Below are 144,179 nucleotides of genomic sequence, written 5' to 3' on the forward strand. Positions count from 1 at the left end.
TGTTTTTCTCATAATTGGACTGGAGTTGTGGGTTTGGGGACGAAGGGCACATAGGTGATAAGCCAACGTAACGTGACCATCTGCAACTTTTCTGCATGGGAGAATTCTCATTGTTGTTGTTGTTTTAAAGATTTTATTTATTTATTTGAGAGAGAGAACATGAGCAGGCGGAGGGGAGAAGCAGGCTCCCCATTGAGTGCCGAGTCCAACGCAGGGCTCGATCCCAGGACCCTGGGATCATGACCTGAGCTGGAGGCAGATGCTTCACCAACTGAGCCACCCAGGGGCCCTAAAATAAATAAACACTATTTTACTAATATGAGGAGCTTCAGATTTGTTTCTGAAGATGGGTCTAATCCCCCTGCAAGAGGGGACGATGAAAGGCGGACAAAACCAAACATGGTAGTGGGGAAGGCGTATCCCAGAGTTCTAGGACACACAAAATTCACAAATCCGCATCATAATGTAAAGATCACCCGACTTCAGGTTCTGTGTTCTGAAGCCCCATTAAAGTTATTTTATTATTTTAATGCTGTAAATAATGAATGAATGTCAGATTCAGAATAGGGAGGTAGGTAGATCACTAACGAATTATTGGTCAAATAGGAGAACCGGCTTGGATACAGCCAAATGCACGATTAATCGAGAAAACGTTTCACTTCTAGATTAAGAGAGATGACAGACTTTCCACCCTGATTTTCTTTCAGACTAGTAAAGGTTTTACAGAAATATAAAGTTACAAGTTGCACTATTTTTTTTATACAATAGGAGATGAAGAACACTAGCAAGACTTCTTTAGATCAAAATTTATCACAACATGGCTGAAAGAATTTCCTAGTTTGAAGACTACCAGGCTAAAAAAAGTAGTTCCTCATCACTCCAAAAAAAAAAAAAATCTTTCAGGCAAATTTATTCTTTCTGAATGCTGTAGAAGACAAGGCAAGTAAAATACATTTGTGAATGAAATTGTCTAAAACACTTCAGTAGGTTTTGTTTTAATATTGTCCGACCATGTAGGACAATAAACCTAGTAAGACTGCACCTAGTTAGGTTAACCCTATTTTGTGCTTTACAAAACAGAGACTAACACAAACTACTAAATACAATGTAGAACAGTAGAAATATGATGGGATTGTTTTCTCCCTTAGGAATTATAATTGCCGTTTGGAGTAGTTTTTCCCAAAGAAAGCTGTCTACTTGATTGACTGGTTACTTTATAGGTTAAAAAAGCAATAACACTGTTCCTTCCGTTCATTGTACCACCAGGGTGGACCCCTAAAAATATAAACGACGGATATCTAGTACGTCCATCAACTGGTGCAGAGAACTTTTATAGAAAGGTTTTGTAAGCTGTGAAAGAAGGTGCATGATTTTCAGAGACAGAAAATACATGTGTTAATTCTTCTTGATGAGAATTTTCCTAACTGGCCAACACTAAAGCCGTTATTAAATAGGAATACCCCGCTGGTTCCCTCTGCAAGGGGAGGGTTCGCACGCACTAAGAGTACTTAACATAAACAGCAAAGAACTAACCGACACGCAGTGTTCTCTCCAAGGATGCAGGACGGGGCACAAGGGGATGACAGAAGATGCCCAATGCCTCCAAAATTCATGGCAGGGAGATTCTGGATTTCCTCTGCCCTCAACCCTACTTTTTCATTCAAGGGTAAATGAAGACTAGGTCTTCCCACCTTCTCCTCAGTCCATTACCTCTTCAGATCCCATTGCTAAATGCTATCCGAAGCCAAAGAGACTTCTGGTAAAGCAGGGGGTGTGGAGGGAATGGGATGTTTGGTTTTATTTTGCTTAAGGGAGTGTGTGTTTGTGTGAATGAAAAAGTAGGGTTGAGGGCAGAGAAAATCCAAAACCAGATGCAGGTCATAGGGGATGTGAGGAAGGGAGTCTCTGGGCTTGTTTCTATCTCAACTTACTGCTCCCACCTGACCCGCCACATACACCAGGGTAGGCGAGTTCACAGAAATCTGGTAAGGAATTGCCCATTCCCCAAATGGTCTTCAGTGCCCACGGACACACGGTTGGGATGCTAATCCATCACAGCTGAAGGCATGTTTTATTTTCTATAACTTCCAATTCTAATCCTTCCAGGACATGACTGACAGTCTAGGTTGCTTCAGAAATCACAAAGCGACAACACGAATCTGGTCAATTTGCTCTTTGGTCTTTTCGGAGTCAGGATGTCATGGCCATCATTTTAGTTGCCCTGACAAAATCCTGTGGAATATAGCTTTACTGATTGAGTAAAGAATAAGTCACCTTATTTTGTTCAGCAACTTCTATGAGTATTAAGGATACACTGAGCACTTTTGTTGTTGACCCACCTAAAACATTAGATGTATAGACACTGGTCTTATAAAATGGACTTGTTTCTATTGAATTAATTTAGACATTCTAATGCATGGAAAATGGTACTAGTTTTAGATAAGCGAAAGTCAGGCCACACTGAATAGTATAGACAACGGACTGCGATATACATTTATGGAGAAAACTAAGTAATCATCTCAAAAACATAATTTATTTTTAAAACTTTATTTCTTAAAGTAGAAACTTACCCATTAATCAAGCAGCAAATAATTTTGCATACATTTAAATCAGAACATAGCAAGTAAAACTGATAAGGTATGGTTTGGTCACTTGCTTACTAATTTAAAGTAAATATGCTACAAAAACATTCTAAAAAGTAAGTTTTAAAAGGAAAAGTCGGGAGTTTTAAACATTTTTTTAAAGCTGTTTCAAGTTACATTTGTTTTTATAACATGTCTCAAATCTTTCTCAGTGGTTGCACAATGCCATTATTTTTTTTTTAAAGATTTTATTTATTTATTTGAGAGAGAGAATGAGAGAGAGAGAGAGAGCATGAGAGGGGGAGGGGCAGAGGGAGAAGCAGACTCCCTGCCGAGCAGGGAGCCCGATGCGGGACTCGATCCCGGGACTCCAGGATCATGACCTGAGCCGAAGGCAGTCGCTTAACCAACTGAGCCACCCAGGCGCCCACACAATGCCATTATTATAATTACATATATCGAACTTGTTTTGTACAATTAGGATATAAAACTACTGTCCTGTTTGTTCATACTCAAGCATTTCCGTCACAACCCAACTAAAACTCCTTAGTTTTTTTTTTTTTTTTAAGATTTATTTATTTATTTTGAGAGAGCGAGAATGAGAGAGAGAGAGAGAGAGAGAGAGAGAGAGTACCTGAGTGGGGGCGGGTCAGAGGGAGAAGCAGACTCCCTGCCAAGCAGGGAGCCCGATGCGGGACTCGATCCGGGACTCCGGGATCATGACCTGAGCCGAAGGCAGTCGCTTAACCAACTGAGCCACCCAGGCGCCCTAAAACTCATTACTCTTTATGTATCAATGTTATTTTCCTCCAGCTATAAAATAAGGGTGGTGAATAAAATGATCACCAAAGTATCTTGCGTTTGCAACATCCCTTAATATGGTAAGGTGCAGATGCATTCACACGCTTTAGGGGATGGGCCTGAGCTGGCCTTCGCTTAGATAGTAAAATGCAACAAAGACAGTACGCTCATTGTGCGAAAATGTGAACTGAAAGTATTTGATTACCCTAAAATCAAGAACCTTAAGAAGTGGGATTAAGTGGTACAGTTGGAGAGCTCCTTCCATCCAAGAGGAATATTCAGCACATAATAATAACATATTAACATAATGACAGCACGACGTCCTGTTTCTTCCCTTAGCTCTGTTTTGAACGTCCACCCTTCCACACGGCGCAGCACTACATAAGTCCCCATCCCCATCCGCTCAGGAGGGCACCCGGCAGGTTTTTGCCAAGTAAACAGAAGGTGCTCTCGGCGCTGCAAGGAAGAAACGTTTAGCTGCAGACACAGAAGCTCACAGCACTCAGAAGGGAAGAGAGAACCTGACCCAGAAGGGAAGGCAGATTGTGCATTTCTCCGGGGAAGCCCCCAGCAGCCCCTCTTTTGCAGCGTCAACACCTCCCACCGGGAACTTTACCTGGCGAAGGCAGTCCGTCCTATTGTCTCTGTGAGGAGGATAGAGTGCTGGGCGAGAGGGACGTTGAGCTGACGATGGAGCATCGAGCAGCAAGACCCTCAGGCTATTGGACTAACGTGGCAGAAAAATCTGCTGATTTCCCAACGAGGCAGCCTTGGGCGTCTGAATGTTCTACGGCAAAGACTGACTATCAAGTTTGGAGTCCGGCGTCCTGCAGACACTGCAAATGTTGCACAAGGCAATAGACGAGGGCTTCCATGAAGATGGGAAAGCAGCAGTTACTACACACAGGCCAGAGAGAGACCTTTGCTCTGCCTGCCCAACATGATCCCTCCCCAGCAATGCGATCTGTACTGGAAGCTGGAAGCTGCAGCCTACGCCCCGCACTGCGCATTCTCTCTGCTCACCGAACATCAAAGCCTCAGACCCTTGCATTTCAGGAGCTACTGAGTGGTTCATGTTGTTGTACATACACAACTAGGGATTTTTTTTTTAAGATTTTATGAATTTATTTGAGAGAGAAAGAGAGAGCACAAGAAGGGGCAGAGGGAGAGGGAGAAGCAGGCTCCCCGCTGAGCAGGGAGGCTGAAGCAGGGCTCATCCCAGGACCCTGGGATCACGACCTGAGCCGAAGGCAGACGCTTAACGGGCTGAGCCACCCAGGCACCTGCAACTAGGGAATTTTAAAAACCTAATACACACACTATGACCTTAAAAATAATTATTAATTTCAGGGGCGCCTAGGTGGCTCAGTTGGTTAAGCGACTGCCTTCGGCTCAGGTCATGATCCTGGAGTCCCGGGATCGAGCCCCGCATCGGGCTCCCTGCTCGGCAGGGAGTCTGCTTCTCCCTCTGACCCTCCCCCCTCTCATGCTCTCTCTAGCTCATTCTCTCTCAAATGAAATGAATAAAATCTTTTAAAAAAATAATTATTATTATTAATTTCAGGGCACCTGGACGGCTGTCAAGTTAAAAGTCAGTCCGACTCTTGGTTTCAGCTCGGGTCATGATCTCCGGGTTGTGAGATCAAGCCCCCATGTCGGGATCCCGGCTTGAGATTCTCTCTCTCTCCCTCTCTCTTCCCTCGCCCCTCCCTCCCTCCCACATGCTTGCTCTCTCTCTAAAACAAATAAAATCTAAAACGAATAGAAAACTATTTAACAAAATAATAATAATTATTCACTTCAATCATCAACTCCGTTATAGAGAAACTAAGCTTCCAGAGAACACTTTAACACTAATTTAACACACTCTCCTTTTTTCCCTTAATTTTTCAAAGTTTTAAACACTTGTAAGCCACATTTTTATATTTTATATGAAATACTGAACTCTGTTTCTGATTGAAGACTATTACCTATCCATTGTGGAAATGCTGGACAGGTGGAATAATTTAATTAGGAAGGTAAAATATAACCAAAATCTTTATTCAGAAGCGGAATCAGTACCAGTGGTATATTCCAATGTCTGCTCTCCGAACTGTAACAATATATATGGAGTATTTTACCTCCTCGCTGCTCCATATGTTAACAACAGAGCAAAACTGAAATGGCAACCTACACTGTTATTATATTTTTAAATCACCATTTTCCTTTATGGTTTTATCTTGTTAAAGTGCGCCTTTCTTTTCCTAGGTCCTATGTGTATTATTCATAGATTGTTTCACACATCTTAGTTTTGTTCATCATGTTTATGTTACTAATGCCCTGGCATTTATTTTAACATATGACACGTTACACTGTTTCCATATGGAAGGTGAACGGAGACAGTGTTATTTCCTACACGGTATCTAACCTGACTGAGGTGGAAATATCCCACAGGGACCTTTTCCAAAATGGCAGCCTCATTGGTCTACTGGGATGTGCAATACAGCTAATGTGACTAAATATACCGAATTTTTAAAAACGCATTTATTTTTAATTACATTTCATTAGCTTCTGAATGTTTATTTACACGGTCTGCACCTGAACAGTCTGACAGTGGTCTTCCTCTGTGTGCTCATGATTAAATGCGTGATCCGCTTGAAAAATTGGAAATCAGCATAAACCAATGCATCATCGACACAGTGATGCTCGCCCTTCCACGGCAAGCAAAAGCATGTATTTGTTCAACTTCAGGCTCACTCTGGTAATTGTGTGACATATTGTAGGGACTTGATGACTGACCCAGGGCCAATGGTTTTACGGAAAGACAGTTCTGGGAAAAGCAGAGAGCCCTATTTTAGGAAATACATCGTTTTCCTTCACAACAGAACAGTGACTGTTGCTCAGCTCAATTAATTTGCTAAGTTTTTTTTTTTTTTCTTTTCTCTCTCGACTGACTCACACTGATTCTTATATATGGCACTTTCACTTAAAAATGTCTTTTTGGGCAAGAGCGACTTCTCCATTCTTAATGTTTTTGGAGATAAGAAAGTATCATTTAAAATGATAGTGTCTGGGGGCGCCTGGGTGGCTCAGTCAGTTAAGCATCTGCCTTCAGCTCAGGTCGTGATCCCAGGGTCCTGGGATTGAGCCCCACATTGGGCTCTCTGCTTGCAGGGGGTCTGCTTCTCCCTCTCCTCCCTGCTGTTGCTCCCTCTCGCTATCTCTGTCTCAAATAAATAAATTAAATTAAATCTTTAAAAAAAAAAAACACTACGGGCACCTGGGTGGCTCAGTCGGTTAAGCATCTGCCTTCGGCTCAGGTCATGATCCCAGGGTCCTGGGATCGAGCCCCGCATCGGGCTCCCTGCTCAGTGGGAAATATAAAAATATAAGAAGAGTGGATCTTAAATGGCACCAACAGGAATTCAGATTAGTCACATCTGCTGGAATATAAATGATGTGCTGACCTTTCTTGGGAACGGTGCTCTCCTAAGCCACCCTCTTCCAGAAATTCGGCTCAGCAACAAAACCTGAGTTCTTCTCTTGAAGAGCAAAAGCCCCAGAAGTTAGACCCATGGGCCACAGGCTGCCCTTTACCCAACACCACACACTGGGGACGGTGTCCTACGTGTAAGGTTATTAGAGAGAGGACACCGGAGATACGGACCACAGGGACACATACTCGCCCCACCCTTGGCAAGGAGACAAGACAACCAAGTTCGTATTAATATGCGTATTTTCCCATGCACTCTTCCTTCCTCTCCCTATCCGCTATCCTCCATTCTATTTTATTTTAATTTAATTTTTTTGAGAGACAGCGCATGAGAGGAGGGGAGGAGGGGCAGAGAGAGAGGGAGAGAGCGAATCCCAAGCAAGTTCCACACTCAGTGGAACTCAGTGTCAAGTTCTCACGACCCTGACATCACGACCTTGAGCTGAAATCAAGAATCGGACACTCAACCAATTGAGCCACCCAGGTGCCCCCATATCCTGCATTTTATTTTATTTTTTATTTATTTTTTAAAAGATTTATTTATTTGTAAGAGAGAGAGCACAGGCAGGAAGAGAAGCAGGCAAAGGGAGAAGCAGACTCTCCGCTTAGCAGGGAGCCCGGTGCGGGAATCGATCCAGGACCCTGGGATCATGACCTGAGCCAAAGGCAGACGCTTCACCGACTGAGCCACCCGAGCATCCCAAATCCAGCATTTTAATCACATCTCCAAATCTATTTGACGATAATGCTGTGCCTTATTCCTACCTTGCCACATAAACTAATTTGGAGATGACATAACCCATTACCCTATTCATATTCCCTGACTCGTTACTAACCACCTTCCAACCTTTATAATTTTTGTGAAACTCTAAACACTAAATATATTTGGTCGTACAGATATATATGGTCATCAGCTTATTTGGTCATCAAATGCCAGCAGTAAAATAAAGGTAAAGAAATGTCAAGATTGCTTTCCAAAAGGATGAGGTCGTTTTTGTATTATTTGATGTAATGAATAAAACAGCAGAGCTGATTCAGTAGCCTCACTCAGAGAGCAAAGTTTTGAAAACCAGTGAGCAGCGTAAGAAGTCCTTTCCCAAATCCTACTATCTTACGAGTGGGCTTGTGCCCTAGTTTTTAATTGAAATGAAGTTTTAGTTGAGGTATGTATTATTCATGAGATGGGAGTCCTCGCTACAAATCATCGTAATAACGAGGCAGGAGGGAACAGAGATTTCCTATTATGTGCTTTTACGGGCCACATTTAAACTCCTTTACATTACTTAAAATATAGTAGCAAGAGTAATTGCGAAACACAGTCCACCTATTCCAGCAAGGGCGCCAAGTGACATTTACATCCGCTCAGGTTCTTGGGAAGGCGGAAGGGGCGCAACAGTGAGTCATTGTTCCGTTTCAGAATGCTCATTAGGGGCTGTCCGGCCAGGAAGCTGAGGGCCGGGCTGATGGGCCTGCGGAGATGGAAAAGTGAGCCAGCTAATTGCCTCCTCATGTCAAATTTGAACGGGGCAAGTCATGGGAAGCCGTAATTATAGAAAAAAAAAAATTTTTTTTCTTTTTAAAAAAGAACATTTTCTTGGGTGAGTGAAAGCGTCAGCTGGGTAAAATGTGAGTGATATTGCAGATGTTGTTGGAAATTCCTTGCAGTGTCTCCCACTTGGCTCTATGGATATTTTGGACGGGGGTGGGGGTGGGGGTGCTGTCCTGTGCCTGTGGGATTTCTAGAAGCATCTCTGGCCTCTACCCATGGGGTCAGCAGTACCCACTCCCCCAATTAGGACAACTCACTCCCTCAATTTTCCAACTATCTCCAGAGGGGCGAGATAACCCCGGTTGAGAACCACTACCAATGATAAGATGAAGGATGGAGCTTTCAATCTATAGGATACCTGATAATTCATAATTCTACACCCTCAACAGGCTACTGCTGTAGCTATAGTGGATATTCTGTGCATCTCTATGTGGGTCTTTAGTGCAATATATATATTACTATATATATGTATATATATATGTGTATATATATATATATACTCTGTACTCGGATAAGACTGTGCTTCTACAATATGTTAAGAGGCAATTTTTAAATTTGGAGGGAAAACCATGGATATTTTTACCACAATACTCATTATGTGAGAAAAGTCTTAGGGACTTGTGAAATGAGAACCAATAGGATTTATCCATTTTCATGGACTGAATTGTGTCTCTCCTCCCCAAAATTCACACGTGGAGGCCCTAATATCCTCAGCACCTCAGAATATGACTGTGTTTGGACATGGGGGTTTTTAAAGAGATGATTAAGGTAAAATGGGGTCCTAAGGGTGGGCCCTACATCAATCTGACCAGTGTCCTTATAAGAAGAGGACATAAGGAGTCGGACAGGCACAGAGGGACGTCCACATGAGGACACTGGGAGAACACGATGTGTACATGGCAAGGAGAGAGGCCTCAGGAGGAACCAGCCTCGGCCCCACCTGAGCTCAGACTCCCAGCCTCGAGGACAGTGAAAAAAACAAATTTCTGTTATTTAAGACACTCACTCTGTGTTACTTTGTTATGACAGCCCAAGCAGATTAACATACCCGTGTTCCACATTAACAATGCTTTTTGATAAATTATCTAGGCTTAATTTGAAATAAATCAGAGGGGGAGACGAACCATGAGAGATGATGGGCCCTGAAAAACAAACTGAGGGTTCTAGAGGGGAGGCGGCTGGAGGGATGGGTGGCCTGGTGATGGGAATTGAGGAGGGCACGTTCTGCATGGAGCACTGGGTGTTGTGCACAAACAATGAATCATGGAACACTTCATCTAAAACTAATGATGTAATGTATGGGGATTAACATAAGAATAAAAAATAAAAAAAAAAACAGAAAGAATACAATATTTTTTAAACATAAACATCTATTTCCTGTCCATCAGTGATTCTTATGAAACGGAAAAAACACAGGCGTAAGGAAGTATTCTTGTTCATGTTATGTTAAATTTAAATATATCTGAATTAATTCATGGTCCCGATAGTTCAAATACTTTCTCTTCACATTCACAACTGAAAGAGCGTTCCCTCCAAGTAAAGCTGTTCCCATTTCCTTCACACCCTTTATTAATCATGTTTAGATTTGGTTCCTGTCTCTAGTTAGCGATTGTAAAAGCTCGCTGACAGGATGCCAGACGATCGTATTTCAACATCCTAATAGAAAAAGACTTGAGCTCAACATTGAACTAAAACCTTCATTGACTTCAACTCTCTTTGTGTTTATGAATTCTGCCCGTAAACAGTTTAGAAAACAAATGTCTATACGTGTTAATGGATTTCATTTACACACATCACGTGCTTGCCGTGGTTTAAGTCGATAGAGAGTTCTTTTCACCTTGAAACATGGAAATGAGTGTCAGTTTAGACTTTCCTGGACGAGGGCCATTATAGACTCAGGAAAACAGGAAGATTTAAAGGACGTTAATGTCATGTTTATTATTATCAGACAAGCAAAATTTAAAAGAAACATCTTCCAAAATGTTCGTGTAGCACTAAAAATCAGCATAAACCCCATAAAGTAATGTATTGACAGAATGGAGGGACAGGACAGAGAAAAATAACGCCCAAGTCATCATGCTAGAGATTTTCCATTTTGGAAGCACAAGCGATGCAAGGAGAGGGAATTCCCTTTATCGTTATAGAAATTAAATGCTTTGTGAATACCTATTGGAGTTTCTGGTGAAGAGTGCTTTATAGTAATTAAAAAGGGAGAAACTATACTCAAGTCAATGGATTTGATCAAGATATAGAATCTCTTCTACATCCTAGCACACTGGGGCAGAGTGGCAGAACTACTCTATCCAATAAACTGGTAATTGAGATAAATGAGTATGCAGAATAACTTAGTGTTTACGCACGGCACACGGCGGATTTTCTACTTTGTGAAGGGAGATTCCCTCCAGGTTGTCAATATACATGTGAACATGAGTTTGCCAACGAGTCAACGGACATGAGCCATCCTGTCCCCACTATCACAGGAGAGATATTCATAGGGAACCCCACGGTACCGTCCGTCAGTCATTTGAATGCGTGGCGGAAGATAATCATTTATGTTTTCTCGAAGTCAGTGTTTGGTTTTACTTGAGGTCATTGGAGATTTTAGTGAACTCCAGAGTTCTGAGTTGACTGTCCTGTTGTGGGTTTTAGAGACCACCCTCAAGTCTGATGATTTGCTGGAAGGACTCAAGGACCAGAAAAGCTGTTACAGGCATGGTTATGATGGATCACAGTGAAAGGATACAGATTAGGTAAAATGATTAGCATCAGACTAAGAATTAAGGAGAATCCGATTAATAGGTTAATGAATAGAATCAGCAGAGTTCGGAGTCCAGGAGAAATCAGGTGCACATTGCCCCCTTTCAGGGGAGTTGTATGGAGAGCGCTCAGTGCTTCCAGCAACGATGTGTGTGACTAGAGCAAGGCGGACTGCAACTAGGGTGACTCACCCAGACTCACGGTGTTGAGGACTTTTGTTGGGAGGCCAGTCACGTAGGCAGGGAGAACCTGCCGTGAGCTGTCCTGCTGGTTCTCTGGCCTCTTCTCCTGTGTCCCCCAGCCCCCAGCCTCCCTAAGCATCCAGCATTTGCCAGGAGGCATGTCTTGTCTGCACGTCTCCTCACGCACCATTCCCTCTGCTAGGATGTTATTACAGTGGACTCTCCACCATCACACTCGGTGTATTCCCTTCTGAGAACAAGTTCTTTGGCGCTTTCTGGAGAAACCGTGCTCCCACAAGCTCCTTGAAGGAACCTCTAATGCAGCTGTGTAAACTGTTAATTGACTCTCCACCCTGTCCCTACCACCAGACGGCAAATAACTTGGAGATGAGATTACGTCTGACTGGGTCTTGCATCTACTTTAGAGTAGATGTTCCACAGGTGTTTGCTGAATCAATCAGTATAATCAGAAACCTTCACGTGCTTTTTGCTTTTCGGTCCTACGTCAGGGTTCACATGTAAAACAAATTTATTTCTGAATATTTTTGTCAAAGAGATCACAGTAGACCGCCATGTTAGTTTTTCTCAAGTTTGGGGTTCCCCTCTTGAGGACACATCTTGTCAAAGAGATCACAGTAGACCGCCATGTTGGTTTTTCTCAAGTTTGGGGTTCCCCTCTTGAGGACACATCTTGGGGTTCCCATACGGCATGGGAAAATTTTCAGACACGTGGTACGACGTGACCCCTCCTGACACTCATGGTTTCCCTCAGGATCAGAATCGCAATATGAGTATCAAGCGTGGGGTTGGGTGATTCTTCAACGTCGGTAACACTCTGCCATGGACTATCCTTACCCAGCGTTTTTGATCTAGAGCATGTTTTATTAATTATTCCTTCACACGCTCTCCTGTAAACGAGCTTCAGTCTTCGTTCCCTCCACTGTGATTAAGACGGCTCGCATCAGTGCTTTCCTTGGCCACAGCCGGCCGTGTCCCTCCACGTATATCATCCGTGGACCACAGCCGTGCTTCCCAAACCTGAGTGTGCACCAGGGTGGCCTGGGCAGCGTGGTAAACCACAGGCTGCAGGACGCCACCCCCCAAATTTCTGAGGGGTAGCTTTGCAGGAGGGCTGTGAATTTACAGGGGCTCAGCACCCCGTAACTTTGCAGCTGATGTGATGTGGGTGGGTTGCAGAGCTGTGTCCCAGGTGCCACACTTTGTCCCCGCCTGGACGCTGTTTCCTGGCAGACCGAGGGTCCAGGGAATGTGTCTGCTTGTCTCGCTCTACGTTTGAGACTCCGTGCTCACCCTGGTGGTGTTGGCTTGCCTGCCTATGGGGATCTCGTCCCATGCCTTTTGTAGGCTGCGGGGTTTGCCGGCTCTGTGCTAGTCAGTCTAGCGTCCCGGCTCTGGCATTCCTCGGTGTCCGAGGGGCTTGACTTCAGCAGGCACCCCAGGCTATGTCCTTCTCTGTGTCTCAAACACGGACTATTTATGCAATTGAACGGCTTTGTTTGTTGCTGCATCGATGGCTGAGGCTCAGTCTTTCCCCCTCTTGGTTTCTCTATGTATTTCTAGACCCCTCAACCCCAGCCTCCACCTCTGTCCTGCCCCCGAGACTAGGTGCTTTTTTCACATTCCCTATAGGGCTCCTTTCCTAGTAAGATCATGCAGCTGGGCTGTAAGGGTCTAGTGCCATCTGGGTATGTAGCTTAGGTCAAGTAAGTAAACTGCAGTCTCCTTTGGAAGCCTGGGTCACTGAGGTCTCTGGTCTTGTTACTCAAAATGTAGCCTGTGGGGCCACAGTGTTCAGCCTGTTAGGGGAGCTTCTTAGAAAAGCAGAACCTCAGGCCTCACCTCACACTTCCTTAGAATTAGAATCCACATTGTAACAGGAGCCCCAGTCGATTTGTAGGAAGGAACTCACGGATGGCAAGGCTTGGATAGGATGAATCGCCATCACCCGAGACGAATTCCGCCTCAGGGTCTTAGCATGTCCCTCCTTTCCGCAACTTATAACCGCGGATGATCACTACGACCCTGTGTTGGCTGAGTTTCCAACTGAGACCATGAACGATGACTACCTGTGATTCTGCAGGGAACCAGAGACTGTGTTTGTGCTTCTGACATTTCTCGTTTCCCGGGACGGCTCTCTGGCAGGCCGTTTTCAACTGTGCCAACGTGAAATCTTTCGTGCGTGCTTCCTGCCGTGATCTTCTGTGGGGTTGGATGAGCGGCAGACTGAGGGTCCAGGGTACATGAACGCCAGGCTCAGTCTTGTATTCCAGGTACCTGCTGTAATGCTGGCCCACGGGAGGCGACTGGACATCTATCCCCACCATCATCATGGGCCAAGTGGATCCGGCTAACTCCACCCCGGGGCCTGTGAGGTACCTGGGGGGCCAGGAGCAGTGGTCTGGACCGTGACCAGTCAACGGCCTTGTTGCCAGAAACCCCTATCTCAGGAATCAGAACACCAACCAGTGACTCAGTCCAGAAGTCAGGTACACGCATTGCGGGGAGACTGCCGAGGTTCGGGGTGGGGCTGTAACCTGGAACCCATAATCTGGGGACTCGGGTGGAAAAGCCCTTCTTCGTAAGCATGGCAATACACAGAACATGGGTTCTAGGATCCACCTTGGGTCTAGATCACACGCCTGCCTCCTGCGAGCTGTGTGGCCGTGAGTAACGTAACCTCAGGTGGCCTTCCTAGTCAAGTAGGAATGTGTGTCATGGGCCTAACGGAGGGCCCCAAGCAGCAGATCCTCCATTAGTAGTTGCTGTTCTGCTTGCTAGTATAATTAGAGGGACTCCTCTTCTTCTTATGTGTGCATTCGGAACTCAGGGCTCTTCCAGGTTCTTGGAATTCCCAAGCTTAGCGGTAAAGCCCATTCCGGCCTGATTGGCTGGAGGGCCGGGCGGCTAGTGTGCTTTCTTGCCGGCCAGGGTCTGGGCGGAACGGGGCATGCATGCTCAACGCCCAAGTGTGTGTGGTTAGGTAACCGCCAAGGATTATCAATGTCAGCTGGACAGCAGAAAAAATCACGGAGAGCTCGTGTGGCACTCCTGGTCATCGGGAAGCCTGCATTCTACTACATGGGGGCTGCTCTTGACGTCTGCGGTTGCTTGACAAGTAGGTGTGTTACTCTGGGCCTCAGTCTCTGCGTCTGTACGTAGGCAGAATGAATCCGATGCCCCTGCAGAAAACAGGCAGTTCAAATTCTTGGTGGTCATTCTGCTGTAGGAAGGCATTCAGTGGGAGTCCTCTGTGTTGCCAGATGAATCCGAATACTTTTCAGGATTGTGTGCATTATTTAAGTGTGGCTATTTAGAGACGTATGTCAAAAGTCAAGGACAGCCCAGCCTATGACCTCAGGTCTCTAGGCAATCGGCGAGGTGGGGCCGTGGTCACGTCAGAGACAAACGTCAGCTGAGTCCCATCCCTGGTCTGGAACGAGCCCCTCAGATGTCAGGAGCAACCAAGCTGAAAGGGACGACTGATCCGTTTCTGAACAGAAATCCTACAGCTGAGGGTTTAAGTCTGAGAGCAGATCAAAGTGCTTTGTTTCGTGTTTTGTTTACAATTCTTACATGTGCAACAGGCCTCTTCATGAGCAGGCTCTGCCTATAAGGCATGCACTTTGCTAGTGAAGTTCCCTGTATGAGCAGCAGAACCATGTGCCAATAACAGGAGACCGAATGTCCCCCCAGGACCAGCTGGAGGCCCTTCAGGTCTTCTGGTGCCCAGTGCATCTTACTGGGGATGCTGTAGAGACAGCTCTGATTCATGCTTCTCATTCTCGAGCTGGTGCATCACCATCACCTGCAGTGCTTGTGAACTCCTGAGCCCCATCCTCAAGTTTCAAGGTTTCATGGCATCTCCGGCGAGCTCTCCAGTGATATGGGTGTGGGTATGTGGACCCTGTGTGTGGAACTGTTTGCCGTGTCATTTTCTATAGGCTCAGGGTCCTTCAACTTCTGGTGGCATGGTGTACACCAGTCAAAATTGGTCGTCTTTTTCCCTTAAGTGCCCCCCACTAAGGTAAGGGATGAAAGTGACCCTCCTGTCAGCCTGGAATGGGTTTATTCCTTATGATGGAGGTCCCATGGCTTGGATGCCTTTCTGGACAGGCAGTTTGGGTCATGGAAAGTGAACAGGCTTGTGTATGCCAAAAGGAGTCTCTCCTAATACCCTGGAAGCTAGGGGAACACTTCAACAGACACCCCAACAACCAGATACTTTCTTGACTGGTTACTCTCTCCTGGAATCTTTTTGTGAGACCCCAAATTAGGAATTAAGAGTGACAAAGCTCAAAATTCAGTCCTGCAGACTTTCTCTTCCAGATGGATCTTCACCTAGAGACACAGCTGGTGCTGCCCCAGTGGGAGCTCCCAGGTGGGGTGGGATTGAAGGCTAAGGAATAGGCCATGGTGATGCTCACAGCCATGAGCCCTTGGAGAGGCCATCTCCTGAGGCCCCCAATGCATCAGTCTGGGAAAATTCCTCACTGCCTCGTGGTTCTCTGTGGTTAGCAGATTCCAAAAGCAAAAAACGTGGGCCCTAGAGTTCAGGCACCACTTTGGATGGCTTGTGGGACCTTGGACTGATGTATTCATCTCATAGGCCCCATTTTCTCCACACATTCTGGGTCTCAATCTGAGCCTGGGTGTTAGACGCCTTCGTCCCAAGCAGACACGGAGAAGGTGAGCTACAGGGAGATCTGCTTCCTACCTGTCCTGTGTATCTCAGGGCCAAGGCATTGTCTAGCCCCACTGTCAGGGACAGAAGTTAGAGCGAAGGGTCCCCTCATGTTGGGGAAGCAGAAAGCCTGAAGCCCCGTCTAGCACAGGGGGAGGCTTCTGACCATGCGTCCTGTCTCCAGAGGACAGCAGCTGAGCAGCCCCAGCCAACTGGGGGCAAGTAAGAAGAGCCTAGAAGCTCTGGGATGCTCGGAAATTTCAGAAGCCAGAACTCAAGGGGGTTCTTCCAACCTCTCCCCACCCCCACTGAGATCAATACTTCCAAGAGTTGTCAAATGTTTTAAAGACCTCTTTAGGTTGGCTCTGTCTCCCAAGACCCTATTTTGACTTCCAGACGACAGCAAATTGAGCAAGGAATTAAAAGTCCTACCTATTGGCTATTGATAACCACTTATCAATATGGATCTGTCCTGTTTCAGAGGCTTTAGATTCAATTCCCCAGACTGGGTTTACTTATGTCCTAAGTAACAAATATTGAACAGATGTTTTAAACAGCTTTTAAACTTAAAATATTAATAGGGTGATTTAAATATAGGAGTATATTTAAAAGAGGACTCTGGATTTTGTTCCAACTGTGGTGCAGAAATGGATCTGTACGTGTATATTCTGATTCTGATTCTGTCCTCTCCTGCTTTTTCCTTCCAAAGACTACTTTAAAAGGAAAGAATTTAATCCCAGGATGTTAATGACACGTGGAATTAATACAAGCCCATGACACTCCTAATTTGAGCACAAGATAAGGAGTGAGCAGGACTGGTTCAAGAGCCATGGGTAAATCTAGTGAATGGCTGTGAGTCTAACCTTTAAATGCAGCTCTATTCTCCAGAGATAGTGCTGAATTGATCTTCCAAAACACATCGAGGGAAAAAGCTAAGGATACGGCAAAAGACAAACTTCCACTGGGGGGGCGAGACCTAGGAGAACACTAACGGTTCTGTCACTGCCCACCCACTGCCTTCTTCCCTTGCCTATGCTGCTCCATGGCTTGTGCAAAATAGACCAGCACGTGCACACAGGTACGAAAATACCATCATATGGAAATCTGTCCACATTATGCAGGAAAGTCATGGTCAAGCTACATAATTCCTTACACGATTCTTCATAAATTATTTGCTTAAAATGTGAAGACTTCTCCTTAAGGACTCAACGACCAAAACCCACACGTGTGCCCGTGAGGCGGGTCCTACCACAAATTTTTCTTAAATCGAGGGCTAACTTGTATTGGTTTCAACAACTCTAAATGTTTAGGGGGCGCCTGGGTGGCTCAGTCGGTTAAGCATCTACCTTAGGCTCAGGGTCCTGGGATCAAGCCCCACATTGGACTCCCCACTCAGCAGGAGCCTGCTTCTCCCTCTCCTCCACGCTCATGCTCTCTTCTCGCTATCTCCGTCTCTCTCCCTCAAATAAATAAAATCTTTAAAACAAAAAAAACAAAACTCTAAATGTCTAGAGATTTTCACGCTTGGAATCCGTTCTTATGGTCTAGATCATATGCTCTGTGGGGGTGACATACCCAGTTTACAAAGTTTAGAAGCATCTGTAAGAAATCCCATTTTTAAGAAGCTGTATTGGATACTGAAGAGTGGGAGAAGCATTGGGATTTCAAGCTCTCCTGGCAGGGGCCACCTGAGTCTGTAGGTTCTGACTGTCTTGCTGCGACACAGCCTGGGTGTTAGGGGATCTACAGGATTGCCTCTCTGATCCTGGAAGACTGCTGGTGGTCTCCAGCCTGCCTTAAGATAGAATACTGCGTAATTGCATGTGATCACTAGAGTGTTCCCAAGGCTTCCTGAGTCCACCGGAAGGCTGTTTATTTCTTTTCCCCCAGAATTTACCACCTTCCTTACATTTTTAAGCTGTATCCCTGCATTTTAGGTATTGGAATCCCTCTTATTCCCAAAGCTCAGACATTATCAAAGTAGCTGCTAATACCTTCTCTAGGAACGTGTACTTTATTCTGTGCCAAGATCTCCTATCCTTACCATGACCTGTGACTTCTGTCTTTGAATCATTTTGGTTCTGAGGACTTATTTAAAAAGTCTTTCCTAAGGGCACCTGGGTGGCTCAGTCGGTTGAGCATCCCACTCTTGATTTCAGCTCAGGTCATGATCTCATGGGTCGTGGGGTCAAGCCCCATGCCGGGCTCAGTGCTCAACGGGGACTCTGCTTGAGATTCCCTCCCTATGCCCCTCCCTCCACTCATGCACATGTGCTCTCCCTCTCAAATCTTTAAAAAAAAAAAAAAAAGTCTTTCCTAACTAAAATCAACTGTCACTTGTCATTCTATAAGTTTCAACATCCAGTCCTTCAAACAAAACTACATCTGTCTCCTTGTAGCTGGCTGGTCAGATCCAAGGAATTAGTAGGAGACTACAATGTACCTGCTGTTTTTCTGGGGTAGGGGGAGGAGAAAGAGTTTCCTCTATGACCAGACTATGGATTTTTGCTACTTTCATTCACTCATGCCGGTCTGCATCAGTGCGCTTGAGCCTTTAGCTCTCAGAGTTGCATGCTGCTCCTGTTTACCTATAGCCCATTTTCCAATGGAGAGAGCCCAATGGGAATGGCCCACCTCGTGATCTATGGCTGGAACTCCAGATCTAAGCATGCAGCGTGGCTACCCACCCACTGCCCTCTAGAAGTCTCACTATCTTGCTGGCCATGCTCCCACTCTCGAGGAGTTGCCTGCTTCTAATTCCAGAGCATGAATCCATGCTTATGATTGTTGCATAAAAGCTGTATTTGACATCCACAGAATCCTGCAAGCTGCCAGACGCTGGACGGCAGACCTTTGCCTCTTAGTTGTGAACTCACGGTGGTCCCTCCCTTCAAGCTATTTTGTGAAGACCAACCCATCCTGGGGACTGGGGTAGAGAGAAGTCTGTTTTCTTATGCTCTCAACCATATTTTTTTTTTCCTTTTAATAACTAGAAAAAGTCTTTAGGAGGGAGATGCAGGACTTAGAAAAGTAGGCCTCCTATATATTCTCAGTACAAGTGGGAATATAAACTGGTATAATGTTATCTGGGAAGAAATGTGGCAATCACCCTATCTAGTAATTCCTTTTATTTTAGCATCTTGTCATAAAATTCATATGAATAAAGCTATCTGTACAAGACTGATTGTATAAATACTAAATAGTCTAGCAAGAAACAATTATTTGTTGCTTGTGAGGAAGGAAGTGGACTCCTGACTCTCTCCTTGTCCATTCTCATGCTTTTGCTGTATGAAAATAGTCTTGGAAGGTCTACATGGAAGGAGCATGCAGGAGGCTCAATAGGATGAGCAGAAACCAACGGCAGACTGTGTTACAAGATGTGCTGCGTATGTTCACTTTCCCCACCCTGCTCTGTGTCCACAAAGCGGACCTGTGTGTATCCACATAATCCTTCGATTTGAGTTCCATGTGCACTCAGTGGAGGAAATCTAAGAGAAGTTTAAAGGGTGTAGGAGTTGGAGGGTAGGCATCTGCTTCACTGGCCAGGCTAGCAGTGTCCCTGGACCAATGGTCACTGGCCCTCTCAAGGTGACCATTACTACCTAGCCTCTTAGTTACGGGTTGTTGGTAGATGACTCCTCTTGGGTCATTCATGTGTTTGCATGTCTTGTAAGCAAGGCAGTAGCTCTTGTGTTCATTTTTCTAAAAGGATATTTTATAGAGAACACTTCTGGAAGGTAGAGTAGCACCTCCCTATAGGGAAGATTACAGATCTGTTTGCCTTCCAGGACAGTGAGCATAACCTCTCCTTTGGGATAAATACATGGGAGTGTCCCTGGCGGGTATCTTGTAAGAACGGGCATTTCCTAAGCTTGGTTCTTAACTTGTAACTCAACCCAACTCTGCAGCATCCACCTGGACCTGTCCCCTCATGGCCACCAAGGGATGTGGGACTTGGGCCATGTAGAGCATAACCAACTACGGTGATGAAGTCCTTGGTCTCTCAAGCCTTCGGTCTTCTGCCAGCAACTATGAAACTGGCTGGCTGATGCATGAGCTTTCAAGAAGGGTAAAACGTCACACCCTTCACGTTTCTACACCATAACTACTGCCTCCCCTCATTGTGTTGAGCCTGAGAATGGTTTTGTCTTGACCACGCAGGGAACCCAGGATTCCTGACCAGCTCTTGGAGTTCCCACGCCACCATCTAAATGAACCTTGTGTGTAATATTCTGACTGTAAGGCTTCTCTGTCTCTGGAGGTACTAGCTGACAATACAGATGTAACATTGCATGGACCTTTAGCGTCCTGACAGAGAGCATGGAGCAGAAGGAGCAGATACAGGGGTGGTAAGGAGGCAGAAGTAAATGAAGAGTAACAGATGAGGTATGAGAGCTGTCAGACAGGGTCACAGAAGCCGTGGGACTCTGACCGGGAGAGAGGTCGCACCATCGACTGGGTTTGGAATGTCAGAAAAGCCGTGCAGGTTGAGGGGCAATCCAGGGATAGGTTTGGACACAGAACATACGTCATGTGGGCACAGCCCGGTGTAACTCCAAAAGCATTCTCGTTACACTGCCATGCATACGTTTTATTCATGAATACAGAGTTAGCATTCTCTTCCTCAAGACATACTTTCAGTGATTCGTGTTTTAATCCTTCTAATGAGCTAGAGACTAAGAGAATCCTTTCTAAAATTTTCTAAATACCTTACATATTATATGGTTTATTACCTCTATGGTTTATACAACTGAGAGGTCTCTCAAATATGTCAAGCCACAACAAAAACTGGCATGATGGTTTCCTGACCTAAGTTTATGTTATTTTTTTAAAGCCCCAACGTGGGGCTTGAACTCATGACACTAAAATCAAGACCTGAGCTGAGATCAAGAGTTGGACGCTTAACCAACGGAGCCACCCAAGTGCCCCCATAAGTTTATTTTAAACTAAACCCAAATGGATGAGGACAGAAATATCCTAAAGCTGTCTTTCCACTATAGGAAAGGGGAAGGCAATAACTATATTTTGAATTTGTCTTTATGTGGAGCCATTTTTAAAAGCCTGGTTGACAACTTTTAGAAATAAGAACAGATACCGCCCTGATACCTCTGGACACTTCGGGCAGCATACAAGTATATAACCTGCACCATTTTAGTAAAAAGTCATCAAAGAGAATGCATATAAATTGAGAGAGTCCATTTTTGGGAAAAATAAAATAAAAATTACACACTTCATCTAAAAACTGTAAGGATCTTTTAGCAAACGGAACACAGAAAAAGAAATTTCGGCCAGTGGCATATATATATATGTAATGGGTTAATTCCAACAAATAATAAACAACAATAAAGATCCCTCCATTTAGACAACAATCAGATACCACCGCACACATTTTGAATGGCCAAAATCTAGAACCAAGACCAAGAGGATGTGGAGCAACAGGAATCCTCATTCACCGTTTGTGGGAATGCAAAATGGCGCAGCCACTTTGGAAAACAATTTGGTGGTTTCTGACAAAACTAAACATCTTACCACAAGACCCAGCAATAGTGCTCCCTGGTATTTACCCAAGGGGGCTTAAAATGTATGTCCACATGGAAACCCTCACACGAATGTTTAAAGCAGTTTGATTCCTCACTGCCGCGACCTGAACGCAACTAAGGTGTCCATCAGCAGGTGAATGGATAAATAAACGGTGGTCCATCCAGACAATGAAATATTATTGAGCACTAGAAGGAAATGAGCTACCAAGCCTTGAAGAGACATGGAGGAAACTTCAATGCACACTACTGAGTGAAAAGCCAACCTGAAGATGCTACATCCTGTAGGATTCCAACTCTATCAAATTCTGGAAAGGGCCAAGTGACAGAGACAGTAGAAAGATCAGTGGCTGCCGAGGGTTAGGGGGAGGTAGGGATGAATAGGTAGAGCACAGGGGATTCTTAGGGCAGTGAAACTACTCTATGTGATAATCATAACAATGGATACCGGTCATTATCTATTTGTCCAAACCCAGAGCATGTACAAGTGGGGAGTAAACCATCATATAAACCGTGGACTCTGGCTGGTATGTCCGTGTAGGTCCATCGATTATAGCAAATGTGCGACTCCCGTGGGATAATGATGGGGGGTCATGCATGTGTGAGGGACAAGGCATATATGGGAAATCTTAGCTCTACCTTTCAAGTTTGCTGTGAACCCAAAACAGCTGTAAAAGAGTCTTAAAAAAAAAAAAAAACCCTCCACAAACATCCCCCAAAACCTGGAAATCATAAATATCCTATTTAAATACTAATGTCTTTTTAAAAAGACCAAGATAACTAAAACAGACAATGATTTATGGTGTGGTTGTGAGTATATGCCACTGCAAGGAGGTGGGGTGGAGACCTCGAATCCCTGAACATGTTGTGTGTGTTCAAGCCTAAAGAAATGCGGGCAGATGGGCGCCTGGATGGCTCAGTTGGTTAAGCGACTGCCTTCGGCTCAGGTCATGATCTTGGAGTCCCTGGATCGAGTCCCGCATCGGGCTCCCTGCTCAGCAGGGAGTCTGCTTCTCCCTCTGACCCTCCCCCCTCTCAAATGCTCTCTCTCATTCTCTCTCAAATAAATAAATAAAATCTTAAAAAAAAAAAAAGAAATGTGGGCAGAGTGAGCTGCCTTGTGGCATTCCCTCAAAAAATTAAAGATTTTTAATTTTGTATTTAATTATGTATGTATTTAATTTGTATTTAATTACGGCATTCCCTCAAAAAAATTAAAGATTTTTAATTACATGGTGACATGTAATTTGATCACATGGCACACAAATGTAATTTGATTACATGTCACCATGTAATCAGCTGCAGGTATGCACCCACACAAACGGAAAATAGGGACCGAACAGGTATTTGCACACTCACGTTCATAGCAGGATTTACAGCAGCCAAAAAATACGAGTGTCCACAATGGCTGAATAAAGAAACAAACTGTGGTTCGAGCATACCAATGGAATATCGTTTGCCCTTAAAAAGTAGGGACGTTCTGACGCCTGCTACAATGTGGGGGAACGTGGAGGACAGGATGCTGAGAGAAATTAGCCAGTCACACAGAGTCCAGGATTCAATGTAGAGGTACTTGGAGGAGTCAGATTCGTAAAGACAGTAGAGAGTGGGTGCTGGGAGCTGAGGGGAGTAGGCAGCGGGGGGTCTGTGGTTAACGAGGACAGGGTTCTAGTTCTGCAGGATGAAAAACTTCTGGAGTTCGATGGTGCTGATGGTTGCACACAATATCAATATGTTAAATGCTCTTGAACTGTACACCTTGCACTGGTTAAAATGACCAATTTTAGGTTCTGTTACAATTTTTTTTTTTTTTTAACATGAGCTGCCCCCCAGGGATCCAGAAGTCTGAGATTGTCAGCCCCATGCAGTTACCCTGTCTGGGGACGGATAGATGAGAAATAACTAGGCTTCCAATCAAACGCCCACAGAAGGTATTTCAGACACAGGGGGACTTAAAAATAGATATGCTGAAAAAGATATATTTTTACACGGGAGGTCGGCTAAAAAAAGACTCAGTATAAAAGCTTTATACCTTGGCTCTCCGTTAGGCACGAAAAAGGTCACGCGTTTAAAAGGAGAAAATGCCTCATTAGCATTTCAGTGGGACTACCCTGATTATAATTGCCACAGCATTGGTTCTTTTGAGCAGTATATTTTATTTAATGTTATTTAACTTGCTAAAGTTTCACCAAACCTGTGGTCACTGACCTTCAAAAAAATTGCTTAATTAGAAAGTTAACCTAAAACAAATGTTAAGGAAACGGTGTGAGAAGAACATAAAAACATTTCCTGTTGTATTCTAACTGAAGCAGGTGAGCCCATTAACCAAGTGTTGCAATATTTCACTCAGGGTGTTTGTGCAGAGAATAAGTTGTTGTATGCACTGCATGCTTGTCCACGTGGAGGTTTTGCCAGTGGGACGGGGACTAAATTAAGCCTCTTTAACAGCCAACGTTACTTCCTTCCTTTGAGTGACAATATGAGGTCTTGTCCTCTCCCGCAATGGGAACAGGTCCCCTCCTTACGACGCAGGCGAGCCTGGGGTCTTCACGCAAAGCAGAGATGACCACCATCATGCCCAAGGCAGAGTGGAAGTTTGCAGGAGGCTAATTTCAGACCACCTTCCAGAGGAAGGGTAAAGCAACTATTGTGTTTTCCAAAGGCTGGTAGAACAAGTCACACGTGCAGAGTGGCTTTCAACAACAGAAATGTTGGTTCTGGAGGTCAGGAGTCCAAAATCAAGGTGTTGGCAGGGACCTGCTCCCTCTGAAATGTGGAGGAGGGGATGCTTCCTTGCTGCTTCTACCTTGCAGCCTGCGGTCCTTGCTGTTCCTTGGCTTTGGTAGCTACAGGATTCCAATCTCTGCCTCCGCAGTCCTTCACAAAGCTCTCCTCTCTCCTAAGGCATCACACAGTCTTCCCTCTGGGCAATCTGAGTCCTAATCTTACAAGGACATCAGCCCTATTGGAGTAGGATCCCACCCTGATAAGCTCATCTTGATTATATTAGCAAAGACCCTATTTCCAAAAACCAGCATCCTAAGTATGAGGAGTTCAGACTTCAACACCTTTTCTGAGGATACAATTCCGTCTCTAACACCACCCATTAGCAGCTTGGGAGGGACCCGGTATAATAACTTGGGATCCTGCTGCCCTATAACCAGTGAGTTGATTCAGTGGGTATGATGCTATTCCAGGCTCATCCGTGAGGGAACTGGGGCACATCCCTCAAAATGTCATCTATACAAGAAAGGGCAGCACTGAAGGATAAGGTGGGATTAGTGGAGAACACTGTCCTTGATTTCTTTGACTCCTACCATTTCCTTACTCTCGTCCCAGCCCCATCAAATCCTCTTCTTATCTGTAATTTTGATGCTTTGCTCACCATGGATTTCTCTGCATTGATTTTTGCTTCCTGCAAACGTTGCTTTAAGGTATTCATCCTGACAACGGAGTATGCAGAACCCCCTTGAACTTTGCTTCCCAGAGGATGCCTCCTACCCCTTCACCCTACCCTAGCCCTGCAAATGGTTGACAAACCTCTCCCCTGACATAAAATACAAGCTCTGTAACCAACCCAGTGTGGTGCATTCTCTTCTCTTAGAAAACATAAGTCCTCTCAAGGCTCAAATCTATTGGCTGTCTTCTACCCACAGCAATTTACAATCTGCTTCCACACATGTTTTATTAGTTCAAATAGATATTTAAATAATTTAAATCGGCGCCTTAATAATTCATTGAGAACCAGATCACCGATAAGGGGCAAAGGAGAAAAATCAGAGACTTAGATCCTCTTCTGTATGATTTCATTTTTCTTCCCACCTCAGCATGTTGAGCTTCTTCTAAAACAAGAGGGTGAGGAGTTGGAGGTCAGCCCATGAGGATGTTTTCCTGAACCCAGAGGGGTCGGGGAATTGACATTTCATGTTTAAAATTTGTAGTCTGTCTTCGAGGCACAACTGTTATCTCGATCGTAATTCCTTTCCCATCTCTGGAAGAACTCCCAGTCTTGTCTGTACCGTGAGAGTTTGGTTGTTCCACAACACTGACAGAATAACAAGGAAGCCTCATCCAATGTAGGGCCTCCACAATCGGTAAGATGCTCTATCCTACAAGAACAGATGTCCCTTAGGGAGGGCATACCGTTCAACGAATCCCAATACATGTATTTCCCATGTGAACTAACACAGTAGTCAACAAGGAGGAACGCTCAATAAATTATCGATAGATGACCCATCAATTTATGCAATTCCAGCCCCAGAATTAACCAGGACCTCTTTCTGCTCAGCAATGAAGGTTTTTCTTCAGCTGTGGACTGTAAATATGTGAGCAGGAACGGTGATGCGTATCAGAAGAGGGGACAAGGAGAAAGCATTTTTAACCGGTTTGGGGATCCGTTCCATTACCTTGCTTCTGAAAAGTGCAGTCCACGGCAAAAGGGAAAATAAGATTTGGATGGTCTCTGGCTAGCTTCAGGTGTTCTGAGGTTCAACTTCAGAATTTGACACACTTGTTTCCTACCCATCAGATGCTTCTGAAGGACCATTTGTAAGCTTGTGCCCTGGGAGTTGCTACATGACTCACTTCTGTGACTTTGTAGGTCACACAGAAGCAAGTAGAATGATTAAATATAATTATGCTTCCATACAGTGGAATGAAAAAAGAGCAATCACTGTAACCAGTTTATGGTTTTCAGAGAGGGTTTTCTATTGTCACATAAAGATTAATTCTGAAGCTCATCTTATTTATATTGCAGTGAGTTGAGATGTTTTTCATAATATAAATGTAATACAAGGGCATTCTGCATCCAGCAAAGATGCATCCCAAACTGAATACGATCTGCCATTTCCCCAAATGGTGAAAGAAAAAGTGTTTGGAGGCTCGTGGTACCATTTTAACTAGAAACAGCCTGAAACCTGCAAGATGCAAAGGAAAACTGGAATGGTATCATTTGGAAAGGTAACGACTTTTAAAAAAAAATCCCTTTTGTCATAAAAGAATACTTGCAAAATTTATCAAAACCCATTATTTAGGACCATTGAAATCAAAGCTAGCAATAGTCCATGGAGCTTCTATTCAAGAAAAATAGATGAATCTTAGTAAGAACAGTAAACTGCAAGGTCTCAAATTGCCTATTCTCGTCCCAAGTTCCATGATTACCTTGATGACCAAGCTCCCACAACCATGGGGAAAACCAGTATCCTAAGAGCCACTTTAGAGACCAGAAGCCCCGTCTGCAGATATTACATGATCTGTCTGGAAGTTCCCTGGAAAATCCCACTCGCAAAGTTGTCATTATTTGGCCTGACAGAGCCCACCCACCATAGGTCCCTTCCCCTGGGAGAATTAGTAAAAACACAATCAGAGGCAACTATTTAACAGTGCAGTTGCCTGATGCAGTGAAAAAAGGCTGGGGCAAATGATCTATTGAAAACTTCCTAAAAGCTGGAAAATCAGATGTCCTTGCCAACTTGTAAAAGCTCTGGCATAGTCCTGGAAATGCAGGTCTTGTGCACGCAGCGTGCACGCATGCTCAAAGATGTATGTGTGCGGAGGAAAAACCTAAGAAGGGCCTAAGCTCCCATGTCTGTCTGACCTTGAAGCATTCCACTAAGAGGAACTGAAAGCTAATGCAACAATGCCAACTAGCCCTGGAAATTCACAAAGATTTGCAAGAACAGAAAAAGGATGTGCTCAAGGAAAAAAAAAAAAAAAAGGCTGAGGACTCTGCCTGAGTGTGCAGATATAGACCAACAGGTTCAGGGAGCCCCTTGCCTCCCCAGGAGTTTCCAGTCGTTTAAGCAAACCTGTCTGTCTTATCGCTGGCTCAACACCAAGCTAAGAGAGCAGAGACTTCAGTGGAAAAACACAACAGGGAATACAGGCTTTACAGAATTAGTTCAGGAAATTCATTAAACAAATGGCAGTGGCAGAAATGACAAAGAGCAAGCCCCAAGGAGCTAGGAGAATCTGATTTTCACAGTAGCTGAGTTACGTAAATTGCCCAGTTTTCAGCAACAAAAAATACGCAAGACCTACAAAGACAAAATAGGATCATAAATGTCACCCAATCAAAAGAGATCGGCAGAATGGATTTTAGAAAAAACCAGTAACAGGCTACTAACAAGAGATTCATTTTAGTTCCCCAAATACAAAGGATAGCTATAATCAAAAAGATAATACAAGCGCTGGTGAGGATGCAGAAAAGTTGGAACTTGGTCAACAGTGGTGTAATTATAAAACTGTGCAGTCATTTTGCAAAGGAGGCTGGCAGGTCCTCAAAAGGTTAAAGATTGAGCTACCAGATGACGTAGCAACTCTGTTTTTAGACACAAATGTAAGAAAATTGAAAGCGTGTCCACACAAAATCTGTACATGAATTTTTATAATCGTATTATTCATAATAGGAATGGCTAACAGTCCAGGTCTCAAATCAATAAACAAAATTTATAGTGAAGTACTATTTACCCACAAAAAGAATATAAATCTATGCTACAATATGGATGAACCTTCAAAACCTGCTAAGTGAACATATCTAGACATAAAAGTCCATACATATCATAAAAGTCCATTTATATCCAGGGTCCGGAAAGATAAATCCATAGAGACAGAAGACAGATCAATGGTTGCCAGAGACTAACGACAAAAGTGGGGAGTAATGGGTATGGGTATCTCTTTTTGCAGTGACAAAATACTGTGGGAATCACACATTGACAATGATTATAAAATGTGAGTATATGAAAAGCCACAGAACTGTATACTTTAAACCTATCTGCATTATACCTTACTAAAATAAATTTTAAAAACTCCATGATGAACAAAATCAGCAAGAGTATAACAGGACACCTTGAGACAAAAAAAAAAAAAATAATGAATAATGATGATCCTGTCATTATCTGAAATGCCCATAATTTGTTCATCGTGGATTTTTTTTTTTGCAATAACTTTGATTTTTTTTAATTTTTTTTTAAGATTTTATTTATTTGCGAGAGAGAGAATGAGAAACAGAGAGAATGAGAGGGGGAAGGGTCAGAAGGAGAAGCAGACTCCCTGCCGAGCAGGGAGCCCGATGCGGGACTCGATCCCGGGACTCCAGGATCATGACCTGAGCAGAAGGCAGTCGCTTAACCGACTGAGCCACCCAGGCGCCCAACTTTGATTTTTTTAAATACGAAATTTTTAAATTTGTTTATTCAAGTTTAATTAACATTCCGATGATACAATAATTCTATACATTTCTCAGGGCTCATCAAGATAAGTGTACCTGGGGACGCCTGGGTGGCTCAAGTCAGTTAAGTTTCCGACTCTTGATTTCAGTTCAGGTCATGATCTCAGGGTTGTGGGATCGAGCCCCACATAGGACTGCACGCTCAGCTTGGGGTCTGCTTGAGATTCTCTCTCTCCCTGTGCCTCTGCCCCTCCTTGAGCACACTCTGTCTCATAATAAATAAAATCTTAAAAATACAAAGATGTGAACCCTTAATCCCCTTTATTTCACCCATCCATCCACCCATCCACCTCCTCTTTGGCAATCACCAGTTCTCTGTATTTAAGAGGCTGGGTTTTTCTTTGTCTTCTTTTCCCGCCCCCCCCCCCCCCTCTATTTTCATTGTTCATTTGTTCTGTTTCTTAAATTCCACATATAAGTAAAATCATATAGTATTTCTCAGCTGTGGAAAAGAATAAAATCTTGCCATTTGCAACCATATAGATGGACCTAGAATGTGTAAGACTAAGTAAAATAAGAGAAAGGCAAATACCTTAAATTATCATTTATTCTGAAACACAGAATTGTGTTGTGAATGGCAGGACAGTGCCTCCGTGACCCTAAAGTTACTGTTATGTATAGGTAAATACATGCAATGGCTGGTTTTGGCTCATGATTATGTAGAACCCAGGGTATTTCTAGTCAGAAGGGTATAAAAGTGGAAAGTCAAAAGAAGGACCCCTTCCGTTTCTATTCTGCTTCATTAATTAAGGAAGTGAGTATTTGATTGGTTCCCTCCTTTCTCCTTTTTCTCCTCTGTTTCTTTCTTTGAATAAAGTCCTACTTAGGTGCCAAGTGCTCTCTTGTGGTATAAAACGCAGAGTGCTTCTCACTAGAGGGCGATTGTTGCTATATCTTGCACTCAGTGCGGGGGAAAAAAATCTAAGTTCACCTGCTCTTGGCCTTAGCAATAAGAACTGATCCAGACAAAACTTGTTCTATGAATGATATATATGGTTTTCTTTTCCATTCAAGACAAGTATGGTAATAATAAAAATGAGACGGTAATGCTCCTGTCCAAGTCTGTCAGACAAAGATTCTCTGGCTCCCACGTGGCCACTGCTGACTCATGGAAGAACAGAACAATCTACGGAGGGCCAACCGCTGGGTGGAACAAAGTAATGTTAGTGGCCATCGGTCCACAAGGGATTCTTTCAACGTTAAAAATAGAGGTACCCTACACCCCAGCAATTTCACTACTGGGTATTCTTTTTTTTTTTTTTTAATTTTATGTATTAATTTAGAGAGAGAACATGAGCAGGGGTAGGGGGAGGGAGAGAATCTCAAGTGGGCTCCATGCTGAGCATGAAGCTTGACAGGGGGCTCTACCCCACCACCCTGAGATCATGACATGAGCTGAAACCAACAGTCGGATGCTTAACGGACTGAGCCCCCCCCAGGCGCCCCCTTTCAAACTCTTACATCTGAAAACATTGGAAGATGCAGGAGAAATTTTAAGTGTATTCTATTAGGCTCCTAGTCTCAATAGCTATGTAGTTTTGTGGTAGAGAATGAACATCTTCACCAATGTATTAACTCTTCTTTAAATGTTTGGTAGAATTCTCCTGTGAATCCATCTGGTTCTGGACTTTTGTTTGTTGGGACTTTTCTGATTACCGATTCAATTTCCTTACTAAAAATAGGTATGTTCAGGGGCACCTGAGTGGCTCAGTCACTTAAGTGTCTGACTTTAGTTCAGGTCATGATCTCAGGGTCCTGGGATTGAGCCCCACATTCAGCTCCCTACTTGGTGAGGAATCTGCTTCTCCCTCTACCTCTGACCCTCCCTCTTGCTCATGCTTGCTCTCTCTCTCATAAATAAATAAAATCTTAAAAAAAAAATTGGTATGTTAGGATTTTTTTTCTCTATTCCTGATGCGGTTTTGGAAAATTGTATGTTCCTAGGAATGTATCCATGTCTTCTAGGTTTCCCAAATTGTTGCCATATAATTTTTCATAGTATTCTCTTATAATCCTTTCTATTTCTGTGGTGGTTACCCTTCTCTCATATCTGATATCACTTGGGTCCTCTTTTTCTTATTTATTTTTTAAATTTTTTATTTAAATTTTAGTTAACATACAGTGCAATATTGGTTTCTGGAGTAGAATTTAGTAATTCATCACTTACATACAACACCCAGCGCTCATTACACGTGCCCTCTTTAATACCTGTCCACCATCCAACCCATCCCCCACCCACCTCCCTCGATCAGCCCTCAGTCTGTTCTCTAGCCTTAAGAGTCTCTTGCCACTGCCCAGGTGGCACAGTTGGTGAAGTGCCCGACCCTTGGTTTCAGCTCAGGTTGAGACCTCAGGGCCGTGAGATTGAACCCAGCGTGGGGCTCCATGCTCAACATTAAGACTCTCTCTCCCTCTCCCTCTGCTCCTCCCCTCCAAAATAAATAAATAAATCTTTAAAAAAAAAATAGTTTCTAATGGTTTGTTTCCCCCTCTCCTTTCTTTTCCCCTTCCCATATGTTCATCTGCTTTGTTTCTTAAATTCCACATATGAGTGAAATGATATGGTGTTTGTCTTTCTCCAATTGACTTATTTCGCTTAGCATAATACATTCTAGCTCCATCCACATCATTGCAAATGGCAAGATTTCATTTTCCGATGGCTGAATGATAATCCATTGACTAAAAATAGAACTACCCTATGACCCAGCAATTGCACTACTAGATATTTACCAAAAGGATACAAAAAAATACAGATTTGAAGGGATACAAGTACCCCAGTGTTCATACCAACATGATTAACAACAGCCGAACTATGGAGAGAGTCCAAATGTCCATCAACTGAAGAATGGATAAAGAAGAGGGGGTCCTCTCTTTTTCTTGAGTCTGGCTAAAGGTTTATCAATTTTATCTTTTCAAAGAACCACCTCTTAGTTTCATTGATCTTTTCTACTGTTTAATTTTAGCTTCTATTTCATCTGTTCTTTCCTTCCAACTTTTTTTAATTTCCAGTATAATTAACATACAGTGTCATGTCCGTTTCAAGTGTACAATATACTGATTGAACACTTCCATACATTACCCACTGCCAATTATAAATGTACTCTTAATCCCCTTCACTTATTTCACCCATCCCCCTACCCACCTCCTCTCTGGTAACCGTGAGTTTCTTTTCTGTATTTAAGACTCTGTTTTTTGTCTCTTCTTAAACTTGTTTTGCTTCTTAAATTGCACAAGTGAAATCATGGTGTCTTTCTCTGACTTATTTCACTTAGCCTTATTCCCTCTAGATCCACCTATGTTGTTGTAAATGGCAAGATTTCATTCTTTTTGATGGCTGAGTGATATTTAATTATGTATAGATGTATAAACACACACACACGTATCCATACATAGGTATACATGTATATATATATCCATGTATCCATATATATGTATACCACATCTTCATCCATCATCTATGGATGGAGACTTAGGCTGCTTGCATAATTTGGCTGTTGTAAATAATGCTGTGACCACACAGGTGTGCATTTATCATTTTGAATTAGTATATTTGTATCGTTTGGTAAATACCCAAGAGTGGAATTACTGGATCATATGCTATTTCTATTTTTAATGTTTTGAAGAACCTCCATACTGTTTTCCACAGTGACTGCACCAGTTTGCATTCTCACCAACAGTGCAAGAGAGTTCCTTTTTCTGCACATCCTGGTCAACATTTGTTGTTTCTTTTGTTTTTGATTTTATCATTCTGACAGATTTGAGGTGATATCTCATTGTAGTTGTTCATTTTGTTTTTTTTGTTTTTTTTTTTTGATTCAAATTAGTTAACGTATAGTGTAGCATTGGTTTCCAGAGTAATAGTGATTCATCTGTCATTTTGATTTGCAATTTCCCTGATGATGAGTAATGCTGAGCATCTTTTCATGTGTTTGTTGGCCATCTCTGTCACCTTTAAAGAAATGTCTGTGCATGTCTTCTGCCCAATTTAGTTGGGTTATTTGTTTTTATAGTGTTGAGTTGTATAAATTCTTTATGTATTTTGCATGTTAATCCTTTATTTGGTATATCATTTGCTAGTATCTCCTTCCATTTAATAGGTTATCTTTTTGTTTTGTTGATCATTTCTTTTCTGTGCAGAAGCTTCTTATTTTGATGTAGTCCCAATAGTTTATTTTTGCTTTTGTTTCCCTTGCCTCAGGAGACATATCAAGAAAAATGTTGCTATAACCGATGTCAGAGAAATTACTTCCTGGGCTCAGTTCTGGGATTTTTATGGTTTCAGGTTTCACATTTAGGTTTTTAATCCATTCTGAGTTTATTTTTGGGTATGGTGTAAGAAAGTGTCCAGTTTTCCCAACATCATTTGTTAAAAAGACTGTCTTTTCCCATTGCCTATTCTTGTTCTCCTTTGTTGAAAATTAAGTGACCATATAATCATGGGTTAATATCTGTGCTCTCTATTCTGTTCCATTGGTCTGGTCTTTATTTTTGTGTCAGTACTATACTGATTACTACCGTTTTGTAGTATATTATTAAATCTGGATTATGATACCTCTAGTTTTGTTCTTCTTTTTCAAGATTTCAGTGGCTATTTGGGGTTTTGTAGATCCATACAAATTTTAGAATTATTCTACTTCTGTGAAAAAATACTGTTGGTATCTTTAGTAGGGATTGCGTTCTGTATATTGCTTCGGATAGTATGGATAATTTAACAATATTGGTTCTCCCAATCCACGACCATGAACCATCTTTTCCATTTGTTTGTGTCATCTTCAATTTCTGTCATCAATACTTCATACTTTTCAGAGTGCAGGTCTTTCACCTCCTGAGTTAAGTTTATTCCTAGGTATTTTATTTTTGGTGCAATTGTAAATGGGATTGTTTACTTCTCTTTCTGCTACCTCATTAATGTAGAAATGCAACAGATTTCTGTATATTGATTTTGTATCCTGCAATCTTACTGAATTCATTTATCAGTTCTAGTAGGTTTTTGATGGAGTCTTTGGCATTTTCTCTATATAGTATAATGTCATCTGCAAAAAGTGAAAGTTTTACTTCTTCCTTACCAATTTGGATGCCTTTTATTTCTTGTCTGATTGCTGTGGCTAGGACTTCTAGTACTATGTGGAATAAAAGTGGGTGAAAGTGAACATTCTTGTCTTGTTCCTGATCTCACAAACGAAAAGATCTTAGTTTTTCACCATATAGTATGATGTTAGCTCTGAGTTTTTCATATATGGCCTTTATTATGTTGAGGTTGTCCCCTCTAAATCTACTTTGTTGAGGGTTTTTATCATGAATGGGTGTTGTGCTTTGTCAGATGCTATTTCTGCATCTACTGAAATGATCGTATAAATTTTATCTTTTCTCTTATTGATGTGATATGTCACGTTGATTGATTTGCAAATATTGAACCATCCTTACAATCCAGGAATAAATCCCACTTGATAGTACTGAATGATTTTTTTTAATGTATTACTGGATTTTGTTAATATTTGGTTGAGAATTTTTACATCTATGTTCATCAGAGATACTGGCCTATATATATATATATATTTTTTTTTTTTTGTAGTGTTTTCATCTGCTATCAGGGTAATGCTAGCCTTATAGATTAATTTGGAAGCTTTCCTTCCTCTTCTATTTTTTGAATCATTTGAGAAGAATAGCTATTAATTCTTGAAATGTTTTGTAGAATTCAACTGTAAAACCGTCTGGTCCTGGACCTTGTTTGTGGGGACTTTTTTGATTACTGATTCAATTTCATTGCTGATAAACCATCTGTTCAAATTTTCTATTCCTGAGGGAGTTTTGGGAGGTTACGTTTCTAGGAATGTATCCATTTCTTCTAGGTGTTTCAATTTGTTAGCATATAATTTTTCATAATATTCTCTTATAGCCCTTTCTACTTCTGTGGTGTCAGTTATTTCTCCTCTTTCATGTCTGATTTTGAGTCCTTTTTTCTTTTTCTTTTTGAGTCTAGTTAAAGGCTTATCAATTTTGTTGACATTTTAACAGAACAGCTCCTGGTTTCATTGATCTGTGCTATGTTTTTCATTTTTATTTTATTTCTGCTTAAATCTTTACTATTTCCTTACTTTTGCTAGTTTGGGGTTTTCTTTGTTCTTTTTCTAGCTTCTTTGGGTATAAAATTGATTGTTTGAAATTTTTCTTGCTTCTTGAAGTAGGCCCGTGTTGCTATAAACTTCCCTTTTAGAAGAGTTTCTGTGGCATCCCAAAGATTTGGGACCACTGTGTTTTCATCTGTTGCCATGTATTTTTTTTTTTTAATTTCCTCTTTGATTTGTTTGACCCATTCATTGTTTACTTAGCATGTTATTTAACCTCCATGTATTTGTGTTATTTCCAGATTTTTTTCTTATGGTTGATTTCTAGTTTCAGTGTTGTGTTCAGAAAAGATGCATGGTATGATTTGTCTTTTTTAATTTGTTGAGACAAATTTTGTGATCTATTATGTGATCTCTCCTAGAGAATATTCCATGTGCACTTGAAAAGAACATGCATTCTGCTGTTTTAGGGTGAAATGTTCTGAATATATCTGTTAAATCCATCTGGTCTAATGTGTCATCCAAAGCCACTGCTTCCTTGTTGATTGTCTGATCTATCCACTGATGTGAGTGGGGTGTTGAAGGACCCTACTATTATGTATTACTATCAACTACTTCCTTTATCTTTGTTATTAGCTGCTTTATGTATTTAAGTGCTCCTATGTTGGGTGCATAAATATTTAAAATTGCTATATCTTGTTAGATTATTCCCTTTACAATTACATAGTGTCCTTCTTTGTCTGCTATTACAGTCTTTGTTTTATAGTCTATTTTGTCCGATATAAGTATTGCTACCATGGCTTTCTTTTCACTTCCATTTGCATGATAAAATCTTCTCCATCCCTTCATTTTCAATCTGCATGTATCTTTAGGTCTGAAATGAGTTTTGTAGGCAGAAGACAGACGGTTCTTGCTTTTTTATCCATTCCTTCACCCTGTGTCTTTTGATTGGAGTGTTCGAGCCATTTACATGCAAAGTAATTATGGATATATATTTATTGCCATTCTGTTACTTATTTTACAGTTTTTGTAGCTCTTCTATGTCCCTTTTTTCTCTTCCCTTTTATGGTTTGCTGGCTTTCTTTAGTGCTATAGTTTGATTCCTTTCTCTTCATATTTTGCATTCCCGTTACTGGTTTTTGACTTGTGGTTACGATTAGAGGATATAGAGGAATATGTCCCAAATGAAAGAACAGGACAAAGTCATAGCAAGCAATATATGTAACAGCTTATGCATACAGCAGTCTTTATTGAGTTGATGGCCACTGAAGTTTAACCCAATCTAAAAGCACTAACTTTTTTTACTCCTCGCCTCCCAATGTTTTAGGTATATGGTGTCATAATTTATGTTTTATTTTGTGAATCCCTCAACTGATTTTTACAAGTCTACTTAATTTTAGTGCTTTTTACTACTTACTTTTCTTACTCCTGCTAATGATCTTTCCTTTTCAAACATTTCTTGTAAGGCTGATTTAGTGATGATGAATTCCTTTAACTTTTGTTTGGGAAACTTTATCTCCCCTTTTGAACGATAACCTTGCTGAAGACAGAGTATTCTTGGCTGCAGGTTTTTTCCTTTCAGCACTTTGAATATATCATGCCACTCTCTTCTGGCCTGCAGAGTTTCTGCTGAAAAATCTGCTGATGGCCTTAAAGGGTTTCCCTTGTATGCAACAGTTTTCTTTTCTTTTACTGCTTTTAAAGTTCTTTATCACTACTTCTTGCCATTTTACTTATTATGTGTCTCGGTGCGGACCTCCTTCGGTTGATTTTGTGGTGACTCTCTGTGCTTCATGGATCGGATTGCTGTTTCCTTCCCCAGATTTGGGAAGTTTTCAGCTATTATTTCTTCAAATACATTTTCTGCCCCCTTTTCTCCCTCTTCTTTCTGGATCCCTATCACATGAATGTTACCATGCTTGATGGCAGTGTTGAGTTCCCTTAGTCTATTTTCATTTTTTATTATTACTTTTCTCTCTCTCCTTTACAGCTTGATTACTTTCCATTATTATGTCCTCCAGGTCACTGATCTGTTCTTTCACTTTCTCTAGTCTACTATTTATTCCATCTAGTGTATTTTTAATTTCAGTTATTGAGCTTTTATCTCTAATTGGTTTTTATCTCTTTGTTGAGGGTCTCATTGAGGCCCTCCACTCTTAAGTCCAGTATCTTGATGACCATTGCTCTAAATTCTGTATCAGGCATATTACTTACATTTGTTTTATTTAGCTCTCTTGCTATGACTTTGTCCTATTCTTTCATTTGGGACATATTCCTCTATATCCTCATTTTGTCTAAGTCTCTGTTTCTGTTTCTGTGTATTAGAAACATCAGCTGCATCTCCTGCTCTTGAAAGTAGTGTCCTTATGAAGAAGAGGTCCTGTATTATCCTCTGTTCATGAGAACCTGGTGCTTCAGAGATGTCTCCTATGTGTGTTGTGTGTGCCTTGCTGTTGTGGCTGAGCTGTGTTTGCCTTCAGTTCAGTCATCTGCAATGGCTCCTTTTCCCTGTTGTGGGCAGAATTTGGTCCCCGTGTTGCTAGTCGGACAGTCCGGGGCCACTATGGCCTTGACTTGGGTCAGCCCGGATGTTTGCAGTATCACTGACCTACAGGATGCTTTGCCTGTATTGTCCCACAGGGTCTATTTCCCTCCCTACCACATCTCCACCCTTCCTACCCTCTTTGATGTGGCCTCTTCCCCACACATACCTGTGGTGAATCTGTTTTGCCAGTCTTTAGGTCATTTTCACTATTTACACCCATGTGGGTGTTATCTAGGTGTATCCATGGTGCAAGATGAGCCCAGGATCCTCCTACTCTGCCATCTTCCCTGGAACTCCTAAAGTCTTCCTTCTTCTAACTTTGGACTTTGCTTGTTCTTTTTTGCCTCTTTCTTATAAGAATCACTTGAACTACATGGGTCCACCTAGTTAATCCAGGACAATACCCCCACCCCAGGGTCCTTAATTAAATGTCATCTGCAAATTTCCTTGCTCATGGTTTCAGGGATTATGATGTGGACATCTTTGGGGAATCGTTATTCTCCCTACCCATTGTGAGTTAGCATATGGAAATCTTAGCCATTATTCTACCAACCAATAGCCATGCTGCTAAAGTATCAGTCAATAAAAATGCTGCCCAGTGAGTCAGATTCAACTGGATCATGTAAAAATTGCTGACTCTTATTTAATTCCAAAGCATTTTTATAGAGAGTCCATTCTTTTATAGTAAATATTTTGCTTTTATTTGTAAGCAGTCCAAATTCTATAATTGACCTCCTTTCTGGCCTAAATCATAAAATCTTAAGTAAACATTTCCTTTCAGACATTCCTTTATCATATAAATGATCCTTCATATGTGAAGTACGGCATTCAAATATTTGATTGCCAACATCCAATACACATAAGTTATTTTTAAAGGCTTAGTTCTGAATCATTTTCTTTTTTCCTGAGGGCCTTTTCTCCATAAAAGAAATTCTTTCAAAGTTCTCCTTCAGCAATTGAATTTCAGGAGAAGGTAGTTTTAAACTGCACTTATACACACAGTGAATCATTTTCAGTGAAGTAACAAAGTTCTCTGATCTTGATATGTGTAACTCAGAGTCTTGTTCCACCTCTGCCTCTAAGGAGCCATCTCTTTCAACAGGTGTTCTCACCTGTAAAATAACAGCATTGACCTGAATACCCTGAATACCATGTACCACCTTTTCCATCTCTCATTTTCTTATGAAGTAATATTCGGATGATTCAATGACTTTTCTGTCGTCTTCATCTGTCCTATCACATTTCACAAAAGGGAATCTTCAACGATGAATTACATAATGCCTGTGCTTTTCAAGGTCACTGGGGAATCTATATCATAAATGCAAATCAAGACCACCCATGTTTTACTGTTAACTAGAGGGCCAGTCAAGTGAACTTTCCTTCCAACAGTTGATGACTTTCCAGTGTTTCCCTGACAAATTCCAGTAGTTCCTTAAGGATGACTGCCTGAATATAGGCCACGGTATTTTTCAGTTTGCTATTTGTGTGACTTACCCATTTATGTAGTTTATTGTTCAAGTCACTGAGATGAGACATTTAGAATCATGCCCAGGGTTTCAAGTTTACCATACCCAACACAGTGCAAGAGTTCACAAAAACTGCTCTGGGTCTCCTGGATACAGGGTGTGGTTTGGAGGTGGGATGAATTTATATGTCGATGTTCTGAGCCTACGTGAGTGTTAACAGTGACAAACCTCACGTTCTGCTCCTGTTGTGTTCTAGTGCTGTTTCGGGACAGATGGCTGATTTATTCTGTCTCACTGAGGGCTTTTGGGAAGCAGCTGTGCAATCCTTTTCTTAGGACCTTTTGTCCAAAGTGTCTTACAGAACTGGCAGAGGCACAGGCTTTATTTAATTATTGTGAAATTGGGGAGCAACACAGAGCTTTATCACATAGAAAAGGAAATGCTTCTGAGCAGACAGGCATCAATTGTGCAAAGGTCAGGGTGGCAGGTAGCAAAAGATCCATTGTGTTTTCACCATCCTCTTGGCCATGCAATTTAGAAATCTTGAATAAATCTCCCCATCCTGGGGCAGCCATGTCCACTTCTAATCTAGTGGCATTGAGGGGGCTGACAGCTCTGATCGGATAGCAGAGGGACCTGAGATTCATTATATTGAAAGAAATGTTGGAACCAGATGCAATTTAAAAAGCAGAAGAATAACACCCAAAGAGACCCTCAAACACACAGAGGAATCCACACATAATCATGTCATAAAAACCCCGTATTAAACTTTTCAGATCAATCTATATTTGTCAGAAGAGAAAACGAAAGGTGGATTTCAATGTGTAAGTATGCGCATGTGTCTGATACATATATAGGATTAAATAGATACTTTTATACATATATATTAAATAGCCTGATAACTCAGGAGGAGGAGATCAACCCTATTTTCCTGATCAGGCAGATGAAAGCACCAGCTAATTTTTTATGAGTTACCTAGATAATTCTCACTCATGTTTATTTCTTCCCTCTGTGTGGACACAGCCTGATGATGACAGCAGTAGAACCAAGAGTGCAAGAAATAGAAGGATGTCGTTTCTGTAACATTGAGTTTTCTTGTTTTAAATAACAGGTTAGATCAGCGCTCAGACTATTCCCTATGTGAAATTCACTTACCTTCAATAATAAATGGTACATGGGATTTCTTTTTTGTTTGAAAGAAGGGGTATAACATTTCATCTGATGAGTTAAGAATCATAATTTTACACAATAATTCTCAGGCTAGCAATATTGCCAATTCTCTGCTTTTTGTCAAGAACTGTATCCGTTCAGTGGGATCATAGCTATAATGTCACACAGGCTAGGGTTTTTATCTCCTATTTTATATACATTTCATAAATAAAACTGAAACATGAGTGTTTTTGCTTTGTATCTAATCACTATCAAACACTGAGCACAATGAACAGAATATAAATAAGTGACCTTGAGGAAATATTTTAATGCACGCAACATAGGAGGTTTTAGAGTCAGTCTGAAAACATCACATATCCCAACACAAGAGTTTATAGTTGCATGCATATTCTCAAATAATTAAATATTACCAGGTAGAATTTATGTATTAGTCCACTGAACCTATAAGTGTAAAAAAATTATTTTTGAGTCCAACTTAATTTCACATGTTATATAAAACATGCTTCTGGATAAAGGATAAGTTTTCAAAAATCCTGAAATAAATACATTGAAGAAATCCTGTTTTGAAATCTGATGCTTTGAGATTCTTTAGCATGAAATAACTTATTTAATAAAGAACCAGACTTAAATGAACAACAACAAAAGTAAATAAATATCAAAAATGACAATAGAAATGAGTAATAAAAACAGGCAACGTGATTTAAAGGTTTACCATGTGCCTGGCAGTTTAAAGCATCATGCAGGAGATTCATCATCACAATTAGCTTATTATGGAGATACTTTTTTTAATTGTACACTTTATATGTTTATTGTGGCATAACTGACATAACACTGGCTTTAGGTGTACAACGTAATGATGTGATATATTTATGTATTATGAAACAATCATCACAAGTGTAGTTCACATCCACCACCATAGTTACAGGAAAAAAAAAAATTTTTTTCCTGTGATAAGAACTGTAAGTTATACTCTCTAGCAACTTCCAAATATGCAAAAGAGCATTATTAACGACAGTCACCATGCTGTGACTTAATTATCCCATGACTTAATTATTTTGTAACAGGGAAGTTTGTACCTTGTGACTCCTTTCACGTTTACCTCACCAGCCCACCACCTGCCTCTGGCAACTACCAATCTGTTCTCTGTTTCTTTGAGTTCATTTATTTTTGTTTTGTTTTAAATTCCATACATAAGCAAGATCATATGGTATTTGTTTTTCTGTGTCGAACTTATTTCAGTTAGCGTAATATCTTCAAGTTCCATCCACGTTGTCAAAAACGGCAAGATTTAATTCTTACAGCTGAACAATATTGTGAATATATACACCACATACTCATTACCCATTTAACCATCAATGGATGGCTGGGTTGTTTCTGTATCTTCGCTATCATAAATAATGCTGCAATGTACATGGTGTGCATATGTCTTTTCAAATTAATGCGTTTCCTCAAGTGAATACACAGAAGTGGAATTGCTGGATCGTAGGGTATTTCTATTTTTAACTTTTGGAGGAACCTCCATACTGTTTTCCACAGTGGCTGCAACAATTTATGAATATTCCCACCAAGAGTGCAAGAGGGTTCTTTATATCCTCGCCAACACTTGTTTCTCTTATCTTTTTAATACTAGCTGTTCTACCAGGTGTAACGTGGTATCATTGACTTTGATTTGCATTTCCCTGATGATGAGTGATGTTGAGCATCTTTTCATGCGTCTTTTGGCCAATGATATGTCTTCTATAGAAAAATGTCCATTCAGATCCTCTGCCCATTTTTTAATTGGGCTGATTTTTTGCTTGACTGACTTGTATGAGTTCTTTATAGATTTCAGATATTAACCTCTTGTCAGATACATGATTTGAAAATATTTTCTCTCATTCAGTAAGTTGCCTTTCATTTTTTTGATGGTTTTCTTTGCTGTGCAAAAGCTTTTTAGTTTGATGTAGTCCCATTTATTTTTGTCTTTTGTACCCTTTGCTTTTCATTCGGATCCAAAATAATCATAACCAAGACCAATGTCAAAGAGCCTACCACCAATATTTTCTTCTAGGAATTTTATGGTTTCAAGCATTACATTCAAGTCTTTAATCCATTTTGAGTTAATTTTTGTATAATAATTTTGTATATGTATAAGATAGTAATAGTCTGGTTTTATTCTTTTGCACGTGACTGTCCAGTCCTCCGGTACCATTTACTGAAGAAACTGTCCTTTCCCAAGTATATTCTTGCCTTTCTTGTAAATTAATTGACCATGTGTGTATGGGTTTATTTCTGGGCTCTCTATTCTGCCCCATTGATCTATTTTTATGCCAATATCCTACTGTTGTGATTACTATAGCATTAATGTACAGTTTCAAATCAGGGAGCATGATACCCCAAGCTTTATTCTGTATTTCTCAAGATTGCGTTGGCTATTTGGGATCTTTTGTGGTTCCATACAAATCTTAAAACTGCTCTATATCTGTAAAAAGTATCATTGGAATTTTGATTGGGATTGCATTGAAACTATAGATGGTCTGGGGTAGTATGGACATTTAACAATATTCTTTTGATTAATGAGCACAGAGTATCTTTCCATTTGTTTGTATCGTCCTCAGTTTCTTTCATTGATATCTGATAGTTTTCAGTGTACAGGTCTTTCGCCTCCTTGGTTAAATTTATTACTAAGTATTTTGTTTTCGGTGCAATTGTGAATGGTATTATTAATTCCTTTTTCTGATGGTTCATTGTTAGTATACAGAAACAAAACAGATTTTTGTGTATTAATTTTTGTACTCTAACTTTGGTGCATTCTTCAATAGTTCTAAGTTTGTGGTTGAGTCTTTAGGGTTTTCTATATCTAATGCCATGTCATCTGTAAATAGTGACAATTTTACTTCTTCCTTTTCAATATGGATGCCTTTCATTTCTTTTTCTTGCCTAATTGCTCTGGATAAGGACTCATAATACCATGCTGAATAGAAGTAGTGAGAGTGGATGTCCTTTTCTTGCTCCTGATCTTAAAGGGAAAGCTCTGTTTTTCCACCATTGAGTAGGACATTAGCTATGGGGTTTTCGTAGATGGCCTTTATTATGTTGAGGTATGTTTCCTCTAAACCAATTTGGCTGAGAGTTTTTATCATAAATGGATGTTGAATCTTGTCAAATTCTTTTCCTGCATCTACTAAGATAAGCATATGATTCTTATTCATTTTGTTAATGTGATGTATCATGTTGACTGATTAGCAGATGTTAAACTATGCTTGCATCCTTGGAATAAATCCCACTTGATTGTGATGTATGATTCTTCTCAACTATCGTTAAATTCAGTTTGGTAATATTTTGTTGAGGATTTCTGCATCTATCTACATCACAAATATTGGCCTGTACTTTTCTTGTGGTGTTCTTGTCTGGTTTTGGTATTCGGATAATGCTGGCTTCATAAAGTGAGTCTCACAGTGTTCCCTCCTCTTCTATTTTTTGGAAGAGTTTGGTCCTGGACCTTTGCTTGTTGAGAGGTTACGATTACTGGTTCAGTCAGGGAGCAACTGATTCTGCTAAATGTAGAGAAGAGGAAATGGAGGAGATTGTGATCTCACCCCACCTGGGCAGCAAGGGGACAGCTGGAAACAGATCTCTGTCTATATTCAAGCTTCAGCCTCCTCCCCCATCATCCACACCACACTGCCTCTTAACTGGATACTTAAATCCATGAACAGCTTTTCCCAGATGGAAGAATTAGAAGAGTGACATCACAGAGTTTGGTTTTAGCTAATAAAAGTGAGGTTAGACCAAGAAAATGAGAAAATAGACATGGCCAAATTCACTCTTTTGCCTAGACCCAGCCCATTCAGTGGGTCACTCCAAAAACGTTTTCTTATTTTTGGTTTCCATAATTACATTACATATTTATGTCTCCGTTTTTCCACAGTAAGATTAACAACATCTTTACTCACCAATGCAATACTATAAAACCCACAAATAAGGGTCTTGCCCATGTTGGTTCACTGTTGTTGTTTTTTTTAACAACCTTATATTTTTTGATAAGTGATCATAGTTGACATAATTCTTATACATATTTTGACATATTGCAGAGAGCACTGGTTTTGGTGTTTTTTTTTTTTTTTTGTAAATATTGATGCTGCTTCTAGGTTAGGCAGAAAGCATCCTCCATGACAAAGAAAATCTATTTAAAATCAGTGTTCATCACTTATATTTTCCTTACATTTTTTCATTATGAAAATGTCACTGACCGTTTTCTCCCTGAGATAACATTTCATACTTATTTCGTATTATCTCATTAAGATCAATCCCTGAGTTTGGTATATGAATTGGCAATAGTCTACTGAGACAATTTATCAAAGAATGGAGAAATTCCTTTTCAATAAGTTTCACCTGTGGGCTATATAAAAATACAATACAATAAATCTTGGGTAGGCTCAAGGTTTGTATCATGATATCCTTTACAGGAAGAAATTTTGATATAATATGAAAAATGACCACTATTTCATAGTTGTACAGATTATTTATTCATGCATATTTTTTCCTGAGCAGAATATGAGGATATAGCAACAGGGAATTTGAATACTTAAATCACCTGCATGTCTCAAGGGAATCAATTTTTCTGAACTACACACATACGCACTGGTACCAACTGTCCTTGTCAAGGATATCCACAGCAATGTCTCCCATCTCATAGCCCCTTCTTATAAAGTGACCTTAAGATGCCTCCCAGACAGAAGAGATCCCTATAACCCCCACTCTTGAATATGGGCAAAGTTGTGAAAAGAGAAGTGAAGCTCTATGTCCAAGCTGAGGCTGGATCTGAGAAGGTTATACAGTGCCCCTTGGCTTTCTTGGGTGATCTGCTTTTGGAACTGAGCCACCATGCAGTGAGGAAGTACAAAGAGCTACATGGAGGTGCAATGTAGAACTATTCCATCTGAGAGCCCAGATGGGTCCCAGATGACTGCTGGCTTTCATCCACAGGCAGAGGAGTGAGCAAACGTTGAGCTCATTCCAGCCCCGGCCATAGAGTGACCCCCAGCCTGTGTAAATTCCCACTTGAGGTCCCAACCATTGTGAGAAAAGACAAGCCACACCCAGTGAATCCTTTTAGAATTCCTGACCCACAGAGTCCATTAGCATAATAAAATGATTGCTGTTTTCCAAAATTAAATTAAAAGTGACCTGCTACACAGCAGCAGATAGACACCCAGGGTACAGACAGAAACCAATGCTAAATTCAACCGAAGCCAAGATTAAACAAGGTATCCAGTGTATGAGCAATTGTTTGCAAAACTATCTTAATAGCATATTACCAAAAATTCTTCTCTTGTTTCTTAATACATATATATATATATTTTAAAAGATTTTATTTATTTATTTATTTGAGAGAGAGAATGAGATAGAGAGAGCGTGAGAGAAGGGGGAGGGTCAGAAGGAGAAGCAGACTCCCTGCCGAGCAGGGAGCCCGATGCGGGACTCGATCCTGGGACTCCGGGATCATGACCTGAGCCGAAGGCAGTCGCATAACCAACTGAGCCACCTAGGTGCCCCAATATATATATATATATATTTTCTTTTTTTTAATTCTTATGTTAATTCCCATACATTACATCATTAATTTTAGATGAAGTGTTCCATGATTCATTGTGCACAACACCCAGTGCTCCATGCAGAACGTGCCCTCCTCAATACCCACCACCAGGCTAACCCATCCTCCCACCCCCCTCCCCTCTAGACCCCTCAGTTTGTTTTTCAGAGTCCGTCGTCTCTCATGGTTCGTCTACCCCTCCGATTTCCCCCCCTTCATTCTTCCCCTCCCGCTACCTTCTTCTTCTTTTTTTTTTCTTAACATATATTGCATTATTTGTTTCAGAGGTACAGATCTGAGATTCAACAGTCTTGCACAATTCACAGCACTCACCAGAGCACATACCCTCCCCAGTGTCTATCACCCAGTCACTCCATCCCTCCCACCCCACCCCCCACTCCAGCAACCCCCAGTTTGTTTCCTGCAATTAAGAATTCCTCATATCAGTGAGATCATATGATACATGTCTTTCTCTTTTTGACTTTATATATATATTTTTTAAAGATTTTATTTGAGAGAGAAAGAATCTCCAGCAGACTCCGCGCTCGGCATAGAGCCTGACGCAGGGCTGCATCTCAGGACCCTGAGATCCTGACCTGAGCCGAAACCAAGAGTTGGAAGCTTTACCAACTGAGCCACAGAGGTGCCCCTTAATACATGTGTTTTTATATACACCCTGTGAATCAACATTCCTAGATACCATTCATGTTTATGGTGTAAACTGAGCACATTCACGGTTTCTAAAAAGAGAAGATTTTTAAAAACTATATAAGTGATTATAATTTATGTCATTCAAATTGTGTAGGTGGTAATCCAAGTGGCGTTCCTCACAGTTATAAAGCTTTTCCTCCTGTGGTGTGAACACTCAGTATAATACTGAGCAACCTACTTTGAAACAAGTCTGGCTCCTTCAGAAATGACATATTCCAGCAAGGAACTTTTCAAGCATCAAAGACATTTTTTACTGACAACCATGAGAGAAACTAAAGAGTAGGTGCTGTGTCATGGCAGCGTTCGACTAAGCTAAATGAGGCTTTTCAGTGCCTTGTTCCTACATTTTTGCAAATATTTACTATTTCTTCTGTGAATCAAGCTGAGTGTCTAGTGGAATATCAACATTTAATTAGAAAATAAAAGTGTGCATCACTGTCAATTTGCTTCTTGATTCCAATACTTAGTTTGGAAAAAAACAAAACAAAACAGTAAATTGAGGTGGATGACAGGAACATCTGCCCCTTGGTCTTAAACAAAAAGCCTAATTTCCGCAAATGAGGAAAATCTGAAAGATCAGTAAACCCACATATATTCTGATCCACTAGAAATGAAAACTTACAACAATGAAATGGAACTTCACAGCCACTAACTTAGCAAAAATTTAAACATCTACTATATGCATTGTTGGGAAATTGTAGCAAAGGGGAATACTACGGTATTCTGGGAAGCAATTTTGCATTTTCTAAAGAGGAAAACCTCTCATCCTGGCACTCAGCAATACTCTTCAACATAAAAGCAGGACATGGTTAAGTGCTGGGTTTTTTGGACAAACTGAATTTGATCTCAACTTTTCTGCTTCCCAGCTATTGAACCGAGAACGCCATTCCTGGGCCTTCGGTTGCAATTTATAAACCAGGAAGACTGGAATTTTGCTGAGGACATCTGAGTGTAGTATTTACAAAGACCATGAAGGAACTAAATATCCCAAAGAATTGCCTCCATAAAGCGGTGCCTGGATGGCTCAGGTCCTGATCCTGGGGTCCTGGGATTGAGCTGGAATTGGTCTCCCTGCTCAGCCAGGAGTGCTTCTCCATCTCCCACTGCCCATCCCCCACTGCTCACGCACACACTCCCTCATATAAATAAAACCTTAAAAAAAAAAAAAGAAATGCTTTCATATGTACACACAAAAAAAGGACTGACAGTGTGTTCCTTTCCCTATCATTGTAAAGGATGGATACAGGAAAAGGACTTAGACCCATAAGAGGAGTGAATTGGCTGGATCTACGCATAACAAAAAAAGAATAAAGAATAAAGAAATAAAGAAATAAAGAATAAAGAAAATAAAGAAAAGAAAAAAATAAAGAAATTTGCAAAAACATGCATACATTAATGTACTTCCAATGTGAATTTTAAACATTCACTACATACCAGACAGTAATAAAATTGTATTTTAGAGATTCCATGAGAATTTTCTCTACCTATCTACATATTTTATTAAAACTGCTCATTCCTGTGGATATTTATCACCAACCCAAAAACATAAACATTGCACCATGACAAATTATTTTTTTTTTTGGTGTAGTCGACACACAGTATACAAAATAGTGATTCAACTTGTCTGTGTGTTGTGTTATGCTCACCCCACCTGCAGCTATCATCTGTTACCATACGACCCTATTATAATACCCTTAACTATATTCCCTCTACTATGCCTGGTGTTCTATGATCTGTGATCTGTGCCTCCCACTCCCCTCCCCCATTCTACCCATCTCCTACATCCCTCCCCTCTGGCAACCATGAGTTCTATTTATGGGTCTGTTTCTGGGGGTCTTTTAGTTCTTTTGTGTTTAGGAGTCCATGTGTAAGTGAAATCATAGGGCGTTTGTCTTTGTCTCTCTGATTTATTTCACTTGGCGTAAATACCCTCTAGGTCCATCCATGGCGTTGCAAATGGCAAGATCTCATTGTTGTTATGGCTGAGTAATGCACACACGTACACACATAAAATATCTCTATCCAGTCACTAACCTTGGACTCTTGGGCTGCTTCCATATCTTGGCTGTTGTAAATAATGCTGCTATAAACATACGGAGGCATATATCTTTTCAAATTAGTGTTTTCATTTTCTTTGGATAAATACCCAGGTGTGGGATTGCTGGATCAGCTGGTAACTCTACTTTTAATTTTCTGAGGAGCCTCCATCCTGTTTTCCAGAGCGGCTGCACCAGTTTGCATTCCCACCAACGGTGTAGGAGGGTTCCCCTTTCTCCGCATCCCCGCCAACATCTGTCGTTTCCTGACTTGTTAATTTTAGCCATTCTGACTGGTGTGAGGTGGCATCTCATTGTGGTTTTGGTTGGTATTTCCCTGATGCCGAGTGATGCTGAGCACCTTTTCATGTGTCTGTTGGCCATCTGGATGTCTTCTTTGGAGAAATGTCTACTTTTTAAAGCATCGGACAAACATCACCTCTGCAGACGGACAGAGTTGGATGGCACTGAGCAAACTTCAATTTCATCAATAATAATCTGACTCAATGAAAAGAGCTAAAGCATATTTGATCTTTTAAAAATTCTGAGCAGTGTATATAACTTAAAAAAAAAAAAACCCACTAACAGTGCATATCTTTTAAACATTTTCCAAATTAAGATCTATTCTCTATCCTATCCACCTATTTTCATTGCATCCTGTTTGGCTTCCACGACATTCAATTGCAAAAGGAAATATTTTCACTTAAGTTAAATAAGCACCTTAAGGGAAAAAGGTGTCTTTGGGACAAATGCAGAAGTTATATACCAATTAGTGATTTGAAAGTAACCTATTATATATCTCCTTTTGAAATTGCAAATCTATAAAATGTGTCTTGTGTCACTGGAGGTTTAGAAATTACTAAGACAAGACTGCCTAGATGCTGACATCCTATTCAGAATGCCGCACCCATTTTCTGAAATTCTAAAATAGAAATGAGGTTTTGGGTTTGAAAACTTGAAATACAGAGATGACATATAAACATGAAAACAGCATTAAGATTGTACCACAATTCTACTAAACACAATTACGTACAAATACAAAGATACAATTTACAAATGGTTGTATGTATATATACTTAACATATACATTTATGTATATGTGCTGTTAAGTTTTAAATGTACATTTTAAAATCATAGTCATGTTAGAACTTATTTTTGTATTTCTATTGAGCTTAATAATGTTACAACCTTTGCACTGAAAAAACCATGTGTGGAAATTCAAAAAAGGGGAAATCTATCCTAGACAGCCACATCTAGCCACCATATGTATATTAAGAGTTTATTTATGGGCACTTTGGCAATTTCAATGTCTTCTTTTAAGATTTTATTTATTTATTTGACAGAGAGCAGGGGAAAGAGCGAGAGAAAGCACAAGCAGGGGGAACAGCAGAGCGAGAGGAAGAAGCAGGCTCTTCACTGAGCAAGGAGCCTAATGCGGGGCTCCATCCCAGGACCCTGAGATCATGACCTGAGCCGAAGGCAGATGCTTAACCGACTGAGCCACCCAGGAGCCCCAATTTCAATGTCTTGTAAAAACATTCCAGGAAGTATTGGAATGTTTGTTCTGCTACAGGCTCTCCAATCTCTGAAATGGGCCTCCATTAAATCCCCTTGCAGATGACACAGCTTCCTTTTCAGTAAGTTGCCCCAACAAGAATTTCTTGGAAAACGAGATATACTGCTTAGAAAAATTCATGCTGTAACACCAAAGAGCTCGCAGAGAAATTTTTGGTTCAACTGGAAATTTCCTTGTAGAACCAGAAACCTTTCGGAAAGAAATAATTGGCAGGTACTGTCAGAAGAAATGTTCTGTAATCCTGCGGGGAAGTCAGAACATAATTCTTCCATTGACACTTTCATCAGGGCTGAACTCCCAGAGAAAGAAAAAAAAAAAAAAAAGCGGATGCCCCCTATGGATCGAGTTTTACACATCCATATGTTTTACTCTTGCCTGTAGCAAGAGGGAAATGCTGCACTTGGCACAGAGATTTACTATCCTGAATCCACTCTATGCATCAAATATTCATGGAACCCTGCGCTATTCCTATTGAGCCAAAGTGACAAGAGGAGGAAATGCCCAGATTCTGTAGTTGGAGGGCATGAAACATTCATGCCACTGGCCAGAACTCTGGGTGGCTTTCTCAGGTCTATTTTAAGGCCCCAATTCTTGGAGAGCGTAACCCGTAGTGACCGGAAACTGAAGTGCCACCTCACTACAGCTTTGGTGTTTTCTCCTGGCCCCGCCCAACGGGCAGCCTGAAGACACGCGGAACGACCCACACTGGAGATACCTGAGCCAATCTTCATCCGTAACATCTGAAAATGTGGGTGTAAACGACATCTACAATTACTATCAAACTTTGTGCAAATGCTCTGTGTCCCCGCTGAGCAAGGAGCCCCATGTGGGACTTGATCCCAGGACCCTGGGATCATGACCTGAGCCGAAGGCAGACGCTTAACTGACTGAGCCACCCAGGCGCCCCTCGATAGCAGATTCTTTACCTTAGCATATGCAGGGGCTAACTTGGACCAAATCCTGCCCGTTATCTGTTTTTGTAAATAAAGTTTTATTGAAACACAGCCACACCCATTCATTTTTGTATTCTATGTGGCTGCTCACTGCAGTAGAATCTGTGTGACTCACGGGGCCGAAAATATTTACTATCTGACACTTCCCAAGAAGGGGCTGCCAACACTGTTACTACTGTTAACGTGACTAAAATAGAAAGCTTTTTCCATTCTTCTGTCTCTCAGCTTCCATGGCTTTTTTTAATTTGCTACTTAATGTTCTAATTAAAATACTTCATCGACATGATTTGTATCTATACATCGTAAAACACTAGCTTTAAATTCCAGTATCAGATCATTTATATTGTATTCAGAATCACTGGACTTACACAATCTGGATTTTCTAGCACATGCCTAGAATAAATATTTCACTCATACAAAAACCATGGAAACGCAGTATAAGACTAACTCAGCTGATTGTGTTTCACTTTTTTTTTTTAAAGATTTTATTTATTTATTTGAGAGAGAGAATGAGATAGAGAGATCATGAGGGTCAGAGGGAGAAGCAGACTCCCCGCCGAGCAGGGAGCCCGATGCGGGACTCGGTCCCGGGACTCCAGGATCATGACCTGAGCCGAAGGCAGTCGCTTAACCAACTGAGCCACCCAGGCGCCCGTGTTTCACTTCTTGATACAGAAATGCTCTACCAATACTCTACACTCTACCAACACTCTACTGGTGAGTAAGGAAAGATGAAGTAAAAAGGAATTGTGGGTTGCCTGGTGTTTGCCTTTCCTTCTACATCATCATCTTTAGTGTAAGTAGATGCCGGCTGCAGAGTCACACGAATATGGAGATATGATAGTCTTTTTTGGTTGTTTGGATTTCTTACAATGAAATCTGGTTCCAACAGAGACCATGGCCACTCTGAACTGCTAGAGTACCCCTTAGTCACAGATATAACATGCTTACCCTGTTTTCACTTTGATTCTCACCAAAATCTATACATTTAGGGTCCAGACAACTACTGTGCTCATTCATAGGGCACCATGACCCATAGATTCTAGTGCAAGACCTAGCAAGGATCTTGCCAGAAATACACGTAGCATATAGCTCCTCTGATCATGGGTATGGTGCATTTGCCCATTAGACTCCCCTTACAAAACACCAGTTCAAAGTTTGAATTTTCCAGGGTTTTTAGACAAACACAGTAGAACATTCAAGTCTGAGTACCTTCTGAGAAAGGGACCCTGGATACCCATGACAAAAGTCCTGACTTAAGAAATGCAACAAGTTACTGAATGCCAACAATTTCTTCTTATTTTGTTTTGTTGTCTCCTCATTCCAGTTATAGTTATGTTATTTTCAGGTGTATAATTCCATAATTCCATACACTACTCAGTGCTCATCCTAAGTATCCTCTAAATCCCCTTCACCTATTCTACTCATTCCCCCATCCCCCTCCCCCCTGCTAGCCATAAGTTCTCTATATTTAAGAGTCTGGTTTTCACTCTTCTTTGTTCGTTTGTTTTGTTTCTGACGTTCCACACATGACTGAAATCATATGGTATTTGTCTCTGACTTATTTCACTTAGCATAATACCCTGTGGAACCATCCATGTTGTTGCAAAAGGCAAGATTACATTTTTCATGACTGAGTAATATTCCATAGTGAATGATTTTTTTTTTTTTTAATGTATTGCTGGGATTTGGTTTGCTAATACTCTGTTGAGAAGTTTTGCATTTATGTTCAAAAAGATACTTTGCATTCATGTTCATAAAAGATAGTTTTCATTTTCCACAGCGTCTTTATCTGGTTTTAGTATGAGGCTTCACAGAGTGAATTTGGAAGCTTCTCTCCTTTTTCTAGTTTTTGGAATAGTTTGAGAAGAATAGGCATTAACTCTTCTTTACATCTTTGGTAGAATTTAACTGTGAAGCTGTCTGGTCCTACACTTTTGTTTATTGAAAGTTTTCAATTACTAATTCTATTTTATTGCTAGTAATGGTCTATACAAATTTTCTATTTCTTGCTGATTTGGTTTTGGATGGTTATATGTTTCTAGTAATATATCCATTTCTTCTACATTGTCCAATTTGCTGTCTGATTAATTTTGCATAATCTCTTATAAATCTTTGTATTTCTATGGTTTTGGATGTTATTTCTCCTCTTTCATTTCTGATTTTGATTCTCTTTTTTTTTTTTTTTTTTTGATGAGTGGTTAAAAGGTTTATCAATTTTGTTGATCTTTTCAAAGAACTAGCTCCTGGCTTCACTGATCTGTTCTATTGCTTTTAGTCTCCATTTATTTCTGCTCTAATATTTTTCTTTCATTTTTTTTTGATGAGTGGCTAAAGGTTTATCAATTTTGTTGATCTTTTCAAAGAACCGACTCCTGGCTTCACTGGTCCGTTCTATTGCTTTTAGTCTCCATTTATTTCTGCTCTAATTTTTTTTTTCTTTTTTGATGTCTGATCTTATTTGTCACTCTTAGAAAAATCTCATTTTTGACTGGACTCAGATTTAGAGGTAGAAGCTCTCAGAGAGGACAGCCTCTGTCTCTTAGCAATCTGTTCCTGGCATTTTTCTTTGGCCTCCTTCATTCTCTTGGCCAAAAGTTTAGCATATTCTGCAGCCTCTTCCTTATTTTTCTTAGCGCGCTGCTTCTTCAAAGCAATACACCAACATTTGTGCTGGAGGACACGTGGAGTAACAAGACGCTGAATCTTAGGCACTTTGGTTCTAGGTTTTTGACCTTTGTTTCGGGGCTTTCTCACAACATACTGGCAGACATCATCTTCTTTAGAGAGACTGAAAAGTTTGCAGATTCTGCTGGCTCTCTCGGGCCCCAGGCGACGAGGCACAGTAATATCCGTGCATCCAGGAATATCTTTCCCCCCCTTTTTTTTAACGATGACCAAGTTGAGAACACTGAGATTGGCATCCACATGCAACCCTCTAATATTTATTTCTACTGGCTTTGGATTTTATTCTTTTTCTAGCTTCTTATGTATGAAATTAGGTTGTTCATTTGAGATTTTTCTTCTTGTGGTAGGCCTGTATTATCTTCCCTCTGAGAACAGCTTTTGCTGTTTCCCAAAGATTTTGGACCGTTGTATTTCCATTTTCATTTGTCTCCATATAGTTTCTGATTTCCTCTTCGACTTGTTGGTTGACCCATCCATGTATTTATGTCCTTTCCAGATTTTTTTCCTTAGAATTTCTACTTTCGTATCGTTGTGATTGGAAAGAGATGCATGAAATGATTTCAGTCTTTTTTTAATTTGCTGAGAATTGTATTATGGCCTAACATGATCTATTCTGTAGAATATTCCATGTGCACTGGAAAGGAATATGTACTCACTGTTTCGGAATGGAATTTTCTAAATATATCTGTTAGGTCCATCTGGTCCAGTATGCCATTCAAAGCAACTGTTTCCTTGTTCATTTTCTGTCTAGATGATCTATCCACCGATTAAGTGGGGTATTAAAGTATTATTGTATTACTATTGGTTTCTTCCTTTATGTCTGTTAATAGTTGCTTTACATATTTGGGCACTCCTATGTTGTGTGCCTAAATCCCTACAATTGTTACATTCACTTATTGGATCGCTCCATTTATGATTATGTAGTGTCCATCTTTGTCTCATGTTACAGTCTTTTTTAAAAGTCCATTTTCTCTGACAAAAGTATTGTTATCCTAGCTTTCTTTACACTTCTGTTGTAAAACTCTTTCCCCATACCTTCACTCTTAATCTGCATGTGTCTTTAGGTTTGAAATGAGTCTCTTGTAGGCAACATATAGATGGGTCTTGCTTTTTTTTTTTTTTTAAGATTTTTTATTTATTTATTTGACAGAGAGACACAGTGAGAGCAGGAACACAAGCAGGGGGAGTGGGAGAGAGAGAAGCAGGCTTCCTGCCGAGCAGGGAGGCCGATGCGGGGCTCGATCCCAGGACCCTGGGATCATGACCTGAGCCAAAGGCAGACGCTTAACCACTGAGCCACCCAGGTGCCCGGGTCTTGCTTTTTTTATCCATTCTGTCACCCTATGTATTTGATTGGAGATGTGGTCCATTTATGTTGAAAGTAATTATTGACAGGTATGTATGCATTATCTTTTTAATTTATGGTTGTTTTTGCAGTTTTTCTCTATTCTCTTCTCTGGTGGTTTTATAGCTTTCTTTAGTGCCATGCCTAGATTCCTTTGTCTTTATTTTTTGCATATCTATGATAGATTTTTGATTTGTGGTTACCATTACATTGATATATAACATACTATGCATATAACAGTGTATACTACGTTCATGGTTACTAAGTTTGAACCTATTCTAAAAGGAAAAATTTTTACTATCCCCCACATGTTTTGTGTATATATGATGTCATACTTTAAATCCTTTTATTTTTGCAAATCCCTCGGCTCTGAATCTGTTTTTATAGATAATTCATCGTACTGCTTTTGTGCTTTAACCACTGCACTGGTTTTATAAGTGATAAAACTATTTTGCTTGTACTTATCTGTGAAATTTTTACTTTTCCTAATTTTCTTACTGCTGATTATAGCCTTTTCTTTCCAAAGAATTCCCTTTAAGGTTTCTTGTAAGGCTGGGTAACTGAGAATGAACTCCTTCTTAATTTCTGATTGTCTGAGAAACTCTTTACCTCTCCTATTCTGAATGATAGCCTTGTTGGATAATATTCTTAGTTGCAGGTTTTTTTCCTTTCAGCACTTTGAATATATCATGCCCTTTCTGTCTCACCTGCAAAGTTTCTGCTGAAAAATCAGCTGAAAACCTTACAGGGTTTTCCTTGTATATAACTGTTTTTTTTCTCGCCGCTTCTTAAATTTTCTTTTTTTTTTTTTTTAAAGATTTTATTTATTTATTTGAGACAGAGAGAATGAGAGAGAACACGAGAGAGAGAAGGGTCAGAGGGAGAAGCAGATTCCCCACCGAGCAGGGAGCCCGATGCGGGACTCGATCCCGGGACTCCAGGATCATGACCTGAGCCGAAGGCAGTCGCTTAACCAACTGAGCCACCCAGGCACCCTAAATTTTCTTTATCATTATGTTTTGCCATTTTAATTATTATGTATCTCGATGTGGACATCCTTAGGTTGATTTTGTTGGGGGCTCTCTGTGCCTCTTGCATCTGGATGTCTGTTTCCTTTCCCAGAATTGGGAAGCTTTCAGCTATTATTTCTTGAAATAAACTTTCTGCTCCATTTTCTCTCTTCTTCTGGGATTGCTATGATGCCAAAGTTATTACACTTGATGGTGTCACTGAGTTCCTTAACCTATTCTCAGGTTTTCCCTTTTTTTCAAAGTGGCTGCTTTCCATTCCTGTCTTCCAAGCAGCTGCTTCATTATTCTGCTTCCTTTAATCTACGGATTCCCTCTAGTGTGCTTTTAATTTCAGTTACTGAGTTTTTCATCTCTGATTGGTTCTTTTTTATATTTTTCTCTTTGTTGAAGATCTCACTGAGATCGTCCATTCTTTTCTCAAGTACAGTAAGTATCTTTATAACCTTTACTTTGAATTCTTTATCAGGCACATTCCTTTTGCTGATCTTCATTTCATTCAGCTCTTTTGCTGTGGTTTTGCCCTTTCCTTTCATTTGGACGTAGTTCTCTGTGCTCATTTTGCTCTGCTTGTTTCTATGTATTAGGAATGTCAGCTCCACCGCCTCTTCTTGAAAATAGTGGCCTTATGAAGAAGAGGCTCTGTGGTGCCCTGCAGTGCAATCTCTCCCTGTTCACCAGGACCAGGTAGTCCAGGGGCTTCTCCTATGTACGTTGTATGCACCCTACCGCTGTGGTTCAGATGCATTTCCATTCCGTCCACTTGTCTGCAATGGCTCTCTTTGCCTTTTGTGGGCAGGTTTTGGTCCCTGTGCTGTTAAGGGGCCTGAGGCCGCCTTGGGCTTGAGTTGCTCAGACCACCTGCCTGCCCTCCGCCCTTCTGCCAGGACTATAGGGCAGTCTCCCTGCATTGTCTTGAGACGTGTTCATTGGTGGGTGGTACCTTCAGTCAGATAACGTGTACCCTCAGTCCGTCTGCTGGGGCTGTAGTGACCTGGAACTACAGGCCTATCTGTGCTGCCCTGTGTGAGGTTTCTATTGTGGGTGCGGCCAGCAGTCAGATCAGGAGTCTGCTGGAAGCCTACTGCTGGAGCTGGAGTAGAACTGCTGTGTGTGGTTACCTTCCCCTCTATCCTGAGCGGGAGTGACTTTGGAGTGGTGCTGGCCCGTATCAGGGCTGCTTGCAGAATGAAATAAGTCAGGCACTGCTTTGGAGAGACTCCACCCTGGTTGGGGAGGGTTGCATGGGACAGATCTGCAGGAGAATGCAGGGGTGAGTTGCATGGTGTAAGCAAAATAGGCACTGGTCCCCGGTCACTACTGGGGCTGCTTGTAGGGTGAGATCTGGCCAGAGCCAATTTGGAAGGACTTCTGCTGAATGGAGCAAGTTGGATGGATTGGATTCACAGGAGAACATGAAGGGTGGGGTGCTCGGTGTCAGCAAGATAGGTGGACAGTGGGCTGGTTTATACGCGTATCTGTGTGTTTACCTGGGGGTGTGGGAGCAGGGAGGAATAGCACTCACCAGCTGTTTTGTTCTTAGAGAAGTCTCTTAAAGGTTCCCTGCCCCTTAAGCACACATTCTGAGATGAGTAGTCAATCCTCCTTCCCATATACCCAGGCAATTTTCAGACTGCTTCTGCGCTGTATCTCTGTGGGGTTGTTTGTTGTGCTCTTTAAGGGCAAGGACTCTTTCCTGTTGCCCTCTTGGCTCTCCCTGAAACAAGCCTGCTGATTTCTAAAGTACCAGGGTGAAGCCCCGCTGATTGTAACAACATGAAGTTAAGCCCCACCGGCTCTCAAAGGCAAATATCTGGGGACTCATTTTCCCAGTTCTGGTCCCCCGTGACTGGTGTGCCTGGTGTGTGGTCTACCTCTCTCCCTTCTCTGTGCTTTCTGTGTCCCTCCTGTTTGTGGTTATTCTTGCCAGAAGTCTTGTTTCAACAGAGTATCTGCCCCCCTACCATTTTCAGTGTCACCTCCCCTCTACAATTAACTGTGAAGAGCCTGCTCTGCCAGAGTTTGGGGTGTTCTGTTGGCTGTCATTTAGGTATATCCGTGGGACGAGGTGGATTTAGGATGTTCCACTCTGCCATCTTCCCAGGCGTCCCCACTGAATTATTTTAGCCAAATTGTTTTCCATAATCGGGGGATACCACTGTCCTGAACTGAGGGCTAGGTTTTCCAGTATTCTGTTGTTAGGAAACATTCTCAAGTGTTTACTGATTTTGAATATTATACAAAAGAACCACACTGTGTATGTCCTCTTTTGGTTTTTTAACATCACGTTTTCAAAGACTAACGCACGATGATTTATACACATGCAGTTTATTTTTCTTTGCTGTAGCATTTCTTTGTTTTGGTATGACACACTGTTCAAGCATTCTGCTTTACTTTCACCTGTTTTTTTCTTTATGGAAGTGCAGTTGAACACACATTGTTACATTAGTTTTAGGTGTACATTGTACTGAGTCAAGTTTGTATATTCTGTGCTCACCACAAGTCTAGCTACCTTCTAAAGTTGTCCTTTTATTCCCATGACTTACTCATTGCATAACTGGAAGCCTGTGCCTCCCACATCCCTCCAGCTATGTCACCTTGGTGAGACAGCTGAAGCTGCAGTGAGCACTGACAGGGGGAGTTCTGGCGTGCACCGTCCTGGTGGTCACCTTGGTGGGATGGCTGGAGCTAGCGCAGAATAGGGGCACGGTTCTCACTGAGGTGACAGGCTGGATAGGGATGCCTGGAACGTGCTCTTGTCCACACTATGAAGGTGGGGGTGGGGAACCTAATCTTTGGTGCTTGCAAACCCCCCTGACCTGGAAAGAGCTCCAGCAGATGTCCCACGGTTGGTAAAAGAGCCAGCCCTAGAACTGTGCCAAAGGAGTTGCTCGTTTAAACCATGGCTTTCTTTCTGGGCCCCAGATGAATCTGCTCATGGTCCCTGCATCCTGTCCCTCCCTATTACAGTTTACAACACCGGGGTGGGGGTACCCTTCATTACCGTGTCTCTGTCTCCCTTGCCACTCTTTGTGATCTGTTATTGTGCAGAAGCTGTTCAGGCAGCTCTCAGGTCTTCTTTAGGGGAAATGCTCAATAATAAATAGGTATAGATCTGGCGTGTCCACGAGGAGTTGAGGTCAGGGTCTTCCTACAGCACCATCTTGCACCAGGACTATCTATATCAGTTTTGCTAGATGTATGTGTCTTCCAGGATTTTGCTCTTAGAAAAGCTGCTATAAATTTCCCTTTAGGTACTTCAGGGTCTCCATATACCTGAGATAGCCATGCTATATGCATTCAAGCAGAACTGTGGGTTTGTGAGTAATTCTTAACACTAGATTTTCTGCAGTAACACCAAACTGTATTCTGAAAGCATGATGACAATTCATAATCCAAGCAAATGTGGGCAGAGTTTACAGTGACTCACAGCCTGACCTTTACTCGCTATTTTTTTTTTAAGATTTTATTTTTTATTTATTTATTTGAGACAGAGAGAATGAGAGACAGAGAGCACGAGAGGGAGAAGGGTCAGAGGGAGAAGCAGACTCCCCGCCGAGCAGGGAGCCCAACGTGGGACTCAATCCCGGGACTCCAGGATCATGACCTGAGCCGAAGGCAGTCGCTCAACCAACTGAGCCACCCAGATGCCCTTTACTCGCTATTTTAAGTACACTGTTTTGGCCAACTTTATGGGTTAAGACAGGATGTCTCTTTAAATTGATAATTAAATTTTTATTTTACTTATAGCTCATATTTTATGCTTTAACTTAAAAACCTTTCATGTTTGAGTTCTAAATAATTATCTCTGAGCTACCCCATTTCTAATTTTGCCCATTTATATACTGCAGCGTATGCATGTGTATATTATATGTTTTTATATTTGCTGGTTAAATAGATTGAAAATTCTCCAAATTAGATTCTTCATTTAACTACCTTTAGCATAGAATGGACGGAACTTTTTAGTTGAATGAAACTTATCTTTCGTTTTAGTTTTTGATGCATTTCATAATCCTGTCTCAAAAGTTCAAGAGTTTTTATATTTGTCCTTAAATTCTTAAGCCTGTAACTATTTTTAAGTGGTTCATGAGTTTACAAGTATAATTTGCACAGTCTGTTCAAGCACAAATGTGAATTTTATTGAGTCAGTGGGTTAATTAGGAGAGAACTAGCATCCTTATTTACTGAGTCTTATATATACTATGACAAGGAAATAGCTTTGATGTTGCTCTATAAATCACATGCTTGTTCACATTTTCTAAATGATTATTACCATTTCACGGAAAGAAATTGCCTTTTGTAAGTTGATATTGTATCTACTGGGTCTTTGACCAGCTATCTGTAGAATCCTGTAGGTTTTCTGTGTAGTATCACATCACTGATAGGACAATTTTCCCTCTATTCAGTTCATAAAACTTACTTTTCCTTTTCTAACCAACAGAATATAGAGCAGAGGCGATGACAGAAGGAATCAGGATTTCTCCCTTTCTAAGTATCATAGGTATATTATTTGCTGCAGGTTTTCCCAGTGCTCCTTTCCCTTGTTAAGAAAGCGCCTTGGAATTCTAGTTTCCTGGGAGGATCTGTTCATGAACATCTGTAGAATTTTATTGCTTTTTTTTTTTTTTGCGTATGTTAATTTTACATCTATGCTGATAAGTGAGATTAGAATAAGCTAGAATAAGCTATTCGGCCACACTCTTTCTGAGTGATCCTGAATTTCACAAACGATATCTCAACCCAGCACTGCAAACACTCACAACACACAGCTGGGGCAGATATTAAATGTAATTGAAATTCTAAGCTGGTGTCAGAATAAATCATTTCTAAGGTTTCCCCTTAAGTTGCTCTGATTCTTGATACATTTTTAAAATCAGTGCACTCAGGTTTATTATTGTCATCATGACTGAATTTGTATGTTTTGTAAAATAATACATTTTGAGACCAAACATTTAACAGTGCAGGTTGGTTCATTTCAATTATACTTCAAAGAACACTTTATAATACTTGCTTAAGGAATCATTACGTAGGGAGACTGCTGATCAATGTTCAGCTAACCTTATACGATCTTCTATTAAAAAAAAATATTGGTGCTTTGGTTTTACCTTTATTTCAGTGATGACCTCTCAAAGATTTAACAGGTGTTGTTCTAATTATTACAGTCAGATCCAGGGATGGGTCAGTCAGTAAAGGTGAAAAATTTGTTTATCTTTTAGTGATCAGGGCAGTTTTAGGCACAGAATATAGAATGCAGACTATGCAAAATCTTCTTGAACTGAATTCAACAGAAAACTTTTGCATGTGTGATTTGATATTGAACTCTGGGCGTTTCCCAATTATGGAGGCCCTGTGATTGTGGGTTATGAATTATACCCCAGAGAGTTAATACTGTCTTAATTCCATCAGCCAGAATATACAAAGGTTAATAAACAGCTCTTTGTAACAGCTCTACACAGAGAGAAAAGGGACATTTCAATCTCAAAATAGTCTTCTTTATTGCACTCTACATTCTTCCATTTTTTGTCCTGTGTGTGGGTATAGCTTTTCTCACTCTGAAGGTTCCGGGGACCAACGTAATTCTTATGACTCACTGCTCACATGGAGTAAACCGTGTCATTTAATTAAAGAAACGACTAATACTGATGGGAAATGCATTGAGATGTAGAGAAGAAAACATTAAAATCGAGCTCTAAGTTATAGAATTAACGGTCTACACCTACTTCATCATCCATGTAAACGTGCCAAAGCCCTGATGAATGTCACATACTGAAGTTGCGTTTGGTGGAGTGAGTCAGAAACTTTACATTAAGCTTTCATTGATGTACAAAACCTCTATACATATACATAAATGTTCAAATGATGTTTACATGTATCATAAATAGGTTTGCCTCACATAATTTGGTGATTCTGGTTCAGCGTGTAGTCACAAGAGCGCTTTGTTTCTTTATGTCAGATGGTTAAATGGTTTGAAACGTGTTCTTGTCCTCAACTGCTAGGCAACTTTTCATGGTAAAAACAAACCTGAAACAGTAGTCTTATGAAATAGCCCAGTATGGGGTGCCTGGGTGGCTCAGGGGGTTAAGCGTCTGCCTTTGCCTCAGGTCACGATCCCAGGGTCCCAGCATCGAGTCCCACGTTGGGCTCACTGCTCAGTGGGGAGCCTACTTCTTCCTCTCCCTCCACTCCTCCCCCTGCTCGTGCTCTCTCTCTCAAATGAGCAAATTTTTAAAAAATCTAAAAAAAAATTAATAGCCCAGTACAAAACCATGGGGTACTGTCTCAAGTCCTTAATGTCACCCCTAAGATTTTTTTTAACACAGTAAAGGTAAACATCACTGGGTCTCAGCTTCCTCAATCATTAAGTAGACAAAATTACCAAAGTACAGAGTTGCTTTAAGATTTAAAAAAAGCATAACTGTTCTTTGTAAACAGATGTGAATTATGAATTTCACTTTGGATAGATCAGTTTATTACTTCAGCCACATGAACTTTAGATGGTGAATAAAGACTGAGACAAGTATTTCCAATAGCAGTGAATCTGTGCAATTCTTAAAAATGTAGAACGCACTCCAGTCAACGCTTGAACAACACAGGTCCCCTCATACACGGATGTTTTTCAATAAATAGAGTACCATAAGTGTATTTTCTCAACATCCCTTCCCTAGCTTATTTTAACAGCACAGTATATAATACATATAAAATACAAAATCTGTTCGTTGAAAATTATTGGTAAGGCTTTTCAACAGGAGGCTGTTACAAGTGTGTGCTTTATAGATAGATGAAACTCTATATATGGAAGTACAGCTAACACAGATTGGTTTCAGGTGTGCAACAGAGTGATTCCACAAGTCTGTATGTTATGCCATGGTCACCACCGGTGTACCTACCATCTGCCACCATACAATGCTCACTAACTATATTCCCTATACTGTACCTTTTTTTTTCCCCCAAGATTTTATTTATTTGAGAGAGAGAGGGAGAGTGAGAAGCAGACTCCCCACTGAGCAGGGAGCCCAACACGGGGCTCCATCCCAGGACTCCAGGATCATGACCTGAGTCGAAGGAAGACGCTTAACCAACTGAGCCACCCAGGTGCCTCTGTGCTGTATCTTGTATTTTGTGACTTATTCGTTCCATAACTGGAAGCCTCTGTCACTTACCCCCTAGCACCTCCCCTCTGGCAACCATCAGGTCTCTGGATTTACAGGTCTATCTCCGCCTTTTGCTTATACATTTGTTTTGGTTTTTAGTTTCAGTGAAATCATAGGGTATTTGTCTTTCTCATTTCACTTAGCAGTGTACTGTCTAGGCTCATGGAGATCACAGCAAAGAGCAAGAGCTCTCTTTCTTTATGCTTGAGTAATGTTCCGTTATGACTGTGTATCAGTCTTTATCCATTCATCTATGGATGAACACTTGGATTGTTTCCATAACTTGGTGATTATAAATATTGCTGTAATCAGCACAGAGGTGACTATATCTTCTTAAATTAGTGCTTTTGTCTTCATTCCATAAATACCCAGTAGTGGAATTACTAGGTCATATGGTATTTCCATTTTTAACTTTTTGAGGGAACGCTATACTGTTTTCCGGAGTGGCTGCATCAGTTTGCATTCCCACCAACAGTGTAAGAAGGTTCCCCTTTCTCCACATCCTCGCCAACATCTGTTGTTTCTTGTGCTGTTGATTTTAGCCATTCTGACAGCTGTGACATGATCTCTCTTTGTGGTTTTCATTTGCATTTCCCTGATGATAAATGTTGAGCATCTTTTCCGGATGGCCATCTGTATATTTTCTTTGGAGAAATGTCTATTCAAGTCCTCTGATCATTTTTAATTGGATCTTTTCTGGTGTTGAGTTGTATGAATGTATATATTTTGAATATTAACCCCTTATCAGGTATATCATTTATAAATATCTTCTCCCATTCGGTAGCTTGCCTTTTGGTTTTTTGATGGTTTCCTTTGTTGTGCAAAAGCTTTTTATTTTGGTGTAGTCCCAAGAGTTTATTTTTCCTTTTGTTTGCCTTGACTAAGGGACATATCTAGAAAATGTAGCTACAGCCAATTTCAGAGAACTGACTGCCTGTGCTCTTTTAGGATTTTTATGATTTCAGGTCTCACATTTAGGTCTTCAATTCATTTTGAGTTTGTATGTGTTGTAAGAAAGTGGTCCAGTTTTATTCTTTTGCATGTTGCTGGCCAGTTTTCCCAGCACCATTTGCTGAGGAAACTTTTCTCCATTGCATATTCTTGCCTCCTTTGTCACAGATTAATGGGCCGTATAAACATGGGTTTATATCTGGACTCTATTCTGTTCCATTGATCTATAGGTCTATTTTTGTACCAGTACCATACTGTTTTGATTATTATACCTTTCTAGTGCATCTTGAAATCTGGGAGTGGCACACGTGCAGCTTTGTACTTTCTCAAGATCGCTTCGGTCATTTGGGGTCTTTTGTGGTTCCATACAAATTTTATGATTACTTCTATGAAAAATGCTGTTGGTTTTGATAGGGAATACACTGAATCTAGATTGCTTTGGGTAGTATGGACATTTTAATGCTTCCAATCCATGAACATGGAATGTCTTTCCATTTGTGTCATCTTCAATTTCTTTCATCAGTGTCTTATACTTTTCAGAGTACAGGTCTTTTCACCTCCTTGGTTTATTTCTAAGCATTTTATTCTCATGCAATTGTAAATTTCTCTTTCTGTACTTCATTATTACTATCTAGAAACACAACCAATTTCTGTATATTTATTCTAATAGTTTTTTGGTGGAGTATCTAGGATTCTCTATGGATAGTAGATCATCTGTAAATAGTGACAGTATAAATTCTTCAGACAAGAATTCCTTGTCTGACTCCTGGGGCTAGGACTTCCAGTACTATATTAAATAAAAGTGGTGAGAGTGGACATCCTTGTCTTGTTCCTGATCTTAAAGGAAAAACTCTGATTTCGCCACTGAGTACACGATATTACCTTTGGATCTGTCACATGGCCTTTATTATTGTTGAGGTATGTTCCTTCTAAACCACTTAGTTTTTATCATGAGCAAATGCTGAATTTTGTCAAATGCTTTTTGGATCTATTGAGAAAAATCATATGATCTTTATCCTTCATTTTGTTTATTGAACCATCTTACATCCCTGGAATAAATCCCATTTGATGATGGTGAATGATTCTTTCAATGTACTAAATGTGGTTTGCCAGTATTTTGTTGAAGATTTTTGCATCTATGTTCATCAGGGATATTGGCCTGTTGTTTTCTTTCTTTGTAGTGTCCTTGTCTAGATTTGCTATCAGGGTAGGCTTGTAGATGTAGAATGTGTCTGGAAGTTTTCCTTCTTCTTCTTTAAACATTTGGTAGAATTCACCTGTGAAGCCATGGGGTCCTGGACTTTTGTTTGGGAGTTTTCTGATTACTGATGTAATCGGTATGTTCAAATTTTCTATATTTTCCTGAATGGTTTCAGAAGGTTCTATGTTTCTAGGAATGTATCCATTTCTTCTAGGCTGTCCAACTTGTTGGCATATAATTTTTCCTAGTAGTCTCTTACAATCCTCTGAATGTCTATGGTAGTAGTTGTTACTGCTCTTTCATTTCTGATTTTATTTGGATCTTCTCTTTCTTGCTGGTTTTGGCTAATGGTTTATCAATTTCATCTTTTCAATGGATCAGCTCTTGTTTCATTCATCTTTTCTTTTTTTTTTAAGTGTCCATCCCTGCTCTGATCTTTCATTTCCTTCTACTAAACTTGTGTTTTGTTTGTACTCCTTAACTCTGCCCCTAATGCCTGCACTGTTCAAAGGCCAACTGTACTTATTTACTACCATACAAGTTAATACAGACAAGAGAGGCTCCCTTATATAAAGACAGGATCACTGGACTCTGAGTCACCCTGCCTTTATGATCTGCTCTAAATTAGTAAGCGAGGACCAGCTGTTACGGGAAGGGAAACTTAGACTACATGCCTCACATTTGCGGACCTCATTGATGATATATTAAAATGCTTGCAGTGAATTGTCTTTTCCTGTGCAGAATTTATATTTTTTCAGAGTCCCACAGGGGTACAAAGCCATTTTCAAGAGGAGTTTTCAGAAAGAAAAGGAATAACTAAGACCCATTTAGGTAAATGAAATTTAAAAAGTAGGAAGAATACATCTCACACTTCAGCATATCCAGGTAAATTTTCTGGACACCACACAAAAAAGCCTATACATTCTAGGAGTATTCACACAGAAATAAGAATATACAAAACTCTTAAACTATTAAACATTAGTTATAATGAGAATCAGTTGAGATAGAGCTTGTGATTTAAATCTATTTTTTAAAAAGACAGTGGAAGTTCAATAGCTAGAATTATATAAGAAGCTAGACACTCCTGGAAGGTGTCAGAAAACACGTAGCTCTACCAACTCTATTATCCCCACTGTTTACATCTCAAGGATATACATGGACAAGAAGTTAGTCTAATAGTTATGGAATATAGGGAAATAGAAGTGCTTCACAAGGAGTGATGAAGAACAAATCTTATAATGTTAAACTAAATGTGTGAGGATAGAATGAGTGGGACTTCCATAAAGGCTGGAGAGGTAAATATGAGAAAGGGTTGTCACACGTACACCTTCCAAGTCCAGATTAAGAGAGGTGAATACACACCAAATAGAAATGATGAATCACAGAGAATGAACACAAAATAACAACAACAAAAAAAATACAGAGTCTAAGATTGGGTATTCTCTATAAGAAGACAGATTTCCATAGTTATTAAAATTTAAATCAGGCTCCTCTTGAACCTAGGCAACAATGCTGTTCCCTGCATAGCAATCAGTTTTGAGAGGAAGGCTCTGCACTTTTTTCCATCATGGGAGAGAAGGTAGACTATAAGAGAAACAGCCCGAGCTTCTGGAACACGCTTTCCATCTGTACCATAGATGGGACTGGCTTTCTGCCTTCTCATTGAGTGCAGGAAGAGGCTGTGCTTGCAAACAGAAGACTCTCAGAAGAGTTAAGATTACCCTAAAGCAAAATTATTAGGAAAATGCCAAACAATGTTATGGATGTAAGTGCAAATTTCAATTATATGCTGTTGAGAAAAGAAATCCCCAAACAGCCTTTGAGTGAAGAGATGATCCAAGAGATGGTGCTTACCTAGGCTCTGCCAGGATAGTCCTATTGTTTCCCCGTCCCTCTTACAGTTGTTGTTGGTGGTCTCTGGGTTCCTGGACACAGAGTAAGATGCACTGCATCTTCACAAGGCTGTCACCTGCCAAAGCACCAAGTGGGAGCTTTGCTCCGTGACTTTGAGTCATTGCCAGGCACCAAAGGTTTGAAGACGGCAATGACGCAGGCACAGACCTCTTTAAATAAATGGATGGTGGGAGTTCAATGGTAAAACATGACAGAAAGTAATGAAGGGGAGCCTAAAAATATTCCGAATGCATACAACTTTGACTCAATTTTATTGAACCCAAACCAGTAACAATGTGTGTATATCCACGCATGAACAGAGATGTACACAGCTTTTCTCTATTTATGTATCGTACTTTTTCCATCTATTCATCCCCCCACTACCCACACACACACATCTGAGATGTAGCATATCCAGAGATTAAGGATTTTCAGGTGAAAGGGAAGAGGCAGAAGTTCGATGCCTTTTTCATAGAAGGACCCTCCCAGGACTTCCCACCACACCTGTTTAAACATAACTGGGTGACACAGCTGCAAGTCAGGGAAGACTGAGTGTTTGCAATAGTTTCTTTCAGAAAGGAAGTGAAAATGGCTGGAGACTAGATTTAGCACAGTCCTTCCACAGTGCCTGCCAAACATACTAGTTTAGCTTATATAATTTTAGTTGCATGGTTTCATCCAATATATTCTCAAGTATTATTATTTTTGGTTGCATTTTTTTTTTATTGTACAGAAATGCAGCCCTATGACTTTACTGGAAGTTCTAGCACATAAATTCAGTAGAGGAAGAATAAAGGAAAGTATTGCCTTTTTCAGCCTAAGTCTAGGCTATATATTACAGGACAATTTTCAGTAATTTTACTCATTTTCTGAAAGAAGCCTAAGACAAACTACCATATGCCTTGGTTATCCATCCATTATTTCATGGTATAAAGATCATTTTCCTTTAAAGATAAAATGATTGTAATTCTGAGACATGATGGAAAAACTCAGATAAAACCTATTTTCATGAGCAAGGAAAATCAAAACATATAGCCTAAATAATTCATTTTTCTAAAGTAGTTTGATATTTTAGATCAATAAAATTATGCCAACATCTTGATACATGAAAGCTGAAAATACACTGTGAATTTAATGCATTGTTTCTAAAACCCCATACTTAAAGAGTTGTGCCTTGGTCATATTTTTTTTTTTTTTTCCATACTAAGTGATTCCTTTCACATACATCCCAGCCATGTCGATGACTGCCTGTGTATGTTTTCCACAACCATCTTCAAACCTCAACTGCCAAGATTTAAGGGCATTGAGAATCATAGGAACTGCTACTCCCCTGTATTTAAAGGAGATTTTTCACCCTCCCTAATTTATTTTTGGAGAATTATTTGAATGGAAGAATTATGTAGGGAAAGAATACAGCTTCATGGACACCATATACTAGTTGATCACTGATTACGAACTTTCACATCTTGTTTGGAAAAGAGGGTGCCAGAAACTGGTGACCACAACTGGGCCATTTCAAACATTTTTGTCCTGGTTGTCCCTCCTATGTATGGTTTGGAAACTTAGCAGACCATCCTTGAGCAACTGAAGTCTTGACATTTAGATGACTCAGTTGTTAGGATTCCAACAAGACTTTAAAATCCTCATCCCCTGAATGGCTGACATCAAAATACTGCAAAACTTCTAGCCAACTCTAGAAACGAACAGTGGTGACTTTCACCAGAATTTCCTCATTATCCTGGAAAGTGATTAACATCCTTCCTCATGGGACTTAATATTCAGATACCCCCTTTTCTACCTAGGACAAAGGCCACATAGAGACCCTCCAAATTCCCAATGTCTCAAATGATTAAGTGAATTGTTTTCCCCCCACTCATCAATGGAAAAAAAATGCTTGTTAAACTTTGGTAAAAAGTCTTTGTCCTTCCCGTAGTCATGAACTCTGGCCCATCATCAGTCTGAGCTAGCACACCCCACCTCTTTGACTGTCCAGCCCGAAGAATAAGCTGTTATTAGTATAAAGCATCCTCTGATCTACTTGTTGGATCAGTCACCATTACATCCCACACCTCCCCACCCAGTTAACTCCTCCCTATAAAAGAAAAATTCCTTCCTGCCCAACCTCTGAGATGCATGCAGATGTCAAGGGGAGAAAGGCTGTTGCAGTAGGTAGAACATTAACCCTATCTCAACAGAGTCCCCCTTCCCTTTCAATCACCCCCCAGGAAATAGTTCATCTCCTTCTCCAATATGGCTCCCCCATGCCAACTCTTGGCCTGTGTCTTTCGTTCGTACACCATCTTGGGGATAAACGATTTATAAGATGCCCAGTAGCACCAAAATATAGTAGTTAAAGCTCTGCACCACTCTTTTAGCTGCATTATAATTCTCCCCTGATAATCGAGCCATCTTCTTTGGCTTGAGATGGACTTAGAAGGACCTGGTTTACCCTTCTGACTGAAACAACTAAAGCAACAAAGCAGACAAAATACACCAGAGCCTGGATTTCAAGACCTAACTAGACAATCCAATGACACAGACAATCTCTGAGCACTGGGTATAACTGGTAAGAAGATAAAACTGTTAACGAAAAAACCTCATGATCAGAAAACAGTAAACACTGAGTTTTTAAGGTCAGAACAAAAACAATGAAAGAAGTTACTCAAAGAATGGAGAGAAGCAAAAGGGGATTGAGCGCACAATCAGCTTGTGTGAGGACACATGAAAAAGTAAACAATGCTCAAAGCTCTCAGGAAAGAAAATGAATTTTCCCAAGTACAGATACATTATTTTCCAAGAAAAAATAAAGCTCAACCTACATTAAACATATCTTTATATACAAATACCACAATTATTAATTTATATAAAAATTATATTAAGATATGTTTACTGTTTAATGTTAAGATTATATATTTGGGCATATATGTGATATATATTTTTATAATTTCTAAGTATGTATTTATAAATATATGTAAAGCTTAAATACAAGTTAAACTATATAAACCTAAGTGTATATAAATCATATGTATTACACTATATATAAACATCTTTGGGGCACTTAGGTGGCTCAGTCAGTTAAGCATTTGACTTAAGCCCAGCTCATGATCTCAGGGTCCTAGGGACTGAGACCCTAAACGTTAGACTCTCTGCTCAGTGGGGAGTCTGCTTCTCCCTCTGCTCACACACGCTGTCTCTCAAATAAATAAATAAACATCCTAGAGACAGATGAGCATCGTGGCCACCATCCCTCTATAAATCATCTAATCGAAACACCAACAGGAAAAGTAACTTGTGAAAAATACCACAGCCAACCAAGAGAAAAAGCAAAATAATTTACAACTGATGAAAATGTCCTTTAAAGAGGCAGTGAACTTTGGATTCACTGAAATAACAGAATTTAAACAAAGTACACATAATGCACCTTTACATAATTTGGGGGTGTGAGTGGAGAAATTGGGAGAGGTTTTAGAGTTACCGCTTTGTATTTTTTTTTCAACTGGTGTAGAACAGAGCCTAGTGTTGGGGAAAAAAAACCCCCAAAAACAGCCAACTGTCGTTCAGCACAAAGTCATGTCTAAAAATGGTACTGACATTACTGTGCATTACAATCATATCTCAAAGACGTGTCCTCAGAGTCTGAGTAGCTGGTCTCCTGAATTGGAAAGGGCTGTTTTCAGCTACCTCCAGTGGTTTTCCTTTGCCTCTTTTTGAAACACAACCACATGAGCCAAATCCTTACTACGGACATTTCAATTACCAAAAAAAAAAAAAAAAAAAATTGCATACACCCCCACCACCACTCACACACCCAAAGAGTCTCAAATAAAGCTGGCAAATGAGGAAAAGATCATAATATTTAAAGTAACCCAAGACCACATCAAAATTTGACACTTTCTCAACAAATGAACTTTAAACTTATAGACTCAACATATCTAAGCCCCCCCTGTCAGAGTTGATAATTAAAGGGCAAAGCCTTTGTGAAAATAGAAACAAAATTAGAACTGGCAAGAGCAGGCTAATATGAATCAAAGAAAAATATCATTGAATGGAAACCTTAAAGTGCAAAACCATCAGGGCAGCAAAAACACCAAAGGACATAGAGCCAACTTCCCTGGGAATCCATGATGGTTCCTCATTTCATTAACGTGCTGATAGGACCCTGAATCTTGGGACACACAGTCTGTCTCCTCCTGAGGCAGAGCAATTTGCTGAGCTCTTTATTTCTGCTGGTAGGTTTTACCAACAGGGCTCCTGTCTTGCTCTCAGGCTGGTGCTCCCCATCAGGACTCCTGAGCCCCAAAGGCAGAACTTGCAAAAGTATGCTTGGTGAATGGCAGATGGGATTAAAGAGAGTTTGGAGGTCAAGCTGTCAGAGATGGGAGCCAACTCCAGAGAGCGGTTTCCGAGCCGTGAACATGAGACGTGAAGTAAATACAAGATTACCGTTGATTCTGGATAGTAGGATGGAGCAAAGATCCTTTTCTCTATGCCTGACGCCCCCCCACAGAATCCGGAGAAACCTGGGGGTGCTGGGACAATCAGGAGTCTGGGACTTACAAGGATGGATGTTGCTGTGATCTCGGAAAATAATCCAGATGCATACAATGCATCATAATGACTGCTGACAGTGGTTTACTTTGGAACACAGCACTGAGAGGCTGGGGAGAAGGCATTTTCTTTCTTCACTGATTGCCTGATTATACCTTTTTAAAATTATCATGTGTATACTAGCATTGAAATAAAGATTTTAATGCTTTGAATAAGTGCATATTCTATATCATTGTGTGCCTATCAGCCTATGATTTGCACAGAACCCACAATGAAATTGTTGGGAATATAATTCACGTTGTAAAGCCGTTGAAGAATTAGCAGGTTTCCTTCTCTCTCAGAAAGAGACTTTTTTTTAAATTTTAAATCAAAGCAACAGTCCTTGAAAGTAGTGCCTTCTGAACATGATAAATGCTGTTGTTCAGGAGAGGCCAAGAATGTGAGCAAATTAAAGAAAAACAGTTAAGCAGGTGCCGGGCCTCATAGAGGTACAAAGGCTAAATTCTATACATTCTTTAGCGTGAACTCTCGGGAGAGAGGACACAAACTCTCCATTTCTACCACCTATCATCATGGCATCTGTGGTCTGGGGCAGAAGCACTGATTAAGATGACTTTGAAAACCAAGTCCTGGGAATAGATCATCTACAGCACGGCGACGATACTGAATACTGTACATCTGAAAGTTGCTAAATCTTAACAGTTCCGATCCCAAGGGAAAAAATGTAACTCTGCGTGATACCTGATGTGAGCCAGGCTTCGTATGACCACTTTGCAAGATGTACCAATGCTGAACTCCGTTGTACACCTTGAAACTAATGCTATGTGTCCACTAGACTTCCATAAGAAAATAAAACATGACTCTGGTTACACATCAGGACGTCTTGCAAACCAGAGAACCGGGAGGGCTAAGGGAGAGGGAACATCTTTTGGAGGCTGAGCACACAAGTCATTTAGCACAGGGATGATTCTGATCCTCACAACGGCAGACGTGAACTCGTGATCTCCTCTTTCACACAAGAACAGGGAGTCCTGACAGTCTTTTGGAAACTTGCTTCTATGAGGTCTTATAAATTGCAGGACTGAACCTGTGGGGTAGGCGGAATGATTCTCATTCCCGACTCTCACCCCAAATGTCCACATCCTCATCCCTGGAATCTGTGAATACCTCACCTTAATGAACTTGGCAGATGTGATTACATTCAGGGTCTTGGGATGAGTAGACTATCTTGGATCATCCAGGTGGACCCAGTGTAATCACAAGGGTCCTTTACTGTAGAGGAGTGAGGCAGAGGAGTTAGAACCACAGGTATGGGTTTGTGGGGAAACACCTGACCAGCCATGGTCAAATGAAGGGTGTCCCATGTGCCAAGGGACACTCTGCATTGTCTCCATGACACCATGTCAGATTTTGGACCACCAGAGGAGTAAGAATGGAAGTCTGCATTGTTTTAAGCCACTAGGTTTGTGGTACATGTGGGTCAGTTCCAGACCACCAAAATAAAGCAAATATTGCAATAAAGCCGGCGCCTAGGTGGCTCAGTCGGTTAAGCATCTACCTTCAGCTGTGGTCATGATCTCAGGGTCCTGGGATCGAGCCCCATGTCAGGCACCCTGCTTAGCAGGGTGTCTGCTTCTCCCTCTCCCTCTGCCCCTACTCATGCTCACTCACTGTCTCTCTCTCTCTCTCAAATAAATATTTTTTAAAATATTGCAAAAATGCCAAGTTTCCCAGTACATATAAAAGCTTTATGTTTTATATAGTGTATTAACCGTGCAACAGCCCTGTCTAAAAAATACCATTATCTGAGTCCTAATAACAGATCACCAAAACAAAAATATGAGAAAGTCTGAAGATGTGAGAATTACCAAAATGTGACCCAAAGACAGGAAGTAAGCACATACTGTTGGAAAAAAATGGCACCAAAACCTCTTTACGCTGTGTTGTTACAAACGTTCATAACAACAAAAAGAAACACACTATCTGGGAAGTACCATAAAGCAAAGAATAAAACAAGGTATGCCTGTAATTTGTTACAGCAACCATGAGAAACTAATACAACCAGACAAAGAGATCCAAATCCCATGCAATTAGAACAGATAGGCTGGTGTCTCCAACGGACTTTGGTCAAAAAGTGGTCAGAGAGTGGAATCAAGGAACAGTGGAGGAGCCCTGTGTCTGTGGGTAGGCAGGCAGCTCACAGGCTTTTTGTATGGCAGAAAGAAGAGACTCCTGACAGCCCAGAGAATGGAGTAATCCCCATGTCAACTACGATCCTGGAATCCATAGAAATCTATAATGCCCAGAGTAAGGCTCCTTCTACACTGGGAATGATGATGAAGGATTCTGAAATCCTTCAGGGCTGACAGAGAGCAGGAAAACATCAACTGTTGAGAGTTAAGTTACTGTGCAAGAAGTAGTCCTCATTCTGCCCTTGTAATTCCCGTGGATTTTACCATTAACTGAGTGACAAGATGACCATGAAGTCATTGACCTGACCAAAAGAAACAGTGGTCATGCATACCATGGGGTACCGTTAAGTGATAACTGAGGGAGTCATCAAGCCCCGTGAAGACATGGAGACCATGAAGCCATTGACCTAACCAAAAGAAACGGTGGTGGTCATCCATACCATGGGGTACTGTTCAGTGATAAATGAGGGAGTCATCAAGCCCCGTGAAGACATGGAGACCACGAAGCCGTTGACCTGACCAAAAGAAACGGTGGTCATCCATACCAAGGAGTACTGTTCAGTGATAAATGAGGGAGTCATCAAGCCCCGTGAAGACATGGAGACCACGAAGCCATTGACCTGACCAAAAGAAACGGTGGTCATCCATACCATGGGGTACTGTTCAGTGATAAATGAGGGAATCATCAAGTCACGTGAAGACATGGAGGACCCTTAAGTGCATATTTCTTAGTGGGAGAATGCAGTCTGAAAACACTATAGACTGTAATTCCATGTATAGGACATTCTGGAATCAGCAGAACTACAGATGGGTAACCAGGTTTGGGGTCAGGGGATCTCTGAATAGGTGAAGCACAGGAGACATGCTTAGGATGGTCTACGTATTCTGTATGACCCCATAACAGTAGATCAGGACCCTGTATGTTCATTAAAAATCACAGAACTTGACAGCACAAAGACTGAATGTAAGGCATGCAAATAAAAACAACAACAGGGATTTCGGGGACCCTGGGGTGGGATGCACAGTGTGACAGAAGAATGAAATAAGCACGTACAGAAGTGTGAAGCCACCTCAGTGGAGGGAGTGGGGGGGGGGGTGTGGGGCAGTGCTGACCGAATGTTACTTCACATGGCAGCGCATCTCTAAGACTAGAGACAAAGGAATCGTCCATAAGCCTGTGCTCTGGTTGATAACACGCTTCCCACAGGACTCTGAACGCTATGCACACACCCTGGAATGCATCAGTTAAGTACATGCACAGCAGATGGTCGGTCAGGGCCAGTTTTGGTCACTGGTGGAGTGGGAGTCAACGCTGCAAGGATCCCAGTGGCAGTGACTTGGGGATGGTCATCCTTGTGGGGGATTTATGAGAGAATATTGCAAAAGAAATCAATTTTTAATGAAGGGTTGGGCAGAGTGTTGCTATGAGTACCATGGAATGCTTTACAACAGATAAGAACGTTGAACCAGGTCCAAGTATATCTTGTCATTGAGTGAAAATGTGAAATAGAAGATGATGCTCAACAGAATTCTATCATTACAGGGGAATGTTTGTTCAGTCAGTATATAAAAATGCAGAGGGGGCACCTGGGTGGCTCAGTCAGTTAAGCATCTGCCTTTGGCTCAGGTCATGATCCTGGGGTCCTGGGATGGAGCCCCACGTCGGGCTCCCTGCTCAGCAGGGAGTCTGCCTCTCTCTCTCAGCTCCTCCTCCCTCTCAAATAATAAAAATCTTTAAAAAACATAATAAAGCAATAAAAATGCACATGTAGAGGCACCTGGGTAGCTCAGTTGGTTGAGCATCCAACTCCTGATCTCAGCTCAGATCATGATCTCAGGGTCCTGGGACTGAGCCCTGCACAAAGCCTGCTTGAGATTCTCTCTCTTCCTCCCCCCTGCCCCTCCCTCCTGTGCTCGCTCTCTCTCTCAAATAATAAATCTAAAGAAAATGCACACATAAATATGTAGCAACTGCTAGTAAATGGTTGCCTCTGGCAAGTGTGGAAAACATTTAGTTGATTTCTATTTTGTTTCTTAAATGGTTTGCAAAATGTGTAACAAAGCGTCCCATTACCTAGTCGCTGGTCACAGGGGCATTTTTATATTTTAATATTTTATGTGGTTAAGATATTTTCTAGATTAATTTAAAAATTTTAATGAACAGAGAAGGAACTGGGCACAGGGTGAAGAATGGCGATACACCAGCGGAGAAGTAGGGTGCATCTCTGTGAGTGAAGATCTCTCAGAAAGGAAGGCAAAATAGTTGAGTTTGGGTTTATTCTGCTGCAGGAGGTAGTGATTTGTAAATGCTCATTTGATAGAAGGGAAGAGGGAGTGAAAACATGCACGGAAGCTCTGGGGACAGGATCAGTGCACATAACCACGATGGTGAGAAATTCAAGAGAATGGCTTAAAACACTTCCACCAGAGTGCTGTGGGTGAAGGACTCAGCCAGGGATCATGAAAAGTTGGCGTCTGACGGGGTCGCCTATGATCCTGGAAGTCTCGACAGGCTTGCTACACGAACACCAGCTAAATCATCTAATTTTTTTTTTTTTTAAACAGTGTAACAGTCTGCTGCTTTTTCAGTTAAAGATTTTCTGTAAGAGTTTATGGGAACACCTACAAGACATTAGAGAAAAGTTTTATCAGGTGTTTTAAACATAATAGTATAGAAGATAGTTACATAAAAAAGAAGAGAAAAAAACAAATTGTTAGTGAGGGTGGAAGGAGGTAAAGCAGTTAGGCAGCAAAGAGTCATCTTTTACCATGTTGCACAATTATGTTTTCTCTGTTATTTTAAGACAATATTTTAAATTTTCCGTGTCTCTCAGAAAAATGTCACTTCAAAGTTACCTGGCTGACTTCCTCTTTTTGTGTATCACAAGACACACACAATAAAGAATATAATTGGCCCAAGACAAAATCTCAGATGAGATTAGCTCTCATGAACTTGACAAAAGTAACATATTATCACGTAGATATTTACCAATTAAATGGACTAATTCACTGTCCCCACATACACTATTGGGCTTATTTTCCTAACACCATTTTTCTAACGCCAACTGCTCGTTCTGTGTCTCGGCATCGCATTTTGGGAAGTCTCACAATATTTCACACTTTTTCACTATGATATTTGTCGTGGTAATGTGTGATCGCTTGCTAAAAAAAGCTCAGGTGACGGTTAACATTTTTTAGCTTTTTTTTTTTTTAAAGATTTTATTTATTTATTTGACAGAGACAGAGACAGCGAGAGCAGGAACACAAGCAGGGGGAGTGGGAGAGGGAGAAGCAGGCCTCCCGCCGAGCAGGGAGCCCGATGTGGGACTTGATCCCAGGACCCTGGGATCATGACCTGAGCCGAAGGCAGTCGCTTAACCGACTGAGCCACCCAGGTGCCCAATTTTTTAGCATTTTTAATTAAAATATGTACACTGTATTTTTTTTTTTTTAGACATAATGCTATTGCACAGTTAATGGACTCCAGTGTGGGATACACATAACCTTGGGAAACCAAAAAATTCCTCTGACTGGCTTTATTGCAACACTCGCTTCCTTGTGGTGGTCTGCAACCGAGCCCGCACTATCTCCGAGGTATGCCTGTATGAATAAAGGGTGATGGAAATGCATGCTGATTACAGTTCTTACACCCTGCTTGATCACCAAAACCACCCTTCTGGAACTGACCTATTAAAGGAAGAGTGGAATCTTTTCTTGACAAATGGGAAATGGCTCAAGATGTCCATCGACAGATGAATGGATAAAGAAGAGGTGGTATATATATATACAATGAAATATTATGCAGCCATCAAAAAGGAATGGGATCTTGCCATTTGCAATGACGTGGATGGAACTGGAGGGTGTTATGCTGAGCGAAATAAGTCAATCAGAGAAAGACATGGATCATATGACCTCACAGATATGAGGAATTCTTAATCGCAGGAAACAAACTGAGTGTTGTTGGAGTGGGGGGTGGGGTGGGAGGGATGGGGTGACTGGGTGATGGACACTGGGGAGGGTATGTGCTCTGGTAAGCGCTGTGAATTGTGCAAGACTGTTGAATCTCAGATCTGTACCTCTGAAACAAATAATGCAATATATGTTAAGAAAAAAAAAAGAAGAAGAAGAAGATAGCAGGAGGGGAAGAATGAAGCGGGGGAAATCGGAGGGGGAGATGAACCATGAGAGACGATGGACTCTGAGAAACAAACTGAGGGTTCTAGAGGGGAGGGGGGTGGGAGGATGGGTTAGCCCGGTGATGGGTATTGAGGAGGGCACATTCTGCATGGAGCACTGGGTGTTGTGCACAAACAATGAATCATGGAACACTTCATCTAGAACTAATGATGTAAAAGGAATGAGATCTTGCCATTTGCAATGACGTGAATGGAACTGGAGGGTATTATGTTGAGTGAAATAAGTCAAACAGAGAAAGGCATGTATCATATGACCTCACTGATATGAGGACTTCTTAATCGCAGGAAACAAACTGAGGGTTGTTGGAGTGGGGGGTGGGGTGGGAGGGATGGGGTGACTGGGTGATAGACACTGGGGAGGGTATGTGCTCTGGTAAGCGCTGTGAATTGTGCAGGACTGTTGAATCTCAGATCCGTACCTCTGAAACAAATAATGCAATATATGTTAAGAAAAAAAAAAAAAGAAGAAGAAGAAGAAGGTAGCGGGAGGGGAAGAATGAAGCGGGGGAAATCGGAGGGGTAGACGAACCATGGGAGACGATGGACTCTGAAAAACAAACAGGGTTCTAGAGGGGAGGGGGGTGGGAGGATGGGTTAGCCTGGTGGTGGGTATTGAGGAGGGCACATTCTGCATGGAGCACTGGGTGTTGTGCACAAACAATGAATCATGGAACACTTCATCTAGAACTAATGATGTAAAAGGAATGAGATCTTGCCATTTGCAATGACGTGAATGGAACTGGAGGGTATTATGTTGAGTGAAATAAGTCAAACAGAGAAAGGCATGTATCATATGACCTCACTGATATGAGGACTTCTTAATCGCAGGAAACAAACTGAGGGTTGTTGGAGTGGGGGGTGGGGTGGGAGGGATGGGGTGACTGGGTGATAGACACTGGGGAGGGTATGTGCTCTGGTAAGCGCTGTGAATTGTGCAGGACTGTTGAATCTCAGATCCGTACCTCTGAAACAAATAATGCAATATATGTTAAGAAAAAAAAAAAAAGAAGAAGAAGAAGAAGGTAGCGGGAGGGGAAGAATGAAGCGGGGGAAATCGGAGGGGTAGACGAACCATGGGAGACGATGGACTCTGAAAAACAAACAGGGTTCTAGAGGGGAGGGGGGTGGGAGGATGGGTTAGCCTGGTGGTGGGTATTGAGGAGGGCACGTTCTGCATGGAGCACTGGCTGTTATGCACAAACAATGAATCATGGAACACTTCATCTAAAACTAATGTTGTAATGTATGGGGATTAACATAAGAATAAAAATAAATAAATATAAATTTAAAAAAAAATGGGAAATGGCTCTAGATAAGTCTTCCTTTTTTTAAACCCTGGTTTTTACTGCTAGTTTCACTCTGACCCAGGAAATCACTGAAAACAGTATTCACTCTTAAATATAGAAACACCCAAAGCCTCAGTTTCTTTGTCTGTGAAATGGGGTAATAACAGTGACCCCCCCCCCCCCCAGTTCACTGGGTTAATATGAGACGCGGACAAGAACACTTACAGAATTCTCAGAATTCAGTAAGAAGCCAAAGGCAGGCACCCATTGATTTTTGACCAGTAATAATCGGCGGCTTAGTGAGATTTTTTTTCGATAGCTGTATTTCCTATTTCTCTGTCTGTACGGGTTGAATGCATGTATGTCTGTCGTCATCAGGGGTCAGAATCAGTGGGGAGTCGGTTTCTCTGCCCGTGGTCAACGCAAGAGCAGTGGAAAGTGAAGCATGCTTGCAGCCGACCGCGGTTTGGGAGGACGCTGCCAAGCATCTATGTCCCTGTCACTCACCACGCTTAAGTATATGCTACGTGTACCCCTTATATTAAAAATCATAAATTCTGTTATGGATTAACTGCCACGAAAGCGTTTAATAAAACCAGCACACGAGAACGTCCCAACAGTGTCTGGGAAAATACAATAAAGCTGCCAATATGGAATGAAGCGTGCTGTGTGCTCTGAGGGCTGAACGTTGTTAATAAACCAATTTGAAAATTTTCGACCGCCATAAGAAAATTACTTGACCTCTCCTTAAGGTGTGAGTCACCTCTAAATGTCCTTATCAGTTATCGCAACAAATTTAAAACTAGGAGGCCAGCTGGATGATACTCTGTTAGAATTGTGTGCGTTTACAGTTCTGTGCCTGAACTTTTGTATTTCTGCTCCGATGCAAGTACATTCTTGACCATATATTTATCTGTCAAATTGGGGCCTTTTCATAAAGGAAAACTGTGTCTTCAAGACCCCGTGGGACAAAACTGGCTCCATGATCTCGGTAACAACACTTGGTAATTTATTGTGAGGGCAGGAATCGTCATAAAACTGGGGGATGCAGTGGAAAAGAGGAAAAGTCAAGTAATAAGTTACTGTCTTATAACAAAACCTAAAAAGGAGATGCATGAGGTTGATCAGACTTGTTTCTATGTATACATCCCTTATGGGGTTACTGTATCTCTTCAGCTCGGTTGTCATTACTTATTCCTGACTCTGGGCAGTCCTTGTCTAGAACAATGTTTTGTTAACATCCCCACTATGTACAAACACAGCATATTCTTTGAGTCCTTTTCTCATATGTCCTGGATCGTGAATACTTGCTTATGCAAACTGATGGCAAAAACAATATTTGAGTATTTGAGAAGCAGTTATGAAAGAATATTTTAACGGCGGTACGAGTTGATCTGGAGACTACAGTTAATGGACAACAGAATCATGATGGAGAATAACCATCTTTAGAATCCTGAAAACTAGAACACGCGTGTGAGGTTTCACTACAGACCTAATTTAGGAAAATATGAAAGCTTCACCCGTGTGCAGGCTGCATAAATGAAAATAAATACTCTGCAGACGATCTTTCACGTGTCCGCCCGGTGCCTAATGCATGGAAGTATAGTTAAATGCAAATAATGACCTGAGAATTAACATATTCTCAGACGATGCGAAAACAGTATGGTCAGGAGATTCTGAACACGGAGGTCTTGAAGGAGAATTTGCTATTTACTCCATTTGCTCTGCTTTAACATCATTTTTCTTCTGAGAAAGTGGAGAATTTTGCAAATCTAAAGGTACGTTATAAGATGCATCAACTGTAAATTATAAGTCCATGCAAATTCTACCTCGGTGCACACACATACTCAAATGCCATCTATGTGTGGATGGATGCATACAGCATTTGACGTATCCTCCCATTTCCTTTTTGATTGGTAATAAAGATGGTAATCATACCATCTACAGAATCGGCGTCTCTGTGATTCGTACACCATAAGCTCTTGACCTCAAACTCGGGACCCTGTTTTCATGGCCATCAAAGTGATTTATACAAGGATAACAGGAGGGTATGGACGCTTTGGGGCCAGCTGATGAAGGTGACTTTGTCTGATGAGCTTCAGAACGCTTTCCGTTGGTGGCTGCCTGTAGCATTTTGGGGAAGCTGCCCCCCGCAGAATCAGCAGCTCCTGGTGCCAGCAGGTGGCAATTCACCGCTTGGCCACAGTTCAGAGGGAGAATTCTTGCGGCCAGTTTTGTCCCACAAAGAGCTGATCCCGTGTCCTGCTGATGAGGCCTCCAACGTGTCTGAGATTCTATGCAGCTTGGTATTCAGTTTAATTGCGCAACCAGGGAATCCGCGTATGGGATGCCATATCCCATGCGGTACGGGGTTTAACTTTTCCTTCGATGTGTATATAAACACGGATAATGCGCTCTGGGTGGCACTCTACAGTTTGCATCTTCGCCGAGATCATTGTCCTTTTCTTTGTTGTATCGATTTATACTGAAAAGTGAACTGGACGGGTTCTGACACATCAGAATAAAACTATGTTGACATCATTTATTCAAGGTGTGTGGATCCTAAAATAAAAAAAGCAGGAAGAACTTGGACGCGGGCCAAGAAAGAAAATCCAGCAATTCTTGTGTGGCAACCAAATGCGAGGGGGCTATCATCCGGAGGGGGGACGGGGAGGTACCGAGAACGGCATCCCCACAAGTTACTGGGGAAAATCTTGGGGCACTATTAGACGTTACCGCTGTGAGATCATGCTGCAGTGTTAATTCGAGGAATTCAGACCGGGGGTCGTTGCTGATGTTTGTCTGGGTTTGGCTTACTGTGTTTCCACGCCGTGTTTCACATAATTCTTGCTACCACTTGTGGCCTGAATCTTCACCATCTGGGCCTTTTAGGTGGCGTGGCAGCCCAGATCCCCAGGCAGGCGCTCGCCACCACGTGCCGTCCCATCCCTGAAACGGTCTATAGGTCCACTGTTTGGACCCATCTCCCTCCTCTCCATTTTTTTATATTCTTCTACGACCCAGCCAAGCTCTAGGATCTTCTCGTCACTGCCTGCTCTCCGTTCAGAACTTCTGTTTCCCTGCAGCCTTGGACGATGCAGGCTGGGGAGTGGGGAAGGGGGGGGAATGCACTGCCTCAGAGAATCTGCACCCAGGGGCTGGGTGAACCTGCACCTGAGACCGGGTTTGCTCTTAGCCTTGCTCTAGGGCTCCTCGGGCCATCCGCCCATCGGGTTTCACAGTCTTCCCAGAGGGAGACATCATTTCCCTTCTTTTGTAATCACATTTCATCGTATCACTGCGTTTCCCAGACTCCCCAGTCAGTGCCTCTCATGACCCAACACCGTACCTCCTGCTTTATTGTCGTGATCTCCGATTCCAAATGCTCCTGAGCTAATTCTGGATATTCGCACACACTCAGCTGATCCTTTCAACACACTTACCCCATGGTCGTCTGAAATCTTACTGCCCCTGATTTTTCTCCCTCCCCACGAATTCCCTACACGTTATTATTTCTAATATGCACCGATCCTGCACCAGCTCAGTTACTCCCTCCCAACATATTACCACAAATCATTCACTCCCCAGCATCTCCAATCTACTGAACCTACCAAATGTTCGCTGAAATGCACCTTCTTTTTCCTGTTTCCCCACTTAACTCCCGTGGCAAAATGTCCTACTCACTCCCATGCTTACTTCCTAAAGTCCTGGCTCGTTTTGTCGTACGAGCTTGGAAAATGCACAACTCTGAATACGTACAAGTGTATCTGCACCGTCCCCCACTTAGGCCTCCAAGAATGTCAATGACCACATCAACCATTCAGACTTTCCATCTTGTGCTGGTGAATTCCAAGGGCGGCCTCCAGGCACTCCTAGGATGCTTCTCCAGGCTATTCTTCATCCTTCAACTCCCGTGGATAGATTTCTGCAGTTTCCTCCCCTGGAATCGCAGCACTCTGCCCCGGTCAGCTCACCAGTTTGCATTGAAGCAAGGAGACCGAGGCACCCACGGGATTCCCCCTGCGTGCCCACCGCCCGACCCACTTCTGCACCCTCGTATGCTGCCTCGTGGTCTGTTCACGCTGATGGATGACACATACTGCCTTCCTTCCAAACACAGTCCCTCCACATCATGCAAGGAAGGGTTCCCTTGCTTCCTGCACTCTCAAGAATACAAGCACTGGACCGATCCCCAAGTGGATCCTTCCCATCCACCAAAACACTGGCCATTTTCCCACCATCAAAAGAAATCTGCTCTAGACCCACGTCCCCAGAAGGCTCATGGGCAGCAGAACGGCCCTGAAAGACGTCCCTCCTCCCCACGCCCCTGCTCTCCCACCCGCTCGCTCTCTCCGAAAGATACTCCAGGCAGGGTTCTGCTGTTCTCACTCTCCCGAGCTGAATTACCTAAAGGTCACTAATAGCTTCACGGAGCCGAAGCCAATATTCCGTTCCCTGTGTCTGTCTCCAGACAGTTCACCTCTTCTGTAACTGGGCCTTGAGGACAAGGGCTCCTTTGTTTGGTCGTGGAGCCTGCTGGTGACGCGTCTGCCTGGCCTCCCAAGCCAGGGCCTGTTTCTCACACCCCGTATCGATCGCTTCCCTCTCTTTTCCCTGACCTCTGAGTATCCTGAGGTCCCAGGACCCCGTCTTGGGGCATCTGTGCCCTTTTCCGGCCGTCATCCCTCTGGCGATCATAGTCCCACGCCACTGGATGCCGCATTTTCCATCTCGGATTCCTCTGCCACAAACCTCCCTTCCAAAGCTCCGTCTCTCAGAACTAAGCAACGGTATTTAAAACTATCACATTCAGCGCCGTTTTCCCCCACCTCTGAAAAAACGGGCTCTGCTGCATTTTCATTGTTTTCTGGTGGAAATACTTTCTAACTTCCGTGTGGCTCCATTCTTTGATCAGTGAGCGCATGCCAGTTTTATCTGTCAGTTCCAAATATGTAGGATCTCCTAGTTGTGTCTGTGTGTGCATCCAGGGACGTAAACTCCGTGTGATTGTATTCCTCTGAAAGTGACTGAAACGTGCTTTATAACAGCCCAGCATCTGGTCTATTCCGGTGAGTATTTCGTGTGTCCTTCTCGGGGATGTGTATGCTAAGACAGGCTTTCCAGGTGACAATTAAGTCTCTTCGGCTAATAGTGTTTTATGATCTTACCTGTTTTACAGCCTTCTGATCTTGCATCTGCCGGTCAGTGATCGAGAGAGGTTTGTTAAAATCCCCAGCGGTGGTCAGGGACTTCTCTCCTCCTCCTGTGAGCTTCTGCAGATGAATTCCCAAAGTGCCCTAGTCAATTCAGAATGGGGGTAACCTTTCCTGTTAAGAACGACACGATGCTGCCGATCCTGATCCTTTCAAGGAAGGGCAGTGGGGTACGAGAAAGGGAACGTGCAGAGAAGAAGCCGAGTCTTTGAGGAGATAGCTCCTCCATGGGGAGACGGCCCGTCCCCAAGCAGGTCAGATCGCTGAGGTTCCCCGCATTGCACGACGGAGGTGGAATCAATTCAGGGGATGTGTGTGAAGTTGCTGGCACGGAGCATGACACAGTGTACGGACTCTTAAGCTAGCTGCCGTTAGTTATGTTCCTAACGAGAACCCACAACCTCTGAGTCGTGCGGATACGTCACATTTCCTTGCAGGAATTTCCCTGCAAAGACTCAGAAGTGGAACCAGCTGTACCTTAAAATTCTTCCCATCATTGGCTGTTATAGACGTATGCTGTCATGTTTTTTCTCCTACATTTCAATGCAATCCATTTCTCCAAGCCTTTTCTTCCATTCCCCCAGCTAAGATGCCGTGTTAACGGACACTCGCCTCTCTCAGAATTCCCACCCTTAGGGGCAACTGGTTTTGGTTCGTACCCAATCTTCTTTATGGTCATTTTTCCACATCTATCTTTTCAAGCAGCGCATTCATAAATGCTCTTGTCAGATAATTGTATATCTTTACTTTAATCACCTGTAATACTCGCATTATCATTGTTTTTCTCATGCTTCCTGTAACTTTAATAACTTTAAATAACTTTAAACTCCATAGGGCAGAAAGTAGTATTTCTTGTAGTCATGAATCCTAGCACAGCAATGATGGCCAGTGAAGGGTGTTTCACTGGGCACATTTTGGACAACCCCATGTTTACAGAACATTCTTTTTTTTTTTTTTTTAAAGATTTTATTTATTTTTTAGAGAGCAAGCGAGAGAGAAACAGCATGAGAGGGGAGAGGGTCAGAGGGAGAAGCAGGCTCCCCGCTGAGCCGGGAACCCGATGTGGGACTCGACCCCAGGACCCTGGGATCATGATCTGAGCCGAAGGCAGACGCTTAACCATCTGAGCCACCCAGGCGCCCCAGAACATTCTTCTTTACAGCCTCAGGAACAATGCATTTTTCCATTTTATGGGTATTTGTTGAGCACTATGCATCTGCAACCTCCCCAATTTTCCCTGGCTGTGACACCACCCTAAGAAAGATAAAGCAAGTGACAGAGATGGGCAGGATGCAAGGACTGTCAGTAACATTTCCAAGGGAGGTCACAGGTTATCACGGGAACAATGTGTTACTTGAGCTGACTGGCACTTCTGAGGGCCAGTTTTTAAGTTTAAATTCAGTTATCGCTTCCTCTTACTTGCATCTGCAAACCCTATCCATAAATATATATGCATACCTATCCGTCACACATATTACGAATTAACCACTCGGACAGCTATTGAAGAAACAGAGTAATTCTAGAAATAAAGCTGCAGTGGTTCAGAGTGAGGAAAATGTAAGTGAAGAGGTCAGAATGCACTTATACGGAAGGAGGAAATGAGTCTCTCCTACAGAAGAAGTTCACCATCGCGAGAAACCTCCAATCACTTCCCCCCACCTGGGATTTCATGTCCAACAGAGCCGACTATCCTAAGCCAGGGAAGCTTGGATTTTCAGCACTGCTGAACATCTGTAATGATTTATGTCTAAGTCATGCTCATTTAAGTGGAAACAATTTCGAATATTAAACACCAGCATCTACAAGTATTTTTGTAAATAACTGTGAGATACGAAATTACGCGCCGCGTGGGTGTGTTGTGAGTGTGCAAGCTCTTCTGTGGATAGCAACGACAATATTTATTTACCTAAATCCCTAGTCTTACACTTCATCTTCTTTGAGCCTTGGTAACTGATTTGCATTGACAATTCTGTCTACTTCTCAGTTATTCAGGAGGTTGTATCAGGACACAGAAGCAGAGAGGATTCTGCACCCAGCTAGAATCAGTTATTTCCCAAACACTTATTACTCTCTGCATCACTTACGATATTGTGTAGCAAGCCTTCTGGACACAGAACTTTTATTGTTTTAAATAATGAAACTGTAACCACCTTTCAGGAGGTCTCCTAGCCTGAGGGCTGCCATTTCCCCAGCTGTGTGTTACAAGGCCTATTAGGGTAGGAGACTTGGCAAGCAAGAAAACTCCCAGGGATTTGTAATAAAAGGCAGACAAAATTCACCAAAATTCTGACCTTGTGTGCACCTAAGGAAATAGAAATGCAAACACACACAGAGTGCCAAAAGGAAAAAAACTGGCAAATCCAAAACCAGTGTTAGATTGAAATCTAGGTCTGAAATGGTTTCAGAAAACAGATGTGGATACAAACTCTAAAATTCAAATGATTATACAGATGCAATTTTATAGAACACTGCATATCAAGAACAAGTGCAAGTATTTTGCACCAACCATAAAATCCTAACACATACCAACAAAATTACAAAAATACGTAATCTGACAACACTGAAGTAAAATTAGAAACTAAGAACAAAAAGTCAGTGAAAAACATGTCATGTACCTGGATCACAAAACACACTTCTAAACAATTCAGGTGTTGAAAAGAAAAATATCACGGGAATAAGAAAATATGCAGAATTCAAAGACAAACATCATCCACATAGCAAGTCAGGTGACTCAAGCAGAATTTTAAGGGAGAAATACGAAAGACAAAGATAAGGAAGACTCAGAAAACCCATATCAAATGCAAAGACAGTGGAAAGAAGGAAGTAAGAAGCAAATATAGCAAAAAGAGTAAGTGGGTGGTTTGCAACAGAATGGTAGAGAAAATCAATATAGCAAATAAAATCTAGAACACTGGCTAGTGAGAAAAGTCCTATGATGGAAAACATACTGCCAAGGCTGATCAAAGAGGCAGCAGAAATGGTCAATACTATACTGAAATAGGACACGGTATCTCCGACCAGAGAAAATCCTAACGGAACAAAAGGAATAATTGTATCTCACATAGCATGGGTCTTTAGCTAATAGCCTAACGCATGCAAGAGGATGGTTTAGCTACTGAAGTCTATTCATTAATGATCTTCAATAATCAGCTAAAATATATAATGCTATCTGGGTGGGGACAGCAGAGGAGGGCAGAGTTGAGACAGACCAGCCCTAAGCTGATAATAATTAAAGGTGGGTGGTGAGTATACTGAAGTTCATTATACTACTCTCTCCCCTTTTGTAAATGCTTAAAAATTCCCGTTTTCCTGGGGCACCTGGGTGGCTCAGTCTGTTAAGCATCCAACTCTTGGTTTCGGCTCAGGTCATGATCTCAGGGTCATGGGATCGAGTCCTGCACCGGGCTTCGTGCTCAGTGTGGAGTCTGCTTCAGATTCTCTCTCTCCCTCTCCCTCTGACCATCCCCTTGCTCGTGTGCTCTAATATAAATAAACTTTTAAAAAGAACCTCCCATTTTGTAAAAAAAAAAAAAAAAAATTGTGTCCCCAAAAGACACCAGTCCCTCACCAGTTTATAGGAACATTTTATCAAATACTACGAGGGGGCCTCTTTTAACTTTGCTAAGGATAACTTCTAAACATTCTGCATGAATCAAAAGCACTCAGAAAAAAGGATAATCCTGCATCCATTCAATATTATATTTGAGGACATACCTATTGTGCAAAATGGCAGGAAAAAGTACTATAAAGATGTGAACTATTAGAACTCATAAATAAATTCAGTAAAGTTGCAGATACAAAATTAGTATACAGAAACCTGTTACATTTCCAGATGCTAATAATAAGGTAGTAGAAAGAGAAATTAAGGAAGCAATTCCACTTACAATCCCACCCACCCCCAAAAATGAAATACCTAGAATTAAATTTAACCAAGGAGGTAAAAGACCAATTCTCTGAAACACTGATGAAATGGAACGTGACACAAATAAATGGAAAGATATTCCATGCTCATGGATTGGAAGCATTAATACTGTTAAAATTCCATACTACCCAAAGCTTATCTACAGATTCAATACAAAATCCCTATCAAAGTACCAGTAGCAGTTTTCACAGAACTAGAAGAAATAATCATAAAAATTTGTATGGGACCACAAAAGGCCCTGAATAGCCAAAGTAATCTTGAAAAAGAACAACAAACCTGGAGGTATTAGGATCCCAGGATCAAGTTATTTAAGCTATTTAAGCCAGTCGGTCATGTTGATCCTAGGAAACATTTTTTTAAAAAAGGAAAATTGTTGGGCGCCTGGGTGGCTCAGTTGGTTGAGCGACTGCCTTCGGCTCAGGTCATGATCCTGGAGTCCCGGGATCGAGTCCCGCATCGGGCTCCCTGCTCGGCAGGGAGCCTGCTTCTCCCTCTGACCCTCCTCCCTCTCATGCTGTCTCTCATTCTCGCTCTCAAATAAATAAAATCTTTAAAAAAAAAAAAAAAAAGGAAAATTGTTGCAATACGATCATGAACCCGTGTCTTGAATAGAGGGAACCCCAGTGCACAGCAATAAAAGTCAAAAATGCAGATTTTTTTCTATTAGTAAGTGCCGGAAAATTAGCAAATGAACTGTTCAGGCAATTATTGCATTCTACTCTGGGAAAGAAAAGGGCAATTCTTTTGCAAGTTTGTTATGTTGCCTGCCTGCGTTGTTCTAGACTCTGAGACATTTTCCCTTCTGTGTGGAATGACCTGTTGCTTTGTTTCCTCTAATTGCTATCTGTGTTTTTGTGTTTTAAACGATGTAGCCGATAACAGATCTGATAGTCCTATGGTCCAGTCGTAGCTCCCAACAACCTTATTTAAAAGAGAGTTTGTTTGCATTGCTACATGCTTTCTTCTCTCTAGATGGTTACCGAGCTCATGCATCGTCTTTACTCTGCTACATTTTAGGCTCCCTGTTTTTGCTGTTGCAGTAACTGCATTAGAGCTCATGTACTGTGCATGAGCACTGGATCAAGTAACTACTGTTGACAACTAAAAGGACAGAACCACAGATGCGAGCCCTGGGAAATCCCTGTTTTTGTACTGTGATAATTTATCAGTGTTTTTTAAAGATTTTATTTATTTATTTGAGAGAGAGCACGAGAAGGAGGGGCAGAGGGAGAAGGACAGAGAATCTCTAGCAGACTCCACACGGAGCCCAAAGTGGGGCTCGATCCCACGACCCTGAGATCGTGACCTGAGCCAAAACCCAGAGTCAGACACTTTCCCGACTGACCCAGCGAGGCGCTCCAATAATTTATCAATTTTAATTGCATTCCAGCGTAGCCCAGCCGATCAGGGTACGGGGATGTGCATACACTAAATCCTCTTTTTTCACTGCTACCCCTACAAATACAGAACACAGAGAAGCACACGAAGTTTTATATTCACCCCTGAGTTTATACATTTAATAAAACATAATCAACTCATTATGGTTACCTACTCATCACTTCAGTTACACAAGAAAAATCCTAGAGCATGGAAAAGAAAAGAAGAGGTAGAAAATCGCATTAGCATCTACCCCACAGGGACTGGGTAACGAACCCATACAAATAATTAGACACGACAGTACTGAAGTTCACTAGGAAAAGTACTGAAAAGCATAACTGTCGACATAAACGGCTCTCGGAAAGGCCAAATGAGATCATCGAGGTGTCGGCAGTGGGAAATGAATGAGATGAGTCTTGCTACCAGTTCTAAGGTTCAAGTGCTGGAAACAGCTCTGGAGGAGACGGCTGACGCCAGTCTTGGAGACGCAGTCTCTGGAGACAAAAAGGTGCCTCAACCAGAATGTTCTACTGTGGTGTTTCACCACCATTACTTACTTCACTACACTCCCCAACGCTGGATCTCCGGTCCTGTAGGGACTCCAGACTATGACTTCCTTTTACTAGAGAAGCTTGAGCTCTTCTGGTCTGGTCCTTGCAGGGGGGAAGCTTGACATTATACTGACTTCTGAGTGTGGCCCAGTTCATGGAGGCCAATCCTCCTTCCAAACAGCAAAGTGGCCAACTGTACAAAGGACACGTAGGCAGGGTGTAGGTGATCTTGCCATTTCCTCTCGCCTTATGCCTGTCCCCGAGAAATGCAACCTACAGCCGGGAGAACCGTGACACGCAAGGACATCTGCACTCCCAGGGGAGGCATGGCATGATTGCCGGTATCGTAACAATGCTGTCCTTCTTTATAGGCATACGTGTTTTTTCTTAACGGAAACAAAAATGTGATCCCCTGTGTAGTAAGGCACAACACGGTTACATAAAGGGGACAAAAGAAGCCTGGCTAAAATGCCTAGGGATGACCTAAACAATATACCAAATGCCAGAGACCCAAAGGGAGATTAATTCTCCCAGGTCAAGTGATGCTCACAAGCTAGGATTCAATTACACGTCAGGACAGAACGACCCTCAAAGTATCTGAAACGATTACTGGAAACGGGGGTGTCCCTAGTATCGTGATGTAAACCATGTCACTTATCTAATTTATTCCAGGAAAAAGAAAAGCAATATCTTTAGTTAACTCAGGATGCTGCAACTCAGTTTAGTAGAAGAACATCTAATTTTAAACTGCACTGAACATTTTTTTGCCACCAAATTAACCAATCTGTTATTTCCTCTGGCTGGGTCATCAAGCATTTTAAGCCAGTTGGGTCATGTTGTTCCTAGGAAACATTTTTTAAAAAAAGGAAAATTGTTGCAATATGATCATGAACCTGTGTCTTGAATAGAGTGAACCCCAGGGCACAGAGGATCCCTCTTTGCATGCATGTCGGCCTCATCCAACATCCTTCATTTGTTCTCCAACGAATCTTACAAACCACCCTTCCCTCTCTTGCTTGCTCGTATGGAGAAAACCATCAGCACAAATACAAAGCGGCACGTAAGTCCTATTTTCCCATTACTGTTTGCACCCCTACGACTTTTCTGGAGACCACCGGACTCTGGAAAGAGCTGCCATTGTTCTGGTCCTATCGACGGCCGGATGGAGCATGCATCCCCAACCGTGCGTCCTCAAGTCCTTGAGTCCCGGACCTCTCCCCTTGCGGCACATGCAGGCCCCTCGGTTACTGCTTCTGACAAACTGCCTTGTTTGCGGGAGTGGAACACTCACGTTCAACAAGAGAGAGCCTGTATTTTTCAGTGATTTCTAAATCTTTATTTTTATTTATTTATTTATTTTTGAAGATTTTATTTATTTATTTGACAGAGAGAGACACAGCGAGAGAGGGAACACAAGCAGGGGGAGTGGGAGAGGGAGAAGCAGGCTTCCCGTGGAGCCAGGACCCCGACGCGGGGCTCGATCCCAGGACCCCGGGACCATGACCTGAGCCGAAGGCAGACGCTTAACGACTGAGCCACCCAGGCACCCCTCTAAATCTTTATTTTGTATGTTCAATTCCTTCCACATGCTCTGTTTTGCTTTCTCTCTTTGACTTTGGGATCATGTTTTTCTTTCCTGTTTTTCTGCACTATCACAGATTATCCTATAATATATATATATTATATATATTGGACCCTCTCGTTTCTCTTCAGTTCCTGGAACACACTGAGGGCACTGAGCTGTGTGCAAGTGACTGATGGATTGCTTTCCCCCTCCACACGGTGGCCCCTTGGTGTCCAGCCTAAAGGTCTCCTCTTCAGTAGCACCTTCTCTTAACATCTGGCATGCTCAGTCTCATTCTCTTATTTCTCTGGATGGCACCTGATACAGCCGACTTTTTCATATCGCATCTCTGCTCATTCTGAATCATCTGTTGCCAGAAATTAAGCCATCAGAACAGACACACGTGGAGGAAACCCCTCTGTCCCTGTACCTTTGATGAATCTGTGGCCAGCACACGGCGGCCACTCCACAAATATTTCTGCAATGAATAAATAGCGGATTTCCAGAGTGGGAGGTCAAACCTGAAATCACTGACTTGTACCTACGTTCTCTGTACAACACAGAGACCAGTAATTTCTGGAGATTTAGTCCAGCTCTTAAAGAAAAGGGTACATAATTTGCTTCCACTGTGAACAGAGTCCTTCCTGAAATGCGTTTGAATTTGTATTCTGCTCACGCTTCCTATGCTTCTATTGACTCTAGGTGAAAGTAAATAAAGACAGATATGTTGGCAGAAAAAAGAAGGATGCATTTGCAGAAAAGAGGGACTCCAGAGGGTCAATTCTTTCCCATTAGGCAGTCAATTACTGTGAGCAGGCTGTATTCGCCCAGAGTCTAACAGAGTGTGCTGTGAGGAAAGAGTCTGGGACCAGGGGACAGAGTAGACCATCAGAGTAGTTTTTGGTCTGTTTTGATCCACTTAAGAAAAGCATTCCCCCCAATCCAAAAAAAAAGAAAAGAAGGAAACACACACACATCAATAATTTAGTACCATTTTAGGTGAGTTCCAGCACACTGGGTTTTAAAAGTGGAAACTGCAAAATGCACCCATTTGAAATGGCTGAATAAAATCCTTGCAAGATGTGTGGATTCATATGTGGTGTGAATGTCTACAGCATATTTAAAAAATTAAATGGTGCTCCTTTTTCAGGGGTAAATGTGCCATCTTGCAAGTATGTTTAATGCAAAGGCATACAGATAAAAATACAAGGAAGATGAAAATTTAAAAGCAGCAAATGTTTTTATGCACAGTGTCTTTATGCATATGAAATTATATAGACATATATATAACATATAATTTACATACTGCCAGAGAAAGACGCAGGCACACACAAGAGAAAGAGAAAACACCATCCAGAGACAATAGAGTTCTTCATACTCTTCAGAAAGAAACAAACACATTAGATACAGTATTTTTTTTTTTTAACAAAAAAAGGTAACAAATTCCCCAAGGAAAATGAAGTAATCTGGGAGGAAATTAAGTTCATGTCAGAACAAGGGATCAAATCAGCAAATACAGGATATGTGAATCTTGACTGTTTTTGCTCTAATAAAATTAGACATTAGAACGACGTAAAAATCACCCCATTCCTGCATCCAGTAGGACTTATTATATATTGTGTATCCTTGGAATTAAGTATTGATTCCTTGATTAATAATAACCATGACTGGGACGCCTGGGTGGCTCAGTTGCTTAAGTGTCTGCCTTCAGCTCAGGTCATAATCTCAGGGTCCTGGGATCCAGTCCTGCATCAGGAACCTTCTCCCTCTCCCTCTACCCCCACCCCTGCTCATGCTCTCTCTTGCTCTCTCTCAAATAAGTAAATAAAATCTTTAAAAAAATTAAAAAAAAATAGCCATGATTTTTGTAGGTGATATAATTAAGCACAGTGTCTCCATATTCTAAAATGGAGCTACATCAATTGTGAATGGTCCGTAAATAGTTGACACCTAAGGAACATTATCTTGAGTAAATGTCTTTTGATAGTACACTGTCCAGCTGATTTGCCATACAATGAAGCTTTCTGACTATACAGTTTCTAGATGTTCTAAGAAGGTCTGGCCAGTCTCGGTGATCTGTATTCACTGCTAACACCATAAGCACACAAAAGGGTCAATATCAATATAACTGAATAGGGGCATATGGATTCTCTTTTGCTCTGCACCTCAAACACTGGTTTTCCCTTGGCTACAATCCTGACTGTCCCGCAGACATACCACCCAATCTCCTCCAAGGGAACTCAGGGAGGACTTCCCAATTTAAAGATCATTTCATTTCTTGAGCTTCCTACAGCCTATTCTACCTCTAACCAGCTCGTGCTTCTTCAAACACCGTGATGCCTTAGCAGTCATGATATTCACCTCCTGTCAGGTCTCCTACCTCTATTCTTTCCGATTTGGTATCATTTATGCTCCCCTTCTTCCTCTTAACAGCACGTGTTGGAATTCAGCCTCTCATTGTTTTATGTTCTGTTACCAGCTATACGTTTCCCCCAGAAAAATTCACTCCTAGAGCTTTCATGGGCATTTCTGTGCTGAAAGTCATCCAAACCTGGGTCTCTAATAAATTTTTCTTCTTTAAACTTGGATCCATGTACCCATGGTCCAGCAGACTTCCTTTGCTACCTGGATAGCTCAAAGCCAGCTCCACATCCATCCATGTATCCACACTTTGCTTGTCTTCTTCCATAGGTCATGGGTGAGCTTTACTGAGTCTGCAACTCAGTGACAATGAACAAAACATAATATTGTGTCCTCGGGAAGTCAGTGCATGCACCAATCTTTTACAGTCTCCTGGCAGCTTTCCTTAAGAATCTCTCTCAAGTCCTCCATCAGCACGCACCTCTTAGTTCAGACCACCACTGTCATTCCTAAAGACCCCAGAAATTGTTTTCTTACTGGTTTCCCCAACTCCAGACTTTGTCATGGAAGCTCACCATAAAGAAATCAATGTGATCAACTGTTCAAGAATCTCCTGTGCTGTCCAGTGTCCCCAAGAAAAAACCCATATTATTTAACATGGGCTTTGTGTGACTCTACCCTCTTCCACCCGCCATACGCTAGACATGTGTGTTTGTTTCCTATTCGCTACCGTGACAAATTACCACAAACTTAGTGGCTTAGGACAACACACATTTATTATCTCATACGAATGCAGTTCAGAAATCCAGCACCAGTCTCACTGAGCTAACATCAAGGAGTCAGCAGAACCTTATTCTTTCACGGGGACGTGAAAAGTTAATCTGTTTTCTTGCCTACTGAGGTGCCTAGAAGCCATCCCCATTCCTCGGCTTATGGCCCTGTCCTTCAAAGGCAGCCATGGCTGACATGTTTTTGTCACATGGCATCACAAGGACCCTTCTCCTTCCGTCTTCCTCTGTTAAGGATGCTTGAGATTACAGTGCACCCCTGCCCCTAATAATCCAGGGTAATCTTTTCATCCCAAGGTCAGCTGATGGGCAATCCTAATTCCAAATGCAACATAGTTTCCTGTTGTTCTGTAATGTAACACATTCCTGCTTCTAGAGATTAAGATGGGAGCCATGTTTGTCTGCCATACCTGAGGGTCTTCACTCCAATAAAAAACGACCTAACAGTTGACCACTACCCTCCACCTCAGGAAGGCTCACATCTGTTTTCTTTTACCGTGACATATGCACATACCTTGCAATTATGTTTACTAATTCCAGTTCATTCTGGAGATCCCATTCAAGAGGTCAACTCTTGAATTTCCCTCCTCTGATTGATCAGTTCTCTCTGGCCATACTTAAGAGTTCTCTTGTGATCCCTGTTGGGGAAATCCTTAGGAAAATTTCTGATAATGGTTCCAAGGCCCCTGATAGCACCTAAGTCATTTTCCTTCTATAGGGGGCTGATAAGATCAACAGACTACGTGACCGTCATTCTCTAGATAAGATGGTAGCATATGTGCAGAAGGGAGAACATGTAATTTGTGTGAAACTCACCTGGAAAGCATGTTTGCTTTTGCTACAGAGTGGGTGGAAACCTGCCCCTCAATGTCCCAAAAAAAGTAAGACAATTATAAATGGATACAAGCATGGACCCATTAGGACTTCCCAGACAAAAGTGGTATAAACGCCTAAGAAAACCTCATTCCTAGTATATTAAATTAGTTGACATATATAAAGGCTGCCCTTCTTTTGTCTACTGTCATGGCATACCAAACACCTGAGGTCTTTCCAGAATCACTTGAAAATTTAAGTTGCCTTTCTTTAAATAAAATGCCTAGGAGCAAAGCTAACCAAGGAGGTGAAGGACCTGTACTCTGAACACTATAAAATAGTGATGAAACAAATTGAAGGCAATGCGAACGGAAACATAGCCCACACTCACAGATTAGAAGAATACTGTTAAAATGTCCATCCTAACCAAAGCACTCTACAGATTCCATGTATTCCTTTATCAAAATACTAGTAGCATTTCTCATAGAACTAGAATAATCCTAAAATTTGTATGGAACCAAAAAAGATCCCAAATAACCAACACAATCTTGAAAAAAGAACAAAGCTGGAGGTATCACAATCCCAAATTCAAGATATACTACAAAGCTGTAGTTATCAAAATGGTAAGGTACTGGCACAAAATACACTCATAGATCAGTGGAACAGAAGAGAGAACCAGAAATCAACCCATGCTTTTCTGGTCAATTAATCTTTGACAAAGGAGGCAAGAATATCATCTCGTCAACAAATGGTGCTGGAAAAACTGGACAGCCACATGCAGAAGAATGAAACTGGACCACTTTCTTACACCATACACGAAAACAAACTCAAAATGGATGAAAGACCTAAATGTGAGACCTGAAACCATAAAGATCCTAAAAGAGAGCACAGGCAGTAATTCCTCTGACATCAGTTGTAGCAACATTTTTCTAGATACGTCTCCTGAGGCAAGGGAAACAAAAGCAAAAGTAAACTATTGGGACTACAAGGGAAAAAAAAAAAAAGCTTTTGACAGCAAAAGAAACCATCAACAAAATGGAAAGGCTACCTCTTGAATAGGATATTTACAAATGACTTATCCCACAAGGGATTAAGATCTAAAATATATAGAGAATTCAGACAAGTCAACACCAAAAAAAAAAAACAAAAAACAAACCCAAATAATCCAACTAAAAATGGGCACGGGGCCTGAAATGACACTGTTCCAAAGAAGATATCCTGATGGCAAACAGACACTTGAGAAAATGCTCAACATCAGTCAGTCATAAGGAAAATCAAATCAAAAGCACAATGAGGTATAACTATACACCAGTCAGAATAGCTAGAATCAAAGACAAAAAATAACAAATGTTGGTGAGGATGTAGAGAAAAAGGAACCTTCATGCACTGTTGGAAGAAATGCAAAAAAAAGCACTGTGGAAAACGAGATGGAGGTTCCTCAAAAAATTAAAAATAGAAATACCATATGATCCAGTAATTCCAGTACAAGGTATTTGCCCAAAGAAAACAAAAGCACTAATTTGAAAAGACATATGCACCCCTATGTTTATGGCAGCATTAGTTACAATAACCAAGATATGGAAGCAGCCCAGGTGTCCACCCACAGATGAATGGATAAAGAGGTGTATATATACAATGGAATATTACTCAGCCATAAAAAAGAATAATTTCCTTCCATTTGTGACAATATGCATGGAACTAGCGAGTATTACGTTAGGTGAAATAAGTCAGACAGAGAAGGACAAATATATGATTTCACTTATATGTGGAATCAAAAAAGAAAAACAAAAAACAAAAAGCAAAAATAGACCCGTAAATACAGAGAACTGATGGCTGCTGGAGGAGGGGGGTGGGGGTGGGGGATGGGGAAAATCCTGAAAGGGAGTGGGACATGTGGGCTTCCAGTGATGGCATGAATAAGTCACGGGGAAGGAAGGCACAGCCTAGGGAATGTCGTCAATGGTATCGTAATAGTGTTGTATGGGGACAGATGGTACCTATAGGCATGGTCAGCGTAGCATAGTATACACAGAAGTTGACTATGTTGTACACCTGAATGTAATATTATGTGTAAACTATACTTCAATAGACTAAGTAGTTTAACTAAATACCTATCTTTAACCATGAGTGGGAAAATGCCGAGGTCTGCTGGATATTGGAGATGTACTTCCTAGGCTAACTGATGTGCTCTTTCAAACTTGATGCCACTAAATAAAAATAAAAGCAAGTCTTGGGGCACCTGGGTGGCTCAGTTGGTTAAACGACTGCCTTCGGCTCAGGTCATGATCCTGGAGTCCCGGGATCGAGTCCCGCATCGGGCTCCCTGCTCGGCAGGGGGTCTGCTTCTCCCTCTGACCCTCTTCCCGCTCGTGCTCTCTGTCTCTCATTCTCTCTGTCTCAAATAAATAAATAAAATCTTTAAAAAAAAAAAAAAGCAAGTCTGGGAGAACAGGGGGAAAGTCTTTATTCTGGCAGATTCTAAAGCATTTAGTTGACTAGATTCGTATTAATGTTAATATTTTCAGAATTGTCTCTTAGTGACCTGTTATATCCCCCCAAACTGCAGTTTTTGCTTTTCAGTAGGCACAGAAATATTTGCTGGAAGAAGGAAGGAAGACTGAAAAGAAATAGATACATCCAGCATAATGAGAAAAGAAGGCATCTGACCCAGTCCTATTAGGGTGACACCAGGAAAATGGATTTTGAAAATGCATTGTTTTAAAACACAAGAGCGATTGGATTAACACGGTGGTTCTCAACTGGGGGCCATGTTGCTCCTGTGTCCAGGTCATTTAGCAATGTCTGCGGATCATTTTTCATTGTCACATCTGGGGGATAAGGGAGGGCTACTGGCATCTGAGGAGCAGAGACCAGCAATGCCGCTCAACATCTAACAGTGTGTGCAGGATGGTTTCCATCACAAAGAATTATCTGGTTCCAAGTGTCAATAGGGTCAAGACTGGGAAAGCCTGGATTAATGACAAATTTTTAGTGAACACTGGAAGGTTTTCTCTGGTGATTTACGGCTTAAAATATATGTTTGAGGTATCCTTTGGCTTTATCCAAACACTGTGAGGAGCTTTGTTACAGTGTAGCTGTTTTCACTTTGGGGAACTGTCAGAGTATTTAGTGGCTAGGAATAAATGTATCACGCTGCTCCCTGTGAGTGGATTTTTTTTTATTGTTGTAGTTAATTTAACAAAATTTCAATTAGACATAAGACTGAGTTTCTATGTGTAAATGAGTAGTTTCCAATAATAAATGTACTAAATGTTTCATGTACCATAATCAGTATATTAAATGTCTTATGTAGACCATAAATGTAAAAATCTTGAGGCTGTGTCACATAAGGTTGATTTTTAAATAGTTTTATTCTAGTCTCTGCTTCCTACATTCAGCCTGATGAAAATCATCCCGAAAACAGCCAGACTGTATTAGACACCTGGCAATGTCAGAGGCAATCCCCATCTTGGTTAAGCAGACCTTTGTTCGTTTCAAAATCAGCAAATGAGGGAGAACCTTCAGGACCCCATGTGAGTACAAATGAAGCCCACCCACCCACCCACCGTGGATTAGGCAGTTGCTTGTCTCGCCTACAACTCACCTGTGCTATTTTCTTTGCTCTGTCAATGTTACCACACCACTTTCTGTCCTTGTCTTTGAGATTTCCTCCTCTTCCCCACTCCCAAACAAAACAAAAGCTCTCAGCATGACTGGAGAAGGCAGAGGGTTTCCGTTCTGCCTGCTTGTTCTCATTTCCTTTGGTTTTGTGTGTAGAACTGTCTCCAGGCAGCTGTGAATGGCAACAGCCTGTGCCCCAGTCCTCACCTCAACAGACAGACGTGACCGTCCGGCCTCTCTTTTTCCCTGGGAGCAACACCAAGGGAGAATTCACCCTGGATATTTGACAAGCAACTGATAGAATAGGGAGTTTTTTTTTTCCTTGATAAAATAATGTTCACATATCTTGATAGGTCTAACTTGAGACTATTGAGACAATAACTATTATTGGTACTTTTTAAATTATTATTTGCTACTTTTCTCTGTTTTGTTTTGCTTTTGTTTTTGTTTATTGTAAGTGAAAAACTCATGGGGCCCCTGGGTGGCTCAGTCAGTTAAGCGTCTGCCTTCAGCTCAGGTCATGATCCCAGGGTCCTGGGATCGAGCCCTGCTTGGGGCTCCCTGCTCAGTGGGGAGCCTGCTTCTCCCTCTCCCTCTGTCCCTCCCCCTTGCTCCTGCTTTTTCTCTGGCTCTCTCTCAAATAAATAAAATCCTTTTTTAAAAAAAGAAAAAAAATCATGATACATATACAGAGATTTGGTGTAGGGCATTTCGTGTTGACATGGAGGAATTCAAACAAGCTACCAATTTAAGGAAGCCTGCCACTGATTTTCCTTGTTTGGATATATTTGAAATTTGGGCCATTTTTGTCTTTCATTCTTTGTATTGTTTTCTTGTTTTACTTCTAAGGAATATACCAAAAAGAAATGGATCCAAATAATTTCATCAATGACTAAAAACAGACTCGGAAGCAGTACATATCTACATTTCTCAAACTTTGCTCAAATCACAAACAGAATTCACATTAATGGTGACTTGGGGAGGGTGCTAATAACCTATATTTAAGTTTTTACACTAAATAGAGCACAATGGAAAGGAGGCAGTCCTTCTGATTTTCTTTAATCTCATTATATGCCACTCCCCACCTACTGGAATATTAAAGAAAATGGGGGATCATTTTGTAAGCAAAGTAACATCGTGAACACACACGTCAAAAAGTAAATAATTAGCAGTGGACTCTGAAAAACAAACGGGGTTCTAGAGGGGAGGGGGGTGGGAGGATGGGTTAGCCTGGTGGTGGGTATTGAGGAGGGCACGTTCTGCATGGAACACTGGGTGTTGTGCACAAACAATGAATCATGGACCACTTCATCTAAAACTAATGATGTAATGTATGGGGATTAAGATAAGAATAAAAAAAAAAGTAAATAATTAGGCAAGCTTTGTACCAGTGCTTGCGTTAAAAGAAGACAGGAAAAAAGGGGTAAGACAGAGTTCTGACTCACAAGATCATCAAGTCTTGAGGAGGGCACCTATGCCCCCCCCAAAACACATGGTCACCATTTCCAAAAGTGCACTTTGCTTTGTGCTTTAGAAGAGCAAGTGAGTTGACCAAGGAGCTTGGGAAGCCTTCATTAGGGAAGAAAAATTATAGGCTAGATCGCATGGGACAAAGTCAAAATTAACTTTATAGTCAAGAGGAGGAAATAATGCTTCCGGAAAAGGAAGCTTGTGTAAAGGGTTATGCTGTTGTGAAGTCAGATTGTATAATCAGGGAAAGATAAGTGCATTTTGTAATGAAAATGCAAATCTACATTTGCAAGTGTACATCCACTCATATGTTAAAAAATTTTGCAAATATTGGGTGCTTAAAGTTTTCTCTCATGTAGACAAACTCTAAAGTGTGGTCTTAGTATCAGTTGAAGGTAACTGGAACAAAACAAATTAGAGGAAGCTTAGTGCTGGTTTACAAATTTATGTCCTCGGGCATTACTGAATTTTGTGCAGTGTAGTCAGGTTATTTACTAAGAGAGCACATAACATAATAAGATGCTAGAAAATCCTCAAATAAAAATTATGACACATATGCCTGATAAGAAACATTAAGAAAAACAACTTATTTGTGATATCTCTCCCTTTTTATGTCGTGTTATGAATTAGTTATAAAATTGGTGCCTTTGCTTTTAAAGTTTATGAATAACATAAGGAAAAAAACACAAGAGATTATCTTTGCAAGAAAACAGTGACAAATCAAACAGTGATGTTCATCAATAAATATGAAGCGTAAGCCAGCAGGCTCTGCAAACTGGAAATAGGAATATGGAGAAAATAAAGTGAACACACTGCTTCATCAACTATGCAGTGAGTGGATCTACCTGAAGTTAGAGCCACTTCAGTTCTGAGCATTATTAATCCAAGGACTGGTATAAAAAGGACTTCTTTAATGATCCGACAGCAAACAGATGGGCATCAATTATACTTAAATGCCCTTTATTAAAATAAAATATTAAAGGGGCAAACAAAAAAAAGACAAAAAAACAAGGACCATTCCTTAAAAGATCTTTTAACACAGGATTGTATCTAAAAATATTAATTTCGGGCGCCTGCCTGGCTCATCTGGTTAAGCATCTGCCTTCGGCTCAGGTCATGATCCCGGGGTCCTGGGCCTGAGTCACATGTTGAGCTCCCTGCTCTGTTGGGAGTCTATTTGTCCCTCTCCTTCTGCCCCTGCTCTTGCTCGCTTACTCTAATAAATAAATAAAATCTTTTAAAAAACAAACAAATAAAAATAACAAATTTCACGGGAAGTGTCATTGCTCTATCTGATACCATATTCTTGTAATTCATAGCGCTAACAGACCTACTTGACTGCATGAACAGTACCTTTTTTTTTTTTCACGGAGCTTACATAGAAAGGTTCAATTCCGTACCTTACACATAATTCTGGTATGAATCGTAAAGGAATTGGCTTGCTCACTGATAAGAGTTGTAGATTTCATTTCAAATCCAAAAGGGTGCAGAAGCTTTTTATCTTGATGAAGTCCCAAAAGTTCATTTTTGCTTTTGTTTCACTGGCTTTTGGAGATGTATCTTGAAAGAAGTTGCTGTGGCCGTTGTCAAAGAGGTTACTGCCTATGTTCTCCTCTAGGATTTTGATGGATTCCTGTCTCACATTGAGGTCTTTCATCCACTTTGAGTTTATCTTTGTGAGTGGTGTTAGAGAATGGTCGAGTTTCATTCTTCTGCATGTGGCTGTCCAATTTTCCCAGCACCATTTATTGAAGAGACTGTCTTTTTCCATTGCATGTTTTTTCCTGCTTTGTCAAAGATTATTTGACCACAGAGTTGAGGGCCCATATCTGGGTTCTCTATTCTGTTCCATTGGTCTGTATGTCTGTTTTTCTGCCAGTACCATGCTGTCTTGGTGATGATTGCTTTGTAATATAGCTTGAAATCAGGCAATGTGATGCCCCCAAGGGTGCCTGACATTAATTGTTGAAGACAGCATAGATATTAAACAGAATGTGAAGAAAAACTAGGCATTAATGAAACATGTAGCTAAATAATATCCCAAATTATGGATTAAAATCTTCAAAATATTCAAAGGCAGTATATTGTATCTAGATCTAGGTATTTGTAACATATATGTATCTATATCTAGATACGATTTATGTTCATCAGGTCAGCTTCTTAAAAAAAATCACTGGATTATACTGCAAGGAGGAAAAAAGTATTATAAGCTTGAGTAAGGAATTTGGTGCGTGAATTCCCAACACTTTAAGGAGTCCATATTTATTTTAATATCACCAATAGCACAAATTGGCGCATATCAGAATATCAGGAAAACTCGCTATGCAGATGCCAAGCCATATTAATGTGGGTGAGCCATATTAATAAGACATGATAAATCTGGAAAAGAATCGAGTTCTTCTTTACACTGCTTTGTGACTCAGCCTTGAAATAATCTCAACATAGCCATTACGTCCCTCAAGGAGATGACTTTCAAAGCAACTCCGTACATAGACCACCTCAGATGAGCACTCTGAGCAAATTCAATTTTCGACGTTTTCATTTTCAGGCTTTGAGATGGAAATTCTCAGCCAGATAACTAATAGAAATTATTAGGTTCCACTCGATTGACTGACTGCCCTCGCAGAGAGCTATTTTTCTCTGGCATAGATCTAGGACGCTCTGGGGGTGAGACGCTCAAAGAGAAGTTTATGGCACTCCCACTGCTATCCTGATTGGAGCTGTAATTAAAACAGAACATGGGATGACAAATATGCAAAATGAGCCACAGATGGCTTCATTCTTGCAGGCCCACCCTGTTCTGAATCTCAGAAAGTCAAACTTCTGCTTTTCCTCAGTGTCTGATGGTAAAGTCAGCAGCACTGAGGCCACGGGACTTGACTCTTCCTTGAAGAGACGTTCTTGGTTCATTTTCCTACACATCTGGATCCAAAGCTCCCAGGAAATAGCCACTTACTTTGACTCTGTTGAATATCTCTACCATCATAACATGTTTAGGGAAAATACAAATGTCAAAGAGAAACTGCCGCCCCCCCCCCCCCCCACTTTTTATCTCTCTTTGGGCCAACATTCCAATTTTACGTCATCCTGTAGGATTTCAAGCCATGTGCTAACTTCCCCACTGGGTTTGGGACTTACTGGTTTTTTTTAAACTTGGTTTTGTCTTAGGGTCTACTGGTGTTATTGCGATGGATGTTTGGGTGAACACTGACAAGTCACTCTGTAAACTTGTGTTGGATTTACACACGGCAGGGAACGTAGAAAACTTGTAATGATCAAAGTGGGAATCATCCCATATTTAAGTGTAACTCATCGGGGCTATCAATACATTGGATGCTGATTGGAAGCAATAGGCTGGCCAAGAATCTGGATATTCCACCCTGTTCCTGGGTATGTTTCTAGTTCACTTTATCTATAATCATAGCCTGACCAAAGAGTCATTGTTGATATCTGGGTACCAGGACCCCCTAGCACACTCATGACTCACAACAGATATGTCAAGTCATAATGTTTTTATGGAATGCAACCAGTGCTCATTCATTCGTGTCACTCATATACGGGATCACTCACCTGTCTTGGAAATTTACTGTCATTCCCTATGAACACATCCTCATAATCAGAACAGGGAAGCTGTCACTTCCTCAATCCTTGTCCCCCCACCTCATTCTCCCTGCTAGCTGGACATCTTCTTCCATTCTGCCTGCCTCCTTAATCCTAAATTCAGTTTTATCACGAGACCCGCTATTTCACAAGTCGTTGTCAGAGTTAAGGATTATACTCATTCAGCACTAAGAATGGCGGCTGGAATATCGTACATACGTGATAAATACCGGCAACTACTTTACGATGCAATTTTGTTGAAGTTCTAATTAATATTCATTAATTCCTGGTATTAATCATATAATCTGTTGTCATATAATCATGACTCAGTAGAAGCCATTTGCATATAAAATATTTCAGAAGGTGCTTAGGAATTTAGGGAATTAAACATTTTTGTAAATGCGTTCTTCGTATCTAGCCTTACTCGCTGCCTCGCCTGTCTGGTGCCATTGCTTATTGATGACTTGCTGAATGGCTGAGTAAACGGTGGATCTATGTCCTAATGCTGAGGCAGAGCCTTAAGGAGAGATTTTTCACCCCATGAAGTTCTGAGTACTTCATAACCCATGCTACCTTCCACATCCTCCTCTACATTGTATACTTTTGAACGTTGCAGGGAGGCAGAGAAATTTAATCTTGATGTTAAAAAAAAAAAAAATCCCATTTGGAAGAAGAGAAAGTCCCTGGGTTCTTACCCATCAGAGTGTGAATGAACAGGTGGGAGAGAACCGTCACAACCCACTGCCCCGCCCCCCCAACCGGGTGCCTGAGCAGACAAGAGTGAACACAGCAGTTCTAAGACCCCTACCCTTAGGTTTCTTCTTGGTCGCCATTGGGGAGCTTGGATTCCAGCTACATTCCCGACAGTCCGTAACTAATTAGGGTGCTTCCCAGTGCCTAAACCTTTTGTACATGCCATGTGGGTTGTGTTTCACCGAAACTTTCCTTCTGGGCATCTGGTACTTTGATATGTGCAAGACAGAGGGTGCTATCTGAGCAGCCCCCAGTGAAACCTTTGGGCACTGACGTCTAACGAGCCAACGTGTTGGACAATTCTGTGCAGGCGCTGCCAAAATCTGATACTGGAGGAAGTCAGCATGTCCACTGAAGACCCTGGGAAGCTTGCTCCTGGTTTTGGAACCGAACTGATGTGAATTCCCTACTTGGTGAGTTACAGGTAGCAATTGCACCAGGTGGAGTGGTACTGATGTGGGAAACAGAGGCAGAAGAAGAATTATTACATTTCCTGACTACCTACATCCCACTGACAAGTCCTTGAAACAGGCAGAGTGACCTTCTTCTACGGACTCAGCTGCCACCATGTGGACACTTGGCTAAGGGCAGGAGGCAATCCTAGCCTGACCCCCAGGATGCTATAAGTCTACTTTAACATATAAAAATTCCTCTGGAAACTTCCTTTATCTCTAAACCCCCAAGATACGTGTTGGCAATCATCCCCTGAGCATATGGCCCACTGATAGACATCCAGAGGGTCTCATGACTAAGGTTTTATTAGGCGGTAATAAATGACCTTTCCCCAACAATAGCTAGCCCCTCAAGGTCCCGGAAACCTTGCTTCCAAAATTCCTTAGAGACTTACAACCTTACAAATGTGCTATGACTTGCTGAATGGCTGAGTAAACGGTGGATCTATGACCTAATGCTGAGGCAGAGCCTTAAGGAGAGATTCCCTAACCCCCTCCCTAACCCCCTCCCAACTAGAAAGTATATAATGGGCCACTCCTCATGACCCCAGTGCAGCTCTTTCTGCCCACGGGTCCTGTCCCCGTGCTTCGGTAAAACCACCTTTTTGCACCAAAGACGTCTCAACTCAAGAATTCTTTCTTGGCCATTGGCTTTGAACCTCAATGCAATTTCCTACATCAGTCACACAAAGGAAAGGACTTGCAGCAAATAAGTAAACAGAAGGGAGTAACTTCCAAAGCTGTGACTCCCCGACTGGGGGAGAGTGGCTTTCGTTTACTTAGGGTTAGGATGAATATGTGCAGAAAGGGGAGCTTTGTCCTCGCGTGTAAAGGCATAAGGCCGGGCAGGTGTACTTAGAACACCTGCCTGTAAGTACATCCTATGTTATCTGAATGAAGCTTGCGGTCCTCTCCGGGCAGAGAGTTGAACATTATAATGAAGCAGAGGTAGCTGAGGACAAGGGACAGGGCTAAGGGCAGGCTCCGAGAGCCAGTGTAAGCTGGGTGGGGTCTTGGGCTCACTTCTCTTGGGTGAGGAATGCGGGGGCCTTGCTTACTTTTAAAACAGCACTGGGAGCTTTACCACTGATTAATTGTCTGTCTTGTGGTTAAGCCATTTCCTGGCCTGGTAAGGACTGTGGGTTTTTGCATTCCCTTTGTTCCCTTAAAATCCTTTAGCGACTGAGGTTTTTGCATTTCTTCCTAACTCTGACACCTCCTAGGAAGTTTTGCAAGAATGTGCTAGGGTGAGTAGAGCCCGCAGAGTGGAGCTCAGGGAAAACAGCTGGGAGCCCGCAATGACAAATCTTGCTGGGGACCCCCAACTCTTCCTGCTTATAATTTCCTCTGGACTTCACCCCGTGCCCCTTTCCCTTTGCTTGTTTTGCTTCATATTCTTTTGCTGTGATAAACCAGAGTTCTGAGTTGGACTACATGCTGATTTCTCCTAGTGCATCAGCCAACCAGGGACTGGTCTGGGGGATCCCTGACACAACCCCCGCTTTGAAATAGGAACACACATTTCCAGGCAGGGAAATCTCTCCCTAATAAGCTCCTGTATATTCCGTGACTTTTTAACTCCCAAAACCTGACCCTTAACTCAAGTTCCAGTAAACTTAGAAAGTCCTAATCAAGCTGAAGTATATATTTTCTGTATAGTCCAATATTTGTTTTGGGATTTTTTTTTTAGTCCAATATATGTTTTATATGTGCACGAAATGATGTCTATTTCCTAACTGATGGGCATACTTCCTATATATACCCCTTAAATCAAATGCATTATTTTTTTCAAAGCCTTAATGTCTTCACTGGTTTTCTTTAAATGATTGATCTTCAGGGGTGCCTAGGTGGCTCAGGCGTTAAGCGTCTGCCTTCGGCTCAGGTCACGATCCCAGGGTCCTGGGATCGAGCCCCGCATCAGGCTCCCTGCTCGGCCGGAAGCCTGCTTCTCCCTCTCCCACTCCCCCTGCTTGTGTTCCTTCTCTCGCTGTGTCTCTCTCTGTCAAATAAATAAATAAAATCTTTTAAAAAAATTAAAAAATAAAAAAATAAATGATTGATCTTCAATGACAAAAAAAAGGTGTGCTAAAATCTAAAAACGGGGGCGCCTGGGTGGCTCAGTTGGTTAAGCGACTGCCTTCGGCCCAGGTCATGATCCTGGAGTCCCGGGATCGAGTCCCACATCGGGCTCCCTGCTCAGCAGGGAGTCTGCTTCGTCCTCTGACCCTATCCCCTCTCAGGTGTTCTCTCTCTCTCATTCTCTCTCTCTCTCAAATAAATAAATAAAATCTTTAAAAAAAAATATTTATAAAATCTAAAAACGGTACTTTGGATTTTCTCACATCTCCTTATTCATTTTGTTTCCTAGACCTTCACCATGTGATGGCCTAATTCACGGACTGAGGGAGAGAGAATTTCGTAAGAAAAGACAAGCTCACGTCCAGGGGCTGCCCATCCTTGACATCTGGGCTTCCCACTGGGGCTGCCACATTCCATGGCCACTTGATTCTACAAAGCTTGCAGGAGGGGAACAAGATTCTAGGAAAGCACTGAGCTCTTATGCTTGCAAAGCGCCCCTAATCATTCCCATGTGGGGAATAGGCAAGCTATCCTAGCCACCTAGTCACCTTTCCCATAATCTGTTAGTTAGAATCAGGACAGTGGTTTCAGCACGCGCCCAAGGAGAGGGGATTCCATAGGCATGGATTTCCGGAGGTGAGAGTCCTAGGTGGGGGGTGAAGGGGGTAATGCGGATTCTCAATGCAGGACGCACATCACAAACGTGGCTTTTGTCATTACTGCTTAGTTGGCTAGGTGTATAAATCATGGAATCACAACAGGGATTTTACAGAAGGAATGACAGTTACCATAGTCACGCAGACAAAAAATGCGAGAAACAGGTACAACACTTAAAATTTAACTTCAGCGCTCACCATAGCACATACGCTGTGAATTGTGCAAGACTGTTGAATCTCAGATCTGTACCTCTGAAACAAATAATGCAATATATGTTAAGAAAAAAAAAAAAAGAAGAAGGTAGCAGGAGGGGAAGAATGAAGCGGGGGATATCGGAGGGGTAGACGAACCATGAGAGACGACGGACTCTGAAAAACAAACTGAGGGTTCTAGAGGGGAGGGGGGTGGGAGGATGGGTTAGCCTGGTGGTGGGTATTGAGGAGGGCACGTTCTGCATGGAGCACTGGGTGTTATGCACAAACAATGAATCATGGAACACTTCATCTAAAACTAATGACGTATATGGTGATTAACATAACATAATAAAATAAAATTTAAAAAAAAAAATTTAACTTCACTGACCTCACTGTTGTATCGGGGACAGGACCTACCAAGTCTTCAGCTTCTGTCTTGCATAAAAAATATAGGCAAGGCTCTCTCCTGGGACGATCTTGTTGCTTTTTCCCCCCCTCCACCCAAATTAACAGGATTTCTTTCACTTATTTCCTGTTTGCATCTGATAAATCATCAGCCCATTTGAAGGAAAATTCTACACCCTGAAATATTCTCTAGTCTCCAGATTCTCAACATTTATAACATGCATCTCGGTGTTATTTATGCCTTGAGAATTAAAACAGAAACGGCACTGTTCGAATCTATGTCACAAAGAAAACAAAATTGTAAAGTATTGATTAACAGAAGAGATCGAATCTAAAACAGGGCTTAATGAGTCAAAAAATTCAAACAACCCATTTGAAAGCTAATTACGGTGCTGAAAGCCTCCTTCAGGCCCCTTTCATTAAATCTATGTTTTGCTTTATGATGGAAAAATAAAGGGCCCTTGAGGCTTTCTTTGTAATTATTTCTAAAGGAAAAAACTTCAACAACATTTCAGTGACATGATTTGAATATCACATGCATGCATTCAGCCTGTTTTTCTTTTCCTTTGACATTTTTATAATACAATATGAAAGAAAAATGGATTTATCAGAATAGTGGAAATAATTAGACTCAGATTATCAAAAAAGAAATCTTTGATAACAGTTCTTTTGGGACTGCCAGAAGTGGCAGTAAACCCCTCTCCAGTGATCATCAGGATATGTGTGTAAAAAGTTGTCTCTGTTGGGTGATGCATGACATCAACCTGACCAAGAAGTTCATACTTATGTATTGCCTGAAATTTTTTACAGGTGAGAGAGAAAGAGAAGGAAGGTATTTTACGGTTTGGAGAATTTCTCCTAAATCTGTGATAACCCTACATAAGCAAGAGTTCTGTGGGTAATAGGAAATAGATCTGCGAAGTCTACGTAGCCAGTTACATTTTGTCTTTCAATGGGCAACAGTTCTCGGATATAACAGGTATCAGCAATGACCACCATCTCCTACGATGATCTCTAAATTCGATGTTCTATTCCCACGTCCGCCTATAAAGAACTCGTTCTGTCCAAAGATTTCACTCGCAAATTATACCCTCTATCACTAAGGCACTCCTGAACCAAATCATCCTAAATAGCCAGACTTAGGTGCCCAGAATCTCTGTTCCCCGTATAATTGAGAATCCAGGTAGGAGTGATCTATTGTGACAATACGGGCAAGAATGCGTGTTTAAGCAGGAAGGTAAGTTGCAGGGTGGTAAACACAGTGGGAAGACATCAGAGTGGGATTATAGAGATTGAAGGAGGACTTTTATTTTTCTTGCTTAAATTTGCTAGAAGCAGATTGAAGGAAGGGCTTTATTTCTCTTGGGTAAATTAGTTACAAGCAGGATACTGTTTGGTACTGGTTTTAAATACAGAAGCATGCTGGGAAACTTGATTACAGTGCGGGACGGTATCCAGTGTTTTCGAGTAGCGAACGGATAACACACAAAGATGCCCAGATTCACGGAACAAAAGTGAGTGAGGATCTACACCCTCCTTCCATACAACATGATTACCAGTTACAGAGGATCCAGAGTCTCCGAATACATGAAATGTCCATGATGCGATCGAAAAAACACTTGCTGCCCTAGCAATACCCTGGACTATCAGAGCTTGAATGAGAAAACGTATTCATGAGACACCAACACGGAGATGCAATTATCTGACAAAGTCTGAAAGCAACACACACATAAAAATTCTTCAGCACGCAATTCTTCCAACAAGCTGAAGAAAAAAGAAAACCTGAGCCAAAAAGTCGGAAGATATATAAAATGTAAATTACAGAAACGTAAAATACAATGCCTGAAATAAATGAAGCTAAGATGCTTTGTGAAGACTTTGCCAGACTTACAAAAGTCAAAACATTCATCATCATACTTGCCAAGCTAAGGAAAGATAAAGGGCATCCTTGGGGCAGACGATATACTAAGGAATTCCCATCTACACAAAAGGAATAAAGAGCAATGAGACTCACAACTGAGTGGATCTCAAGACAGACGTTTTTCTTACCATTTAAATGTCCTTCGGTGATAACAGACACATCTAAAAGCACTGATAACAGTGTATTGTGGGGCTTGTCACATGCAGAAGTAAAACTTACACCAGCAATCAAAGCAGCGGAGAAATGGCGGGGTACCCTTGTAATCTCTTCTAGTACACAGAAGTGGTACAGTACCACGTTAAGAAAGTAGGTTTATTTTCTATTTTTTTATTGTTTTAAAGAGTTCATTTATTTGAGAGAGAGAATGAGATAGAGAGAGAGCACGAACGGGGTGAGGGGCAGAGGGAGAAGCAGACTCCCCGCTGAGCAGGGAGCCCTGGGATCGTGACCTGAGCAGCAGGTGCCCCAAGAAAGTAGGTTTAAATTCAACCATGTGAATAACCACATTAAACATGACTGACCTAAATACCCCAACAAAAAGGCAGATATTGAGCGCCTGGGTGGCTCAGTTGGTTAAGCGTCTGCCTTCGGGATCGAGTCCCACATCAGGCTCCCTGCTCCACGGGGAGCTGCTTCTCCCTCTGCCCCCCTCTCTCTGTCTCTCATGAATAAATAAATAAAACCTTAAAAAAAGGCAGATATTGGATTTAAAAAAAAAGCAAGACTCAATTATATGCTTCCTAAAAAAAATCATGTGAAGTGTAAAAGTTCAAATAGGTTACAAGAAAGGAAAAGGATAACCTTGATGACATTAAACAAAAGAAATATATAATAGATAAATTCATATCAAAGTAAGTTTTAGAGCAAAGAATATTAGCAGGGATAAAGAGGGTCATTCCATAGTGACATAACGGTCCTTCCCTCAACTGGACCTAAGAATCCTGAAAATCGATAAACTCACACAGCGTCACAACACATGAAGAAAAACCTGAGCAAACTTCAAGGAGAATAGACAGATCCACAGCTATCATAGAGCTTTACTACTCCTCTATCAATAACTGACAGAAGTAGACAGAGATCAGGAAAGATTTAAAGAAAACAAAACGGCAGGAGGCACACCGTGCGCCCCATGAGACCTAGTACGTCTTCAAAGAGGAGCTGACCCACAGTAGCAGAATCTACAGTTCATTCCGGTGAACTCGAGAACATCTGCCAAGGCAGAATATATCCTGGGCCCTAAGTATTCAAGACGTAAATAGGATGTTCTCTGACCATATAGGAGAATTGTGAAATCATGAACAGAAAGCTATCTGGAAAATCCAGAATCATTTGAGAACGATATCCTAAACAGCCTATGGGTCGAAGAAACAAAATCAAGAGAGGAGTATTTATGTGGAACTGAGTGCCCGTAGGAGCACAACTTATACAAATGTGTGAGATTCATCTACAGCAGTTATTAGTGGAAAGCGTATGGCAACAAATCCCTATGTTAGAAAGAAAAAAAGTCTCAAATCAATGACCTCGGCTTCCAACTTAAAAATAAGAGATAGAGTAGAAGCAACCAATGTTGGCGGGGATGCAGAGAAAGGGGAACCCTCTTACACTGTTGGTGGGAATGCAAGCTGGTGCAACCACTCTGGAAAATAGTATGGAGGTTCCTCAGAAAGTTAAAAATAGAACTATGCTACGATCCAGTAATCATATTTGCCCAAAGATTATGAAAACACTAGTTTGAAAGGATATATGTACCCCTATGTCCATAGCAGCTTTATCAACAATAGCCAGACTATGGAAGCCGCTGAAGTGTCTGTCGATAAATGGATGGATGAAGAAGGTATGTGGGGGGGGTGTATGTATATATATGTGTGTGTGTATATATATACACGTATGTGAACACACCATCGAATATGATTCATCTATAAAAAAATGAAATCTTGCCATTTGCAACAACATGGTTGGAGCTAGAGAGTATAATGTTAAGTCAAATAAGTCAGAGAAATACAAATATCATATGATTTTATTCATATGCAGATTTTAAGAAACAAAATTTAAAAAAGAGAGAGGCAGACCAAGAAACAGACTTTTCCTTTCTTTTTTTTTTTTAATAGAAGCCTCCAAGCCAAGCGTGGAGCTCAGCATGGAGCCCAGCGTGGGGCTTGAACTCACTACCCTGAGATCAACACCTGAGCTGAGATCAAGACTTGGATGCTTAACCAACTGAGCCACCCCAGTGCCCCCAAAGACTCTTAACTCTAGACAGCCAACTGATGGTAACCAGAGGGGAGGTGGGGAGATGGGTTAAACAGATAAGGGGGATGAAGGAGGGCACTCATCATGATGAGCACCAGGTGATGGATGGAAGTGTTGAATTGCTATATTGTACACCTGAAACTAATACAACACTGCATGTTAATTATACTGGAATTAAAATGTTAAAAACTTAATGAAAAAAAAATAATAAAGGAAGAAAGTAAGCCAAGGAAGGAAATAATAAGGGCCAAAGTAGAATTCCATAAAATAAAAACAGAAACACAATATAGAGAAAACAAACCCCTAGCTGGTTCTCAGAGGATAATCAATGAAATAGATACAATAGTAACTAAAGACATTAATAGATAGTACACATAGAGTGATGATATCACTAAAAACACTACAGATACTTAAAGGATAATAAAGGAATACTGAACAAAAGTTTTGAACAACTTGATGGCCTTATCCGAGAAAACTCAGTCTTTCACTATGAAATAGGATGGTAAGTACAGGTCCTTAGACACGCTTTGTCGTGTTGAAATAGCACATGTACCCAATATCGTTGACATATATATGGTACTAGATTCGTCTGGATAATCTTTTTAAATAATCCTGCATTTATGAAAAGGGATATTTTTCTGTGGCACTTTCTCCTCTAATTGAGCCACGTTGGTCTGTCTTTTGATATCAGGGTATATTTAACCACCTTGAATAGACTGTAAACATTCCCTCTTCTCTCAGTTCCTCGAACAATATGTGTAGAATTTTTTTTTTTTTTAATCTTTTAAATGGTTAGAACAGTTCCCCAGTGAAGCCGCCTGAACCTGGTGATTTCTTGGTGGAAAGGCTTTTAAAAACAAAATCAATTTATTCAATAAGTACATAGCTATTGCTGCCTGAGTGAACTTTGGGACTTTCGGGAAATGTGTACATTTAATCTAAAGTACAGAATCATTTCTCTTATACTTGTTTTTAATTTCCCTGTCATCCTTTTAATGCCTGCAGATCTGAAGGGATAATGCGTCTTTCATTTCTGATACTGGTAAAGTGATGGGAGTTGGGCTAACGGTTTGGTTAAACGTTTAAGAACTGCATCGCTGTCCTCAAGGAACCATCTTTGGCTTCACTGATATCATATGATATCTATGGTTTAATCCGTTTTACGGGTCATGGTTTCTGTTTTACTACTATTCTCCTTCTCCTACTTATGTTTGATTTTCTAGATTCTTCAAGTGGAAGATTAAGTCACTGACATAAGGAAGTATTTCCTTGGTAGTAAGTGTTCGTAGTATAAATATCCCTATAAATACTTTTTTTTTAAAGATTGTATTTATTTTTGCGAGAGAGATTGAGCGAGCACAAGCAGGGGAGGGGCAGAGGGAGAAGCAGACTCTCCACTGAGCAGGGAGCCCGACGTGGGGCTCGATCCCAGGACCCTGGGATCATGATGTGATCCGAAGGCAGACGCTTAACTGACTGAGCCACCCAGGTGCCCTCCCTATAAATACTTCTTAAGTTGCAACCTACATATTTTTTTCATAGAGACTGAAGAATTCTTTCCAGCTTGAGGTATAATAAGTACATAAAAACCACACATGATGAATGTATACACTGTGATGAGTTTGGACGTATGGATACACTCATGTTACCACCACCACAATCCAGGTAACAAACATATCCATCACTTTCTGATACATCACGTTTTTATTTTCATTCAGTGAACAATGCTCGAATTTCTCTGTAATTTCCTTACTAACACATGTATTATTTAGAAGAAGCCCAATGCTTATTTTCCAAATACTTGGAATATTCAGATACTGTTATCAATTGTTCATTTAACTCCATTGTCACCAGAGAACAGGTATGATTTAAACCATTCTAAATCTATTGAACCTTGACTTACGACCCATATATTCTCTATCTGAATAAACGTCCAGTGTGCACATAAAAAGAACATATACTCTGATGTTGAGTGTTCTATAAATGTCAATAGTGTTCTTCGGGTCTTTATTCTTATTGATTTTCTGTGTCCTTGTTTTATTAAAAAGGAAGAGATATTTCGAAAACGGACAATTATGAATGTGTCGATTCTTGTTTTCACATTATTTTTTGCTTCGTGTATTTCAAAGCTACGAAGTCCAGAGCCGTTAGGACGGTGATGTTCTCTGCAAGTTAGCCACAGGCCATTGTTAGCCACCGGTCTTTATCTCTTTCATCAATCCTGGCTCCAGATCCGGCTCAGTCCTCTATGAATCAAGACACTCCAGCTTTTGGTAACTTAGTATTTCCAGTACATCCCTTGTTCTGTGCATTTTAACCTCTCTGTACTTTTAAACTGTTTCTGTAGGCAGCTTAGAGTTGGACCTTGCTTTTTTTTTTAATGCCATTTCTCTGCCTTTAAACTGAGGTATTTAGGGTCCTGGGATCGAGTCCCCAGTCGGGCTCTTTGCTCAGCGGGGAGCCTGCTTCTCCCTCTGCCTGCCTCTCCCCCTGCTTGTGAGCTCTCTGTTTCTGACAAATAAATAAAATCTTTTAAAAAATAAACTGAGGAATTTAGATCATTTATATTTGACTACTGATGTGGAGGTTTTAAACATAACGTCCTACACACCTTCCTATTTGTTTTCTCTGTCTCCACTGTTCTTTATTACCTTTTCATTTTTTGCCTTCTTTTAGATTTTTCCTCTCATTATCTGTAACTTTTTCTTCCTTCAGAACTTTCCTTAGTGTTCACATTATACACATTTTACTTATCACAGTCCACTGTGAGTCTTCTTACACCCTGCCACACGGAAGAACCTTATGTTCTACATTCAACCTTTGTGCTATGGGGTCATAGTGTTTACTTCCACATATGTAATTAAGCACAGAATGGTTGGTGGGTTTACTCTGCTTTAAGCTGTCAACTCTCTTTTCCAGGGTTTTAGGAAATGCACCTTTTTTCACACGTACTATCACATGCATCATTTCCAGCATGCTTCATTCCCGTGTGCAGATCCGGATTCCCATGACGAATAATTGTCCTGCTCCTGGTAAGGATCCTTCTTCGTTTCTTACTGTGTTGGTCTGCTGCTGATGACTTTCAGCTGGGGTGTCGGAACAAGTCCGTATTTCAATTTTGTTTTCAAAGGTATTTTCACGCCATTGAGAATTCTACGATGAATGGGACTTTCAGTTCTTTTTTTTTTTTTTTAAGATTTTATTTATTTGACAGAGAGAGAGAGATAGCTAGAGAGGGAACACAAGCAGGGGGAGTGCGAGAGGGGAAGCAGGCTTCCCGCGGAGCAGGGAGCCCGATGTGGGCCTCGATCCCAGGACCCCGGGATCACGACCTGAGCCGAAGGCAGACGCTTAACGACTGAGCCACCCAGGCGCCCCGGGACTTTCAGTTCTTAAAAGATGGCACTCCGCTATGTCCTGGCTTGCACTGTTTCTGATGAAAAAGACGTGGCCAGCCTTATGTTTGCTCCTCTGTAGGTAAGGTTGGTTTCCACTGGCTTCCTTTGAAAGGGTCTGGATGACTACTTTATGGTCATTGCATTATAATGCATCTTGCTTTCATTTCTTTCAATTTTCTTCCATGCCATACTCATACGTCCAGTGTGCACATAAAAAGAACATATATATATATATATATATATATATATATATATATATATATATATATATTGGAACAGATGTACAGTCTTCATTAAATTTGGGGGGGGTGGAATGGCATCATTTAAATATTTCTTCCCCCGGAAATCCAGTGACAAGCATATTATTCTGCTTGCTATTGTCTCAGAGTTCACTGGATCTCTGTTTCCTTTTTCACTAGCCTTTGTAATCTTGACACTTTGCATACTTTTTAAAAATTTTGCTTTTCTTTTTACAATATCCATCTGCTATTCATTCCTTTCGATAGCATCTTTATCCCAGAGATTGTATTTTTTTACTCTGGTCATATTTTTCTGTTCTTTTGCACGTTAGTAATATTTCATTAGATACCAGTCTTTGTTAAATGTTCCCTTTTCAGGGACAGACTGTGTTCGTATATATACTTGACCTTTGCTTCGGAATACTTTTATGTAACTTGGAAACGCTTTGTTCAAGTCTTGCTTTTAAACGTTGTTGGGAGGAAGTGGAGACTTAAGTCTGAGACTGGACTACTAAAGCAATACTCTTTTGAACGTGCTCTACTCTTCTCTCCAACTTTTTATGGGGCCAAATACATACAACATTCCATTCACTATGCTCCCAGTTGTTAAGTGTATGGTCGAGAGGTATTGAGTACACACAATGCCTGTCCCTCCTGGTCTTGCTCTCTTTACTCACATACGTTCTAACATACCATTTAATTTGAGTATTATCTCTACCATCTCTTGCCTGCATCATGCCACAGAAAGTTAAAATCTGTGATGGTGAGAAATTTGAGTTAGATTCAAGCCAGGATGTGCTCATCTAGAGTCTGCGAGTGTTTCATAATCATTTTGTGAATCAGTCCTTTCGTTCAATACTTAAAAACCACAACAATAAACATTTCACTTGTTTCTTCTTTTAAAAACCACTGCTTAATGGTAAGACCTCTCTAAGAGGTGAGAATGTTTCCAACCACACCTGTGTAACTTGTATGTGACCATCTCTCCCCCTCCCCCCAGTCAGTGGAGGGACTGAAATTTTGTGTAAAAGATAGTTATCTTTCTACGGACAGGTATCTTTTATTTTTTCCCATGTATCTTTAAAGTGACAGGCATATATATCCTTTATATTATTTGAGAACTCTATAGTAATTGAATAAATTGGTGAGAATGACTTCACACAGCATAAAGGAAATATGGATTAATTTCTTTACAATGACAAAGCTGTAAATCTCTCTCCTTCTATTTCCAGTCAGGAGATGAAATGGAATCAAAGAAAAAATACAAGTATACATATATGAATACAGGTAACAGTTCATTTTCTCCAAACAAAAAAAGAATACAAGCTGTGTTTCTTTCCTGATTATTAAGATGATTTTACTACCATGGAAAACTGGGAATATATAGGGCAAATATCCATGTAATTTAAAAACAGTGATGTATTTCAATCAGAGAAATAGTTTAACAAACATATTTTTCCTAAATAGAATGAAAATCTCTACTTGGAGGAAAAATATTGACCTGCATCAATATTTTTGTTAAATACTAGTTTTGGGTTTTTGGAGTTTTGGTTTTTTTTTTTTCATGTTTTTTTTTCCTTAAGTAGGCTCCACGCAGAGCCCGATGTGGAGCTTGAACTTACAACCCTAAGATCACGACCGAGGCTGAAACCAAGAGTCAGATGGTCAACTGACTGAGTCCCCTGGGCACGCCTGGTAAACAGCAGTTTTGACTGAAATGATTTCATCACCTTATATGAAGCCACAGTTTCAGATTTAACAGTAGATATTTTGCAGTTATGTTGTGTCTTTATCGTTGAAAACATTTTAGTTTATACTCCACCAAGGTCAATAAAACACATCAACCAAATAAAAATAAAACTTCTAAAAGTTAAGCAAAATGGATATATTTTTGCAGAGATGGTAGTTTGATTACACTTCCAATGAAAAGTAAAAGAGAAACATATATCAGAACCATTCAGAGTTCTAAAAACTTGGTTTGATTAATGCTAGCTTATGTCTTTTTCCCCCAGTAGAAAAATACATAGGCAAGCCATGTCCTTGAGAATCCCTGACACTTCATCTGTATTCTGTTCACTAAAACTTCAAGATCTGCTTCAAAAATTTAAAGCCTGTCTACAGGGTTATGATTGTAGAAAATGGAAAATAAATATTTTCAAAAATGTTCCAAACATGTTACGATGCACACATGGGTTCAGGTAACATATAACTTAATCAAAATATGCAATGAAGATAGCGACCATTTCGGTGCATGTTTTCAGCATGGATATAATAAACAGATTTTAAGAATCCACAAAAAAACAAAAATTAATCAGTTTATGGTTAAAAAAGTACATTTGCCTAAGACCAAAACGAAAAGTGTAAACTAATTTCGACTTTACTTGAAGTGCAGGCCATAAACAGTTCTCATTTCCATCCACCTGCTATCGTTAAGTGCAGATGAAATGTTGCACGGACTTAAAACCTTAGTGAGTCGAGCAAACTTTAAGCAAACTATTCTGGGAGATGTCCTTCAACTCAGGGAGATGACCGTAGTCCTGCAGCGGGTGGCTCGATACTAACCAAGTCTCATGGAAACTCAAAAATAAAGCAGCATTCAAGGCAGAGGTTGGCGAATGTTTAGATACACTATGTACTTTATCCACCTTTCTGCATTTCACAATTGAGATTATTCGGGCAAAGTAGAAATGTATACTTCTCAAGGCAATTTGAGTAACATTCATTTCTGTCAATTGGGTTTATAGGTTTTTCCAAGTTGTACTAAAATAACATGAACCAAAAACTATCATTTAACTATCACACAACATCCTTTCAAGGAGAACCCAGTGACTTTAAAGAACTTGGCGTGATTCTGAAAAAGGTATCCCATGTTCTGGGTAGACACTCTTCGAGGGCATGGCACGGAGATTAGCAAGCAAGGTAAAGGGAGATTTCAGCCAGGCACTCCTTTGAAATCAACCTCCTCCTCAACAGGTGAGCAACCGTGCCCTCGAGCTATCGTTCGCATGATCTGGGGCCCATTGGAATTTCCCAGCACAATGGGACCAAGCAGGGTCACAGGACTGCAGAGCTAAGTCTGGGACAAGGCTCATAGCTCTGATGAATGAATGATAGAGCAAAGTCCCTGGCCCCTGCCATCATAATGGTACCCAGGCTCAAGGTGCATCGGCCAGGATGAAGCAGAGAAAAGACAAAGAACAGTATCAGCTAAAGACATGAATTCAGAAGAGTAGCAGATCAAGTACATAGTTCCCACGTGGACAAAGGGTCATGCCACAGACCAGAGGGGCTCAACATGGCACCCAAACAACCATCTCCCCCCTATATCCATGAGTCCAATGATGTCCCTCCTCCACATCTTAGGGAGAGAAGCAAAGGAAGAAGACTAAGAGTCAAGATTTTTCTTTCCTTTTTTTTTTTTTTAGACTTACTTATTTGAGAGAGACAGAGAGCAGGGCAGAGGGGCAGATGGAGAGAAAGAGGGAGAGAAGTAGACTCCCCGCTGAGCGTGGAGTCCAATGGGGGGCTCGAGCTCATGACCCTGAAATTATGACCTCAGCTGAAATCAAGGGTTGGATGCTCTTGAGCCCCTCAGGTGCCCCAAGAGTCAAGATTTCTAAGAAATTTTATCCAATAATGGATTCAAAAATTACGTAATTAGACCAAGATTTTAAACCATGTCAGAGAGGTAACTGATTTTATTTTCCCTACGAATGCACACTTGGGACTTGAAGGAAGGGCAGATTTTTTCCAAACTAAAAGAATTCCATTTTCTCTACCCATCCAAGTGATAGTATAAATGAAATCTGACATTCTACTTTGTATACACATAGTATATATCAAAGAATTCACACACGTGTAGTCCTACATGCCTAAGAAATGTCTAATCTTTGCCCATCTTCTTTATATTTTGATATGGGAATTCTCCCAAGAACAAGGGAGCAGTGAATGCTTACTTGTAGAACAGCTTTGTCACCACGGGGAAGAAAGGGCCACCAGAAGGTTGGGCTTGGCGGGATAATTTAAATGTCACGGCTTCATTCAGAAGAGGGGTACCTTCCTCATTAACCGGGGCTGGTCACAATTGAGTAAAGATACAGTCCCGAGTCCCTCCGTGCCATCCCAGCACTGCTTCTCGTGATGTATGAGAAGTTTATGTAACAACTAACTTCATTTCATGGAACCTTCAGCCCCAAAGGGGATCCATTTATTAAAGGATCTGCATCGGACAGAGTAGACTAATTAGATTGTTCTTGCTGGCATTGATGAAGCACCTGGCATGAGCACTGAGGAAGCTTACCGCTAGAAATAAGAGCATCTACATTAGAGACAGGGAGCCTGGTGACTTCCACTGTGAAGTCACGATCAACCCAGATGAATCAAATCTAGCCACGGACAGATCGAAGGCATGAAGACTTCCTGTCCTCTCCCTCTCCTGGAATCCCGAGCCCCGCATTTAGGGAGACACATGGAATTCCATACTTGGAGAATCTGCAGATTACGGAAACGCGTGAAGAGTAACTTGAAGGACAGGGAAAAACCTGTCACAACTTCAAGAATCATTTTACTCCAAGACAGATAGTTGTAAATGTCATGAAACAGTTATAGCTAAAATGAATGAATATGGGTTGTATTGCCAGAAAGAGAAGATGTCACAGATCTTTATGTTGGAGGAGAGCAGGTTTGGGTTATGGCTACCAGGTTTCCCTTCCAATTTTTTCTTATGCCCAGTGCACCCACAATTGTGTGTCAGAGTGTGTCTGCTCCCTCTTAACTTATTGAGATGAAAAGTACCAACAGTGGAATGCAGATGGTAAGTGTGTGCTTTAATATTTTCATAATCCCATGAGTCTACCGCTTTGACAACAGGCTGGCTATGTCCATCACCGGAAAAAATCCTCTTAATGCTCCTTCCAAGATGGAAAACCATCATTCTGTTTTGTATCTCCATGCTTTTTACTTCTTGTTGAGCTTCCTATAAATCTAAGTTCAGTATATAAATATGAACTTCTTCTGTGTTGGTTACTTTTGTTCAACCTCACATCTATAAGAGCAACCCATCCTGTTCATAAATAAGTACCTGATTTTTCTTTTTCTGCTACGTAGTATCACACTGTGTGAATAAACCACCATCAATTCTCCTGGTGAGTTTTCTTGAGTTTATTCAATATGCTCTCTTGCATCTACTAAGTTGATAATATAGCTTTCCGTCTTTATTCTGGTAACAGAATTAGAGATAAACACTGATAGATTTTCCATGTGAAATCCACCGTATATTTCTGGACAAAACACACCTGGTAATGATGTCTGATCCTTTTTGTATATTGCTAGATTTGATTTGTAAAGTTGGCACTTGACTCAAGGAAATTCTCCAAAGGAACCTCCTCCTCCACTTGATTATTTAAAGAGAAGAACCCTTTTAATTATAAACAATAAAGTGTAGGTTAAACACAATTTTAAAATCATTGGACAAGAAAGAAAAAGCATATTAGATACTTACTAAATACAGAGCACATAAATAAGTTATTAACCTGTTCTTTTTCCCTATAAGAGTTAATCTAATTGTCTCTACCTCAAGCACTTTATATTTTCTAGGTAAAACTCCCTCATAGCTAACAGAGGAGACAAAGAGCAGGAGCCTTCTCTTGAATCTCGGATCCATGATGCTTTCTAGAATGTGTACCTCTACGCCTTCAATAATCCCAGTCCCTGGGACTCCTATATCTGTCATAGACAAATCCGTTACATCTTAGAGGCCAATGTGCCAATTTAGGTTGGCACTTTCACAGTTATTTGTAATTATAAGCTGACAATACATTATGAGTGTATCCAATAGCGTAAGCACCCGGAGGTAGGCTTACCAGGTTCATACTTTTCCACGTGAAAATTCTGTCTGAATATATTTTACTTGGTTCCCTCCCATCTCAAACTACACTGGGCTTATCAACCACTCCCCATTTTTAGAAATACCTTTTTGAAAGCTCTCGGCAGGCTTTACATCTAAGAGTAAAACATGAACCTGGGTAGACTCTCTTAACTCTGCCTTTCTCCATATTTATTGAGAATACTGCCCAGAATCCTTCACACACATATGATGACTCTTAGATATTGACAGGAAGAACCATCAGGTTCTGTTGAACATGAAACTGTGCATCTTTGCCATATTAGGGCAAGAAATTCAACAGATCATTAACATGTGGTCTGTCTACCTCTTGTCCTCTCTCTCACATACATACAGAATGATCCCCAAAGCAACTAAAGTACAATGATTCTGCTGAGCAGATCTGAAAAGAGAAACTTCCGAGAATATGAATCACGCTCCTACCTGATTATCTCATACACTGTGCGTATAGAATGAAACACACTTCCAAAATTGCACGATGCACGATGCACGATGTTTTCTTAACCCCTCTTCTGCGTTGGGTGCAATGTTTTATTTTGTTGGGCTTAAATGTTCTAAAGAGCAGATGTGGGAGACACAGCATGGGGATAATGAAGCTCAGGGGTGGTGGCCCTCTTCAGTACCTCCAGCATGCCAATGAAAATAACACTTGCAGTTCTTTAAACCCTACAGCCTTGGGACACCTGGGGGTGCTCAGCCACTGGAGCGTCTGCCTCTTGGTTTCAGCTCAGGTCATGATCTCAGGGCTGTGAGATCAAACCCCACGTCGGGCTCCACACTCAGTGCAGAGTCTGTTTGGTATTCTCTCTTCCTCTCCCTCTGGCCCTCCTGCTCATGTTCTGTCTCTCTCTAAAATAAGTTAATAAATCTTAATTAATCTAATAAAATCTTACTAATTAATTAAACCATACAGCCTTTAATATTATTACCTATCACTGCAGGCTGTGAAGCTCATGTTCAGAACATGGGTTTATGCTGTGCAAACGTCAATACAAATGCATTTATTTTTAATTTAATTTATTTATTAGAGAGAGAGCAAGCACAGAAGCAGAGGGAGAAGCAGACTCCCCGCCGAGCAGGAAGCCTGATGCAGGGCTCGATCCCAGGACCCCGAGATCATGACCCAAGCTGAAGGCAGGTGCTTCACCGACTGAACCACCCAGGGTCCCCGATACATATGCATTTTAAACAGCTATACTCTTCCTAAAGTCACAGTGGCTCAACTGTATTAAAAACCTCCAAGCAAAAGGGGAACCCTCCTACACTGTTGGTGGGAATGCAAGCTGGTGCAGCCACTCTGGAAAACAGTATGGAGGTTCCTCAAAAAGTTGAAAATATAGCTACCCTACAATCCAGCAATTGCACTGTTGGGTATTTACCCCAAAGATACAAATGTAGGGATCCAAAGGGGTATGTGCTCCCCAATGTTTATAGCAGCAATGTCCACAATAGGCAAACTGTGGAAAGAGCCAAGATGTCCATCGACAGATGAATGGATAAAGAAGATGTGGTCCATATATACAATGGCATATTACGCAACCATCAAAAGGAATGAGATCTTGCCATTTGCAATGATGTGGATGGAACTGGAGGGTGTTATGCTGAGCGAAATAAGTCAAACAGAGAAAGACATGTATCATATGACCTCACTGATATGAGGAATTCTTTATCTCAGGAAACTGAGGATTGCTGGAGTGGTGGGGGGTGGGAGGGATGGGGTGGCTGGGTGATAGACACTGGGGAGGGTATGTGCTATGGTGAGCGCTGGAATTGTACAAAACTGTTGAATCACAGATCTGTACCTCTGAAACAAATAATACATTATATGTTAAAAAAAAAAGAACATATTAGGAAGGGAAAAATGAAGGGGAGGGGGAGATGAACCATGAGAGACTGCCTTGTACGGCAGGTCTGAATCGTTCAACACCTGACGTGACAGGTCTCACTCTAGCACATAAAATGGTAACAATAACAGGAATAACATAGGAGGAAGCAGAAGGAGACGCAGAAGCAAACCGAGGAGAAGGAAGGGAAGAAGAAGAAGAAGAGCAGGAAGAGAAGGAAGAAGGGGGTTACGGTTCTAGCTGCAAATCGGGAAGAACAGTAACTGCGGGAATCGGCTCTGCCGGCTCTCAGGTATAACGGGGTATTTTACAAGCAAGGAGGAGAGGGGCAAGTACGTTTGAATCACACGGCTGCAGTAAAAACCCTCCAGCACTTCAAGTTCATGTGTGTAATTACATCCCCGGGAGTGAGAACCAGCTCTGTGAGGAAAGGTCACGCATCACTGCCCAGGGCTCACATCTCAAGCAGGTAGAAGGACCAAGAACGCATCACCGCAGCATCCCGCATCTGTCCCCTTCTGGACGCTCCCCTCGCGCAGCCAGGGACTCAGATATAAAGCTACCTTTACTCCTTCCTTGCTTCTCAACTGACAGGTGTTTACAAATCTAAGGATTCTGTTATCGTACTGGAGCCTGGGAGGAAATTCTTCCCAGACTGTGGTGATACGGAACTCAGATGAAACAGAGGAGAACATACTCTCGAAATCTGAAAACACAACAAATACGTCGGTAAATTACACCAAGTTAAGAAGTATGTGGTAACGATTAAGTAAATACACTGGGCAGAAACATCCTCCCCGTTGGCTTTCAAACTCCTGTCTTCTTAATGTCGGTTTACAGTAATAATTCAAGACGTCAACTATATATCAGAACATGTTTTCTAGTGACAAATTTTTTAACACATCATTTAAGAAAGACGGAAAAAAAGACAATTTTCACGTCGAGACGAAGTTCCAGGGCAAATTATGGAAAATGCTACAACTGTGCAATTTGTCAAGGTCATCTGAAGTCTTTTAAAATGTGTATATAAGCATTCATTTAAAAAATATCTATCTCCAGTGCTGAATCGGGCTCCCTGCTCAGTGCGGAGTCTGCTTCTCCCTCTCCCCCTGCCCCTTCCCCCTTCTCGTTCTCTCTCTGCCTCTCTCTCAAATAAAATCTTTTAAAAAATATATTTAAGAATGAGTCACCCAACTCGTGAATTAAAGACAGAGATTGTACACATGACTAAGAAAAGGTTAAAATACAACAAAAACTTCTTCCTCAGGAATGCAAATTCTCAGCCCAATGAGCCACAAACAAAACAGAACAATCGACTGTTTTTTTAAAGATTTTTTTTAAAATTTATTTGGCACAGAGAGCCCAAGCAGGAGGAATGGCAGTGGCAGAGGGAAAAGCAGAGTCCCCGCTGAGCAGGGAGCCCGACGTGGGGCTCGATCCCAGGACCCTGGGATCATGACGTGAGCTGAAGGCAGATGCTTAACGGACTGAGCCACCCAGGCGTCCCTGCATTTTTTTTTCTTTAGCACGAAATGTAAATATAAATAAGTGGTTTTCACAATTGGATACTCAGAACGCAGCTTCCAAATACTATAGACAAGTATTTGCCTTTACAGAGCCAATATCCACGAAGTTGAGGTGCTTAGATTTTTAGTTTCATCCGTAACCAAAGATTCAGTTTTCCACCGCACTCTTACTAGAAAGCTCTTACTTTCTTTTTGTCCGTTTTGTACTCGTGAGGAGGAACAAGTTAATGAAGTGATGTTTAGGAGTTAATAATAAGGAATCCCTGGAATAAAACCTGCTCATCTAGGGGCACCTGGGTGGCTCAGTCGTTAAGCATCTGCGTTGGACTCAGGTCATGATCCCGGGGTCCTGGGATCGAGCCCCACATTGGGCTCCCTGCTCTGCGGGGAGCCTGCTTCTCCCTCTCCCACTCCCCTCCCCATGCTCTCTGTCTCTCTGACAAATAAATAAATAAAATCTTTTTTAAAAACGTAGTCCAGGGCGCCTGGGTGGCTCAGTCGTTAAGCGTCTGCCTTCGGCTCACGTCATGATCCCAGGGTCCTGGGATCGAGCCCTGCATCGGGCTCCCTGCTCTGCGGGGAGCCTGCTTCTCCCTCTCCCACTCCCCCAGCTTGTGCTCTATCAAATAAATAAGCAAAATCTTTTTTAAAAAAAGTTACCTTAGTTCTTTTTGCGCCATTGTATTCAACCACCTGTAACCCGGCTAAAGATTTGTTTAGAACGTAAAATGCACGTTTACAGGGAAAGCAAAACCTCTCTGAATGCATTCCAAGTTCAATCCCTGTGATTTCTGCATAGATTTCCTCAGCCACTTTCAACCCTCCAATCATCTTTCCTTTTCCACTTAAACAACCACAACCCGAGGGCTGATGTCCTGGTGACACTGCGACAAGTCACTTCATCTTGTATTCACTGCCCACACATCAGGGGAAGATATTTTTTAGGTCTTATAGCCATCCTCTCTGCCCCCGATTTCTCAGCAGCTTTCCTGGGATTTTACTGTTGGATGCATATTTTTATTAGCCTAGCAACACAGTTTTTATTTTGTTAGAATGGTTGAATCGTAACAACATAAAGATTCCTATACCAGCAACAGACTGAAAATGCATAATTTTAAAAAGAAACGGTGTATGTTAATTTTCCAAAAGTTATGATTTAAATTAGCATCAAATATATAGCTCACTATATGTGTTATAGAGATATGAATCTATATGTCATATATGTGTGTATATGTACTTGGATAAACATATTATGTCTATGTATGAATGCATGCATATGTGAGTGCAGAAAATACAGTTAACGAATGAGATAAAATAATTTAAGAAAAATAAGATACTGTATCGCACAATATTAAAAATAGACGCATGCCGGGAGCGCCTGGCTGGCGCTCTTGATCTCAGGTTTGCAAATTCAAGCCCCACACTGGAGGTAGAGATGACTTAAAAATAAAAAACTTTAAGGGGCACCTGGGTGGCTTAGTGGGTTAAGCGTCTGCCTTCGGCTCAGGTCATGATCTCGGGGTCCTGGATCGAGCCCCGCGTCAGGCTCCCTGCTCAGCGGGGAGTCTGCTTCTCCCTCTCCCTCTGCTCCTCCCTGCACTTGTGCTCTCTCTCAAATAAAATGTTTTTTAAAAATATATATGCCAATTACCGGCAATACGCACATATAAGGAGACTCTTCATTAGTATCTTTATCAGTTCCACATAGGTGCAATCAAATGCCTCACTGCTCTCTTTGTAAATGTAGACAAGTGGTCTCAAGACAATGAAGACGGGCTCTTTGTCCCTTGCATGATTCCAGAGCTTGCCATTTAGGGCTGGCTCCTGGACTCCAGATCCACCATGTAGCTCTAAAGGGGGTGGGAACGTTTCTCTGAGGTGGTTCAATATTTTGGCCAATAACCTCCTATAAGTGATTCCCCTCTTAAACTAGCTGGTGGGGGAGGGGCGGCTCTGGTTGGTGAGCAGACCATGAATGATATACTCCATATGATGGATTATTTTCATGTGTATACTTTACATGGTTGATTGTCCAGCAGACACAACCCTATATGACCTGGAATCGATTTGCCATGTATTACAAAGACCCAGGGCATCCTGAGAGCTTCCTCTATCACCAGTGATAACTAGTTGTCTAGACCAATGACCTGTCCGTTTATCAACTTCCCAGAGACAATATACTTTTGTGTAGATAATGAGTAACGTTAGTATCGAAAACCTGTAATACTTGAATGTCTACAACTCTTTCTGTCTAGATTTAGGACTCCACTGCAACAAACAAAAACTATGGTCATTTTAAAAATTCCAGTAAAACTTCATGGTCACTTAGGTGTTAATGATGTCTTGACACACATGTGTTGACATTTTAAGAATTACGAATTTTACTTAAGTGCGTCTTTGATGTGACGGCCGTTGTATTGCCAAGAACTGAATTAAAAATATAACTTTACAATTTCTAGTTAATTCATCATTTGAAAAATGTATTCAATTCACATTATGTCTTAAGAATTAAAGTTTGATTAGATAATATAACTCAATTTCCCAGGAAACAGAGGAGTTAATTTCCTTAAGGAATTATCTCAATATATAAAACAGAGTAGAATTTCAGGATGCCACCTTTTTATCTACATTAAGATTTCCACTTGTTTGTTAGTGAAAAGAATAATCAGATCTCTTTCAAGCTTCATAAATATTCAAGCGATGCTCTGTACTCTCCCCTTATTTTATTTACTCATTACTCATTTATTTATTCTTTATTGACATCAGCAATGCCAATTTTATATCGTGGGAATTAACCCACTGATTTGTGCATACATCTTTTCCAGTGACTCGACAGGAGTAAAACCCTAGGCCACCAAAAGGAGGTTGCACTAATCTTTATAGATGAATTAAATGAACATTCTTCTAACATGTGTATTTTGAGCATTATTGGCGGAGATCTAGATTTCAAAAGTTGACTAAACAGTTTTCGGTTCTAGAGCTCCAGAGTGGAACGGAACAGTATCGTGAAAAACAAATTGCAATGTAAAGTTACATGGTGATTTTTAAACTTGCATGTCTCTGTCACACGCCTTACATTATACATATGAAGAGCAACTGGGTCCTTTGCAATATGTCTATTTGAATATTTTAGGCTCCTCATGAGCTTGCAAAATATTGGCAAGCACATTAAATCTTAGTCATCTTTACGGAGCAAAAGAACTCAGCATCTAACCTTGCTCCCTCCAAAGTTTCAAACAGGAGCCCATCATGTATGGAGTGTGCAAAAAGGTAAGAAATCTAGAAAATAATGCACTCTGTGGGAAGAACCCAGAAAGTGGATTCAGAAGAAATTGATCGGTTTGGAAATAAGCAAGTTTAATAGGTTTTGGCGGGTCCTGCTGAAAGTCTTTCCTGACCCTCCCCACTGCCCAGAAATTTAAGGTAAGAAAGGAAATTATATCATGAAAATCTCAAGATTTATGTGGTTTGTATCAGGCAGAACTGCTGTGCAGATGAGGTACCAGAATTTAACAGAGAGAGAGAAGCTTATCTTTGGGATTTAGTTAGCCTATATGGTTCCAAGAAAATTTACTTTTTCGCATGACTTAGCCTAAGACATGGGTCCACTCCCACGTTCTGAAACACTGGCTCTTGTCAGGTAACAATTTTTGGTTTTCTCTGAGATTTCTAGATATTTCTTCTTGGACTCCAACACAGGATCGTCTTCCTCTGCCCTGCTCTCATAGCTCCCTGTTCTTTACAGACATTAATAGGTTCATAGTCTGGTCGTACCCAAAACCAGCCTCACCGAGAAGTTGTGTTCAATCATTTCAAGCATCATCTGAAAACTAGTGAATTTTCTTTCTACAAACCTCACAAGCCACACACCACTTAATTCTCTCCTTAGATCTACAGCTTGCATGGTCAATGGATTTGCATCTTGTAGAGACAGCAAGAAGTTGGTCTCACAATTTCTCTCTTCTTAATAAGTGTTTCTACCATGTTTATTTTTGTAAGTGACAGGTTAGATTGGTTTTGCCCCCTTTTTGTTCTTCTAAAGGGTTTGTCTGTTTTATTTAAATATGTTTTTCTTTTGAATTGTGTCTCCTAACCTGTTTTTCCTCTTCTGGTCCATCCTCCTCCAGATAATCTTTATGTTGAGACTCTCATACTCCTTATCCATCTTTTTATTTTTCTCCTTTTTTTCTTCCTTTAATTTCATTTGCCTTGCTAACGCAACAGGCTGAGCCTCTTTGAGCTCACTTAGAAGTCTACAGACTAAAATTGCACCTCTCAATTCATTAAAGTGAAAAATGAAATACCCCCTTTTATAAAGAGCGAAGAAATTAAATTTTCATTATTTGAAACTCATTTTAAATATTTTCACATAATTTTGCTTATCTTTTTTGCATAATGATATTTCTCTTTGGAGATAAAACAAATAAATCCCCTGCTATAAAGACATGGCCTATCATAATTTAGTTTTTGTGAATTTTTATTATTTTACAATCTCAGTTTACTGACTGATATTAGTGTATTATTGGAGTAAAAAACAGAGTGAAGTTAAGGTTAGTGTATTATCAGGATGAACCAATAAAGGAAAATCAGCAATTCAAATTATTTAGGCTCTCAGGAAAAAAACAAAGGGAAGATTTGCATAAATGAGAATGTTGCATAAATATCTGACATTAGAACAGATGAAGGCCAATAACCATTTATAAACAGATTAAGTATCTAAATTTTACAAGAAACATCTGGGTTAAAGATATTACACCAAATTTATTTTCTCCATAATACATATCAAATATTTTAAAATGTAAAGGAGGAAAATACCGACGTCCAATTTTTAGTTGATTCTTATAAACTATTAACCAAGTATATTAAATAAACTCATATTTAAACTGTTTTTCTTTGTGACTTATGGGTTTGCTCAAAAAAAACAAACACCATACACACATATACATAATATATGTAAGGAAGCAAAATATTTAAGGTATAAGGAATTACAGGTCTTCTCTAGTAATCAGAATTTTTCTTGTTCAAATATATAAACCCTTATTCATCTCTATAAGCCAACCAAAGTACCTGATAAAATTTTAAGAAAACCTACCTAATTCATTAACTATTTTCAAAACTATTCTAAATATAGCATTTTCCCCCAAATATTTCAGAGTAGTAAGTGGAATCCCTTTTGCCAAATTCCAACAAAAGCTAGGGGGACTCAATTTGGATAAAGCAGCAGGTGTATGTTAAAAATAGATGCATGGGGGGGACACCTGGGTGGCTCAGTTGGTTACAGGAACGGGTATTGATTTCCGCTCAGGTCATGATCTCAGGGTTGTGGGATCGAGCCCCACATTGCGATCTGCACTCAACGGGGAGGCTGCTTGGGATTCTCTCTCCCTCTGTCCCTTCCCCCACTCATGCACTCTCTAAAATAAATCTTATAAAAAAAAAATAGATGCATTGGTGTCCCTGAGAAATGCTGATTAAAGAAGCTAATACACACAGTTTGGCCCCACCTGAAGTCGCTTCATGGTTACTTTCTGAAGCCTCCAGACCACTCTTCTGTCCATGAGCATTATAACGAAAGCACGGGTTTTCGGGAGTTTTTATAAAGGGCTTAACTGACTTGCCTGTGGGAAGTTTGTAAATGCTGGTTTAACGAGCTGTCGGCGCCCCTCTTTTAAGAAGTATTCATCTAATTTCTAAAGACACTGGTTTCTCCTCTTTCATTTCTATGGCGTCATTCCAAGATTTCTGGCATGACCTCCATTTACAAGTATTTAATTGTTTAGGTTACTCATTATATATATCAAAGACCATCCACTGAATGTTAGAGGGTTGGTTTTCTTTCTGGGGAAGGCTCCCCATACGTGCCATAGCTTTATCAGAACTGAAAGCTTCTCCTGGACTGACTGCATATGGAGACCACCGTTGGTCTAGGAATCCCATCCCGTGGACGTTCGTTACTGCGGCCACAATGAGCAACCACGAAACGTGAGGCTTAACGAAGGAATGGGCTCTGCAACTCGGGATTAGAGGAACGCAGGCTCGAGCCGCAGCAGGCCCTCCCGCCCGCACGCACAAACACAGGGTGGCGTGGCCACCGAGACGAAACTTGGTCCCTACTTCCCATATTCCCAAACGGCAGGAAATACCAACATCCTCGAGGCAAATACAAACACAGCAGATAACCACATTCTCTGCTACCTTAAATAGCCACTTAACCCTAGGGGTGGAACACAGCCAACAAACTGAATCCAGTCCTCTCTGACTAGACACTACTTGGAATCACACCCAGGAATACATGTGGCCAAGAATCAGATTCTCAACCCAGAGCCAATACACTCCGCCATTTAACGTGAACTTCGACGATGAGCCTGAAGAAGGTGACCAGACATTCAACGGGTACAGAGACAGGTAAAGAAAAATGAATGCTCACCTGTCAGCGGGCGGCCTCGAAAGCAGCCGTCATCCATCCATACACACACTCCCTTCTTCCCGCTTTCTCTGCCTCTCTCTCCCCCGCATTTTCAGTTTTTACTGCTCTCCCAAATCATGGTCATTAGCCTATAAACATGCTTTCGTATCAAAAAAAACATCTGAGGGCGCCTGGGTGGCTCAGTTGGTTGAGCGACTGCCTTCGGCTCAGGTCATGATCCTGGAGTCCCGGGATCGAGTCCCACATCGGGCTCCCTGCTCAGCAGGGAGTCTGGTTAAAAAAAACCCAAAAAACAAAAACAAACAAAAAACAGAGAGACCTTGGGCGCCTGGGTGGCTCAGTCGGTTAAGCGACTGCCTTCGGCTCAGGTCATGATCCTGGAGTCCTGGGATCGAGTCCCGCATCGGGCTCCCTGCTCGGCGGGGAGTCTGCTCCTCCCTCTGACCCTCCCCTCTCTCATGCTCTATCTCATTCTCTCTCTCAAATAAATAAATAAAATCTTAAAAAAAAACAAAACAAAAAAAAACATCTGAAAACGCTTGCTAGGCTCCAAAGCCCGCAAACAGCGCCGGACTCAGTTCTGTGATTCCCTACGTGCATCTGTGTGAAACAGGATCAAGGTTTCATCAGCCTACGGTGTGTGTCACCGAGGCATTTCATACACTTACCCCAGGTGACGTGTCACTGCTCTGTGTATTCCGATGTCATAATACTCCAGTGACGCCCACTGATGACCTCAGCCTGGACCACCTGCCAGGGTTCCAGGGTCAAACTGGCCAATTTCCCACCTGGATGGGAAGTGAGAGAGAGCCGGATTTGAAGTAAAGATCACACACACACACACACCCGGGTGAAAATCATTGGTTGGTGAGACAGGTGAGGAATTCAGGGCGTGGTATGGGGAGGAAGGGGAAGATTTGGTGGTGAGGAGGGCATTCGTGAGAATAAACAGCTACTGAGGGGTTGTTTTTCATAGTCTCGAAGAAGGGAACGCTCCTTGGGCAAGATGGTAGCTGTAGATCTCCGGAGGATTGAGAATCAAGCTGTATTTGGATGGTCGACCTAACAGTGATGAGTGGAGAAGTGGATAAGAAATGTAAAGTCTCTCTCTTTTTTTTTTTTTTTTTTTAATTTGGCAGAGAGCACACAGCAGAGGGAACAGCAGGCAGAGGGAAAGGGAGAAGCAGGTTCCCAGCTAAGCAGGGAGACCAACGTGGAGCTTGATCCCAGGACCCTGAGATCACGACCTGAGCCGAAGGCAGACGCTTAACGGACCGAGCCCCCAAGGTGCCCCCAAGGAATGTAAAGTCTTGTTTTGATTCGGGTAACGTGGCAGATAACAAGGCCACTGCGTGGGATGCAGAAGCCTAGAAAAAACAAGCTTGGGATTTGATACATTTCGTTCAATAGGTCTATTTGAGGGCCAACTTCCGTTGGATATTTTAAAGCCTAACTTGGAAAAATGACTGTTTAAAAAAGTAGAATAAAAAGGAATGAAGGGATGGAGGGTGAAGTAAGAAGGGAAACGGAATGATTGAATTGCATGTTGTATGGATCTTGCTGCTTCTCCCATATCCCGTTCCATCCTCAAGGTAGAATCTTGGGCGTTCTAGGAAAAGCACCGTTATGGTAAGGATTTTCCCGACCAGCGCAGGGAGTGATCATCTGTCAGTCCCTTAGGAAAGGGGAGAGTTGAGGGGCGCCTGGGTGGCTCCCTCAGTAAAGCGTCTGCCTTCGGCTGGGGTCATGATCCCTGGGTCCTGGGATAGAGTCACGTGTCAGGCGGGAAATCTGCTTCTCCCTCTGGCCCTCCCCAAAACTTAAGTACTCTCTCTCAAATAAACAAATCTTAAAAAAAGAAAGAAAATGGGAGAGTTGCATCCTCCCTTGTTTGACTCTGGGGTTTACGGTCCGTCTGGCATTCCATCCGCGACGGGAGTTTCCTTGTGTCCTGATTTTTATTCTTACGGGGTTCAGAAATGACGGTAACTAAGGTAAATGGGAGTTTGCTCCTCCAGATAACTCTTTTAAACACTTAACTGTCCCAGCCTTAAAGGGAAATTTATAGTCTTTTTGGAGTGTGAATTATTCTCCATTCATGTTTCCTTAACTCCGTAGATAAGAATAAAGAAGCACATTTCAAGTTAAATCCTAAAGCTCATCTGTTACTGCACGTAATAGCATGAAATTAAAATGTTCCCTTCCTCTTCTATTTGGAAATAGCGAGGACTAATGAATTATTCTCTAAATCAACTATTTTAGGATCCCATTTACGGCCTCTCCTGCCGGCCATCCCCGCTCCAGGCAGAAATCATGTTTTTGCTCCCGGCCTTCGCAGGGAACATTCTCCCATTTGTAACATCAATGGTTTGACTAGGAAACATTACCAAATCCAACGTTACTGTGATTAAAATGACCTTAAGGATAAGAACAACAGTAGAAAGCTTCCGACTCCACTCGGACTCCCATTTCACCAACCTTGAAATTCCACGCCAGCACCCGAAATCATTCTTGGGGAAATCTTCCTCTTTTTTTTTTTTTTTTTTTTTTTTTGCAAAAGATACAAATAAAAATAAATAAAAACGAGCAGCGCCTGGGTGGCTCAGGCAGTGAAGCGTCTGCCTTTGGTTCAGGTCATGATCTCAGGGGTCGTGGGATCGAGGCCCACATGAGGCTCCCTGCTCAGCGGGGAGTCTGCTTCTCCTTGTCCCTCCCCCCGACCCTGCTCATGCTCTCTCTCATGCTCTTTGTCTCTTAAGAGGAATAAATAAAATCTTTAAAAAAAGAAAGAAAAAAGAAAAGGATACGCGCTCCCTTTCACCTTGTAGGATGAGGCAGCGGAGATGCAGCATCATCCCAGCGGTAGGTGCATGGCCTTTGTCGAGCGCATAGAATACTATTCAGAAGGCGACCCCCGGGGACCCCGGGGGAAACGTGCGCTTTGGGGACTGGAGCTCATAAAGCAAAGGATGCGCAACACGGTTGAACCCCCAGGGAAGGGGTGCGGGGACGGTAATTCACGGAGGTGCCAACAGGTGCAGTGGCCCAGCCCAGCAGGAGAGGCGTGGTGCGTCGCAGGGTTCACAGGTGCCCTGAGGCCGGGAGCGCTAACAGCCACGCGCCTTGAGGCTGTTCCCGCGGGAGAAGGTTCCAGAAGCAGGCGCCGCGGTGTCCTGGGGGCGCCTTGGGACACCTGGCCGTTGCAGGGCTGCGGGCTGCGGCCGGGGGGTCGCGCACAGCCGCCCTGGGCCTGGACGCGTGGTGGTCCTGCAGCCCGGGCTCCGGGAAGGCTCCGTAGCGGCGGCCCCAGCGCACTCACACCTGTTCGGGCCCGGCAGGTGTGGCGCGCACCGCCCCCGGGCAGGGCCTGGTCCCGGCGTGGCTTGGCCGGGGCTGTGTGTGTCCGTGAGGGTGCGGCCCGGAGGCGCAGGGGCTGGTGAGCCGAGCTCCTTCCGCAAGCACAGCGCAGCGACCGCGCGCGAGCGTCGCACCTGGACGCCAGGTGTTCTCAAGCCTCCCTCCCAGGCATCCCGGCGGCCTCGGTCCAGAATCTCCCCAGGTCTCGCGAGACCCAGCTCCTCCCCAGAACGTGGTCCAGCGCCTGTGTCACCTGCCTGAGCCCCGGCGATGCTCCTCCCGTGATTCCGGGAAATTACCGTGTCACTCACCTTTTCCTTAAAGGGGCAGCTGCACGATTTTTTTTCCCCCTGCGTTTTTTTTTTTGCTTTCAAGATTTTATTTAAATTTAATTTTGTTAAACTGATAAGAACAGATACTGCAGTATTAGTTTCAGAAGCAGAATATTTTTTCTTTTTCTTTTTTTTTTTTAAGATTTTGTTTATTTATTTGACAGAGAGAGACACAGCGAGAGAGGGAACACAAGCAGGGGGAGTGGGAGAGGGAGAAGCAGGCTTCCCGCTGAGCAGAGAGCCCGATGTGGGACTCCATCCCAGGACCCTGGGATCATGACCTGAGCCGAAGGACTGCAGTATTTTATTTTATTTTATTAATTTTTTTTAAAGATTTTATTTATTTATTTGACAGAGAGAGACACAGCGAGAGAGGGAACACAAGCAGGGGGAGTGGGAGAGGGAGAAGCAGGCTTCCCGCGGAGCAGGGAGCCCGATGCGGGGCTCGATCCCAGGACCCTGGGATCATGACCTGAGCCGAAGGACTGCAGTATTTTATTTTATTTTATTAATTTTTTTTAAAGATTTTATTTATTTATTTGACAGAGAGAGACACAGCGAGAGAGGGAACACAAGCAGGGGGAGTGGGAGAGGGAGAAGCAGGCTTCCCGCCGAGCAGGGAGCCCGATGCGGGACTCGATCCCAGGACCCTGGAATCACGACCTGAGCCGAAGGCAGACGCTTAACGACTGAGCCACCCAGGCGCCCCTCTTTTTCTTTTTTTAATTTAAATTCAATTAGCCAACATATAGAACATCATTAGTTTCAGATGTAGTGTTCAGTGATCCGTCAGATGCACATATCACCCAGTGCTCCTCCTCTCATCACCTACCCTCCTTAATGCCCATCATCCAGTTACCCTATCCTTCCACCCACCTCCCCTCCAACAACCCTCAGTTTGTTTCCTGGAGTCAAGAGTCTATGGTTTGAGTCCCTCTTTGATATCTTCCCATTCAGTTTTCCCTCCCTTCTCCCAGGATCCTCTACATTATTCTTTATATTCCACATATGAGTGAAACCATATAATTGTCTTTCTCAGAGGTAGAGTTTAGTGATTCATCAGTTGCATATCACACCCAGTGCTCATTCCATCACGTGCCCTCCTTTATGCCCATCACCCAGTTACCCCATCCTCCCACCCACCTCCCCTCCAGCAACCCTCAGTTTGTTCCCTAGAGTTAAGAGTCTCCTATGGTTGGTCTCCCTCACTGATTTCATCTTTATTTTATTTTTCCTTCCCTTTCCCTATGTTCATCTGTTTTGTTTCCTAAATTCCACATATGAGTGAAATCCTGTGATATTTGTCTTTCTCTGACTTCTTTCCCTTAGCACAATACCCTCTAGTTCCATCTACGTCGTTGCAAAAGCAAAGATTTCGTTGTTTCTGATGGCTAATATTCCATTGTGTATATGTACATACGTATCACCGCATCTTCTTTATCCACTCATTTATCAATGGGCATCTCAGCTGCTTCCATATCTTGGCTGTTGTAAATAGTGCTGCTATAAACTTTGGGGTGTATGTATCCCTTTGATTTAGTATTTTTGTATTTGCATAAATACCCAGTAGTGCAATTGCTGGGTCATAGGGTAGCTCTATTTTTAACTTTCTGAGGAACCTCCATACTGTTTTCCAGAGTGGCTGCACCAGTTTGCATTCCCACCAACAGTGTAAGAGGGTTCCCCTTTCTCCACATCCTTGCCAAAACCTGTCCCTTGTATTTTTTAACACACTAAGAAGTGTCTTATCCGTGAAATGATAACAGCCCATGATAATTTGTGGGGGACTCTAATTTTGCAAAGGCAGCAAAGTGTGTTGCTCAAGAGGATGAGCAGGGTCTGCCATAGAGTTCAATGTAGGACACTGGACACAAAGCGGCTTGTTGCTCCTAAATAGGATTGGTCAGAATACTTGCAATTATTATTATTATATTATTAACATCAATTCTTGCCCATGTTGTTTTTAAATCCCCTACACGGAAATAATTGAAACATTTTTCAAAATCTTTGATTGCTCTAAGTTAAATTTATTACCAACAATAATGAAGCTGAAAGTCATCATACATGGAAATGCCAAGCTGTATATGGTGCTCACAAATGTCATCCACCTGATTAGTCATTTTTCTGTATCTCGGACATTAAGGGCTGAGCATCTCAAGATGGAAATGAGCAACCCCATGACCTCGTGGAGCAGGTGTGGTGCAATCTATTAAGAGAGAGACTGAGTACGTAAGCAGTTAGAATGTGTTAATTAGTATGAAAAAGAGAAATGGACATGTTGTCATAGGAACAGAAACGAAGTAAGGTAGCATTTGCTTGGGCTTATGTGGGAATGTTTACCAGAAGAAGTGATGAAGAATGGCCTGATTCTAAATGATGGGGATGACTCCATCAGTGGAAAAATACACAAAGAACTTCCCAGGCACTGACAACATCTGTTACAAATTCACAGCTACGCTAGGTGGTAATAGGAAGACATCAGGAGGCATTAATTTTTTTTTTTCAGGTGACTCTGCAATGCGCTGATGAGGAAGCACTTTATGTGCTAATAATTACAAATGTGTTCCTTGATAAACAGAGAAACGTGATCCATTTTCAACAAGGCTTTGAGCACGTGTGTGGGAGGCTATATCAGATGTGGGCAAATTGTTTCACAGAGGTAGAGACACGTATTAGCTGACTATAATTTTTAGTTTAGGCAAGGGATGACAAAGTTTGAACTAAGGGTATGTTTGAAGATAGGAGAGAATGGGTGGGAGTAGAGAGACAAATGAGTAAGGCTTGGTAGACTTGCCACATCACTGAGTAAAAGATCTTAGCCAAAACAAGACTTAATGAGTCCAATAGCTTTCCACTGGGTGGAGAAGGAATGAGTTAGCTAGTTTCAAGGGAAGCTGATTGCTGAAAATTTGTATATGTTGATTGTGACATGCCATGAGCCAAGCCAATAGGTCCAGATGAGTAATATGGTATTGGAATAAAGATGAGCTCCTCTGTGTTCAGACACCATCGGTATAAGACAGTATGGGGATGCCATGGTCCTGAAGGTCAGCACCAGGAGAAACAGAAAGGTTTGAGAGGACTGTCGACTGCGTAGGTGTACGTAAAGAATGAGGAGCGATGAATACCAGTGAACAGTAAAAATCAGAGTAGGATTAAGAGAACCCAAAGATAAAGTTTCAATATGAAAGGGAAAATAACCAATACTTGGAGTGAATGCACATTCTCAAATAGAAATAATGTTGCCCACCCACGCCCATCTAAAAAGTTGAGTTTGGAAGGGAAAGGATTTTTGTTTTCTTATTGCCCACTGCAGTGTTCTACATTAATTTAACGCTCTTAGAAGGTGTTCAGTTAACATCTGTTGAATGAATGTGAAGTCAAATGAGATGTTTGGCAGACAAATCGAGAATACTGTACAATCATTTTTTGAACATCTACTAATTCATAGATGCCATATGCCAAAATCACCAAGGCCCTACTTTTGAAGATTCTATTTTCTGTTAATTTGGGTGGGAGCCAGGAAGATGCCAATTCATGGTATTCGAGAGGGTAATGAAAGGTTAAGGGGAAAAAAAGAAAAAAAAAAGAAACAAAAAGTAGAAATTATAAGTGCTGCTATAAAATTATTTGCTGTATACACTGAGAAAATCGTAATTAAAACTATGTATACATATAATCTCTATATTACATAGATCATCCATATGGTATGCAATGTACTGTATTATGTGTTAAATAACATATGGAGAAATGATATCTACATATTAATCACCGGTTTGTCAGTACATTTATATTATAAAAGGTGGTAGTGAAAAATATAGGAAAATCAATATAGAGAAGAGCAAGGATAATTACCAAAGTGATATATATAAAATAAAAAATTCCAACATTGCCAGAATGTGGAGAGGTCTCAAGAATGTGTGAGCGATTTGAATAAGTTGTTTGACTTAATCCTTCTCATTATTTTCTCTTCGTATCAACTAGTGATTTTTCAGAGTTTGAACAGTATTGGATGATATTTCACTTATACACGTGGAAGTTTGCAGTAGAAAATGTGCTTTTCGGGGATCCTAGTTGGCTCCCTTGGTAGAGCATGCAACTCTTGATCTCAAGGTTGTAAGTTTGAGCCCCATGTTGGGTGTAGAGATTACTTAAGAATAAAATCTTTGTAAAAAAGAAAGAAAGAAAATGTGCTTTTCAATCTTCCATAACCACCTTAAAGTTCACAAACTCCCTCTATTTCCTTTTTTTTAGGACAATAATCCTAAATGCTACTCTGCTTTAATTAATACTCCACACACTGGGAAGATTTCTAGGATCTCTCAAAGTATAGAGTCTGCCAGTTTTCATGGGAGATATCATGAAGATACAAGTACATGAAATGCAAGTCTTGGGTGAACTGAATTGTAATCACAGACTTTGCATTTGTTACGTTCTGAAACTAGCTTATTCAGGTTTTTGTGGAAATGTGGTCAGAACAAACTCGACTCCTAACTGGATTCCTCAGTAGTCGATAATCAATACTGATTGCCCAAGGACCTTTTGGAGGTTGTTTTTTAATTAATTTCAGCTTTTTGATTTCAGCAGATAAAACAATTTTCGAGACAGTGAAAAAACAACACAAAACATTTTGCAGCGACAAGCCCTGGTAAGTTTATCTAGTGTCTGTGCATTGATCTTATTTCATTTGTGGACACAAGGGTGTCATAAGGAAGGAGTTTTTTTATTAGAGTGGAGGAAGAACACACAGAAGCACAAACATACATTCACAATTAAACAATTTGGATCACCAAAGAGACAGAGACGTAGCTCCTCTTTGGAACAACGTGAAAGCTGGAAGTACAACTTCCACTGAAGGTTTTGCATTTATTTTTCCACTTTCAAGAATCCCTGAGGACGTGCTTCCCTACCTTCACTTTATCACCTAGAGGGGTTCTCATCTCTGAGAATAAAGCTATTTAAACTTGAAAGATTCCCAGCGAGTTGCAACTGTTTTGTGCTCAGTGACTTTAAAGTTTGCCAAAGGAGGATCTGTGTAAAAGGCTTTTGTTAACTTGAGTCAACTATAGAGACTTGAAAGCTAATAACTCTTATTTTATTTCCTGAACTCAATGTCTTGGGCTCCACAGCATCCTTTAGGTCAATGATGAGAGTTGGCTTAACTTCAAACATTTCCCTTCCTTCACTTTCTTCTCAGAGATTCAAATGTTTGGTCCACACTTAACACTCCTATCACCTTCTGATGATTTATTAATTCTTTTGGATTTTGATCTTTTATACTGTCCACACCTCCATCATCCAGTGTGTAATTTCTTGTCAGAAAACAGAATAGACCTTCTTCAAAAAATTAAACATAGAACTACTAACATGATCCAACCATTCGAATTCTGGGTATTTTACGTGGAAAAGTTAAAAGCAAACAGAAAGGAAATCTTAAATGCAGCATAAGTACTCTTGGTTTAGGAAAGAACTTGGAAATATTTAGTTATATTACCTGGGTGATAATAATAAAGCTACAGAACACACCAAGATAAGCTGAAACATCACTGTTGGGAAAGTTTTCTTTCAGTTTTCTTGATATAATCGACGTAGAGTGCTACCTAAGTTCAAGGGATAAAGCATAGTGACTTGACTTAATTTGTTGTGAGATGAATATCACAATAAGTTAGCATCCATCATCCCACAGAGATAGAAGAAAAAAAAATGTTTTTTTGTCCTTGTGATGAGAATCTCTTACTTGCTGGTTACAAACAAGAGCACGAAAGTGGGGAAAAGAGTATCTGAGAGCATGTCTGCAAATATATGATCATCTAAACTGCGACTTCAAATTCTCACCTAGCAGGACGATTCAAAGCTTCCAACATTTCAAGTTGCTGGAAATTTCATGGCATGAAATCAAAAATCAAAAATTGAAGGTTGGTTAAACAGTAGTCAACATGATCATTATGTACATATTACATAGCCTATTCCCAACCATTAAACTATTTTTTTTTTGTCTTTTGCAAGCTTTTAAAAAGAAAGGAAAATCATTCACAAAACTATTCTAAGTAACATATCGAAGAAGTATATTGAAGGAATATATTGAACAAATTCTAACTCATTAAGATGTCAGACACAGAGATGTATGCATCTCTTCTGGCCTTCTACCATGATTATATTCTATAAACGTGGACATGAAGGAGTTTGATTTTCTATCAACCTAGATGGGGAAGTCAAACGACTTTCCTATGTTTTTGTACGTTTCCTCACTACTTTCATCATCAGTTATTCCTCAAATATTTTGTTATTACTAGATTGTTAATAGTGGTACTATTTCTCCTTCTATGTGACCAACTTTTTCCTAAACAGATTCACCCAGTTGTAAACATGACTTTTCTGTCCCTTCTGCAAAGCTATAAAGGCATTTGTGTGTGTGTGTTGAATAAAGAAACAAAAAGTTGTTAGAAATCCATGGGGATGTTTCTGGCCCAGAAGATTGGTGGAAAATCTCCTTCTCTTGATTGAATCCAATTAGCTCTGGGATTCGAAATGTGTCATGTAATTACTGAGTTTTCCAGTGGAGAAGTAAGTTTAACATACTTATGTTTATTTATGTCCAAATGAAAATGAATTCAAGATACACTTGAGTCCAACAAATTGAATATAATCAAACTGATAACTTCTGCCCAATATGGTGGAATGAGATGATCAGGGAGTTGATTTGCTCTCATTTCAAACAGAAACAGAGACTGAAAAAAATAAAATAGGTCATCGACTCAATATCAAGGAGGGAAAATCTGTGGTTGTTAGACATTCAGAGAACTCCAGGCCAAAGCTATAAGAGTGAGCTGAAGCAAACAGACTCATGTAAGAAATGCACAATATATACGTTTGTTAACAGGTGAAAGCTGAGACCTCACCACCACATAGGGAGGGAGTTCAGGCCACACGTCCAAGAGCATGGAGATTTAAAAAAATTATTATTTATTATCATTGTTATTGTTCTGCATTGCCTTGAGTTCTAAGGAGCTTTTCTGTTGACCAGCCTTAGAAGGAGGGAGAAATGTTAAAAGACTTCCATTTGAAAGTATCTGAGAAATACCAAGATGGTGAGGATTACAGAGACCAATAGGGGTTCGCTCATCATCTGGCACAAACTCAACCTTCAAAGCATTAATGATTGTGGCAACTGAAACAAGCATTGGTTGAGAGTCTGAGGACCTGAGTAAAGCCACTGACATTTACCCTGTAGGTTCAGGACAAAGGCAACATGAGAGCCTGCCTTGAGCAGGTGTCTGGTAAAAATCCCAAGCTTCATATTGGAGCCCTGATGGGCTATATCCTAGGAGTAAGGGTAAACCAGAAGAGGTGAACAAATGAGTCTTGGCAATGGGTGAAAACTAACTTTAGATCTGTCTATGTGATGCAATTAGTTCAAGAAAAAAAAGTAAAAAAAAAAAAAAAGTAAACCTTCTTTGAAGGTTTGAAGATAATAATAATAATAATATTTATTATCCATTATTTTTTATTTTATTTATTTATTTATTTAATTAATTTATTTTTTATATTTCCATTTTATTTGTCAAAAGAGCATTTTATTTCTCAAAATTATTTTAACATAGCATTTTATCAAAGAGTACCAGAGGTAAGGGGAAACAATAAAAAATGGCCAAAAGCCAAGATAAACAGAGAGACAGAGGATACAAAATTGTAACAAAATCCAGCTATCACGCTTATCAGAATAGGATTGAAAATGTCTGTGATTAATACAGTCAAAAACTTAGATCCAAAGAATATC

Source organism: Mirounga angustirostris, unplaced genomic scaffold (genome assembly GCF_029215605.1).
Source record: "Mirounga angustirostris isolate CCGP_5_RB_7025 unplaced genomic scaffold, mMirAng1.0.hap1 SCAF_11, whole genome shotgun sequence".
Lineage (NCBI taxonomy): Eukaryota > Metazoa > Chordata > Mammalia > Carnivora > Phocidae > Mirounga > Mirounga angustirostris.